The sequence below is a fragment of the Heptranchias perlo genome, unplaced genomic scaffold (genome assembly GCF_035084215.1).
Source record: "Heptranchias perlo isolate sHepPer1 unplaced genomic scaffold, sHepPer1.hap1 HAP1_SCAFFOLD_260, whole genome shotgun sequence".
Lineage (NCBI taxonomy): Eukaryota > Metazoa > Chordata > Chondrichthyes > Hexanchiformes > Hexanchidae > Heptranchias > Heptranchias perlo.
The window spans coordinates 68,379-212,557 of NW_027139272.1; the positions used below are offsets into that span (position 1 = coordinate 68,379).

General features: G+C 49.3%; 3 protein-coding genes across 3 annotated transcripts; 2 read left to right on the forward strand and 1 right to left on the reverse strand.

Moving 5' to 3' along the window:
• Positions 1 to 1,943: 1,943 nt before the first annotated feature.
• LOC137310538 (zinc-binding protein A33-like) lies at positions 1,944 to 14,805 on the forward strand. The gene is given in 7 exon segments (XM_067978305.1): positions 1,944 to 2,440; positions 4,535 to 4,630; positions 4,711 to 4,944; positions 11,126 to 11,148; positions 11,241 to 11,476; positions 13,566 to 14,050; positions 14,052 to 14,805. Coding segments are annotated over 7 exon segments (1,602 nt in total). The 5' UTR covers positions 1,944 to 1,984; the 3' UTR covers positions 14,124 to 14,805.
• A 38,588-nt stretch (positions 14,806 to 53,393) lies between these two features.
• On the reverse strand, positions 53,394 to 64,716 carry LOC137310535 (major histocompatibility complex class I-related gene protein-like; the record flags this gene model as incomplete). Its single annotated transcript, XM_067978302.1, has 4 exons — positions 64,700 to 64,716; positions 61,310 to 61,570; positions 56,103 to 56,378; positions 53,394 to 53,581 (listed from the first exon to the last, which is right to left on the reverse strand). Coding segments are annotated over exons 2-4 (675 nt in total), but the record flags the coding sequence as incomplete, so codon positions are not given.
• An 11,436-nt stretch (positions 64,717 to 76,152) lies between these two features.
• On the forward strand, positions 76,153 to 104,408 carry LOC137310529 (zinc finger protein ZFP2-like). The gene is made up of 2 exons (XM_067978298.1): positions 76,153 to 76,386; positions 102,727 to 104,408. Exon 2 carries the CDS (start codon positions 103,166 to 103,168, stop codon positions 104,288 to 104,290), a length of 1,125 nt encoding a protein of 374 aa, XP_067834399.1. The 5' UTR covers positions 76,153 to 76,386; positions 102,727 to 103,165; the 3' UTR covers positions 104,291 to 104,408.
• The last annotated feature ends 39,771 nt before the right edge of the window (positions 104,409 to 144,179 follow it).

Genomic DNA, 144,179 nt, shown 5'->3' on the forward strand with positions numbered 1-144,179 from the left:
TACAGGGCTATGGGGAGAGAGTGGGACAGTGGGATTAGTTTGGGATTGATGCAGGGCTATGCGGAGAGAGTGGGGCAGTGGGATTAGTGGGATTGATACAGGGCTATGGAGAGAGGGCGGGGCAGTGGGATTAGTTTGTCAAAGGAGATTCCTTGCCTCAAATCCCTGGGGAATCTGACAGAACAATACTGGGGTGGGGAGGTTTTACCCTGAAATTCCACAGGTCTCTCTTCGCTTCTTAACCACGTCCAATATCAGCTGCAGCACCTTTCATTCCATGAGACCCATTTCCAATTTCCTTTTCCTCTTCAAATTCCTTGAACGTGCTGTCTCCTCCTGAATCCGTGCCCATCTTTCCCACAACTCCAAGTTTGAACCTCTCCAATCAGGTTTCCACCCCTACTACAGATCCAAAACATCCCTAAACGTCCACAAGTGACATCCTCTGTAACTGTGACTGTAGACATTGTCCCTCCTTGACCTCTCTGTGGCCTTTGACATGGTTGACCACACCTCCTTCTCCAATACCTCTCCTCCATTGTCCATCTCAGCAGGACTGCCCTCACCTGGTTCCACTCCTCCGCGTACAGTCATAGCCAGAAAATCTCCTGCAATGGTTCCTCTTCTCACCCTCGCCGTTACCTCTGGAGTCCCCCAAGGATCTGTCCTTGGCTGCCTCGTCGTCCTCATCTAGATGCTGCCTCTCTTGACGACGTTATCTGCAGCCATGGAGTCAGGTTCCACATGTATGCTGACGGCACCCAGCTCTACCTCACCACCACCTCCCTCGACCCCTCCGTCATCTTTCTGCTATCAGTCTGCTTGTCTAAAATCCAGTCCCGGATGAGCTGCAATTTCCTCCAGTTCAACACTGGGAACATTCCACCCTCTATTTGCCTGATCCCAAATCCTGGGAAGCAGATCACCATTATTCGGTCACACATTGCTCGCTGTTGTCTGCCCTTAGAGGGCCAGAAATCAGGAGGAGCATCTCACTTCTCCACCCTGGGGAGGGGAGGGGAGGGAGGCTGCCCATTTCGGCTGAAGATTTTAATATTAAAAATTGCTGGCGATTCACCTGTGGCCCTTTCCTAATGTCTCTGCCACTGATTGCCATTCAGAGACCAGTATGAGGCTCACAACTCCATCCTAGTCCAGGACAAAGCAGTCCACTTGATCGGCATCCACGACCTTAAACTTCCTCCACCACCATGGCTGCAGTGTGTCCCATCCACAGGATGCTCTGCAGCAACTCGCCAAGGCTTCTTCGACAGCACCTCCCAAACCCGTGACCTCTACCACCTAGAAGGACAAGGGCAGCAGGTACATGGGAACAACACCACCTGCACGTTCCCCTCCAAGTCACACACCATCCCGACTTGGAAATATATCGCCGTTCCTTCATCGTCGCTGGGTCAAAACCCTGGAACTCCCTTCCTAACAGCACTGTGGGAGAACCGTCACCACACGGACTGCAGCGGTTCAAGAAGACGGCTCACCACCCCCTTCTCAAGGGCAATTAGGGATGGGCAATAAATGCCGGCCTCGCCAGCGACGCCCACATCCCATGAATGAATTAAAAAAAAGAATATGGGGGTGATTTTAAAATGTTCGCCCGCTTCCTGCAGGTGTACTTTCTCCTGGCCTGCAGTACTGGTGGAACTGGTGGGATTTTTGGCAGGGGATGGGGTGGAGATGTGATCCTGCCAGTCTTTGTGATATCACCATGGAAGGGGTGCAGCACAAGAGACCTCGCAGGAACAGGGTCCCAGTCCAAATTCCAGCCCTCCCCCCTCAGACTCAGGAATTTTGGGGCCATTGTGTTTTGCACGTTTGACATTCAAAGAAATAAAGATTTGCCAGACAGTTTTGTTTGCTGACAGTGTCCCTTTCAGAGGACAGATTGTGAAGTGAGTTTCACAATAAACTGAGGGAAATGAAACTGAAAGTAAAGTGAGCGACAGAATAAGGAGCAGGAACTGAGATGGCCGCCAGCAAACAGATCGTAACCCTGAGTGAGGATTTAACCTGCTCCGTCTGCCTCTCTCTGTTTGTGGAGCCGGTGCGGCTGGACTGTGATCACAACTTCTGTAAATCCTGTATCGACAAGTGTTGGGACAAGCAGGGGGAGACCGTGTCCTGCCCGGAATGTCGGGTGGTTTTCCCCCGGAGAAACTACGGCAGGAACAGGGTGTTGGCCAATCTCTCCGAGAAAGCTCGGCAGCTGGACCTCAACCCAGACCCAGACCTGAACCTGAACCTGAACCCAGAGCTGATCCCGAACCCAGAGAAAGGTCGGTCTCACTGTGAGGAACATAATGAGAAACTGATGCTGTTCTGTGAGGAGGATGAGATCCTGATCTGTGCCAGTTGTGTAGATTCTCCCGCACATTCAGACCACAGGTTCCTGCCGGTCCAGAGGGCAGTTCAAAAGTACAAGGTGAGGGGTTTAAGTGAGCGACCCGTCTCCACGAAACGCAATAAGAGAAATATTGGTTAAGTGCCAGCATGAACTGATAGGGAGAGTGTCAGAAAGATTTGGCAGGGCCACGGGGGGAGAGAGTGTCTGTGTGAGAGGGTGGGGAGTTGGATGGGGTACAGTGTCTGTGTGAGAGGGTGGGGAGTTGGATGGGGTACAGTGTCTGTGTGAGAGGGTGGGGAGTTGGATGGGGTACAGTGTCTGTGTGAAAGGGTGGGGAGTTGGATGGGGTACAGTGTCTGTGTGAGAGGGTGGGGAGTTGGATGGGGTACAGTGTCTGTGTGAAAGGGTGGGGAGTTGGATGGGGTACAGTGTCTGTGTGTGAGAGGGTGGGGAGTTGGATGGGGTCCAGTGTCTGTGTGAGAGGGTGGGGAGTTGGATGGGGTACAGTCTCTGTGTGAGAGGGTGGGGAGTTGGATGGGGTACAGTGTCTGTGTGAGAGGGTGGGGAGTTGGATGGGGTACAGTGTCTGTGTGAAAGGGTGGGGAGTTGGATGGGGTCCAGTGTCTGTGTGAGAGGGTGGGGAGTTGGATGGGGTACAGTGTCTGTGTGAGAGGGTGGGGAGTTGGATGGGGTACAGTGTCTGTGTGAGAGGGTGGGGAGTTGGATGGGGTACAGTGTCTGTGTGAGAGGGTGGGGAGTTGGATGGGGTACAGTGTCTGTGTGAAAGGGTGGGGAGTTGGATGGGGTACAGTGTCTGTGTGAGAGGGTGGGGAGTTGGATGGGGTATATTGTCTCTGTTCTGGGTCTGGAGAGGGTAAAACTCCCTCGGTGAACTGAGACAGGGGGTTGGATGTTGGAGAATTACTGTTCAGGTAACTTTCGGTCTGGTTGGTCTGTTGAAAATACAAATGTCATTGTAGGAACTTGGTTTGTCCCAGTGTTGTTTGCGCTGATTTTTTAACATATAATATTTCTGCAATGTTAGATTCAGTTTATAAGGGACGAACTCCCAAGGTTGCACACACAATGATTTTGTTTACAATGAGCCAGTAGCCTTGAATTATTCTCAACCACAGTGACTTAAAATGTGAATGAACAATTGGAGGGTCAATGTGTACAATGTCAAGCATGACGAGCCATTGTGTGAAGATCAGTCTGTGCAATACCTGAGGATCCAGGTATCCTCCCATTCCATTGTCCCAGCAGGGGGCTTAGCTGAAACCGACACATAAACGCTCTGCTGTTGCCTCATCAGTGGGTCGGTGTTCCACGGCAGGGGTCATAACATTGATTGACAGTTCAGTGGGCGGAATTCTCCATCTCATAGACTTACGGCAGGTGACAAATAAGTCTCTCTCTCTCTCTCTCCCAGACAGGGGGACTGAGCTGTGTTCTCACATCAGCAGTGAGACGTTGTCCACAAATTCAAAGTCTGGACCAGCTCATTTGAAAAGCTTAGCGAGAGAAGGTTTGAAGAGTGTGTATCTTTATTGTATTTAATAACTGGGGAGTGAGGGAACTGATTGTTTTCAGTGTGAAAGCCATATAGACTTGCATGGAATTACATACAATGTACAGCAGAGAAACAGGCCATTCGGCCCAACAGGTCCATGCCGGCATTTATGCTCCACACAAGCCTCTTCCCACCCCTCTTCTAACTTTATCAGCACATCCTTGTGTCCCTTTCACCCTCATGTGATTATCTCGCTTCCCCTTAAACGTATCTGTACTATTCGCCTCAACTACTCCTTGTGGTAGTGAGTTCCACATTCTAACTACTCTCTGGGTAAAGAAGCTTGTTCTGAATTCCTTATTAGATTAATTACTGACTATCTTATATTTATGGCCCCTAGTTCTGGTCTCCCCCACAAGTGGAAACATTTTCTCTCCGTCTACCCTATCAAACCCTTTCATATATTTAATATAACATAAACCAGTTGTTGGTTTGAAGCTGTGCCTGGTTTGATTGGGTACTTTTCACTCTGCCTCTTGTAAAGAAAGGGGTACACACTAGTAACACATGTAATATTCCCTGAACGTCCGACCCCACTGTTTTGGAATACAATGGCTGACATTGAAATGGATTATGATGAGATCTGATTCCATTTTTAGGACCAGCTGAAATTGTCCTTGGATTCCATGGAGGATGAAAAGAAAAGTAAAAGTGAATTAAAACGGCGGCAGGAGGAGAAGATTTCAGAACTGAATGTAAGTCCTACTTACGTCACCTTTAAACACTGCGGCCCTTTAACAACCTGCAGCTTAAATGATCTCTCTCACCATCTTAGGAGCTCACAGGATCCCTGGAGCAAGACATCGCTGCACAATTTGCCAAAATTCATCAATATCTTGAAGACAAAGAGAAACATTTAATGGAAGAGCTGAGGAGGCAAAAGGAGGAAGATCTGCGACCAATGGAGAAGAACTTGAAAAGAATTGAGGAGGAACTGAGATCACTTGAGGAGAACATATTGAACCTTTGTGCAGACATCGAGCAGCAAGACAGTATCTCTTTTCTCAAGGTGATCCTTTATAAACCAATCCCCAACCTGTTGGTGTAAGTGGAAACAGCACATTATAATAGGGCTCAAACCACATCACAACATTGCACAACGTGCAGTATAACTGAGGACAAACAGGTATCAGTCCAGTTTGAGCTCTGACTGTGGAGGAGACTGTCTGAACCTGTCAGGTATAACAGTATCTTCCTGTATAACTGGAACCAGATGACAATGTCCAAAAAAGGACTGTTACAGAAGAAATGGGCTGCAGGAGGGGTAAAGAGACTTGTGGGGAACATTGAGGCAGCAATCGGAAATCATTCAAAGTAGATAGGTGGAGGGAGGAAAGCAGATTCAGCCGAGACAAGTCGTAGATCAGAAGGTCGTTGGCAGCGGGTCGAGACACAGAAGGGTATAAATTCGCCAAAGACGGTCGTGCAAAACAGGCGATAACGAATCGACAGCCTGTTTTACATTGCACCCAATTTTCATTTGCAGTCAATGGACTGACTCGTCCATACAGGTCAGAGAAAGTTGTGATCACACTGTGCAGTTACTCTGATCAGACCCCACTTTGAATGGAGGGATAGAATTCAAAAGCAGAGAGGTTATGTTAGACCTGGATCAAACCTTGGTTAGACCACAATTAGACTACTGTGAACAGTTGTGGTCTCCATAAACAAGATATAGAGGGACTGGAGAAGGTACAAAAAAGAATCACAAGGACGATAACAGAACTGAGAGGTTATAACTATCAGGAAACATTGAACAGGCTGGGGCTCATTTTTATTATTTGTTCATGGGATGTGGGCGTCGCTGGCGAGGCCAGCATTTATTGCCCATCCCTAATTGCCCTTGAGAAGGTGGTGGTGAGCCGCCTTCTTGAACCGCTGCAGTCCTTGTGGTGAAGGTTCTCCCACAGTGCTGTCAGGAAGGGAGTTCCAGGATTTTGACCCAGCGACGATGAAGGAACGGCGATATATTTCCAAGTCGGGATGGTGTGTGACTTGGAGGGGAATGTGCAGGTTGTGTTGTTCCCATGTGCCTGCTGCCCTTGTCCTTCGAGGTGGTAGAGGTCGCGGGTTTGGGAGGTGCTGTCGACGAAGCCTTGGCGAGTTGCTGCAGTGCATCCTGTGGATGGTACACACTGCAGACACTGTGCACCGGTAGTGAAGGGAGTGAATGTTTAGGGTGGTGGATGGGGTGCCAATCATGCTTTGTCCTGGATGGTGTCGAGCTTCTTGAGTGTTGTTGGAGCTGCACTCATCCAGGCAAGTGGAGAGTATTCCATCACACTCCTGACTTGTGGCTTGTAGATGGTGGAAAGGCTTTGGGGAGTCAGGAAGTGAGTCACTGGTCGCAGAATACCCAGCCTCTGACCTGCTCTTGTTGCCACAGTAATTATGTGGCTGGTCCAGTTAAGTTTCTGGTCAATGGTGACCCCCAGGATGTTGATGGTGGGGGATTCGGCGAAAAGAGAAGGCTGAGGGATGACCTGATCGAGATCTTAAAAATTATGAAATTGTTTAATAGGGGAGACATAGAGAATATGTATCCACTTGTGGGGGTGTCCAAAACTAGGGGCCATAAGTGTAATATAGTCACTATTTCAGGAGAAACTTATCTCCCCAGAGAGTGGTTAGAATGTGGAACTCGCGACCACATGGAGTGGTTGAGGTGAGTCGCACAGATACAATCAAGGGGAAGCTGGATAAACACATGAGGGAGAAAGGAGTAGAAGGATATGTTGATAGGGTTAGATGAAGAGGGGTGGGAGGAGGCTTGTGTGGAGCATAAACACTGGCATGGACCAGTTGGGCCGAATGGCCTGTTTCTGTGGTGTAGATTCTATGTAATTCGATATAATACTGTGCCTAGTTCTGGTCACCGAGAAGTAAGGCAGGGCAGAGGAGAGCAGTGAGGCCTGGTATCAAGGGTCTCAGTTATTGGGACAGACTGGAGAGACTTGAACACTTCACTCTGGAAAGGAGTGGTGTAATTTTGACACTGGACGACAGTGTAAAAGGACCGATATCAGCTCAGTCACCTATTAAACATCTCTCCAGATTTGAAGTCAATAGAAATAAAAATGGGGAGAGGTGTTTAACGAGAGACCGAGCCAATATCGTCCGTGCTACATTATCGCCCAAAGTCTAAATAATCCCCGAGGTGTCCGAGAGGTGATTCTATCGCGGTATAAGGGATAGTAAACAGTATGGAAATGGTAAATCAAAATCATACTTTAATTGTTGGAGTCGGCCAAGGGGACACAGGGTCAAACGTGTAAATGTAATTTCGGGACTGATATCAGGAAGTTCCTCTCACACAACAGTAATGAGCAAATGGGCAGCGTTAGGACAGGAACCAATTAGATGATGCAATGTAGGGGGGCACCTTTAGTCGTTCTAGATGGAGGAATTGATGGGCCAAATGGCTTCCCTCACCTGTAAATATCCGATGAACTCACCATCTGAATATCTCCCACAGGTTACTGAGGATTCTTCATTCAGGTTTTGAGAGTTTAGGCCCTATAGTTTGCTCCACTTTGCTTCTGTCCTGAGAACAGATTCATGTTGGGGTACAGTCCCATGGGTACTAGCCCTGGGAACAGAGACATGTTGGGGTACAGTCCCATGGGTACTAGCCCTGGGAACAGAGACATGTTGGGGTACAGTCCCATGGGTACTAGCCCTGGGAACAGAGACATGTTGGGGTACAGTCCCATGGGTACTAGCCCTGGGAACAGAGACATGTTGGGGTCCAGTCCCATGGGTACTAGCCCTGAGAACAGAGACATGTTGGGGTACAGTCCCATGGGTACTAGCCCTGGGAACAGAGACATGTTGGGGTACAGTCCCATGGGTACGAGCCCTGGGAACAGAGAAATGTTGGGGTACAGTCCCATGGGTACTAGCCCTGGGAACAGAGACATGTTGGGGTACAGTCCCATGGGTACTAGCCCTGAGAATAGAGACATGTTGGGGTACAGTCTCATGGGTACTAGCCCTGGGAACAGCGATAGGCTGGGGTATATTTCTGTGGCTGCTGCACATCTATTACACAAACAGTGAGCAACAGGAGGCTATTTGACTGTGTGGGCATCACAATGAACCTATTCCTGTTCTGGTCTGATGTCTCCACAGCTGCATGTTTCCCCAGAGCTGCCTGGAAGTGTCCAGGAGCTGGTACATAGGCTGTTGTCTCCCTATCGAAGGGATACTGAGGTTAGGTGTAACACCACTGTCCCCAGCTCAGGGCTGCACAGACCAGAGACAAGCTCTGAGTTACTGGGAAAATATAGACCATAAATAAAAGGAAAGGCTCAGTGAACCTTCAAAGTCTTCAGCAGCAGAGGAGACCCTGTCCAGTGTATTCCAGGGGGTAACGGACACGGTGTCACATCACTGGAGCCCGTCAGTGAAAACTCCCCAGATCACATCACATTTCACTAAAACAACTGATTATACATCGGGAAGGAAAGAAAATAGTGGTGTTGGTGGCAGTGTTGATGAAGGGGAATATTGCAGTGCTGGAGAGAGAGGATGTCCCTGTGGGGCCAAGGACAGACTCTATTTGGTTAGATAGAGTTAAGAAACAATAGAGGTGCCAGTGCACTACTGCGTGTATTCGATAGGCCACCAAATAGTAGGATGGGTCTAGAGGAGCAAATTTGCAGGGAAATTACAGAGAGGTTCAAGAACTGTAGAGTCGTGATAATAGGGGACTTCAACTATCCCAATATAGACTGGGATCGTAATAGTGTAAAGGGCAAAGAGGGGGAGGAATTTCTTGCTCAGTATGTTTCCGGCCCAACGAGGAAGGAGGCATTGCTGGATCTGGTTCTGGAGAATGAGGTGGGTCAAGTGGAGCAAGTGTCAGTGGGGGAACATTTAGGGAACAATGATCACAATATCATAAGGTTTAGATTAGTTATGGAAAAGGACAAGGAGCAAACTAGAGTAAAAATACTTAATTGGAGGAGGGCCAATTTCAGTGGGTTGAGAACGGATCTGGTCTGGGTAAATTGGAATCAAAGATTGTCAGGCAAAACTGTAATCGAACAATGGGTGGCCTTTAAAGAGGAGATGGTTCGGGTACAGTAGAGGTACATTCCCACGAGGGGGAAAGTTAGGGCAACTGAAGTCAGAGCTCCCTGGATGACGAAAGAGATAGAGAGTAAGATGAAGCAGAAAAAGGGTGTCTGACAGATGTCAGGTTGATAATACAAGTGAGAACCAGGCTGAATATAGAAAGTACAGAGGAGAAGTCAAAAGGAAATAAGAGGGGCAAAGAGAGAGTATGAGAATAGACTGATGGCCAATGTAAAAGGGAATCCAAAAATTTCCTATAGGCATATATTGGAAAATGGGTAGAAAAAGGAGTGGTGGGGCCAATTAGGGACACATGGAGGCAGAGGGCATGGCTGAGGTACTAAATGAATATTTGCATCTGTCTTTACCAAGGAAGAAGATGCTGCCAAAGTCACAGTAAAAGAGGAAGTAGTTGAGATACTGGATGGGCTATAAATTGATAGAGGACACATGAGAAAGTATTTAAAGGAGATGAGTTACCCGGTCCGGATGGGATGCATCCTGGGTTGCTGAGGGAAGTAAGGGTGGAAATTGCGGAGGTACTGGCCAAAATCTTCCAAACATCCGTCGAGACGGGGGTGGTGCCAGAGGACTGGAGAACTGCAAATGTTACACCCTTGTTCAAAAAAGGGTGTAAGGATAAACCCGACAACTACAGGCCAGTCAGTTTAACCTTGGTGGTGGGGAAGCTTTTAGAAACGATAATCTGGGACAAAATTAATAGTTACTTGGACAAGTGTGGATTAATAAAGGAAAGCCAGCACGGATTTCTTAAAGGCAAATCGTGTTTAACTAACTTGATTGAGTTTTTTAATGAGGTAACAGAGAAGGTTGATGTATATATGGACTTTCAAAAGGCGTTTGATAAAGTGCCACATAATAGGCTTGTCAGCAAAATTGAAGCCCATGGAATAAAAGGGGCAGTGACAGCATGGATAGGAAATTGTAAAGTGACGGGAAACAGAGAGTAGTGGTGAACGGTTATTTTTCGGACTGGATGAAGGTGTGCAGTGGTGTTCCCCAGGGGTCAGTACAAGGACCATTGCTTTTTTTGATATATACTTAGACTTGGGTGTACAGGGCACAATTTCAAAATTTGCAGATGACATAAAACTTGGAAGTGTAATAAACAGTGAGGAGGATAGTGATAGACTTCAAGAGAACATAGATAGGCTGGTGGAATGGGCGGACACATGTCAGATGAAATTTAACGCAGAGAAGTGTGAAGTGATACATTTTGGCAGGAAGAACGAGGAGAGGCAATATAAACTAAATGGTACAATTCTAAAGGGGGTGCAGGAACAGAGAGACCTGGGGTTATATGTGCCCAAATCTTTGAAGGTGGCAGGACAGGTTGAGAAAGCGGTTAAAAAAGCATGCAGGATCCTGGGCTTTATAAATAGAGGCAGAGAGTACAAAAGTAAGGAGGTCATGTTGAACCTTTAAAAAACACTGCTTCAGCCACAACTGGAGTATTGTGTCCAATTCTGGGAACCGCACTTTAGGAAGGATGTGAGGCCTTTGAGAGGGAACAGAAAAGATTGACTACAATGGTTCCAGGGGAGAGGGACTTCAGTTACCTGGATAGACTGGAGAAGTTGGGGTTGTTCTCCTGAGAGCAGAGAAGGTTGAGAGGAGATTTGATAGAAGTGTTCAAAATCATGAAGGATTTTGATAAAGTAAATAAGAGAAACTGTTCCCATTGGTCGAAGGGCCAAGAACCAGAGGACACAGATTCAGTGATTGGCAAAAGAACTAAAGGTGACATGAGGAAAAATGTTTTTACACAGCGAATAGTCATGATTTGGAATGCGCTGCCTGAAAGGTTGGTGGAGGCAGATTCAATCGTGGGCTTTCGAAAAGGAATTGGATAAATACTTGAAGGGGAAAAAAATTGCAGGGCTATGGGGAAAGAGTGGGGTGAATGGGACTAACTGGATTGTTCTTACAAAGAGCCGGCACGGGCTCGATGGGCCGAATGGCATCCTTCTGTGCTGTAACGATTCTATGATTAAAATGTACGATCCAAATAATACGGTATATTTATTAAAATGTACAATCCAAAGAGTACGGTATATTTATTAAAATGTTTCTGATTCTCTGTCCTGCAGGAACTGAAAAGATTGAGAGAAAGGTGAGTACCCAATCCAAACCCAGACTCGGTCTTACACTGTGATCACAGATTGTATCCAGCAGTGAGTGAGTGAATCAATCCCATTCAAACAGGGACCTGGACAAAGGGGAGGGAGGAGAAGGTGCAGAGAGAGGGGAAGATCAAGAGAGATCGTCAGAGGAAGGTGAAGATCAAGAGAGATCGTCAGAGGAAGGTGGAGATCAAGAGAGATCATCAGAGGAAGATGAAGATGAAGAGATACTGGTATCTGCAAGTCTGAAATACGCCGTGTTTCGAGGCCCTTTACTCTACGCAGTGTGGAAGGAAATGAAACAGATCATCTCTCCAGGTATGAAACGACTCCACAGGTTTGGGTGAACTTTCTGTAGAGTTTCCTGCTCTCTTCTCCCTCTCCTGAATGTACTGACTGTTGTTGTGTACCGATCACTGGGGCAGCAGTCTCTGGTACCTCACTCAAGGGGCCGTTCTTTTTGTGTGACCTCAGATTGAGCGATTCAAGTAGAGACAGAATCAGAACATTTTCTCATTTGAATCCAGACACTCGCACTTTCCAGTAGGGTTCACTGGACAGTGGTCAGACTGAGACCCCCCTGACCCAGGGTTCACTGGACAGTGATCAGACTGAGACCCCCCCTGACCCAGGGTTCACTGGACAGTGATCAGACTGAGACCCCCCCTGACCCAGGGTTCACTGGACAGTGATCAGACTGAGACCCCCCTGACCCAGGGTTCACTGGACAGTGAACAGACTGAGACCCCCCTGACCCAGGGTTCACTGGACAGTGAACAGACTGAGACCCCCCTGACCCAGGGTTCACTGGACAGTGATCAGACTGAGACCCCACTGACCCAGGGTTCACTGGACAGTGATCAGACTGAGACCCCCCTGACCCAGGGTTCACTGGACAGTGAACAGACTGAGACCCCTCTGACCCAGGGTTCACTGGACAGTGATCAGACTGAGACCCCCCTGACCCAGGGTTTACTGGACAGTGATCAGACTGAGACCCCCCTGACCCAGGGTTCACTGGACAGTGATCAGACTGAGACCCCCTGACCCAGGACTCACTGGACAGTGATCAGACTGAGACCCCTCTGACCCAGGGTTCACTGGACAGTGATCAGACTGAGACCCCTCTGACCCAGGGTTCACTGGACAGTGATCAGACTGAGACCCCTCTGACCCAGGGTCCACTGGACAGTGATCAGACTGAGACACCCCTGACCCAGGGTTCACTGGACAGTGATCAGACTGAGACCCCTCTGACCCAGGGTTCACTGGACAGTGATCAGACTGAGACCCCTCTGACCCAGGGTCCACTGGACAGTGATCAGACTGAGACCCCCCTGACCCAGGGTTCACTGGACAGTGATCAGACTGAGACCCCTCTGACCCAGGGTTCACTGGACAGTGATCAGACTGAGACCCCCCAGACCCAGGGTTCACTGGACAGTGACCAGACTGAGACCCCGTGACCCAGGTTTCACTGGACAGTGATCAGACTGAGACCCCTCTGACCCAGGGTTCACTGGACAGTGATCAGACTGAGAACCCTCTGACCCAGGGTTCACTGGACAGTGATCAGACTGAGACCCCTCTGACCCAGGGTTCACTGGACAGTGATCAGACTGAGACCCCCCTGACCCAGGGTTCACTGGACAGTGATCAGACTGAGACCCCGTGACCCAGGTTTCACTAGACAGTGGTCAGACTGAGACCCCCCTGACCCAGGGTTCACTGGACAGTGATCAGACTGAGACCCCCCCTGACCCAGGGTTCACTGGACAGTGATCAGACTGAGACCCCCCCTGACCCAGGGTTCACTGGACAGTGATCAGACTGAGACCCCCCTGACCCAGGGTTCACTGGACAGTGATCAGACTGAGAACCCTCTGACCCAGGGTTCACTGGACAGTGGTCAGACTGAGACCACCCTGACCCAGGGTTCACTGGACAGTGGTCAGACTGAGACCCCTCTGACCCAGGGTTCACTGGACAGTGATCAGACTGAGACCCCTCTGACCCAGGGTTCACTGGACAGTGATCAGACTGAGACCCCTGGCTGACTGTTTTCCTCTGCCTGGTCTGTAATATCTGTTCACTGAACACACTGGAGTCCAGGAATATATCGAACTCTACACTGTACCCAGTCTGTAATATCTGTTCACTGAACATACTGGAGTCCAGGAATATATCGAACTGTACACTGTACCCAGTCTGTAATATCTGTTCACTGAACACACTGGAGTCCAGGAATATATCGAACTGTACACTGTACCCAGTCTGCACTATTTACTGATACAGAAATTATAGACTGGGGGCCGAGCCCAGTTTTCCAGATATCAGATATTAACCTGTGTCCGTCCATCTTCCTCTGTCTAAAATATTTAACATGATGTCATTTTTATTTCCCCAGTCCCAGCCTCACTGACCCTGGACCCAAACACAGCTCATCGTTCGCTCATCCTGTCTGAGGACTGGACCAGTGTGAGACTCGGTGACAGAGAATTACAGCTTCCCGATAACCCGGAGAGATTCGATTCAGGTCCTTGTGTCCTGGGATCACAGGGATTCACATCAGGGAAACATTACTGGGAGGTGGAGGTCGGGGACAAGACTCAGTGGGCCGTGGGTGTGGCCAGAGAGTCAGTTAACAGGAAGGGAACGATATCACTGGGGCCTAAACGTGGATACTGGGCCGTGTTCCTGAGTAATGGGAATGAATATGAAGCTCTTGAAAGCCCATTTGTCCCACTGACCCTGAGTGTGAAACTCAGGACCATCGGAGTTTACCTGGACTATGAGGGAGGACAGGTGTCATTTTACAATGCTGATGATATGTCCAATCTCTACACTTTCACTCACACATTCACTGAGAAACTCTTTCCTTATTTCTATCCTGGATCGCACGATGAGGGTAAAAATACTGCTCCCCTCAAACTGCGTCATTTCAAACTGTAGCTTCCTAAACTGATGAGTCAGAGTACAGAGAGAATGGGGGCAATATTAAACCCCCACGATGGGCGGGAGAGGGCCGGGGTGGGGGGGTTAAAAATGTAAGATTGCAAAACGCGACCCGAACCCGCTGCATACACGCCGGCCGCCATTTTTACAGCGGCGGGTTGCGTGGTGAGCCTGTGTCCCGCTCTCGAGAGGTGAGACATCTCATTATTACCGGTACGACCCCCTCCCCCACTTCAAACCCCGATCCCTCCTCCCTCCCGATCCCTTCCCCCAATCCCTCCCTCCCGATCCCACCCCCTTTCAACCTGCGATCTCTCCGTCTCTCCCTCCCGATCCCTTCCCCCCAATCCCTCTCTCCCGCTCCCTTCCCCCCAATCCCTTCCCCCCCAATTCCTCCCTCCTGATCCCACCCCCTTTCAACCCGCGATCTCTCCGTCTCTCCCTCCCGATTGCCAGTCCAACTTTCCCTTCCTTCAACCCCTGATCTTTCCCGATTGCCGGGCTCTGTCCCCAGTTGTCCTCTGATGTGGTCTTCTACCGCAGGCTTTCCCACGGATAAGAGACTGGAATTCCAGAGAGGCTGTCAGACTCTCATTGTATATTGGGAGTAATGTATCACAATATGTGGAAGCTGTACTGTAATCACACAAAGACTTTCACAACAAATAAAGAGTTTTAAAAGGAACAGAAAAGGTGCAGAGTGAACCCATCACAGGAGCAGGGGCTGAACTGGTCGGTCAAGGTCCTGATGTACTGTATTTGGACACAGGCAGCCTGCCATCATTGATGTGTTTCCATTCCCAGTAAATTCCAGAGCTGAGCTCCCGGTCGATGGGCTGGGACCCATCGTGTGGGGTGAACGAGCGCAGGTCAAATCGGGCAGGGGGCCAATCCTTTACACACCCGGTCCCCACCGGATTCTGGCTGAGCGACATCTTTAACCAGGACTTCCATTCGATGCCACTTTGTCCTCCTGAGAAACGGGAGAGAGTCTCGAAAGTCCTGAATGTTTCTCAAGGGATGGGAATGTGCCACGTTCGGAGATTTCCCAGTGGCTGCTCGACCATGTAAACTGGGCATTGCCATCCTTCGAGGGATTAGTTCCTCAAAGGAGTTTTGCCCCCTGCAGTGCTTTTGATGCACTGTTATTTTCCCTTTACCTCTTCTGCACTTTTTTCTGTCATCAATATTCAGAAGTGGGGATTAATCGGGATGATTCCCTTTCGGTCTGTGGTGTTCTGCCCCGAGGGCAGCTCCGAACTCAAGTCTCACACAGGAGGCTCTTGAACTGCTCACCAGGCAAGAGAAGCTGAGAAGGTTTCCATTTGCCTTCCTCATGGTTCTTATCTGCGGAGAACCTTCTCCCAGGTGGGCAGCAACCAAGGCTACAGACCCCACAGGAAACAGACACATCTCTCAGGATAGAGTTACAGGGAACTGACTGACACATCTCTCAGGATAGAGTTACAGGGAACAGACACATCTCTCAGGATAGAGTTACAGGGAACTGACTGACACATCTCTCAGGATAGAGTTACAGGGAACTGACTGACACATCTCTCAGGATAGGGTGACAGGGAACTGACTGACACATCTCTCAGGATAGGGTTACAGGGAACTGACTGACACATCTCTCAGAATAGAGTTACAGGGAACAAACAGACACATCTCTCAGGATAGAGTTACAGGGAACTGACTGACACATCTCTCAGGATAGAGTTACAGGGAACTGACTGACACATCTCTCAGGATAGAGTTACAGGGAACTGACTGACACATCTCTCAGGATAGAGTTACAGGGAACTGACTGACACATCTCTCAGGATAGGGTGACAGGGAACTGACTGACACATCTCTCAGGATAGGGTTACAGGGAACTGACTGACACATCTCTCAGGATAGGGTTACAGGGAACTGACTGACACATCTCTCAGGATAGAGTTACAGGGAACTGACTGACACATCTCTCAGGATAGAGTTACAGGGAACTGACTGACACATCTCTCAGGATAGGGTTACAGGGAACTGACTGACACATCTCTCAGGATAGAGTTACAGGGAACTGACTGACACATCTCTCAGGATAGAGTTACAGGGAACTGACTGACACATCTCTCAGTCAATGGTGAAGATAATTGGACAGGATGTATATCTGCAGCTGATTCACTATTGCTCGATTGTTCACTACTGCCCCCAAGGCCAATTTCACCCCCCTCCCCCACCCCGGACTCAATGACCTGACCCCCAGTCAGAGACTCTCACTGGGAATTTCCTCAGGGCTGCTCCTGAACGTCTGCCGTAACTTCTGTACAATTTCCACTGATCTTACGCTCAAGTTACGTCAACCAATCGGGAGAATCCTCCAGGAAATCCGACCTCCGACCTGAAACGACTTCGAACTGGAGCAGAGACATTGGTCACACTGATAACATGACACAGTGTTACAGAGTCACCTACAGACTTCACAGGGTTAGTATGGACACATTTAGCAGGGCAGAAGTCCGTAGGAACTGTTTACATTAGAGGTTTCAATGGGAGGACGTGACAGGTAGAGTGATTTAATAATACACTGGCAGATATCCCGTGGTATTGTACACGGTGAGTCACGGCCAAACGTAATCTTCAGGTGAAGCAGGGTTAGAGGGTGGAGGATAATGAGATCTGGGTGAGCAGTTGTAATTCAGAGCCTCTTTAAAATCAGAGACTCGGTTGTTATTTTTATAAATGACTTTGATTTGATATTATTACTTGGAGTTAAAGAGGAAAACAAGGGGGACTTGGGAAGCAGAGAAGTCGAGTTATTTGGAGTTCGGAGTTTCTTTGTATTGCAGGCTGAGATACTATAGCACCCCCACTGGTGGGAGGGTGAAATTACAGCGTGACTGTTTACATAGGCAGGTTCCATATCATGGAAAACATTGACACAAAAGTGTGACAAAAATGTGACAACAGGAAGTAAGGCTTCCTTGACCCACCCTTGAACCTTCTGTCCTTGCAAATTACCGCCCCATCTCCAACCTCCCTTTCCTCTCCAAAGTCCTTGAACGTGTTGTCGTCTCCCAAATCCAAGCCCACATTTCCCGCAACTCCATGTTTGAATCCCTCCAATCAGGTTTCCGTCCCTGACACAGTACTGAAATGGCCCTTATCAGAGTCACAAATGACATCCTCTGTGACTGTGACCGTGGTAAACTATCCCTCCTCATCCTTCTTAAACTGCTGCATCCTTTGACATGGTTGACCACACCATCCTCCTCCAATGCCTCTCCTTCGTTGTCCAGTTGGATGGGATTGCCCTCATCTGGTTCCATTCTTATCTATTCAACCTGCAATGGTTTCCTTTCCCACTCCCGCATCATTACTTCTGGAGTCCCCCAAGGATCTATCCTGGGACCCCGCCCATCTCTCATCTACATGCTGCACCTCGGCGACATCATCCGAAAACACATCATCAGATTCCACATGTGCACTGAGGACACCCAGCTCGACCTCCCCATCACCTCTCAACTCCTCCACTGCCTCTGATTTGTCACGCTGCTTGTCTGACATCCAGTATTGGATGAGCAGAAATTTCCTCAAATTAAATATTGGGAAAACAGAAGTCATTGTCTTCGGTCTCCGCCACAAACTCCGTTCCCTAGACCCCCGACTCCATCCCTCTCCCTGGCCACTGTCTGAGGCTGAACCAGACCGTTCGCAACCTTGGCGTCCTATTTGACCCTGAGATGAGCTTCTCACCACATATCCGCTCCATCACCAAGACCGCCTACTTCCACCTCCGTAACATCGCCCGTCTCCGTCCCTGCCTCAGCCCATCTGCTGCTGAAACCCTCATTCATGCCTTTGTTACCTCCAGACTTGACTATTCCAATGCTCTCCTGGAGGACCTCCCACCTTCCACCCTCAATATACTTGAGCTCATCCAGAACTCTGCTGCCCGTTCACCCGTCATCCCACATAAGGAGATAACAGCACAGGTGACCAATACCTCAAAGAGGTCGGTTTTAAGGAGCTCCTTGAAGGAGGAGAGAGAGGTAGAGCGGTGGAGAGGTTTAGGGAGGGAATTCCAGAGCTTAGGGCCTAGGCAGTTGAAGGCATGGGCGCCAATGGTGGAGCGATTAAAATCGGGGATGCGCAAGAGGCCAGAATTGGAGGAGTGTAGAGTTCTCGGTGGGTTGTCGGGCTGGAGGAGGTGATAGGGAGGGGTGAGGCCATGGAGGGATTTGAACACAAGGTTGAAAATGTTAAAACCGAAACTAACCCCTCTTTTTGCTTCTCTCTCCTGATTCTCCTTCTATCTTTCTTCCCTTTCCTTTTGGATGGGAGGTGGTTGGTGGCGTCGTGCGGTGACTGAAAGAGCCAGCAACATCTGCCCATTGCATTTGAGGTGGGGCCGACAGGGAAAATATGGCCCTCAGCTGTTCCCTTCCCATCTCCACCCCAATCACTTGTGTTTCCCTCCCCCCCGCCATCACATCCTTCACCCTTTATCTTCCCACAATCCCCTCCCCTTCCAACCACCCCCACTCCCATAACTAACCCCACCTCTTCCCCTTTGAACTATCCACTCAACCTCTGCCTCCTGTGCCCCCTCCCTTCACTGACACTCACCTCACCCTGAACCCTCCACCCACTCCCCTCCGTCCTTATTTGCTCCCCCAAAACCAGTTGGAGAGAGAGCCCAGGCCCCCCCCCCCCACTCTTCCTGTTTCCCTCCTCCCCTTCCCTCCCTTCCTCGCTGTTTCCCTCAAACAGACTTTGTTTGCTTTTAAAATTCAATAAATCTAATTAGAATGAGGAAAGACTCACCTGTCTTCCTTTCTCTCTCACAGGTGTAAATAAATAGCATTTACCTTTTCTAACAACCAGCACAACAAAGGTAAGATAATATATAGGTTTTAAAATTCAATTGGTGTATTATTTTATTATGTGGTCGGGTCCAGGCTGGTGTTTATGCTCCACACGAGCCTCCTCCCTCCTCACTTCCTCTACCCTCTCAGGATATCCCTCGATTACTTTCTCCCTCAAAGCTTCTGAAATCATCCTGTAGATTTCTGTAAATAATTTGAACACTAAAGCTGCTAGAAGCTAAAGGAAAACATCCCATCACCACTGTTTATAGTGTCACAGCACAGGAGGAGGCTGCAAGAAAGACGCTTTCTAGACCAAATCATAGTCACGTATCCCATCCTGCAAAGCTTTAGGCGCTTGTCTGAAAAGCGAGGCTGTGGGCAGACCTTGCCTCTGTGAGAATACAAAGGGAGCCAACACTCCACAGGAAATGATATGCCTGACATCAGGCAAAGTGATTGGGAATATTGCAAAGTCAAGAAAACTGTGAACTGACGCATTGAAGACCAAATTGTCAGGAACAGATAACAAAACATTCCAAGGCACAATCAAAGACCCAGGACCTGGGCACAGATTAAATACACAGAAAGATAAGGGGATGGCCCACCCCCATAGGATAGAATGGACAACAGTTAACACCATGGGATGGATATCTGAAAGATGTCTGGAACAATGGGCACCCTGGGGTGGGGGGGAAGAGACGTTCGAGACAGATGACATCACGGGATAACGTCGTTAAGCTACCAGAAGCAACTATGCTTCAGAAAGATGTATAAACTGGGACACTGGCCCACTACAGTTAGAAGCAGCTTCTGGGGCAATGAAGGCCAACACACCCTACGATACCAGGCCTGATCAGCTTGAAACTTCCAAGGGACAGGTTGTACCATCCTTGTTTATTTGATATAACTGTATTAGAACATTGTTTTGGTGTCGAAGCTTGCATCTTCGGTCACACTCGGGCCCGAATCATGGTGGAAATTATTATTAAGAAGAATTAACAACCCTTTGGTAGCATTAATAATAACATATTTCCAACATTTCTGGCGTCCCTGGTTGGAACCGAATCAGTGGGTCCCTGTCTCGAACCAGATCACTGGGACCCTGTCTAGAACCGGATCGTTGGGTCCCTGTCTAGAACCAGATCACGGGGTACCTGTCTGGAACTGGATCGTTGGGTCCCTGTCTAGAACCGGATCATTGGGTCCTCTTCACAATGTGGAGGGAGGAAAACCTCGCATTGAAATCAGGACGGAGCCTCATTATAATCTAATTAAGTCTAACTAGGGGAAATCACTTTAATTACAGTATTGAAATTAAATCCAATTATAACAACAACTTGCATTGATATAATGCCTTTAACGTCACAAGGTGCTTCACACGAGCAATTATCAAACAAAATTGGACACAGAGACACATAAAGAGATATGAGGATAGGTGACCAAAAGCTTGGTCAGAGGTCGGTTTTAACGAGTGTCTTAAAGGAGGAGAGAAAGGTGGAGAGGCAAAGGGCTTTAGGAAGGGAATTCCAGAGCTTAGGGCCGAGGTAGCTGAAGGCACGGCCAGCAATGGTGGAGCAAAGGAAATCAGGGATGGACAAAAGGCCAAAATCAGAGGAGTGCAGAGATTTCAGAGGGTTGTAGGGCTGGAGGAGGTTACAGAGATAGGGAGGGGCGAGGCCATGGAGGGATTTGAAAACAAGGATGAGAATTTTAAAATCAAGGCGTTGGTGGACTGGAGCCAATGTAGGTCAGTGAGCACAGGGGGTGATGGGAGAACGGGACTTGGTGCGAGTCAGGCGTACCGAAAAATGAGGTGCCAACCTGGTGAAGCGACAACTCAGGACTACATGCGTGTTAAACAGCAGAAGCAACATGCTATAGACAGAGCTAAGCGATTCCACAACCAACGGATCAGATCAAAATTCTGCAGTCCTGCCACATCCAGTCATGAATGGTGGTGGACAATTAAACAACTAACGGGAGGAGGAGGCTCTGCAAACATCCCCATCCTCAATGATGGCGGAGTCCAGCACGTGAGTGCAAAAGGCAAGTCTGAAGAGTTTCAGCCAGAAGTGCTGAGTGGATGATCCATCTCGGCCTCCTCCTGATATCCCCACCATCACAGAAGCCAGTCTTCAGCCAATTCGATTCACTCCACGTGATATCAAGAAACGGCTGAGTGCACTGGATACAGCAAAGGCTATTGGCCCCGACAACATCCCGGCTGTAGTGCTGAACTCTTGTGCTCCAGAACTAGCCGTGCCTCGAGCCAAACTGTTCCAGTACAGCTACAACACTGGCATCTACCCGACAATGTGGAAAATTGCCCAGGTATGTCCTGTCCACAAAAAGCAGAACAAATCCAATCCGGCCAATTACCGCCCCATCAGTCTACTCTCAATCATCAGCAAAGTGATGGAAGGTGTCATCGACAGTGCTATCAAGCAGCACGTATTCATCAATAACCTGCTCACCGATGATCAGTTTGGGTTCCGCCAGGACCACTCAGCTCCAGACCTCATTACAGCCTTCGTCCAAACATGGACAAAAGAGCTGAATTCCAGAGGTGAGGTGAGAGTGACTGACCTTGACATCAAGGCAGCATTTGACCGAGTGTGGCACCAAGGAGCCCAAGTAAAATTGAAGTCAATGGGAATCAGGGGGAAAACTCTCCAGTGGCTGGTATCACACCTAGCACAAAGGAAGATGGTAGTGGTTGTTGGAGGACAATCATCTCAGCCCCAGGACATTGCTGCAGGAGTCCCTCAGGGTAGTGTCCTCGGCCCAACCATCTTCAGCTGCTTCATCAATGACCTTCCCTCCATCATAAGGTCAGAAATGGGGATGTTCGCTGATGATTGCACAGTGTTCAGTTCCATTCGCAACCCGTCAGATAATGAGTCCGAGCCCGCATGCGGCAAGAACTGGACAACATCCAGCCTTGAGCTCATAAGTGGCAACTAACATTTGTGCCAGACAAGTGCCAGGCAATGACCATCTCCAACAAGAGAGAATCTAACCACCTCCACTTGACATTCAACGGCATTACCATCGCCGAATCCCCCACCATCAACATCCTGGGGGTCACCATTGACCAGAAACTTAACTGGATCAGCCATATAAATACTGTGGCTGCAAGACCAGGTCAGAGGCTGGGTATTCTGCGGTGACTGACTCATCTCCTGACTCCCCAAAGCCTTTCCACCATCTACAAGGCACAAGTCAGGAGTGTGATGGAATACTCTCCACTTGCCTGGATGAGTGCAGCTCCAACAACACTCAAGAAGCTCAACACCATCCAGGACAAAGCAGCCCGCTTAATTTGCACCCCATCCACCACCCTAAACATTCACTCCCTTCACCACCAGCGCACTGTGGCTGCAGTGTGTACCATCCACAGGATGCACTGCAGCAACTCTCCAAGGCTTCTTCGACAGCACCTCCCAAACCCGCAACCTCTACCACCTGGAAGGACAAGAGCAGCAGGCGCATGGGAACAACACCACCTGCACGTTCCCCTCCAAGTCACACACCATCCCGACTTGGAAATATATCGCCGTTCCTTCATCGTCGCTGGGTCAAAATCCTGGAACTCCCTTCCTAACAGCACTGTGGGAGAACCGTCACCACACGGACTGCAGCGGTTCAAGAAGGCGGCTCATCACCACCTTCTCAAGAGCAATTAGGGATGGGCAATAAATGCCGGCCTCGCCAGCGACGCCCACATCCCATGAATGAATTTTTAAAAATAATCCTGCCCGCTTTACGATCCTGTCAATTTACGATCCTGCCCCAGACCAATTTCGAACCCTGAGTTTCTACAATAAAACAAACATGTCTGTTTGTATAATTAGCTTCATCTTCTCCCTCCCTTTGATAATGTGCTAACTGACATTGCAGTTCAGCTGTGGGCAGCCCTCCAGTTCTTTGCTGCAGGTGGCCAGTTTTTGTATGAGAGAATCAGTCGGCTATTCGACTGTAGAAGATATCACAGCTGATCCTCCTCCTGTAAACAGCTTCTCTACAGTCCAGGGCACTGAGCCCGATTGTTGCCTTGGGAGTGAAGAGCTGAGTGAGCAGAAAGCCGAGCCCACCAGGTCAGCATGGCGATGTCTTTATCCATGGCCTTCGGGGGAGGTGCGATTTTCGCTTTAATGCAAAAGGCAGATTATGTGCAGTAAACGTGTTTACTAATCGTTATGTGTTGTGTTTCTAATTGTACGCAGGAGTTAAAGGACTGAAGCGGAGGTGAGGGTGAATTTTAAACCTTGTCTTCCACATTCTCACACTGTTTATTTATTTTTACACCCCCCCACGGCTTAATATTTCAAACAAACCTGTTAATGAACCATTTCCTCAGGTTCCAGGAAAAGAGAGGAAATGACAGACTGTGTGGTGAGCAGTGATCTGGAGTTGGGAGTGTTCAGGGAACCCCTGCAATACACAGTCTAGAAAGAAATGCGACAAATGCTCTCTCCCGGTAAGCACCGATAGATATACCGCAATACACTCTCCAGGTAAACACCAATAGATATACCGCAATACACTCTCCCGGTAAACACCGATAGATATACCGCAATACACTCTCCCGGTAAACACCGATAGATATACCGCAATACACTCTCCCGGTAAACACCGATAGATATACCGCAATACATTCTCCCGGTAAACACCGATAGATATACCGCAATACACTCTCCCGGTAAACACCGATAGATATACCGCAATACACTCTCCCGGTAAACACCGATAGATATACCGCAATACACTCTCCCGGTAAACACCAATAGATATACACCGTTAGATTTACCCTAATCCCCTCTCTCGGTAAACACCGATAGATTTACCCCAATCCCCTCTCTCGGTAAACACCGATAGATTTACCCTAATCCCCTCTCTCCTGGTAAACACCGATAGATTTACCCTAATCCACTCTCTCGGTAAACACCAATAGATTCTAATCCCTTCTCTCGGGAAACACCGATAGGTTTACCCTAATCCCCTCTCTCGGTAAACACCGATAGATTCTAATCCCCTCTCTCGGTAAACACCGATAGATTTACCCCAATCCCCTCTCTCGGTAAACACCATTAGATTTACCCTAATCCCCTCTCTCGGTAAACACCGATAGATTTACCCTAATCCACTCTCTCAGTAAACACCGATAGATTTACCCTAATCCCCTCTCTCGGTAAACACCGATAGATTTACCCTAATCCCCTCTCTCGGTGAACACCGATGGATTTACCCTAATCCCCTCTCCTGGTAAACACCGATAGATTTACCCTAATCCCCTCTCTCGGTGAACACCGATAGATTTACCCTAATCCCCTTTCTCGGTAAACACCGATAGATTTACCCTAATCCCCTCTCTCGGTGAACACCGGTAGATTTACCCCAATCCCCTCTCTCGGTGAACACCGATAGATTTACCCCAATCCACTCTCTCGGTGAACACCGGTAGATTTACCCCAATCCCCTCTCTCAGTAAACACCGATTGATTTACCCTGATCCCCTCACTCCTGGTAAACACTGATAGATTTACCCTAATCCCCTCTCTCCTGGTAAACACCGATAGATTTACCCTAATCCCCTCTCTCCTGGTGAACACCGATAGATTTACCCTAATCCCCTCTCTCCTGTTAAACACCGATTGATTTACCCTAATCCCCTCTCTCGGTGAACACCGATAGATTTACCCGAATCCCCTCTCTCAGTAAACATCGATTGATTTACCCTAATCCCCTCTCTCGGTAAACACCAATAGATTTACCCTAATCCCCTCTCTCGGTGAACACCGATAGATTCACCCTAATCCCCTCTCGCGGTGAACACCGATAGATTTACCCTTATCCCCTCTCTCGGTGAACACCGATAGATTTAACCTAATCCCCTCTCTCGGTAAACACCGATAGATTTACCCCAATCCCCTCTCTGGGTGAACACCGATAGATTTACCCTAACCCCTCTCTCTGTAAACACCGATAGATTTACCCTAATCCCCTCTCTCGGTAAACACCGATAGATTTACCCCAATCCCCTCTCTCCTGGTGAACACCGATAGATTTACCCTAATCCCATCTCTCCTGGTAAACACCGATAGATTTACCCTAATCCCCTCTCTCGGTAAACACCGATAGATTTACCCTAATCCCCTCTCCTGGTAAACACTGATAGATTTACCCTAATCCCCTCTCTCGGGAAACACCGATAGATTTACCCTAATCCCCTCTCTCGGTGAACACCATTAGATTTACCCTAATCCCCTCTCTCGGTAAACACCGATAGATTTACCCCAATCCCCTCTATCGGTGAACACCGGTAGATTTACCCCAATCCCCTCTCTCGGTGAACACCGATAGATTTACCCTAATCCCCTCTCTCGGTGAACACCGATAGATTTACCCTAATCCCCTCTCTCAGTAAACACCGATTGATTTACCCTGATCCCCTCTCTCGGTAAACACTGATAGATTTACCCTAATCCCCTCTCTCCTGGTAAACACCGATAGATTTACCCTAATCCCCTCTCTCGGTAAACACTGATAGATTTACCCTAATCCCCTCTCTCCTGGTAAACACCGATAGATTTACCCTAATCCCCTCTCTCCTGGTGAACACCGATAGATTTACCCTAATCCCCTCTCTCCTGGTAAACACCGATAGATTTACCCTAATCCCCTCTCTCGGTGAACACCGATAGATTTACCCTAATCCCCTCTCTCAGTAAACACCGATTGATTTACCCGAATCCCCTCTCTCGGTGAACACCATTAGATTTTCCCTAATCCCCTCTCTCGGTAAACACCGATAGATTTACCCAAATCCACTCTCTCGGTAAACACCAATAGATTTACCCTAATCCCCTCTCTCGGTGAACACCGATAGATTTACCCTAATCCCCTCTCTCGGTGAACACCGATAGATTTACCCTTATCCCCTCTCTCGGTGAACACCGATAGATTTACCCTAATCCCCTCTCTCGGTGAACACCGATAGATTTACCCAAATCCCCTCTCTCGGTAAACAGCAATAGATTTACCCTAATCCCCTCTCTCGGTGAACACCGATAGATTCACCCTAATCCCCTCTCTCGGTGAACACCGATAGATTTACCCTTATCCCCTCTCTCGGTGAACACCGATAGATTTAACCTAATCCCCTCTCTCGGTAAACACCGATAGATTTACCCCAATCCCCTCTCTGGGTGAACACCGATAGATTTACCCTAATCCCCTCTCTCGGTAAACACCGATAGATTTACCCTAATCCCCTCTCTCGGTAAACACCGATAGATTTACCCCAATCCCCTCTCTCCTGGTGAACACCGATAGATTTATCCTAATCCCATCTCTCCTGGTAAACACCGATAGATTTACCCTAATCCCCTCTCTCGGTAAACACCGATAGATTTACCCTAATCCCCTCTCCTGGTAAACACTGATAGATTTACCCTAATCCCCTCTCTCGGTAAACACCGATAGATTTACCCTAATCCCCTCTCTCGGTGAACACCATTAGATTTACCCTAATCCCCTCTCTCGGTAAACACCGATAGATTTACCCCAATCCCCTCTCTCGGTGAACACCGGTAGATTTACCCCAATCCCCTCTCTCGGTGAACACCGATAGATTTACCCTAATCCCCTCGCTCGGTGAACACCGATAGATTTACCCTAATCCCCTCTCTCAGTAAACACCGATTGATTTACCCTGATCCCCTCTCTCGGTAAACACTGATAGATTTACCCTAATCCCCTCTCTCCTGGTAAACACCGATAGATTTACCCTAATCCCCTCTCTCGGTAAACACTGATAGATTTACCCTAATCCCCTCTCTCCTGGTAAACACCGATAGATTTACCCTAATCCCCTCTCTCCTGGTGAACACCGATAGATTTACCCTAATCCCCTCTCTCCTGGTAAACACCGATAGATTTACCCTAATCCCCTCTCTCGGTGAACACCGATAGATTTACCCTAATCCCCTCTCTCAGTAAACACCGATTGATTTACCCGAATCCCCTCTCTCGGTGAACACCATTAGATTTACCCTAATCCCCTCTCTCGGTAAACACCGATAGATTTACCCAAATCCCCTCTCTCGGTAAACACCAATAGATTTACCCTAATCCCCTCTCTCGGTAAACACCGATAGATTTACCCTAATCCCCTCTCTCGGTGAACACCGATAGATTTACCCTTATCCCCTCTCTCGGTGAACACCGATAGATTTACCCTAATCCCCTCTCTCGGTGAACACCGATAGATTTACCCTAATCCCCTCTCTGGGTGAACACCGATAGATTTACCCTAATCCCCTCTCTCGGTAAACACCGATAGATTTACCCCAATCCCCTCTCTCGGTAAACACCGATAGATTTACCCCAATCCCCTCTCTCCTGGTGAACACCGATAGATTTACCCTAATCCCCTCTCCTGGTAAACACTGATAGATTTACCCTAATCCCCTCTCTCGGTAAACACCGATAGATTTACCCTAATCCCCTCTCTCGGTGAACACCATTAGATTTACCCTAATCCCCTCTCTCGGTAAAAAACGATAGATTTACCCAAATCCCCTCTCTCGGTAAACACCAATAGATTTACCCTAATCCCCTCTCTCGGTGAACACCGATAGATTTACCCTAATCCCCTCTCTCCTGGTAAACACCGATAGATTTACCCTAATCCCCTCTCTCGGTGAACACCGATAGATTTACCCTAATCCCCTCTCTCGGTGAACACCGATAGATTTACCCTAATCCCCTCTCTCGGTGAACACCGATAGACTTACCCTAATCCCCTCTCTCGGTGAACACCGATAGATTTACCCTAATCCCCTCTCTCGGTAAACACCGATAGATTTACCCTAATCCCCTCTCTCGGTAAACACCGATAGATTTACCCTAATCCCCTCTCTCGGTGAACACAGATAGATTTACCCTAATCCCCTCTCTCGGTAAACACCGATAGACTAACCCAAATCCCCTCTCTCGGTAAACACCGATAGATTTACCCCAATCCCCTCTCTCGGTGAACACCGATAGATTTACCCTAATCCCCTCTCTCGGTAAACACTGATAGTTTTACCCTAATCCCCTCTCTCGGTAAACACTGATAGATTTACCCTAATCCCCTCTCTCGGTGAACACCGGTAGATTTACTCCAATCCCCTCTCTCGGTAAACACTGATAGATTTACCCCATTCCCCTCTCTCGGTAAACATTGATAGATTTACCCTAATCCCCTCTCTCGGTAAACACCGATAGATTGACCCAAATTCCCTCTCTCCTGGTAAACACCGATAGATTTACCCCAATCCCCTCTCTCGGTAAACACCGATAGATTTACCCCAAACCCCTCTCTCGGTAAACACCGATAGATTTACCCTAATCCCCTCTCTCCAGGTGAACACCGATAGATTTTCCCTAATCCCCTCTTTCGGTGAACACCAATAGATTTACCCTAATCCCCTCTCTCGGTAAACACCGATAGATTTACCCCAAACCCCTCTCTCGGTAAACACCGATAGATTTACCCTAATCCCCTCTGTCCTGGTGAACACCGATAGATTTACCCTAATCCCCTCTCTCGGTGAACACCGATAGATTTAACCGAATCCCCTCTCTCGGTAAACACCGATAGATTTACCCTAATCCCCTCTCTCCTGGTGAACACCGATAGATTTACCCCAATCCCCTCTCTCGGTAAACACCGATAGATTTACCCCAATCCCCTCTCTCTGTAAACACCGATAGATTTACCCTAATCCCCTCTATCCTGGTGAACACCGATAGATTTACCCTAATCCCCTCTCTCGGTGAACACCGATAGATTTACCGTAATCCCCTCTCTCGGTAAACACCGACAGATTTACCCTAATCCCCTCTCTCGGTGAACACCGATAGATTTACCCTAATCCCCTCTCTCCTGGTAAACACCGATAGATTTACCCTAATCCCCTCTCTCGGTAAACATCGATAGATTTACCCTAATCCCCTCTCCTGGTAAACACCGATAGATTTACCCTAATCCCCTCTCTCGGTAAACACCGATAGATTTACCCTAATCCCCTCTCTCGGTAAACACCGATAGATTTACCCCAATCCCCTCTCTCGGTAAACACCGATAGATTTACCCTAATCCCCTCTCTCGGTAAACACCGATGGATTTACCCCAATCCCCTCTCTCGGTGAACACCGATAGATTTACCCCAATCCCCTCTCTCGGTAAACACCAATAGATTTACCCTAATCCCCTCTCTCGGTGAACACCGATAGATTTACCCTAATCCCCTCTCTCAGTAAACACCGCTGGATTTACCCTAATCCCCTCTCTCGGTAAACACCGATAGATTTACCCTAATCCCCTCTCTCGGTGAACACTGATAGATTTACCCTAATCCCCTCTCTCGGTAAACACCGATAGATTTACCCTAAACCCTTCTCTCCTGGTAAACACCGATAGATTTACCCTAATCCCCTCTCTCGGTAAACACCGATAGATTTACCAGAATCCCCTCTCTCGGTAAACACCGATAGATTTACCCCAATCCCCTCTCTCGGTAAACACTGATAGATTTATCCTAATCTCCTCTCTCGGTAAACACTGATAGTTTTACCCTAATCCCCTCTCTCGGTAAACACTGATAGATTTACCCTAATCCCCTCTCTCGGTAAACACTGATAGTTTTACCCTAATCCCCTCTCTCGGTAAACACTGATAGATTTACCCTAATCCCCTCTCTCGGTGAACACCGGTAGATTTACCCCAATCCCCTCTCTCGGTAAACACTGATAGATTTACCCCATTCCCCTCTCTCGGTAAACATTGATAGATTTACCCTAATCCCCTCTCTCGGTAAACACCGATAGATTGACCAAAATCCCCTCTCTCCTGGTAAACACCGATAGATTTACCCCAATCCCCTCTCTCCTGGTAAACACCGATAGATTTACCCTAATCCCCTCTCTCGTTAAACACCGATAGATTTACCCGAATCCCCTCTCTCGGTAAACACCGATAGATTTACCCTAATCCCCTCTCTCGGTAAGCACCGGTAGATTTACCCCAATCCCCTCTCTCGGTAAACACCGATAGATTTACCCCAATCCCCTCTCTCGGTAAACATTGATAGATTTACCCTAATCCCCTCTCTCGGTAAACACCGATAGATTGACCCTAATCCCCTCTCTCGGTAAACACCGATAGATTTACCCTAATCCCCTCTCTCCTGTTAAACACCGATAGATTCACCCTAATCCCCTCTATCGGTAAACACCGATAGATTTACCCCAATCCCCTCTCTCGGTAAACACCGATAGATTTACCCTAATCCCCTCTCTCCTGGTAAACACCGATAGATTTACCCTAATCCCCTCTCTCCTGGTGAACACCGATAGATTTACCCTAATCCCCTCTCTCGGTGAACACCGATAGATTTACCGTAATCCCCTCTCTCGGTAAACACCGATAGATTTACCGTAATCCCCTCTCTCGGTAAACACCGACAGATTTACCCTAATCCCCTCTCTCGGTGAACACCGATAGATTTACCCTAATCCCCTCTCCTGGTAAACACCGATAGATTTACCCGAATCCCCTCTCTCGGTAAACATCGATAGATTTACCCTAATCCCCTCTCCTGGTAAACACCGATAGATTTACCCGAATCCCCTCTCTCGGTAAACACCGATAGATTTACCCTAATCCCCTCTCTCGGTAAACACTGATAGATTTACCCTAAACCCCTCTCTCAGTAAACATCGATAGATTTACCCTAATCCCCTCTCCTGGTAAACACCGATAGATTTACCCTAATCCCCTCTCTCGGTAAACATCGATAGATTTACCCTAATCCCCTCTCCTGGTAAACATCGATAGATTTACCCTAATCCCCTCTCTCGGTAAACACCGATAGATTTACCCTAATCCCCTCTCTCGGTGAACACCGATAGATTTACCCCAATCCCGTCTCTCGGTAAACACCGATAGATTTACCCTAATCCCCTCTCTCGGTGAACACCGACAGATTTACCCTAATCCCCTCTCTCAGTAAACACCGATAGATTTACCCTAATCCCCTCTCGCGGTAAACACCGATAGATTTACCCTAATCCCCTCTCTCGGTGAACACTGATAGATTTACCCTAATCCCCTCTCTCGGTAAACACCGATAGATTTACCCTAATCCCCTCTCTCGGTAAACACCGATAGATTTACCCTAATCCCCTCTCTCCTGGTAAACACCGATAGATTTACCCCAATCCCCTCTCTCGGTAAACACCGATAGATTTACCCTAATCCCCTCTCTCCTGGTAAACACCGATAGATTTACCCTAATCCACTCTCTCGGTAAACACCAATAGATTCTAATCCCTTCTCTCGGGAAACACCGATAGGTTTACCCTAATCCCCTCTCTCGGTAAACACCGATAGATTCTAATCCCCTCTCTCGGTAAACACCGATAGATTTACCCCAATCCCCTCTCTCGGTAAACACCGATAGATTTACCCTAATCCCCTCTCTCCTGGTAAACACCGATAGATTTACCCTAATCCCCTCTCTCGGTAAACACCGATAGATTTACCCTCATCCCCTCTCTCAGTAAACACCGATTGATTTACCCTAATCCCCTCTCTCCTGGTGAACACCGATGGATTTACCCCAATCCCCTCTCTCCTGGTGAACACCGATAGATTTACCCTAATCCCCTCTCCTGGTAAACACCGATAGATTTACCCTAATCCACTCTCTCGGTGAACACCATTAGATTTACCCTAATACCCTCTCTCGGTAAACACCAATAGATTTACCCTAATCCCCTCTCTCGCTGAACACCGATAGATTTACCCTAATCCCCTCTCTCAGTAAACACCGATAGATTTACCCTAATCCCCTCTCTCGGTAAACACCGATAGATTTACCCAAATCCCCTCTCTCGGTAAACACCAATAGATTTACCCTAATCCCCTCTCTCGGTGAACACCGATAGATTCACCCTAATCCCCTCTCTCGGTGAACACCGATAGATTTACCCTTATCCCCTCTCTCGGTGAATACCGATAGATTTAACCTAATCCCCTCTCTCGGTAAACACCGATAGATTTACCCCAATCCCCTCTCTGGGTGAACACCGATCGATTTACCCTAATCCCCTCTCTCGGTAAACACCGATAGATTTACCCTAATCCCCTCTCTCGGTAAACACCGATAGATTTACCCCAATCCCCTCTCTCCTGGTGAACACCGATAGATTTACCCTAATCCCATCTCTCCTGGTAAACACCGATAGATTTACCCTAATCCCCTCTCTCGGTAAACACCGATAGATTTACCCTAATCCCCTCTCCTGGTAAACACTGATAGATTTACCCTAATCCCCTCTCTCGGTAAACACCGATAGATTTACCCTAATCCCCTCTCTCGGTGAACACCGATAGATTTACCCTAATCCCCTCTCTCGGTGAACACCGATAGATTTACCCTAATCCCCTCTCTCGGTGAACACCGATAGATTTACCCTAATCCCCTCTCTCGGTGAACACCGATAGAGTTACCCTAATCCCCTCTCTCGGTGAACACCGATAGATTTACCCTAATCCCCTCTCTCGGTAAACACCGATAGATTTAACCTAATCCCCTCTATCGGTGAACACCGATAGATTTACCCTAATCCCCTCTCTCAGTGAACACCGATAGATTTACCCCAATCCCCTCTCTCGGTGAACACCGATAGATTTACCCTAATCCCCTCTCTCGGTAAACACTGATAGTTTTACCCTAATCCCCTCTCTCGGTAAACACTGATAGATTTACCCTAATCCCCTCTCTCGGTGAACACCGGTAGATTTACCCCAATCCCCTCTCTCGGTAAACACTGATAGATTTACCCCATTCCCCTCTCTCGGTAAACATTGATAGATTTACCCTAATCCCCTCTCTCGGTAAACACCGATAGATTGACCCAAATCCCCTCTCTCCTGGTAAACACCGATAGATTTACCCCAATCCCCTCTCTCCTGGTAAACACTGATAGATTTACCCCAATCCCCTCTCTCGGTAAACACCGATAGATTTAACCGAATCCCCTCTCTCGGTAAACACCGATAGATTTACCCTAATACCCTCTCTCGTGGTAAACACCGATAGATTTACCCCAATCCCCTCTCTCGGTAAACACCGATAGATTTACCCCAATCCCCTCTCTCGGTAAACACCGATAGATTTACCCTAATCCCCTCTCTCCTGGTGAACACCGATAGATTTACCCTAATCCCCTCTCTCGGTGAACACCGATAGATTTACCGTAATCCCCTCTCTCGGTAAACACCAACAGATTTACCCTAATCCCCTCTCTCGGTGAACACCGATAGATTTACCCTAATCCCCTCTCTCCTGGTAAACACCGATAGATTTACCCTAATCCCCTCTCTCGGTAAACACCGATAGATTTACCCTAATCCCCTCTCCTGGTAAACACCGATAGATTTACCCTAATCCCCTCTCTCGGTAAACATCGATAGATTTACCCTAATCCCCTCTCCTGGTAAACACCGATAGATTTACCCTAATCCCCTCTCTCGGTAAACACCGATAGATTTACCCTAATCCCCTCTCTCGGTAAACACCGATAGATTTACCCCAATCCCCTCTCTCGGTAAACACCGATAGATTTACCCTAATCACCTCTCTCGGTAAACACCGATAGATTTACCCCAATCCCTTCTCTCGGTGAACACCGATAGATTTACCCGAATCCCCTCTCTCGGTAAACACCGATAGATTCTAATCCCCTCTCTCGGTAAACACCGATAGATTTACCCTAATCCCCTCTCTCAGTAAACACCGATAGATTTACCCTAATCCCCTCTCTCGGTAAACACCGATAGATTTACCCTAACCCCCTCTCTCGGTGAACACTGATAGATTTACCCTAATCCCCTCTCTCCTGGTAAACACCGATAGATTTACCCCAATCCCCTCTCTCGGTAAACACCGATAGATTTACCCTAATCCCCTCTCTCCTGGTAAACACCGATAGATTTACCCTAATCCCCTCTCTCGGTAAACACCGATAGATTTACCCTAATCCCCTCTCTCGGTAAACACCGATAGATTCTAATCCCCTCTCTCGGTAAACACCGATAGATTTACCCCAATCCCCTCTCTCGGTAAACACCGATAGATTTACCCTAATCCCCTCTCTCCTGATAAACACCGATAGATTTACCCTAATCCCCTCTCTCGGTAAACACCGATAGATTTACCCTAATCCCCTCTCTCGGTAAACACCGATAGATTTACCCTAATCCCCTCTCTCGGTAAACACCGATAGATTCTAATCCCCTCTCTCGGTAAACACCGATAGATTTACCCCAATCCCCTCTCTCGGTAAACACCGATAGATTTACCCTAATCCCCTCTCTCCTGGTGAACACCGATAGATTTACCCTAATCCCCTCTCTCGGTAAACAGCGATAGATTTACCCTAATCCCCTCTCTCGGTGAACTCCGATAGATTTACCCTAATCCCCTCTCTCGGTGAACACCGATAGATTTACCCTAATCCCCTCTCTCAGTAAACACCGATTGATTTACCCTAATCCCCTCTCTCCTGGTGAACACCGATAGATTTACCCCAATCCCCTCTCTCCTGGTGAACACCGATAGATTTACCCTAATCCCCTCTCCTGGTAAACACCGATAGATTTACCCATTCCACTCTCTCGGTGAACACCATTAGATTTACCCTAATCCCCTCTCTCGGTAAACACCAATAGATTTACCCTAATCCCCTCTCTCGCTGAACACCGATAGATTTACCCTAATCCCCTCTCTCGGTGAACACCGATAGATTTACCCTAATCCCCTCTCCTGGTAAACACCGATAGATTTACCCCAATCCCCTCTCTCGGTAAACACCGATAGATTTACCCCAATCCCCTCTCTCGGTAAACACCGATAGATTTAACCGAATCCCCTCTCTCGGTAAACACCGATAGATTTACCCTAATCCCCTCTCTCCTGGTAAACACCGATAGATTTACCCCAATCCCCTCTCTCGGTAAACACCGATAGATTTACCCCAATCCCCTCTCTCGGTAAACACCGATAGATTTACCCTAATCCCCTCTCTCCTGGTGAACACCGATAGATTTACCCTAATCCCCTCTCTCGGTGAACACCGATAGATTTACCGTAATCCCCTCTCTCGGTAAACACCGACAGATTTACCCTAATCCCCTCTCTCGGTGAACACCGATAGATTTACCCTAATCCCCTCTCTCCTGGTAAACACCGATAGATTTACCCTAATCCCCTCTCTCGGTAAACACCGATAGATTTACCTTAATCCCCTCTCCTGGTAAACACCGATAGATTTACCCTAATCCCCTCTCTCGGTAAACATCGATAGATTTACCCTAATCCCCTCTCCTGGTAAACACCGATAGATTTACCCTAATCCCCTCTCTCGGTAAACACCGATAGATTTACCCTAATCCCCTCTCTCGGTAAACACCGATAGATTTACCCCAATCCCCTCTCTCGGTAAACACCGATAGATTTACCCTAATCACCTCTCTCGGTAAACACCGATAGATTTACCCCAATCCCTTCTCTCGGTGAACACCGATAGATTTACCCGAATCCCCTCTCTCGGTAAACACCGATAGATTCTAATCCCCTCTCTCGGTAAACACCGATAGATTTACCCCAAACCCCTCTCTCGGTAAACACCGATAGATTTACCCTAATCCCCTCTCTCGGTAAACACCGATAGATTTACCCTAACCCCTCTCTCGGTGAACACTGATAGATTTACCCGAATCCCCTCTCTCGGTAAACACCGATAGATTTACCCTAATCCCCTCTCTCGGTAAACACCGATAGATTTACCCTAATCCCCTCTCTCCTGGTAAACACCGATAGATTTACCCCAATCCCCTCTCTCGGTAAACACCGATAGATTTACCCTAATCCCCTCTCTCCTGGTAAACACCGATAGATTTACCCTAATCCCCTCTCTCGGTAAACACCGATAGATTTACCCTAATCCCCTCTCTCGGTGAACACCGATAGATTTACCCTAATCCCCTCTCTCGGTAAACACCGATAGATTCTAATCCCCTCTCTCGGTAAACACCGATAGATTTACCCTGATCCCCTCTCTCGGCAAACACCGATAGATTCTAATCCCCTCTCTCGGTAAACACCGATAGATTTACCCCAATCCCCTCTCTCGGTAAACACCGATAGATTTACCCTAATCCCCTCTCTCCTGATAAACACCGATAGATTTACCCTAATCCCCTCTCTCGGTAAACACCGATAGATTTACACTAATTCCCTCTCTCCTGGTGAACACCGATAGATTTACCCTAATCCCCTCTCTCGGTAAACAGCGATAGATTTACCCTAATCCCCTCTCTCGGTGAACTCCGATAGATTTACCCTAATCCCCTCTCTCGGTGAACACCGATAGATTTACCCTAATCCCCTCTCTCAGTAAACACCGATTGATTTACCCTAATCCCCTCTCTCCTGGTGAACACCGATAGATTTACCCCAATCCCCTCTCTCCTGGTGAACACCGATAGATTTACCCTAATCCCCTCTCCTGGTAAACACCGATAGATTTACCCATTCCACTCTCTCGGTGAACACCATTAGATTTACCCTAATCCCCTCTCTCGGTAAACACCAATAGATTTACCCTAATCCCCTCTCTCGCTGAACACCGATAGATTTACCCTCATCCCCTCTCTCGGTGAACACCGATAGATTTACCCTAATCCCCTCTCCTGGTAAACACCGATAGATTTACCCTAATCCACTCTCTCGGTAAACACCAATAGATTTACCCTAATCCCCTCTCCTGGTAAACACCGATAGATTTACCCTAATCCACTCTCTCGGTAAACACCATTAGATTTACCCTAATCCCCTCTCTCGGTAAACACCAATAGATTTACCCTAATCCCCTCTCTCGCTGAACACCGATAGATTTACCCTAATTCCCTCTCTCGGTGAACACCGATAGATTTACCCTAATCCTCTCTCTCCTGTTAAACACCGATAGATTTACCCTAATCCCCTCTCTCGCTGAACACCGATAGATTTACCCTAATCCCCTCTCTCGGTGAACACCGATAGATTTACCCTAATCCCCTCTCTCGGTGAACACCGATAGATTTACCCTAATCCCCTCTCTCGGTGAACACCGATAGATTTACACTAATCCCCTCTCTCCTGGTAAACACCGATAGATTTACCCTAATCCCCTCTCTCGGTGAACACCGATAGATTGACCCTAATCCCCTCTCTCGGTGAACACCGATAGATTTACCCTAATCCCCTCTCTCGGTGAACACCGATAGATTTACCCTAATCCCCTCTCTCGGTGAACAACGATAGATTTACCCTAATCCCCTCTCTCGGTGAACACCGATAGAGTTACCCTAATCCCCTCTCTCGGTGAACACCGATAGATTGACCCTAATCCCCTCTCTCGGTGAACACCGATAGATTTACCCTAATCCCCTCTCTCGGTGAACACCGATAGATTTACCCTAATCCCCTCTCTCGGTGAACACCGATAGATTTACCCTAATCCCCTCTCTCGGTGAACACCGATAGAGTTACCCTAATCCCCTCTCTCGGTGAACACCGATAGATTTACCCTAATCCCCTCTCTCGGTAAACACCGATAGATTTAACCTAATCCCCTCTCTCGGTGAACACCGATAGATTTACCCTAATCCCCTCTCTCAGTGAACACCGATAGATTTACCCCAATCCCCTCTCTCGGTGAACACCGATAGATTTACCCTAATCCCCTCTCTCGGTAAACACTGATAGTTTTACCCTAATCCCCTCTCTCGGTAAACACTGATAGATTTACCCTAATCCCCTCTCTCGGTGAACACCGGTAGATTTACCCCAATCCCCTCTCTCGGTAAACACTGATAGATTTACCCCATTCCCCTCTCTCGGTAAACATTGATAGATTTACCCTAATCCCCTCTCTCGGTAAACACCGATAGATTGACCCAAATCCCCTCTCTCCTGGTAAACACCGATAGATTTACCCCAATCCCCTCTCTCCTGGTAAACACCGATAGATTTACCCTAATCCCCTCTCTCGGTAAACACCGATAGATTTAACCGAATCCCCTCTCTCGGTAAACACCGATAGATTTACCCTAATCCCCTCTCTCCTGGTAAACACCGATAGATTTACCCAAATCCCCTCTCTCGGTAAACACCGATAGATTTACCCCAATCCCCTCTCTCGGTAAACACCGATAGATTTACCCTAATCCCCTCTCTCCTGGTGAACACCGATAGATTTACCCTAATCCCCTCTCTCGGTGAACACCGATAGATTTACCGTAATCCCCTCTCTCGGTAAACACCGACAGATTTACCCTAATCCCCTCTCTCGGTGAACACCGATAGATTTACCCTAATCCCCTCTCTCCTGGTAAACACCGATAGATTTACCCTAATCCCCTCTCTCGGTAAACACCGATAGATTTACCCTAATCCCCTCTCCTGGTAAACACCGATAGATTAACACTAATCCCCTCTCTCGGTAAACATCGATAGATTTACCCTAATCCCCTCTCCTGGTAAACACCGATAGATTTACCCTAATCCCCTCTCTCGGTAAACACCGATAGATTTACCCTAATCCCCTCTCTCGGTAAACACCGATAGATTTACCCCAATCCCCTCTCTCGGTAAACACCGATAGATTTACCCTAATCACCTCTCTCGGTAAACACCGATAGATTTACCCCAATCCCTTCTCTCGGTGAACACCGATAGATTTACCCCAATCCCCTCTCTCGGTAAACACCGATAGATTCTAATCCCCTCTCTCGGTAAACACCGATAGATTTACCCTAATCCCCTCTCTCAGTAAACACCGATAGATTTACCCTAATCCCCTCTCTCGGTAAACACCGATAGATTTACCCTAATCCCCTCTCTCGGTAAACACCGATAGATTTACCCTAATCCCCTCTCTCGGTAAACACCGATAGATTTACCCTAATCCCCTCTCTCCTGATAAACACCGATAGATTTACCCTAATCCCCTCTCTCGGTAAACACCGATAGATTTACCCTAATCCCCTCTCTCGGTAAACACCGATAGATTTACCCCAATCCCCTCTCTCGGTGAACACCGATAGATTTACCCTAATCCCCTCTCTCGGTAAACACCGATAGATTTACCCTAATCCCCTCTCTCAGTAAACACCGATAGATTTACCCTAATCCCCTCTCTCGGTCAACACCGATAGATTTACCCCAATCCCCTCTCTCGGTAAACACCGATAGATTTACCCTAATCCCCTCTCTCCTGATAAACACCGATAGATTTACCCTAATCCCCTCTCTCGGTAAACACCGATAGATTCTAATCCCCTCTCTCGGTAAACACCGATAGATTTACACTAATCCCCTCTCCTGGTGAACACCGATAGATTTACCCTAATCCCCTCTCTCGGTAAACAGCGATAGATTTACCCTAATCCCCTCTCTCGGTGAACTCCGATAGATTTACCCTAATCCCCTCTCTCGGTGAACACCGATAGATTTACCCTAATCCCCTCTCTCAGTAAACACCGATTGATTTACCCTAATCCCCTCTCTCCTGGTGAACACCGATAGATTTACCCCAATCCCCTCTCTCCTGGTGAACACCGATAGATTTACCCTAATCCCCTCTCCTGGTAAACACCGATAGATTTACCCATTCCACTCTCTCGGTGAACACCATTAGATTTACCCTAATCCCCTCTCTCGGTAAACACCAATAGATTTACCCTCATCCCCTCTCTCGCTGAACACCGATAGATTTACCCTAATCCCCTCTCTCGGTGAACACCGATAGATTTACCCTAATCCCCTCTCCTGGTAAACACCGATAGATTTACCCTAATCCACTCTCTCGGTAAACACCAATAGATTTACCCTAATCCCCTCTCTCGCTGAACACCGATAGATTTACCCTAATCCCCTCTCTCGGTGAACACCGATAGATTTACCCTAATCCTCTCTCTCCTGTTAAACACCGATAGATTTACCCTAATCCCCTCTCTCGCTGAACACCGATAGATTTACCCGAATCCCCTCTCTCGGTGAACACCGATAGATTTACCCTAATCCCCTCTCTCGGTGAACACCGATAGATTTACCCTAATCCCCTCTCTCGGTGAACACCGATAGATTTACACTAATCCCCTCTCTCCTGGTAAACACCGATAGATTTACCCTAATCCCCTCTCTCGGTGAACACCGATAGATTGACCCTAATCCCCTCTCTCGGTGAACACCGATAGATTTACCCTAATCCCCTCTCTCGGTGAACACCGATAGATTTACCCTAATCCCCTCTCTCGGTGAACACCGATAGATTTACCCCAATCCCCTCTCTCCGTGTACACCGATAGATTTACCCTAATCCCCTCTCTCGGTGAACACCGATAGATTTACCCTAATCCCCTCTCTCGGTGAACACCGATAGATTTACCATGTGAGGTTTGATGTTATCTCTGTTGTCTGTAGCTGTTCTGATGACACAGTGAGTTTATGAAATAGGTGGTTGAGCCCCAGAGGAAGATTGCAGGTTCCATCCTTGGTCTGTTTTAATCAGCTGGTCATCCCCATACCTATTACTGAGGAGTCAGGGCCGTCTGGGGCAGCTCCATTAGCAATGGGAAGGACTGCGAGCAGTCTCTGGATTTCTCCCTACGCCCTGCAATATGGTATTCACTTCATGAACCTCAGACAGTTGAAAGGCTGAGTGGACGTTGTTGGGATTCAAACCTGGGACCCTTAACCCCTTCGTCCAGCTCTCGACCAGCTGAGCTACCCAACGCTCTGAAGGAACGTAGACCTGTTGAGCTGAGATTATCGGGGCCCTGGGCCACTGGCAGAGCCTTGCACACAGCGTGTGGATCATCGGAGGTGTCCACAATTCTTGGTCCATTGCCATTAACGAATGGAAAATCACGGGCAGTGGGCCGACTATTTACTGATAAACTGCCCTCTGGGGGTGAGGTCCCATCGCTGGAGCAGGGACTCCGAAAATACCACCGCCCCCACCCCCCTTCAATGCCGCAACCAACTGGAGAGACATGCACAAGGATCAAACTTCGATAAACTCTGCACACGGAGACTCATTTGTATTTTTATTATAAAGCCGGACATGATCTCCTTTAAGGATGAAGTGAAATCATTCATTCAATGTGTATCTAATACGTGAGGTCATTACAGTGAACAGAAAAACAAGTCTCCCACTCTGACCCGACTGAGCCCCACTCCCCACTCTGACCCGACTGAGTCCCACTCCCCACTCTGACCCGACTGAGCCCCACTCCCCACTCAGACCCGACTGAGCCCCACTCCCCACTCTGACCCGACTGAGTCCCACTCTCCACTCTGACCCGACTGAGTCCCACTCCCCACTCTGACCCGACTGAGTCCCACTCCCCACTCTGACCCGACTGAGCCCCACTCTCCACTCTGACCCGACTGAGTCCCACTCCCCACTCTGACCCGACTGAGTCCCACTCCCCACTCTGACCCGACTGAGCCCCACTCCCCACTCTGACCCGACTGAGCCCCACTCCCCACTCTGACCCGACTGAGCCCCACTCCCCACTCTGACCCGACAGAGCCCCACTCCCCACTCTGACCCGACTGAGACCCACTCCCCACTCTGACCCGACTGAGACCCACTCCCCACTCTGACCCGACTGAGTCCCACTCCCCACTCTGACCCGACTGAATCCCACTCCCCACTCTGACCCGACTGAATCCCACTCCCCACTCTGACCCGACTGAGTCCCACTCCCCACTCTGACCCGACTGAGTCCCACTCCCCACTCAGACCCGACTGAATCCCACTCCCCACTCTGACCCGACTGAGCCCCACTCCCCACTCTGACCCGACTGAATCCCACTCCCCACTCTGACCCGACTGAGCCCCACTCCCCACTCTGACCCGACTGAATCCCACTCCCCACTCTGACCCGACTGAGGCCCACTCCCCACTCTGACCCGACTGAGCCCCACTCCCCACTCTGACCCGACTGAATCCCACTCCCCACTCTAACCCGACTGAGGCCCACTCCCCACTCTGACCCGACTGAGGCCCACTCCCCACTCTGACCCGACTGAGCCCCACTCCCCACTCTGACCCGACTGAATCCCACTCCCCACTCTAACCCGACTGAGGCCCACTCCCCACTCTGACCCGACTGAATCCCACTCCCCATTCAGACCCGACTGAATCCCACTCCCCACTCAGACCCGACTGAATCCCACTCCCCACTCTAACCCGACTGAGGCCCACTCCCCAATTAATTCCTATCCCCTATGGACCCACAAATAACAAGAATTGCTTGAGACGGCCCTAAACTCTCCTCACATGAAACCTTTATCGACCTTTCATCTGGGTTGTATTTGAACTCAGGTGAAAGACAGATTTTCTTATAAACCTCCCCAGTTTAGTAATAGAAGAATCTTTCTGTAACTTTACGCACAGAGGAAAATATTCCCCAATTGATGTGATTTTCTTTATGGATCCTCTATCTCCTGTGGCATTTCTAGCCTGGGCCAAGTTAGCTGACCTGAGCACCAATCATTCTCGGCTCTCCCTGGGCTGGGGGTGAGTCAGACTCTGAGCTACGGTTCCTGGTCCTGATCCCTCGCCCGTGTGGGAATCCGGTGGGGCCCAGGTCAGGCTGAGCTGTGATGCCTTCCACAGTCGAATAATAGCTTGCCAGCTGTCCCCGTGCAGGTTGATATCTGAAGGTCGGCCATGTGGGTAAGATTCTGAAGGTACTAGGGCTCCATTGGAATCAGATCAGAGCAAGGTATCAATACCCCTGTATCAAGAGAAGGGGAAATGTTGATAAAGGTGAACGATTCCCCTGCGGGATTGTGGAGGGGGCGAGTCAGAGGATATACTGTTTCGTAAAGAGGGGTGTTATCGGCAAGATATGAGGGGGGAACGTGTCCCCAGAAGGAATTGTGTACTGTATGCAAAGCCGATAACACCTTCTCGATATATCACCTTGGATTTCAGTATTTTCATGTTCCAGTTATAATTGTCGAATGTTTATAACGTTCTCCCTGTCTATTATTAAAAGTGCTGGCTCTGATCACTCTCGATCCCAGAACCGGGCAGTCCAGGCTTGTAGTACCTGAGGACCTGACCATGGTGGACGCCAATGATCTGAGCCAATAACCTAAACAACGTCTGCCAGGGGTATGAGCAGTGCACCTGCGTTCTGAGCAGCCAGGGATTCACCTCAGGGAATCACTACTGGGAGATGGAGGCGGCCAACAAGACCGACTGGGACTTGGGACTGGCCCAGGAGACGGCCAACAGGAAGGGGCAGATCACGCTGACCCTCGATGGGTAGTGGACCATCTGTCAGAGGTACGAGCACATCGAAGGGGCTCTGACCTCACCCTCCACTGTCCTCAAACTAACAACCAAGCCCAGGAAGATCAGGATCTATGAGGGAGGACAGGTGTCCTTTTACAATGCTGATGACATGTTCCATCTCTGCACTTTTTCACTCACATGTTCAAAGACAAACTGTTCCCTTTCTTTAATCCTTGGTTGAACAAAAGTAGGAGAAACACGGAACCTCTTTTAAACGGCGTCATTTGAAACTGTAATGAGTTAACGGGGCCGAATTCTCCTGGAGAGGTAACGGGGGGCTCACGACACACGTCGTTATTAATGCACAAATCGGCCAGCAAGGTCAGGGGATTAAGAGACACACCGTGAGATGCAAATCTCCGGAATTTGCTGGTCGATTTACGCCGTTCCGCCATTTGCTTCTCACGACCTCAACCTCCGTTATTTTTAAGAACTTGCTGGATTTGCACATTAATCGCCCGTTAAACTCGCCTCAAAGTCAGGGCTGGAACTTAACATCGTAAATACCCTCTTAACAATATGAGAATTGTTAATGCCAATCAATCTCTCCTGCCCAGAAAGGGGACGATTTAAACTGGTGAATCTCACCCGGCAGGTAGTAAATTCTTCTTCGAGATTTTTAAAATTTAAAATTTAACTTCTTTTTCCTTACTTTTCCTTTCTGTCTCTTTTTAATCCAATCTTTTCTTCCCTCTTTATTTCTCTTTCAGTACCTGATTTGACACTAATTCACTCTGTCGTTCCTCTGATTCTTTCTCAATCCTTAAATCTCAATGGTTAAGGAGATGGACTTTTGGTCTCGACGGTCACTGAGGTCCCAGATTCCCCATTGCCCTCTCCGTGCCCGTTATCAGCTCGCACTTCCAGAAAGTTGACTGTACACGAGGTGATATCCAGTATGGGGTTATCGTTAAGCCTTTTCACACTAGGCCTCTGTAACCATCTCCCATCACCATAAGCATCAGTAATAAGGTGCCCACTTAAACTGTATTAAGTAGGCCGACTATTTCGGGCAGTTCAAACAGCTGTTCGCACATCTGTAAAGGGCGATCACCTGTCATTATGTCCTTCCAGGCAGCCCCCTGCTGCCATCTGTCACCCCCCCATCCCGCCCCCCTCCATGGCCGCTACAACTCCTGCGATTACTTCTCACAAATATTGACCTGCTGTGGTGGTGGAGTGGGCCGGAGGTGAAACTGGCCAGGACCGCTGCGTGTTTCAGCCCGAACTCCAGAACCTCTTTAGCAGAACGCTCCCCGTGTCCCCACTCGGAGCAGTAGATACGCAGAGTAAACTCTCATCACGAGTAATGAATCTTACATTAATCGGCTACTTTAGAAACTTCACCAGGAAACCCACCCCGGCTGCAATGGCGAGAGTAGAGTAAAGGGTCACACTCACAGCATGGCAACGGCCAATCACAAACCAACAATTGATGCTGTCGCCAGTGTTTAAATCTAAACTTGAGTGAAGTGAGTTTACAAAATATATCTCGAAAATACCAACAGGTTTCAAGAGGCCTGACCCTGATCAGTGTGAGGATACAGCACAAACCCTCGCCATGCTTCCCACCACCTCCAGGGGCTCGGCCATCAGGTCACATCGTCCACCGCGAATAGCAGGTGAATCCCCCTCGCACGAACCCGTCTATTATAAGTGGTGGGGACTCGACCACCACCCAACGGTGTCAGCTATGGCTCAGTGGGTAGCACTCTCCTCTCTCAGTCACAAGGTCATGGGATCAAGTCCCACTTCAGAGACTTGAGCACAAAATCTAGCCTGACACACCGAGTGCAGTAGTGAGGGAGCTCTGCACTGTCGGAGGGACAGTACTGAGGGAGCACTGCACTGTCGGAGGGGCAGTACTGAGGGAGTGCTGCACTGTCAGAGGGGCAGTACTGAGGGAGTGCTGCACTGTCAGAGGGGCAGTACTGAGAGAGTGCTGCACTGTCGGAGGGGCAGTACTGAGGGAGTGCTGCACTGTCAGAGGGGCAGTACTGAGAGAGTGCTGCACAGTCGGAGGGGCAGTACTGAGAGAGTGCTGCACAGTCGGAGGGGCAGTGCTGAGGGAGCACTGCGCTGTCAGAGGGTCAGTACTGAGAGAGTGCTGCACAGTCGGAGGGGCAGTGCTGAGGGAGCACTGCGCTGTCGGAGGGTCAGTACTGAGAGAGCACTGCGCTGTCGCAGGGGCAGTACTGAGGGAGCACTGCGCTGTCGGAGGGGCAGTACTGAGGGAGCACTGCGCTGTCGGAGGGGCAGTACTGAGGGAGTGCTGCACAGTCGGAGGGGCAGTACTGAGGGAGCACTGCGCTGTCGGAGGGGCAGTACTGAGGGAGCACTGCGCTGTCGCAGGGGCAGTACTGAGAGAGCACTGCGCTGTCGCAGGGGCAGTACTGAGAGAGCACTGCGGTGTCGGAGGGTCAGTGCTGAGAGAGCACTGCGGTGTCGGAGGGTCAGTGCTGAGGGAGCACTGCGCTGTCGCAGGGGCAGTACTGAGAGAGCACTGCGGTGTCGGAGGGTCAGTGCTGAGAGAGCACTGCGGTGTCGGAGGGTCAGTGCTGAGAGAGTGCTGCACATTCGGAGGGGCAGTACTGAGAGAGCACTGCACTGTCAGAGGGGCAGTACTGAGGGAGTGCTGCGCTGTCGGAGGGGCAGTACTGAGGGAGCACTGCGCTGTCGCAGGGGCAGTACTGAGAGAGCACTGCGCTGTCGCAGGGGCAGTACTGAGAGAGTGCTGCACAGTCGGAGGGGCAGTACTGAGAGAGTGCTGCACAGTCGGAGGGGCAGGACTGAGAGAGTGCTGCACAGTCGGAGGGTCAGGACTGAGAGAGTGCTGCACAGTCGGAGGGGCAGTACTGAGAGAGCACTGCACTGTCAGAGGGGCAGTACTGAGGGAGTGCTGCACAGTCGGAGGGGCAGTACTGAGGGAGTGCTGCGCTGTCGGAGGGGCAGTACTGAGGGAGTGCTGCACAGTCGGAGGGGCAGTACTGAGGGAGCACTGCGCTGTCGCAGGGACAGTACTGAGGGAGCACTGCACTGTCGGAGGGACAGTACTGAGGGAGCGCTGCACTGTCGGAGGGGCAGCACTGAGGGAGTGCTGCACTGTCGGAGGGTCAGCACTGAGGGAGCGCTGTGCTGTGGGAGGGACAGTACTGAGGGAGCGCTGCACTGTCAGAGGGACAGGACTGAGGGAGCGCTGCACTGTCGGAGGGTCAGCACTGAGGGAGCGCTGCACTGTCGGAGGGTCAGTACTGAGGGAGCGCTGCACTGTCGGAGGGTCAGTACTGAGGGAGTGCTGTACTATCTGAGGGTCAGTACTGAGGGAGTGCTGTACTATCTGAGGGACAGTACTGAGGGAGTGCTGCACTGACGGGGTGCCATCTTTCGGATGAGATGTTGAACCAAGGCCCTGTCTAACGTCTCTGGCAGACGTAAAAGATCCCATAACACTATTTCGACCACCCACTGAGATATAGCTGACACCGTTGGGTGGTGGTAGAGTCCCCACCACTTATAATGGACGGGTTCGTGCGAGGGGGATTCACCTGCTATTCGCGGTGGACGATGTGACCTGATGGCCGAGCCCCTGGAGGTGGTGGGAAGCATGGCGAGGGTTTGTGCTGTATCCTGTTCTCCCTGGTGTCCTGGCCAATATTTATCCCTCAACCAACATCACTGAAAAACAGATGATCTGCTCATTATCACGTTGCTGTTTGTGGGATCTTGCTGAGTGTAAATCGGCTGCCATGTTTACTACATGACAACAGTGACTACACTTCAAAAGTACTTCATTGGCTGTAAAGGTTTGGGACGACCTATGGTCGTGAAAGGCGCTATGTAAATGCAAGTACTTTCTTTCAATCCAATTGTCCCCTCTCGGTGGGAGCGAACCTTTGGCTTAACTGTAGAATTCTTGCCCCTGAGTCAGAAAGGGCAGGGTTTGATCCCCAGTCCCAGCGAGTGGAGACTCACACTGAATTCTGGGTTGACATCTAGCGGAATAGTTGCCTCTGGTGTGTGGGTGTGGGTTGTGGGAACTTTTGCTGTACAGGACAAACCACAGCTGGTATAAACATGGGTATGGCCAGGTACACCATGGGCTAGATAGAGTAAATCTCCCTCTACACTGTCCCATCAAACACTCCCAGGGCAGGTACAGCATGGGTTAGATACAGAGTAAAGCTTCCTCTACACTGTCCCATCAAACACTCCCAGAGCAGGTACAGCACGGGTTAGATACAGAGTAAAGCTCCCTCTACACTGTCCCATCAAACACTCCCAGGGCAGGTACAGCATGGGTTAGATACAGAGTAAAGCTCCATCTAAACTGTCCCATCAAACACTCCCAGGGCAGGTACAGCACGGGTTAGATACAGAGTAAAGCTCCATCTAAACTGTCCCATCAAACACTCCCAGGGCAGGTACAGCATGGGTTAGATACAGAGTAAATCTCCCTCTACACTGTCCCATCAAACACTCCCAGAGCAGGTACAGCATGGGTTAGATACAGAGTAAAGCTCCATCTAAACTGTCCCATCAAACACTCCCAGGGCAGGTACAGCATGGGTTAGATACAGAGTAAAGCTTCCTCTACACTGTCCCATCAAACACTCCCAGGGCAGGTACAGCATGGGTTAGATACAGAGTAAAGCTCACTCTACACTGTCCCATCAAACACTCCCAGGGCAGGTACAGCATGGGTTAGATTGAGAGTAAATCTCCCTCTACACTGTCCCATCAAACACTCCCAGGGCAGATACAGCATGGGTTAGATGCAGAGTAAAGCTCCCTCTACACTGTCCCATCAAACACTCCCAGGGCAGGTACAGCACGGGTTAGATACAGAGTAAAGCTTCCTCTACACTGTCCCATCAAACACTCCCAGGGCAGGTACAGCATGGGTTAGATACAGGGTAAAGCTCCCTCTACACTGTCCCATCAAACATCTGAAGATGGAGCACGGGTGATATTATGGGTGGTCCTGGCACGTACACCAGTTAAGAGTTTGCAACTTCAGGAGAATATGGGAGGAGAATGGAAGAAAATATATCGTTCGTGGAATTAACTACTGAAAATGGATCTTGTTGGTCAGCAGGTGAGGAACCTGCTGTTCTCTGCTCGTCTCTGACATTGTCTGTCTCTGCTGGACTCTGTCGCTTTCTGCTGGTCTCTGCCAGTCCCTTCTGGTCTCTGATGTTCTCTGCTGGTCACTGCAGAACTCTGCTGGTCTTACTGATCTCTGCCGGTCACTGCAGGACTCTGCCGGTCTCTGCTCATCACGGCAGGACTCTGCCAGTTTCTACTGGTCTCTGATGGGTTTTGCTGGTCTCTGATGGGCTCTGCTGGTCTCTCCTGTTTTGCCTCTTGCTCCAGAAGCCAATTCCGACGATGATGCCAAGAAGAGTGAGTGAGACGGCTGCTGCTCCAGTCCCAATCCCGACATTCGTGCCTCCTTCTGTCGCCCTCTCTATTGAATTTTAAAATGATGTTGATCAATAATTATTTCCTAATGATTTCATTAGGTGCTTCATTAAGCTGCACACTGGTACAGTACATGTCTGATAGGGTAATGAACAATTAAAAATGGATTGAAACATGCCTAACTGGCTCCATTACAAATAATAAGCAGAATACAACTAGTTACCATTCATTAATCTCAGAAACAGGGCAGTTCCTGACTAGTTACAGAGTTTAAAGTGCAATTCCTGTACTCTGCAGATTAAATCAACACACGAACCACCTGATATCAGGGATAGAGGCTGCAGAATTACACACTGTAAAATAACAGTGCAATGCCAAGGAGGGGAAACTATTGGCCATTTCTTTTGACAGATGATGGTTGCAGATTGCAATGTTTGGCCACAGGGAGTGGTTGAGACAGAGACCATTGTATGTTTTAAGGGAAGGGTGGCTAAACATTCGAAGCTCAGGGAGATACAGAGCAGTGAGGTTAGTTTGGGATTGATACAGGACGATGGGGAGAGAGTGGGGCAGTGGGATTAGTTTGGGATTGATGCAGGGCTATGGGGAGAGAGTAGGGCAGTGGGATTAGTTTGGGATTGATACAGGGCTATGGGGAGATACAGAGCAGTGGGTTTAGTTTGGGATTGATACAGGGCTATGGGGAGAGAGTGGGACAGTGGGATTAGTTTGGGATTGATACAGGGCTATGGGGAGAGAGTGGGGCAGTGGGATTAGTTTGGGATTGATACAGGGCTATGGGGAGGGCGCGGGGCAGTGGGATTAGTTTGGGATTGATACAGGGCTATGGGGAGAGAGTGGGGCAGTGGGGTTAGTTTGGATTGAGACAGGGCTATGGGGAGGGCGCGGGGCAGTGGGATTAGTTTGGGATTGATACAGGGCTCTGGGGAGAGAGTGGGGCAGTGGGGTTAGTTTGGATTGTGACAGGGCGATGGGGAGAGAGTGGGACGGGGGATTAGTTTGGGATTGATACAGGGCTATGGAGGGAGAGTGGGGCAGTGGGATTAGTTTGGGATTGATACAGGGCTATGGGGAGAGAGTGGGGCAGTGGGATTAGTTTGGGATTGATACAGGGCTATGGGGAGAGAGTGGGGCAGTGGGGTTAGTTTGGATTGTGACAGGGCTATGGGGAAAGGGCAGTCTCTCCAATTGAAATCCTCCCACTCAGCAGAGGCCAGGGGTTAAATCTGGGACCCTCTGGTCTGTCCGTCTTTGTTCCAGATTGGGCAGGTCATTTACCAATTGTGCTATTGGGTAAATTGAAGGGGATTTTGCTCAGTGTAACACCGTGAAAGGTGGGCATGTGCTATTGAAAGAGAAAAGGAAGAGGTGTATTTATATAACACCTTTCATGAGCTCAGGATGTCTCAAAGCACTTTACAGCCAATTAAACTATTTTGAAGTGTCGTCACTGTTGTGATGTGGAAAACCCGGCAGCCAATTTGCGCACAGCAAGATCCCATGACCAGCAATGTGATAATGATCAGATCACTTTTTTTATATTCATGTTTATTGAGGGATAAATATTGGCCAGGACACCGGGGATAACTCTCCTGCTCATCCTCGAAATAATGTCATGGGATGTTTCACCTCCACCTGAGATGGCAGTTGGGGCCTTGACTTAACATCTCATCCGAAAGCTGGCACCTCCCACAGTGCAGCTCTCCCTCAGTACTGACCCTCCGACAGTGCAGCTCTCCCTCAGTACTGACCCTCCGACAGTGCAGCTCTCCCTCAGTACTGACCCTCCGACAGTATCGCACTCCCTCAGTACTGCCCCTCCGACAGTGCAGCTCTCCCTCAGTACTGCCCCTCCGACAGTGCAGCTCTCCCTCAGTACTGACCCTCCGACAGTGCAGCTCTCCCTCAGTACTGACCCTCCGACAGTGCAGCTCTCCCTCAGTACTGACCCTCCGACAGTGCAGCTCTCCCTCAGTACTGACCCTCCGACAGTGCAGCTCTCCCTCAGTACTGACCCTCCGACAGTGCCGCTCTCCCTCAGTACTGACCCTCCGACAGTGCCGCACTCCCTCAGTACTGACCCTCCGACAGTGCAGCTCTCCCTCAGTACTGACCCTCCGACAGTGCAGCTCTCCCTCAGTACTGACCCTCCGACAGTATCGCACTCCCTCAGTACTGCCCCTCCGACAGTGCAGCTCTCCCTCAGTACTGCCCCTCCGACAGTGCAGCTCTCCCTCAGTACTGACCCTCCGACAGTATCGCACTCCCTCAGTACTGCCCCTCCGACAGTGCAGCTCTCCCTCAGTACTGACCCTCCGACAGTACCGCACTCCCTCAGTACTGACCCTCAGACAGTGCAGCTCTCCCTCAGTACTGACCCTCCGACAGTACCGCACTCCCTCAGTACTGACCCTCCGACAGTGCCGCTCTCCCTCAGTACTGACCCTCCGACAGTGCCGCTCTCCCTCAGTACTGACCCTCCGACAGTGCCGCTCTCCCTCAGTACTGACCCTCCGACAGTGCCGCTCTCCCTCAGTACTGACCCTCCGACAGTGCAGCTCTCCCTCAGTACTGACCCTCCGACAGTGCCGCACTCCCTCAGTACTGACCCTCCGACAGTGCAGCACTCCCTCAGTACTGACCCTCCGACAGTGCCGCACTCCCTCAGTACTGACCCTCCGACAGTGCCGCTCTCCCTCAGTACTGACCCTCCGACAGTGCCGCACTCCCTCAGTACTGCCTCTTTGACAGTGCAGCTCTCCCTCAGTACTGCCTCTTTGACAGTGCAGCTCTCCCTCAGTACTGACCGTTCGACAGTGCAGCTCTCCCTCAGTACTGACCCTCCGACAGTGCCGCTCTCCCTCAGTACTGCCCCTTTGACAGTGCAGCGCTCCCCCGAAGGATGCAGAGACACGGGGAAGGACCCTGCGGCGCAGGGAATGACCTTGAGGCACAGGGAATGACCTCGAGTCACAGGGAATGATCTAGAGTCACAGGGGAGGATCCAGAGAAGTGGGGAAGGACGCAGAGACACAAGGAAGGACCTTGAGGCACGGCAATGACCCAGAGGCACAGGGAAGGATGCAGAGGCACAGGGAATGACCCTGAGACACAGGGAAGGACCCAGAGGCACGAGGAAGGACCCAGAGGCACGAGGAAGGACCCAGAGGCACAGGGAAGGATGCAGAGGTACGAGGAAGGACCCAGAGGCACAGGGAAGGATGCAGAGGAACGGGGAATGATCCAGAGGCACGGGGAAGGACCCTGAGACACGGGGAATGATGCAGAGGCACAGGGAATGACCGAGAGGCACGGGGAAGGACCCAGAGGCACGGGGAAGGATCCAGAGGCACAGGGAAGGATGCAGAGGCACGGGGAAGGACCCAGAGGCACGGGGAAGGACGCAGAGGCACGGGGAGGGACCCAGAGGCACGGGGAATGACCCAGAGGCACGGGGAATGACCCAGAGGCACGGGGAATGACCCAGAGGCACAGGGAATGATCCAGAGGCACATGGAATGACCCAGAGGCACAGGGAATGACCCAGAGGCACAGGGAATGACCCAGAGGCACAGGGAAGGATGCAGAGACAGGAGGAAGGATGCAGAGGAACGGGGAATGATCCAGAGGCACAGGGAATGACCCAGAGGCACAGGGAAGGACCCAGAGGCACAGGGAAGGACCCAGAGGCACAGGGAAGGACCCAGAGGCACAGGGAAGGACGCAGAGGCACAGGGAAGGACCCAGAGGCACGGGGAATGACCCAGAGGCACAGGGAAGGACGCAGAGGCACGGGGAATGACCCAGAGGCACAGGGAAGGACGCAGAGGCACGGGGAATGACCCAGAGGCACAGGGAAGGACCCAGAGGCACAGGGAAGGACCCAGAGGCACAGGGAAGGACCCAGAGGCACAGGGAAGGACGCAGAGGCACGGGGAATGACCCAGAGGCACAGGGAAGGACGCAGAGGCACAGGGAATGACCCAGAGGCACGGGGAATGACCCAGAGGCACAGGGAAGGACCCAGAGGCACGGGGAATGACCCAGAGGCACAGGGAATGACCCAGAGGCACAGGGAATGACCCAGAGGCACAGGGAATGACCCAGAGGCATGGGGAATGACCCAGAGGCACGGGGAATGACCCAGAGGCACAGGGAATGACCCAGAGGCACGGGGAATGACCCAGAGGCACAGGGAATGACCCAGAGGCACGGGGAATGACCCAGAGGCACAGGGAATGACCCAGAGGCACGGGGAATGACCCAGAGGCATGGGGAAGGACCCTGTGAGCCCCCAAGACACGGGGAAAAGCCCTGCGGCCCTCCCGAGAATCGGGGAAGGACCCAGAGTTCCAGGAAGTACCTTGAGGCCCCCCCGAGACACAGGGAAAGACCCTGAGCCCCCCCCCGATTTGCCACTCACCCCAGGGTACGTTGATCCCCCGCAGGAGGCTGGCGTGCTCGATATGACAGGAGTAGCTCTTCCTGTCGTCTCCACTCAGCTCGATCGTTTTCAGTGCCCGATAGGTCATATCCTGGTTGGGCAGCACGTCACTGGATTCAATGTCAGCGACCTCCTCGCCATTCCCCAACCAAGTCACCTCGATGGCCCAGGGGTAGAACCCCGACACAAGGCAGGAGACCCTTAGCACTCTGTCCCCGTCACTCCTCTTCCCAATAAACACCTCAGGGGCGACTGAGAGATTTAAACAAAGAGTACAATCGGTGACAAGTTCTCTTCTTTTGCCTTCATTTCTTCCCCGCCCACCACCATCAATTTTCTCGGCCTGAAGGCAGATGACTGATGCTGAGAGACAGCTGGAGTTCACCGGAGTTCAGCTGAGGGGTCACCTGATAGAGGTCGTTAAGATTATGAAAGGGTTTGATAGGATAGACGGAGGGAAGATGGGCGCTAAATAGGGCCGTGTAGCGCCCGTTGTTTCGGCGCTAGACGGCCTCTCTGACATCCAAGATCGCATCTCGGATGCGCACGCACATTTCCTGCGTGACGTGTGCCGGACGCCATCTTGGTGTAGGAGTTCGTGCAGGCGCAGATAACGAACACTGGAATCATGTAAAGTAGGGAGAAAATGGCTTCAATCAGTGTGCAACGCTGATTTAAAGTGATAGACACCATTTCGGGACTTAACGCTCAACTCAACGCACAGTCTTAACCCTGACCATCTGAACGTGTCTTACAGTTCCTGGAGGACCCCCCACCGGCACTATTTAAAGGGACCATGCAGGATTTACAGGTTAGTGGCTGGATTATTGCTTCTGGCTGCCAAGACATTCAAAACTGTTTTCGGAGGTCTCCTACATTTGAATACTGGGACACAGGGATATAGCCTAACATTTAGATCCATGACGTGCAGGAGTGAAGTTAGGAAATGCTTCTTCACACAAAGGGTGGGAGATGTTTGGAATGCTCTTCTACAGACAGCAGTTGATGCTCGCTCACTTGTGAATGTTAAATCTGAGATTGATAGATTTCTGTGAACCAAGGGTATTAAGGGATATGGGGCTAAGGTGGGTATATGGAGTTAGGTCACAGGTCCACCATGATCTCATTGAATGGTGGAACAGGCTCGAGGGGCTGAATGCCACTGTCACTTGCTGCCTCTTGATATGCACCACCTTCTCCTGTGTCTGGGTGATGTTCCTGTCATGGTTGAATAGCTGCCAGTGTGTGTGGCCTGTGAGTTGTGGGTGGGCGGCTTGAAACAGTGGTAATGTGTAAGGGTGAGAGGAAGCATCTGATGGGAAGAGTTGAGTACTGATGGAAAGAGTTTGTTGGTATGTGGGTGATGGGGGTGTAGTGTGTGGAGCAGTTGGTTGGAGACAACACCTGACAGTTGACCTCACTCACCTTGACCACTCATGTCAAAGCATTGAACTTCTTCCTGCAATACATCCATGTTCATGATGCTGTGAGCCTGGCATTGACTTCGTCCCCTGCTGCCTCCCACTGCCTTTTGGATATCTGTCTGGAGGGCCTCTTGCCCCCCTCCCCCCACCAACTGTGGATATAGGCTGTCCCTCCTTCTGTCCACCTCTTGCACCAAGGTCTCTAGTGCATCAGCAGAGAACCTTGGTGCATGCACTCTCACAGGGCTGGTACCAACTCAGATCGGCAGATTGGTGAGGTCTGTTGTGCAGATTGGAGGATGTGGGATTTAGTATTGCGCAACCTTTATTCAATGTTTTAACATAACTCATCAGTGTGTAAACATAGGGATGGGACCTGCATCGTGTTTTACATATGTGATGTCTGATCTCCGTTCAGACTCCGTGCAGACTGTTATTTTCAGCAAATAACAGGTACCAGCTCCCTTTAAGAGATTTCCAACAAACATCCTCCCTTTAAGAGATTGGACTCCCTCTGGTGGTGGAAAGTGTGAATTGCATTGATTCCAGGTGCAAGGCCTGGGATGGAACGCTGATCGCAGGTCGGTCCTCGGGTGGGTCGAAACTTGCATCCTGCCTGCGCCGGGACCATTGGACACGGGGTAAAGCACATCACGCTGCCCCCGCCCAAAAACGGCCACATCCAAATTTTTCCCCCGATGTTTCCACTTGTGGCAGAGGCCAGAACGCGGGGCCATAAATATAAGAGAGTCACTAATAAATCCAATGGGGAATTCAGGAGAAACTCAGAGAGTGGTTTGAATGTGGAGCTCGCTCTCACAAGGAGTAGTTGAGGCGAATAGCACAGATGCCTTTAAGGGGAAGCTGGATAAACACATGAGGGAGAAAGGAATAGAAGGATATGCTGATCGGGGGAGATGAAGTAGGGAGGGTGCAGCAATAACACTGGCATAGACCTGTTGGGCCGAATGGCCTGTTTCTGTGTTGTAAATTCCATGTAACGGGTCACGTTCCGGTAACGCACACAAGCACCCAGTGTTCACGAGTGAGCCTTCACAGTGAGGACCAGGAAGCTATTCAACCATGGGGGTATTACAATTTAGTTGAACCCCGTCCTCACCCGATGTCAACACGCACGGGCTTTCCAGCCGGGGAGACTGAGTAGGTCATCGGATTTAGGTCACCTGCCCGATTATCTCCCCCATCCCCACCCCACCCACCCCAAGGGGTACTGAGGCCAGGTGCAGCACCCCTCACTGCTACCCTGTCCGGGAACAGCTGGCTCAGGACAGACTGGGAATATAAACTTTGCCTGTACGGCACCTCCAGTTCCCGCTCGCTCGAGGTACCTTTCCTCTGTAGTGCTTCTCGCCCAGCCCGAAGGTATATCAGCAGCCACTTCACACAGTCCTTTTCCAACAGGGTCTTGAAGTATTTGTTCATGAAGGTGTTCGCATTCCACCGGTCTGCTAAAGTCTGGAACTCTGGATTCACCGCAATCCAACTCAATCTGTCCTTGTCAAAAACATACGCGTCCTCCCCGTCATATCCAAACTTTATAAACCCCTCTGTGGAATTGTCGCTGTTCAGTTCGCAGCCACACATTCCCTGGACAAAGAAAACACCTGGAGAAACAACTCAAGTCAATTGAAAATGTGAAAAGGGTTCGATCGGGTACATACAACAACAACAACTTGCATTTATATAGCGCCTTTCACGGAGTAAAACATCACAAGGCACTTGACAAACAAAATTTGACACCGAGCCACATGAGGAGATATCAGGACAGGTGACCAAAAGCTTGGACAAAGAGGTAGGTTTGAAGGAGCATCTTAAAGGAGGAGAGAGAGGTGGAGAGGTTTAGGGAGGGAATTCCAGAGGGACTATTTCCTCAGGTGGGGGAATCAAGATCTTAGATTTAGAGCCAGGCCATTTAGGAGTGAAATCAGGAAGCACTTTATCACACAAAGGGGAGTGGGAATCAGGAACTCTCTCCCCCAAAAGGCTGTGGGATGCTGGGGACCCATTGGAGCTTTCAAGACTGAGATTGTTAAATTTTTGTTCGGTTAGGGTATCGATGGATAGGAAGCAAAGGCTGGAAAATGGAGTTACGGTGCAGATTAGCCATGATATAAATGAATGGTGGAGCAGGCTCGAGGGGCTGAATGGCCTCTTCCTCTTTCGATGCTCCTGAGCAGCTGTGTTACGTTGAGGTTCCATTTATGCCCTGCTGTCTTGGACTTTAACCTTAGCAATAGGTTAGATTGTCACAGAGAGTCATCGATCTCTGGAATTTCAGTGGGATGAGAACAGATCTGGTCCCGGGTAAATTGGAATCAAAGATTGTCAGGCAAAACTGTAATTGAACAGCGGGCGGCCTTTAAAGAGGAGATGGTTCGGGTACAGTCGAGGTACATTCCCAAGAGGGAGAAAGGTCGGGCAACTAAAGCCAGAGCTCCCTGGATGACAAAAGAGATAGAGAGTAAGATGAAACAGAAAAAAGGAGCATATTACAGATGTCAGGTTGATAACACAAGTGAGAACCAGGCAGAATATAGAAAGTTCAGAGGGGAAGTGAAAAAGGAAATAAGAGGGGCAAAGAGAGAGTCTGAGAATAGACTGGCGGCCAACATAAAAGGGAATCCAAAAGTCTTCTGCAGGCATCTAAACAGTAAACAGGTAGTAAGAGGAGGGGTGGGGCCGATTAGGGACCATAAAGGAGATCTACTCATGGAGGCAGAAGAGATGGCCAAAGTACTAAATGAGTAATTTGCATCTATTTTTACCAAGGAAGAAGATGCTGCCAGAGTCTCAGTAAAGGAAGATATAGTTAAGATACTGGATGGGCTAAAAATTGATATAGAAGAGGTACTGGAGGGCACAATTCTAAAAGGGTACAGGAACAGAGAGATCTGGGGGTATATGTGCACAAATCATTCAAGGTAGCAGGGCAGGTTCAGAAAGCAGTTAAAAAAACATCCTGGATCCTGGGCTTTTTAAATAGAGGCATAGAGTACAAAAGTGTGGAAGTCATGATGAACCTTTATAAAACATTGGTTCGGCCACAACTGGAGTATGGTGCCCAGTTCTGGGCACCGCACTTTAGGAAGGATGTGAAGGCCTTAGAGAGGGTGCAGAATTGATTTACCAGAATGATTCCAGGGATGAGGGACTTTAGTTATGTGGATAGACTGGAGAAGCTGGGATTGTTCTCCTTGGAACAGAGACGGTTGCGAGGAGATTTGATAGAGGTGTTTAAAATCATGAAGAAACTATTCCCATTGATGGAAGAGTTAAAAACCAGAGGTCATAGATTAAAGGTGATTGGCAAAAGAACCAAAGGTGACTTGAGGAAAAACTTTTTTACACAGCGAGTGGTTAGGATCTGGAATGCACGGCCCGAGGGGATGGTGGAGGCAGATTCAATCGTGGACTTCAAAAGGGAACTGGATAAGTAATGAAAGGAAAAAATTTGCAGGGCTACAGGGATAGGGAAGGGGAGTGGGACTAGCTGGATTGCTCTTGCATAGAACCAGCACGGACTCGATGGGCCGAATGGCCTCCTTCCGTGCTGTCACCTTTCTGTGATTCGATGAACAAGTTGCCTGCATGCACAGTGTGTGTGGGTGGACTGCAAGTGTTGGAAAGGGGACTGGCGACCAATAGAAAGTATCTCGAGTTATAGGAGGTGTGTGGGGTTAATGGGGACCAGTGATATCAGACACTGTGGTCTCCTGCACCTTCCTCGATTCCCTGGGGGGGGGGTCGCAGAGGAATCTCCCAGAGTGTTTGCTTTCCTAACTTGGCCTCAGTTTCATCCTCTTTCTTTGGCCTCTCCCAGGAGATTGTGTGACTGTGGGAGGGAGAGGGTGCTGATGGTGTGTGTGTGTGTGTTGTTTCACCGTGCCAAGACAGGACAGGCTTGATGGACCCGCCTGTCCTGATTTCATCTGTTTGTTAGTAACCCTGGCAACGCAGCTTTAGAAGAGGAGAAACAAGTGGCAGCGATGATTTCATTCCAACGTTCAAGGTGCTCACATCAAATCCCTCAGTGCTGCCCCTCCCTCAGTGCTGCCCCTCCCTCAGTGCTGCCCCTCCCACAGTGCTGCCCCTCCCACAGTGCTGCCACTCCCTCAGTGCTGCCCCTCCCACAGTGCTGCCCCTCCCTCAGTGCTGCCCCTCCCACAGTGCTGCCCCTCCCTCAGTGCTGCCCTCCCTCAGTGCTGCCCCTCCCACAGTGCTGCCCCTCCCTCAGTGCTGCCCCTCCCACAGTGCTGCCCCTCCCACAGTGCTGCCCCTCCCTCAGTGCTGCCCCTCCCACAGTGCTGCCCCTCCCTCAGTGCTGCCCCTCCCACAGTGCTGCCCCTCCCTCAGTGCTGCCCCTCCCACAGTGCTGCCCCTCCCTCAGTGCTGCCCCTCCCACAGTGCTGCCCCTCCCACAGTGCTGCCCCTCCCTCAGTGCTGCCCCTCCCACAGTGCTGCCCCTCCCTCAGTGCTGCCCCTCCCTCAGTGCTGCCCCTCCCACAGTGCTGCCCCTCCCTCAGTGCTGCCCCTCCCTCAGTGCTGCCCCTCCCACAGTGCTGCCCCTCCCTCAGTGCTGCCCCTCCCTCAGTGCTGCCCCTCCCTCAGTGCTGCCCCTCCCACAGTGCTGCCCCTCCCTCAGTGCTGCCCCTCCCTCAGTGCTGCCCCTCCCTCAGTGCTGCCCCTCCCTCAGTGCTGCCCCTCCCTCAGTGCTGCCCCTCCCTCAGTGCTGCCCCTCCCACAGTGCTGCCCCTCCCTCAGTGCTGCCCCTCCCACAGTGCTGCCCCTCCCTCAGTGCTGCCCCTCCCACAGTGCTGCCCCTCCCTCAGTGCTGCCCCTCCCACAGTGCTGCCCCTCCCTCAGTGCTGCCCCTCCCACAGTGCTGCCCCTCCCACAGTGCTGCCCCTCCCTCAGTGCTGCCCCTCCCTCAGTGCTGCCCCTCCCTCAGTGCTGCCCCTCCCTCAGTGCTGCCCCTCCCACAGTGCTGCCCCTCCCTCAGTGCTGCCCCTCCCTCAGTGCTGCCCCTCCCACAGTGCTGCCCCTCCCTCAGTGCTGCCCCTCCCTCAGTGCTGCCCCACCCTCAGTGCTGCCCCTCCCTCAGTGCTGCCCCTCCCTCAGTGCTGCCCCTCTCTCAGTGCTGCACTGGGAGTGCCAGCCGAGATTTTGTGCTCCAGTCTCTGGAGTGGGTCTTGAACCCACAACCTTCTGAACTAGAGGTGAGAGTAAGAAGGTCGTGGTTTCAGGCCCCACTCCAGAGATTTGAGCGCATAATCTGGGCTGACACTCCAGTGCAGGACTGAGGGAGCGCTGCACTGTCGGAGTGGCAGTACTGAGGGAGTGCTGCATTGTCGGAGGGGCAGTACTGAGGGAGTGATGCACTGTCGGAGGGGCAGCACTGAGGGAGTGATGCATTGTCGGAGAGGCAGTACTGAGGGAGTGATGCATTGTCGGAGGGGCAGTACTGAGGGAGCGCTGCACTGTCGGAGGGGCAGTACTGAGGGAGTGCTGCACTGTCGGAGGGGCAGTACTGAGGGAGTGCTGCACTGTCGGAGGAGCAGTACTGAGGGAGTGATGCATTGTCGGAGAGGCAGTACTGAAGGAGTGCTGCACTGTCGGCAGGGCAGTAGTGAGGGAGCGCTGCACTGTCGGAGAGGCAGTACTGAGGGAGTGCTGCACTGTCGGAGAGGCAGTACTGAGGGAGTGCTGCATTGTCGGAGGGGCAGTACTGAGGGAGTGATGCATTGTCGGAGGGGCAGTACTGAGGGAGTGATGCATTGTCGGAGAGGCAGTACTGAGGGAGTGCTGCACTGTCGGAGAGGCAGTACTGAGGGAGTGCTGCATTGTCGGAGGGGCAGTACTGAGGGAGTGATGCATTGTCGGAGGGGCAGTACTGAGGGAGTGATGCATTGTCGGAGGGGCAGTACTGAGGGAGTGATGCATTGTCGGAGGGGCAGTACTGAGGGAGTGATGCACTGTCGGAGGGGCAGTACTGAGGGAGTGATGCACTGTCGGAGGGGCAGTACTGAGGGAGTGATGCACTGTCGGAGGGGCAGTACTGAGGGAGTGATGCATTGTCGGAGGGGCAGTACTGAGGGAGTGATGCATTGTCGGAGGGGCAGTACTGAGGGAGTGATGCATTGTCGGAGGGGCAGTACTGAGGGAGTGATGCACTCTCGGAGGGACAGTACTGAGGGAGTGATGCACTATCGGAGATGCCGTCCTTCAGATGAGACGTTAAATCGAGGCCCCGTCTTCCTGTTCAAATGAACATAAAAAGAACCAATTGCTCCCATTTCTCCCTCAATCCACACCAATAAAAACAGATGAACAAATCAATCATCTCATTGCCATTTGCTGTGCTGAAAATGTCTGCCATGTTACTCCCAGATAGTGCCAATGACCAGGTCATTCCAAGTCATTTAATGGGTGTAAAGTGGTTCGGGACATTTCTCCGAGACAGGATAAGGCTCTATATGGATACAAATCCTTTCCTCCTGTCAGTCGATAGCTGCACCGGCTCTGTGAGGATACTCACTCGAGGCACCGTGTTGCTGTCGGTAAAATATCTCGGCGTTTCCTCTGACCAGACCATGGAACCCCGCCATTGTGATGGCGATGGCGTCCCAGTGATGGTTGTCGAAGGAGTCGGCCATCCACTGCTGTCTGGGCACAGTCCGCTGCAGGGTGCTGTCGAAATACACTATCTCATAGTCATCGAGCATCGCGACCAAGCTGTACTCGGGCATCTCGGCCCCGCCACGGCTCAGTATGTAGTAAAATGCGAGGATGTGGAAATCTGCAGGATCACAGACAGAAACCAGTCTCAAAAATGACGTTAATCATAAGTAACTCAAAGTGGAAACGACTAATGCTCAGCCTGGTTAGACCATAAGACCATAAGAGATAGCAGCAGGAGAAGGCCATTCAGCCCCTCGAGCCTGCTCCGCCATTCAATGAGATCATGGCTGATCTGATTTTTACCTCAACTCCACTTTCCCGCCCTTTCCCCATATCGTTTGACTCCCTTGCTGATCAAAAATTTGTCTAACTCAGCCTTGAATGTGTTCAATGACTCCACAGCTTTTTGGGATAAAGAATTCCAAAGATTCACAACCCTCTGGGAGAAGAAATTCCTCCTCATTTCCGTCTTAAACGGGCGACCCCTTATTCTGAGACTATGCCCCCTAGTTTTAGATTCCCCCATGAGGGGTAACGTCCTCTCAGCATCTACCCTATCGAGTCCCCTCAGAATCTTGTATTTTTCATAAGATCTCCTCTCATTCTTCTAAACTCCAATGAGTATAGACCCAACCTGTTCAATCTTTCCTCATAAGACAACCCTTCCATGCCTGGAATCAACCTCGTGAACCTTCTCTGAACTGCCTCCAATGCAAGTATGTCCTTCCTTAAATAAAGTCACCAGAACTGTACGCAGTGCTCCAGGTGTGGTCTCACCAGCACCCTGTGCAGTTGGAGCATGACTTCCCTGCTTTTATACTCCATCCCCCGAGAAATAAAGGCCAATACTCCGTTTGCCTTCCGGATTACCTGCTGCACCTGTATGTTGACTTTTTGTGTTTCATGTAGGAGGACACCCAGATCCCTCTGTACCGCAGCATTTTGTAGTATTTCTCCATTCAAATAATATTTTGCTTTTTTATTTTTCCTCCCAAAGTGGATGACTTCACATTTTCCCATATTAGGCCACAGTGAGGACGTTGCGTCCGATTTTGGATACCATGTGTTGAAGAGGATGTCAAGCTCACGGAGAAGGTCGGGAAGAGATTTGCTCGGGCGATCCCAGGGAATCTGGTGGACAGCTACAAAAATGGAATGGCTAATGGAACGTTGGCCTTTATCTCGGGGGCTGGAATACAAAGGGGAGGAAGTTATGTTCCAGCTGTTCAGAGCTCTGGTCAGACCACATCTGGAGATACTGTGTTCAGTTCTGGGAACCGCACCTCAGGAAGGATAGATTGGCCTTGGAGATTTAGCAGAATGATACTGGGGCTTAGAGGGTTAAATTATGAGGACAGGTTGCATCGACGAGGCTTGTATTCCCTTGAGTGTGGAAGATTAAGGGGTGATCCAATTGAGGTGTTTGAGATGATTAAAGGATTTGATAGGGGAGATAGAGAGAAACTATTTCCTCTGGTGGGGGGAGTCCAGAACAAGGGGGCGTAACCTTAAAATTAGAGCTAGGCCGTTCAGGGGTGATGTCAGGAAACTCTTCCACACACAAAGGGGAGTGGAAATCTGGAACTCTCTCCCCCGAAAAGCTGTTGAGGCTGGGGGTCAATTGAAAATTTCACAACTGAGATTGATGGATTTTTGTCAGGTAAGGGTATTAAGGGTTACGGAATCAAGGCTGGTAGATGGAGTTAAGATATGCATCAAGCCATGATGTAATTGAATGGCAGAATAGGCTCGAGGGGCTGAATGGCCTCCTCCAACACCGAGGTTCCGATGAGAGGCTTCAGTTATGAGAACAGACTGGGATTCTTTTCACTGGTACAGAGATAAGAACATAAGAAACAGGAACAGGAGTAGGCCATCCGGCCCCTCGAGCCTGCTCCACCATTCAATCAGATCATGGCTGATCTCCTACCTCAACGCCATTTTCCTGCACTATCCCCATATCCCTTGATGCCTTTAATATCTGGAAATCTATCGATCTCTGTTTTGAATGTACTCAATGACTGAGCCTCCACAGCCCTCTGGGGTAGAGAATTCCAAAGATTCACCACCCTCTGAGTGAAGAAATTTCTCCTCATCTCAGTCCTAAATGACCTACCCCTTATTCTGAGACTGTGACCCCTGGTCCTAGACGCCCCAGCCAAGGGAAACATCCTCCCTGCGTCTGCCCTGTCGAGCCCTGTTAGAATTTTGTATGTTTCAATGAGATCACCTCTCATTCTTCCAAACTCTAGAGAATACAGGCCTAGTCTACTCAATCCCTCCTCATACGACAATCCCGCCATCCCAGGAATCAGTCTGGTGAACCTTTGTTGCACTCCCTCTATGACAAGTATATCCTTTCTTGGAGACCAAAACTGCACACAATACTCCAGGTGTGGTCTCACCAAGGCCCTATATAATTGCAGTAAGACATCTTTACTCCTGCACTCAAATCCTCTTGTAATAAAGGCCGACATACCATTTGCCTTCCTAATTGCTAATGGTCAAGGGGATCTGATGGAGGGGTCCAAACTATCAGGGGTTTGGTAAAATAAAGAGAATAAACACTTTCCGTTGGTCAGTAAGTCGGAAACTAGAGGGCATAAATTTAAGATCAAGAGCAAAGGGAGAGATTAGGGGGAATTTTGTTAATGGAGAGGGATGTTCGGAGACGGAGGCTGGGATTTCCTGCTTCAGTGCTCCAAGCGGACACCACTAGCCCACGTTGGAAAATTCCTCAGCCGTGATTCTCCCACCATTCATTTTACTGGCTAGAAGTTCAGAGCTTTGTGAAGTGGCAGCTTCCGTTAGGAGCTCCCAGGAGTTCTGGAGCAGGAAAGCATTGGTCAGACTGCCCGACCAGAGGGCAGAACAGGTCCCACAATAGCTGCTCAAAGGAAAGTGGATAAATATTTTTTTTAATTTTTCTTTTTAAAAGAGTCTGGGCAAAGGTCAGGAGAAAGTGGGTAGCGCTTTCAGAGAGCCAGCATAGCATGATGGGCCAAATGGCCTTCTTCTGTGCTGTACAATGTTATGTTCCTACGATTCCTACTGTTAACAAGATGGCTCCTGGGCTGGCTGCTCCCTCGGGAGCTCCTTTGCTGGACAATCCTATCCTTGGTCATCCATTGCCATCCTTTGCCCTTTCTCCCCCAATCTCCTCTCTTCCACTGTTTAAGTTCCCTGGCTCTAATAGTGGGTGCATTTTACCCCTACCCACAAGTTCAAGCTGCAAGTTTAAACTTACCTGGGCCCACTGCCCATTCCCCGACCGGGCCTGCTCTTTGTTTACATCAGTGAAAACTGGATCTTTGCTCAAATTTGGCTTCTGAATTCCTCGACTTCTCAACACTACGCTACTCCACTGGAAGACTCAGCTGCTTAAGAGTTAAGGTAACTTTGTCCAGCCCACAGCCCATCCCCCAGCTATTACCTGCTGAGTTTATGACTGTACTACTGGTTTTTCAGCTTTATTTTTCTACAGTCTGGTTCCTGGCCAGAAATTCACTCCCCTGGGCCGAAGTCCATTCCTCCGCTGCTTCTAGATCTTACAGTGACCTCCATCTTCACCATTGTTCTTCTGCTCTGCGATCGATTCTCCAAACCTCCTGGCTCTTCATCCCCACGGAAATCCCCCCCAGCAGTGCGTCCTCCGATAATCTACCCTTCAAATAGCTTCTGGACTCACTCACCCTCCACACCCTGTCACCGAACCTGGACATCAGTTGGTTGATGCTCCAAGCTGACTCCACCCTATCTACATCAACTTTATCCCACCACAGGACCTCTGACTTTAACTGTGGACTCCCTCCTATTGTCTCCTCTCTGTTCCCCGTTTAGTAACAGGTCACATGGTTCGCCCTATTTATACCCTGCCCGATTTTACGCTCCATTGAAGCTGAACCAAATCCATCCCATTCCCTCTGGACAGGTTAGGTTAAAATCGAGGCTTTAGCATGAGGAAGATATCATCCTGACGTCTGTCCCAAGTCGCCTTTTACTAGTTTGAACCTAAGTCGTACTCCCACAATTTAGTGTGAAGTATTGTAAAAAAAAAACGGATGAGGTCCTGCAAGCAGAATATTGGGAGATTGGAAATAAATTAAAAAGCAGGACCTCTAAAGTAGTAATCTCAGGATTACTCCCAGTGCCACATGCCAGCGAGAGCAGAAAATAGGAGAATAGACCAGATGAATGCGTGGCTTGAGAGATGGTGTCGGAGGGAGGGGTTTAAATTCCTGAGGCATTGAGACCGATTCTGGGAAAGGCGGGACCTGTACAAGATGAAAGGATTGCACCCAAGCAGAACCGGGACCAGTATCCTCGTGGGGACATTTGCGAGTTGTGTTGGGGAGGGTTTAAACTAGTATGGTGGGGGATGGGAACCAAAGGGCAGGTACAGATAGGACAAATTCAGACCAGGAAACGCAAAGTAGAAAAGCAGTTAGTGACGTAGTTAGCGACTCAGAAATGCAAAAAAGCAAAGGTTAAATAGTGTTCAGCGCAGGAATTTGACGGGGTTAAAGGGTATATACTTCAATTCAAGGAGTATTACAAACAAAGCAGATGAGCTAAGGGCACAGATAGACACGTGGCAGCATGATATCATTGCTATAATGGAAACCTGGCTTAAAGAGGGGGATAACTGGCAGCTCAATATCCCTGGATATAGAGTGTTCAAGCAGGATAGAGTGGGTGATATAAAAGGAGGGGGGTAGCATTATTGGTTAAATAATCAATTAGAGTTGTGAGAAGGGATGATGTGCTAAATGGATCATCAATCGAGGCCGTATGGGTTGAGCTAAGGAATAAAAAAGGGGCAGTCACACTACTAGGAGTGTACTCTAGACCCCCGAATAGCGAAAGGGAGATAGAAGAACAAATATGTAGGCAAATTTCTGAGTGCAAAAATAAGAGGGCAATAATAGTAGGGGACTTCAACCACCCTAACATCAACTGGGATTCAAACAGTGTGAGGGGCACAGAGGGCGCAAAATTCTTGATTGGTGTCCAGGAGAACTTTTTTAGCCAGTACGTGACAAGCCCAACAAGAGGGGATGCAATTCTAGATTTAGTCCTGGGAAATGAAGATGGGCAAGTGGGTGAAGTGACAGTGGGTGACCATAATGGGGATAGTGACCACAATTCAGTTAGTTTTAGCATTATTATGGAAAGGGACAGTGTTAAATCAGGAGTAAATGTTTTCAATTGGGGGAAGGCAAATTTTACAGAACTTAGAGGTGATTTGGCAGAAGTGGACTGGACACAACTCCTTGAGGAGAAATCAGTGGCAAGCCAGTGGGAGGCACTAAAAAGTGAAATTCTACGGGTACAATGCAGACACGTCCCCTCAAAGAAAAAGGGTGGCACTGCCAAATTTAGAGCCCCCTGGTTGTCTAGAAGTATACGGGGCAAGATAAAGCAGAAAAAGAAAGCTTATGACTGTCACAGAAAACTAAATACTGCAGAAAGCCTGGAGGAGTATAGAAAGTACAGGGATGACGTAAAAAAGGAAATAAGGAAAGCAAAGAGCAGGCATGAAGAAATATTAACGAGTAAGATTAAAGAAAACCCAAAGATGTTTTATCAGTACATTAAGAACAAGAGGATAGCTGAGGAAAAGGTGGGACCTATCAGGGATGATAAGGGTAACTTGTGTGTAGAAGCAGAGAATGTGGGTAGGGTTTTAAATGAATATTTTGTCTTCGTATTCATAAGGGAAAGGGATGATCTGGACGTAGTCGTTAAAGAGGAGAGGTGTGAAATATTGGATAAAATAAACATAACGAGAGAGGAAGTACTAGAGGGACTGGAATCCTTGAAATTTGATAAGTCACCAGAACCGGATGGATTGTTTCCTGGGCTATTGAAGGAAGCCAGTGAGGAAATAGCGGATGCTCTGAGGATCATTTTCCAATCCTCACCAGATACAGGGGAGGTACCGGAGGACTGGAAGACAGCAAACGTAGTACCGTTGTTTAAAAAGGGTACGAGGGAAAGGCCGAACAATTATAGGCCGGTCAGTCTTACCTCGGTGGTGGGCAAACTATTAGAATCAATACTGAGAGATAGGATAAACTGTCACTTGGAAAGGCATGGTTTAATCAGGGATAGTCAGCATGGATTTGTTCAGGGAAGGTCATGCCTTACAAATCTGATTAAACTCTTTGAGGAAGTGACAAGGAGGATTGATGAGGGGAGTGCAATGGATCCTGTCTACATGGATTTTAGTAAGGCATTTGACAAGGTCCCACATGGCAGACTGGTCAGAAAGGTAAAAGCCCATGGGATACAGGGAAATGTGGTGAATTGGATCCAAAATTGGCTCAGTAACAGGAAACAAATGGTAAAAGTCGATGGATGTCTTTGAGAATGGAAATCCGTTTCCAGTGGTGTGTCACAAGGCTCAGTGTTGGGTCCCTTGCTGTTTGTGGTATATATTAATGATTTGGACTTGAATGTAGGGGGCATGATTGGCAAATTTATAGACGACAAAAATTGGCCGTGCAGTTGATAGTGAAGAGGATAGCTGTGGACTCCAAGAAGATATCAATGGGTTGGTGGAGTGGGCGGAAAAGTGGCAAATGGAGTTCAACCTGGAGAAGCGTGAGGTAATGCACTTAGGGAGGGCAAACAGTAAAAGGGAATACGCAGTAAACGGGAATATATTGAGAGAGGTAGAGGAAGTGAGAGACCTTGGAGTGCATGTGCACAGGTCCCTGAAGGTGGCAGTACAGGTAGATAAGGTTGTGAAGAAGGCATACGGAATGCCCACCGTTATTAGCAGAGGCATAGAATAATAAATCAGGGATGTAATGATGGAACTGTATAAAATGCTGGTCAGGCCACATCTGGAGTATTGTGCGCAGTTCTGGTCACCACATTACAGGAAGGACGTAATTGCTCTGGAGAGAGTGCAGAGAAGATTTACAAGAATGTTGCCAGGGCTTGAAAATTGCAGCTCGGAGGAGAGATTGGATAGGCTGGGGTTGTTTTCCTTGGAGCAGAGGAGGCTGAGGGGAGACTTGATTGAGGTGTACAAAATTATGAGGGGCCCAGATAGAGTAGACAGGAAGTACCTGTTTCCCCTAGCGGAGAGTTCAAGAACTAGAGGACATAGATTTGAGCTGATTGGCGGAAGGATTAGAGGGGACATGAGGAAAAACTCTTTTACCCAGAGGGTGGTGGGTGTATGGAATTCGCTGCCTGAATTGGTGGTCGAGGCAGGGGCCCTCAACTCTTTTAAAAAGTACCTGGACCTGCATCTAAAGTGCTGTAAGCTGCAGGGCTACGGACCGGGTGCTGGAAGGTGGGATTAGAATGGGCACCTGGTTGTTCTTCGAGCCGGCACGGACACGATGGGCCGAATAGCCCCCTTCTGTGCTGTATCTTTTCTATGGTTCTATGCCGTTAAAACCGGAAGTGGTCAGTTTGAAGGCGGGTTTTAGATTTTTACAATTTTTACCTTCCCACCTGCACCCAAACCCACCCGTTCATGGGGTTAAAATCGACCCCTTAGAGTTCACCTTGGCCTTGACATGCTCAGAGACTACAATAAACAGGCAGTGTTTGACCAGAAATAAATGTCAGTCATGGACACGGATTAACCAGGAGAGAAGCTGCTGTAACAGTAACTTAATCTCTTGCGCTTTTCAACACCACTCGAGTCTGAAGCTACTTATTGGTGCTTGTGTGCAGCAGGTCTGATAACCAGATCCAGTTAGAATGGAGGGACTTGTTCTGGTCACTGGGTCCCAGGGAGTGGAGTCTGAGCCTGCATCTTACAGCAGGGGTTCACACTGAGGCCCAGCCCAGTATTAACACCGAACCATCGCATCTGTTTACACCCCCTGTATTTCAATGGTCTATTCCAGACTCCCACTTTCACCCCTCCCATTCTCTTCTCAATGCACCGACTCTCACTGGCAATGGGACCACAAAGAAAAGAGAGACTCACATTCCTATTGTGATTTCACCACCTCAGGACCTCCCAAAGAGTTTTACAGACAGTGAAGTATTAGTGAAGTGTAGTCACTGTTTTAATGTAGGAAACACGGCAGCCAATTTGCACACAGCAAGATCCCACCAATAGCAACGAGATAATAGCCAGATAATCTCCCACCCTCTCCCTGCCCACTCCCTCTCCCTCCACTCTCCCTCCTCATACCCCTCTCCCTCCCACAATCCCTCTCTGCCTCTCCCACCCTCTCCCTCTCCCTCCCCCTCCCCATCTGCCTTGTCCTCTTCCCTTTCCTCTCCCTCTCTTTGTCTGACTCCCCCTCTCCCTCCCCATCTCCCCACCTTTACCCTCTCTCTTCACTCACACACCCTCCCGCACCTCTCCCTCTCGCTCCCCTTCTCTGTCCCTTCCCCATCACCCTCCCTCTCTCCCTCTAGCTCCCCCAGCCTCTCCCTCCCCTCCACTCTCCCTCCCCTCCCCCTCAGCCTCTGCCTCCCACTCTCCCTCCGACTCCCCCTCCCCTTCTCCCTCTCCATCTCCCTCCCACTAACCCTCTCCCTCCCTTTCCCCCTCCCCCTCAGTTTGAGCATGACGTCCACTGACTGGATTTGGTGACATTGTTCAATGTTCTGTTATCCTCATGGATTGCTGTTCTGAGGAGCCTCATGTTAAGCGCGACTCGAAGACGGTGCATTGAAAATTAACATAAAAATCTGTCTGTGAATTTGCTTCGATGCCAATTTATTCTAATTCACCCAGATCAACATCACTGTGAGTATTTTTGCCTCGAGCACCAGTTGATTATTGAAGAGTCAGCAGCTCATTCTCCCCACAATCGGACACACAGAGTTCACTTTGGCCTTGACCCGCTCAGAGACTATAATAAACGGGCAGTGTTTGCTCAGAAATAAAAGTCAGTCGTGGGCCTGAGCAACACATCGGACATCGGACAGTCCAAAGTCCATTGTGTTGCTGTGAGGTGAAGGTGGGAACGGGGGGCCAGGCTTCGAATCTGCTTCGATTTCAGTGTCACCCTGCTGAAGCAGCACAAGAAGGTTCGGAAAGAACAAAAGATCTTTTTATACATCACCTTTCACAACCTCAGGATGTCCCAAAGCGCTTCACAGAAAGTGAAGTAATGTGAAAGTGTCATCACTGTTGTAATGTGGGAAACGCCATTCATTATGAGAAGTACTTTCATACTGGGGGCTGAAAGGGTTAAATTATGAGGACAGGTTGCACAGACTCGGCTTGTATTCCCTTGAGTGCAGAAGATTAACGGGTGCTGTAATTAAGATCATTGAAGGATTTGATATTGTAGATAGAGAGAAACTATTTCCTCCGGTGGGAGAGTCCAGAACAAGGGGGCGTCACCTTAAAATTAGAGCCAGGCCGTTCAGGGGTGATGTCAGGAAGCGTTTCTTCACACAAAGGGGAGTGGAAATCTGGAACTCTCTCCCCCAAAATGCTGTTGAGGCTGGGGGTCAATTGAAAATTTCACAACTGAGATTTATCGATTTTTGTTAGGTCAGGGTATTATGGGATATGGCACCAAGGCGGGTGGGTGGAGTTAAGATACAGATTGGCCATGATCTAATTGAATGGCGGAACAGGATCGAGGGGCTGAATGGCCTCCCCCTGTTCCTATGTTCCAATGAGGTGCTTTGACTGTGTACAGCAACTTACAATAAAACAGTGTACTGGGAGACACCTCAGAGCACAGAGCAGGAGGAAGGAGACCAAAGAGAGGATTTAAGAGGAGCCAGAATCACGGACAGAAGGGGAGTCAGGAACTGTGTGGAGACAGGAAGGAACAAGACAGGAATCCTGAGGGAGACTGCTGGAGAACCAGAGAGGTTTAGGGAGGGAATTCCAGAGCTTAGCGTCTAGGCAGCTGAAGGCACGGCCGCCAATGGTGGAGCGATTAAAATCGGGGCTGCGTTAGAGGCCAGAATTGGAGGAACGCAGAGATCTCGGAGGGCTGGAGGAGGTTACAGGGATAGGGAGGGCGAGGCCATGGGGGGATTTAAAACAAGGATGAGAATTTTAAAATCGAGGCGTTCCCGGACCGGGGGCCAGTGTAGGTCAGCGAACGCAGGGGGTGATGGGAGAACGGGACTTGGTGCGAGTTAGAATACGGATTTCAAGCGCTGAATCGAAAGCAAATTCTCGACACTCCTTCCCTCACCAACTCCCTTCTCTCCTCCTCCTCCTCTCTTGAATCCATTAACCTCTTGCTGGATAGGGTTCCACAGACAGGGGTCACTCTCCAGTATATCGCCCCAGTGACCATTAAACACCTGTGAGCCTTGACACTAAGCATCAATAGGCTTTTCAACACAGCCTGGCCAGATCCTGGCCCGTCCGATGTCCAGACACGCACAGTTCCAACACTGTTTGATTAAGAGTGGGGATAACAGTCCCCTCCCTAACCCAGGGGCCCTGAGGCCACATGTAGCGGCCCTACTACCATCACCCCAGTTGGGGTCAGTTTAAAGTGGCTTTTAACCACCCAGCACAGAGAGTGTCTAAAACAGTGACTGGTGACCCTCTGTGCACAGTCTCTTTGAGTTACAGTCCAGTCTACCTCCAATCCTGAGATACCAGCCGAGTCACCCCACTGGCCACAGGTACTGGAGCATCATTCGATTGCTCAAGCCCACTTACTCTTGCTCAGGCGACTATAAAATATGACCCAGAAACTACCGAATAGCATCCAGAAAATGTGGTGTTCCCTTCCCTCCCTGTCACCCGTTCCCCCCACACCCCGTGCTAGCTGACCTACATTGGCTCCCGATCCGGGAACACCTCGATTTTAAAATTCCTCCATGTGTTCAAATCCCTCCCTGGCCTCGCCCTTCCCTATCCCTGTGACCTCCTCCAACCCTACAACCCTCCGAGATCTCTGCACTCCTCCAATTCTGGCCTCTTGCGCATCCCCAATTTTAATCTCTCCACCATTGGCGGCCGTGCCTTCAGCTGCCTCGGCCCTCAGCTCAGGAATTCCCTCCCTGAACCTCTCCGCCTCTCCACCTCTCTCTCCTCCTTTAAGATGCTCTTTCAAACCTACCTCTTTGACCAAGCTGTCCGAACATCTCCTTACGTGGCTCAGTGTCAAGTCTTGTTTGATAATCGCTCCTGTGAAGTGCCTTGGGACGTTAAAGGCGCTATATAAATGCAGGTAGTTGTTGTTGTTGTTGTTACAGCGACGATGAAAGAACAGCGATATATTTCCAAGTCGGGATGGTGTGTGACTTGGAGGGGAACGTGCAGGTGGTGTTGTTCCCATGTGCCTGCTGCTCTTGTCCTTCTAGGTGGTAGAGGTCGCGGGTTTGGGAGGTGCTGTCGAAGAAGCCTTGGCGAGTTGCTGCAGTGCATCCTGTGGATGGTACACACTGCAGCCACGGTGCGCCGGTGGTGAAGGGAGTGAATGTTTAGGGTGGTGGATGGGGTGCCAATCAAGCGGGCTGCTTTGTCCTGGATGGTGTTGAGCTTCTTAAGTGTTGTTGGAGCTGCACTCATCCAGGCAAGTGGAGAGTATTCCATCACACTCCTGACTTGTGCCTTGTCGATGGTGGAAAGGCTTTGGGGAGTCAGGAGGTGAGTCACTCACCGCAGAATACCCAGCCTCTGACCTGCTCTTGTAGACACAGTATTTATATGGCTGGTCCAGTTAAGTTTCTGGTCAATGGTGACCCCCAGGATGTTGATGGTGGGGGATTCGGTGATGGTAATGCCGTTGAATGTCAAGGGGAGGTGGTTAGACTCTCTCTTGTTGGAGACGGTCATTGCCTGGCACTTGTCTGGTGCGAATGTTACTTGCCACTTATCAGCCCAAGCCTGGATGTTGTCCAGGTCGAGCTGCACGCGGGCACGGACTGCTTCATTATTTGAGGGGACTGAGACTACAAAAACATCACCTGGTGTTTACGATGGTCTCCCACAATATTTCAAGGCCTCCTTATCTCTAGCCTTCCAGGCAGTTCGAATAACACTTTTCCAACGTGGCCAACCTGCCCAGCATGCCGCCTTGAACACTCAGTTCAAAAGTTCCGATGTTGAATTAATACTTTTAACCAAACTCAGCTCCTTTAGCAGGTAATTAATCCTTAAAACTGGTATTTAAAAGTCCAAAATCCTTCACTGTAAAGTGCTTTTGGTCACTTCCACGGGGATCTAGTCCTGATACGGACCCTACAGGAGTACTTAGTGTTGGGGGGCACTGGGGAGCGGAACTGAGGGAGTTCTGATGGATGGTGCCATGTTTACAGTCCCATCTCTTCCAATGATGTCCGCATGGAGTGGGGGTGGAGGGGACGGGGGGGTGGAAAGGACACAAGAGGTGACCCCTCACACTCTCGGTGAAATTTCCCAACTTTGGGGAAAAAAGGGATGGAGACCTGGAGCAGCCGGGTCCAGTTCCAGAATCCAGCCCCGATTACATTGCCTCTGCCACCACCCCACTCCCCAAAGGAATTTTGGGCTCAGATTTTGTGAGGAAAGCAGGGACTTGAGAGAGGGAGAGGTTGGGGAGGGTGTCCGCCTGGAGAGAGATGGGGGCAGCGGGGCAGCCAAGGATCGTACAGCATAGGAGAGAAAACAGAAGCGGGAGCAGTCGGGAAAAATCAAATGAGGAGCAGTGTGAGAGACGGAGAGACCAGTAAAGAATGGGGCCCTGGGGTAGAGGTAGGGAGCAGCAGCAGAACGGAGGCCTGAAGAGGGAGGGAGTGGCAAGCAGATCATGGGCCTAGGAAGGAACTTTTAAATTCAAGTGCCAAGCCAGAAGTCTTGCATTACAGTCTCGTGCAGAACCTCAGCGTCCGGGCACCGGGCTTTTTTTAATGGATGAAAGAGACCATTTTTATTTTCCCAACAGTATTCTCCATCTAATTATGTAGGAAACTAATTCTGAATCAGGGACGGGGACTTACCATAATTAACAGTAATGAAGAAAATAATGGCACTAAAGAGTGACAAATCCCCAGGACCAGATGGTTTCCATCCCAGGGTTTTAAAGGAAGTCGGTGAGAACATTCCAGAAGCCCTAACGAGAATCTTCCAAAGTTCTCTCGATTCAGGAACCGTTCCTTTAGATTGGAAAATTGCACACGTCACTCCGCTATTTCAGAAAGGTGAGAGAGAGAAACCAGGGAATTATAGACCAGTTAGCCTAACATCTGTTGTTGGGAAATTACTCGAGTCTATAATTAAGGATGGAGTGACTGAACACCTCGAGAATTTTCAGCTGATCAGAGAGCCAGCATGGATTTGTAAAGGGTCATGCCTTGAAGAGGTGACTAAAGTAATGGATGGGGGAATGTCTATGGATGTTGTTTATATGGACTTCCAGAAGGCAATTGATAAAGTCCCTCATAAGAGACTGTCAGCTAAAGCTGAAGCTCATGGAATTGAGGGCAAATTATTGACCTGGTTAGGAAGTTGGCTGAGCAGCAGGAGACAGGGAGTAGGGATAATGGGCAGGTACTCAAATAGGCAGGATGTGACTAGTGGTGTCCCACAGGGATCTGTGTCGGGGCCTCAACTATTCACTGTATTTATGATGACAGAAAGAAAGACAGCATTGTAAGCAGTGTAGATGGAAGCATAAAATTACAGAGATATTAATAGATTATGTGAATGGGCAAAACTGTGGCAAATGGATTTCAGTGTAGGCAAATGTGAGGTCATCCACTTTGGACCTAAAAAGGAGAGATCAGAGTACTTTCTAAATGGTGAAAAGCTGGAAACAGTGAAGGTCCAAAGAGACTTAAGGGCCCCTGTACATAGATCATTAAAATGTTATGGACAGGTACAGAAAATAATCAAAAAGGCTAATGGGATGCTGGCCTTTATATCTAGAGGACTAGAATACAAGAGGGTAGAAGTTATACAGCTGTACAAAGCCCTGGTTAGACCACACCTGGAGTACTGTTCTGGGCACCGCACCTTAGGAAGGGAGAGCAGCGTAGATTTACTAGAATGATACCTGGGCTCCAAGGGTTAAATTACGAGGAGTGATTACACAAACTAGAGTTGTATTCTGTGGAATTTAGAAGATTAAGGGGTGATTTGATCGAAGTTTTCAAGATATTAAGGGGAACTGATCGGGTAGATTGAGAGAAACTATTTCCGCTGGTTAGGGAGTCCAGGACGAGGGGACACAGTCTAAAAATTAGAGCCAGGACTTTCAGGAGTGACGCAAAGGGCGGTAGAAGTTTGGAACTCTCTTCCGCAATCGGCAGTTAATGCTCGCTCCATTGGTTTTAAATCTGAGTTTGATAGATTTGTGGTAACCAAAGATATAAAGGGATGTGGGGATAAGGCTGGTGTCTGGAGTCAGCTCACAGATCAGCCAGGATCTCAATGAATGGCAGAACAGGCTTGAGAGGCGAAATGGCCGATTCCTGTTCCTGTGTCCTGTGTCCCTCGGCGATCAGCGCCCCTGGACTGGGGGGGAAGCAGGTTGTGTGGGGAGAGGGGGCACATTAGGAAATTACACATTCCAGTCCATGATTTTATGATCGTTAATTGAAATAGATGGAAAGTCACGGGCTGTTGGGGGACAATTCTCTGACACTCAGAAGGGGAAAGACTCCTTGCTGAGCTGTGAGTTTCAATCACCCACTGATTCCTCTCCAATCAGCCCTGTGGGTCGCACATTTACTTTGTGGGAACTTGTTGATTTTCCTGAAACTAAAAGTATTTTACAGTTTTCTCTGTAAAAAGAATCTCTGCGTGGAATGGAATTCGAGCTGCTGAAGAACAACCTGGGCCAAGTGACAATTCCTCATGGAAGCCCATCAGTCTCAAATGTAACGGGGAATCGATGGGGGAACTGGACACTTCCCGGATAATAATGTCTCTTGATCGGGAACTGGATTCTCTTTTCTCTCCATCCAATTCCACTTGGATATTCACGGAAGATCGAGGCATGAAAGCGATCCAGCTTCACAGCGCATCCCGGCTGATCAATGGTGGGATTCCCCCCTGTCTGTCTGGTGTTTTGGTCAGTCTGGGAGCGGTCACTGATGGTGAGATTCCCCCCTGTCTGTCTGGTGTTTTGGTCAGTCTGGGAGCGGTGACTGATGGTGAGATTCCCCCTCTGTCTGTCTGGTGTTTTGGTCAGTCTGGGAGCGGTCACTGATGGTGAGATTCCCCCCTGTCTGTCTGGTGTTTTGGTCAGTCTGGGAGCGGTCACTGATGGTGAGATTCCCCCCTGTCTGTCTGGTGTTTTGGTCAGTCTGGGAGCGGTGATTGATGGTGGGATTCCCCCCTGTCTGTCTGGTGTTTTGGTCAGTCTGGGAGCGGTGATCGATGGTGGGATTCCCCTCTGTCTGTCTGGTGTTTTGGTCAGTCTGGGAGCGGTGACTGATGGTGAGATTCCCCCCTGTCTGTCTGGTGTTTTGGTCAGTCTGGGAGCGGTGACTGATGGTGAGATTCCCCTCTGTCTGTCTGGTGTTTTGGTCAGTCTGGGAGCGGTGATTGATGGTGAGATTCCCCCCTGTCTGTCTGGTGTTTTGGTCAGTCTGGGAGCGGTGATTGATGGTGAGATTCCCCCCTGTCTGTCTGGTGTTTTGGTCAGTCTGGGAGCGGTGATTGATGGTGAGATTCCCCCCTGTCTGTCTGGTGTTTTGGTCAGTCTGGGAGCGGTGATTGATGGTGAGATTCCCCTCTGTCTGTCTGGTGTTTTGGTCAGTCTGGGACAGGTGATTGATGGTGAGATTCCCCCCTGTCTGTCTGGTGTTTTGGTCAGTCTGGGAGCGGTCTCTGATGGTGAGATTCCCCCCTGTCTGTCTGGTGTTTTGGTCAGTCTGGGAGCGGTGATTGATGGTGAGATTCCCCCCTGTCTGTCTGGTGTTTTGGTCAGTCTGGGAGCGGTGATTGATGGTGAGATTCCCCCCTGTCTGTCTGGTGTTTTGGTCAGTCTGGGACAGGTGATTGATGGTGAGATTCCCCCCTGTCTGTCTGGTGTTTTGGTCAGTCTGGGAGCGGTCTCTGATGGTGAGATTCCCCCCTGTCTGTCTGGTGTTTTGGTCAGTCTGGGACAGGTGATTGATGGTGAGATTACCCCCTGTCTGTCTGGTGTTTTGGTCAGTCTGGGAGCGGTGATTGATGGTGAGATACCCCCCTGTCTGTCTGGTGTTTTGGTCAGTCTGGGAGCGGTGATTGATGGTGAGATTCCCCCCTGTCTGTCTGGTGTTTTGGTCAGTCTGGGAGCGGTGACTGATGGTGAGATTCCCCTCTGTCTGTCTGGTGTTTTGGTCAGTCTGGGAGCGGTGATCAATGGTGGGATTCCCCCCTGTCTGTCTGGTGTTTTGGTCAGTCTGGGAGCGGTGATTAATGGAGAGATTCCCCTCTGTCTGTCTGGTGTTTTGGTCAGTCTGGGAGCGGTGATTCATGGTGAGATTCCCCTCTGTCTGTCTGGTGTTTTGGTCAGTCTGGGAGCGGTGATCAATGGTGGGATTCCCCCCTGTCTGTCTGGTGTTTTGGTCAGTCTGGGAGCGGTGATTAATGGAGAGATTCCCCTCTGTCTGTCTGGTGTTTTGGTCAGTCTGGGAGCGGTGATTCATGGTGAGATTCCCCTCTGTCTGTCTGGTGTTTTGGTCAGTCTGGGAGCGGTGATTGATTGTGAGATTCCCCTCTGTCTGTCTGGTGTTTTGGTCAGTCTGGGAGCGGAGATTGATGGTGAGATTCCCCCCTGTCTGTCTGGTGTTTTGGTCAGTCTGGGAGCGGTGACTGATGGTGGGATTCCCCCCTGTCTGTCTGGTGTTTTGCTCAGTCTGGGAGCGGTGATTAATGGTGAGATTCCCCCCTGTCTGTCTGGTGTTTTGGTCAGTCTGGGAGCGGTGATTGATGGTGGGATTCTCCCCTGTCTGTCTGATGTTTTGGTCAGTCTGGGAGCGGTGATTCATGGTGAGATTCCCCTCTGTCTGTCTGGTGTTTTGGTCAGTCTGGGAGCGGTGATTGATGGTGGGATTCTCCCCTGTCTGTCTGGTGTTTTGGTCAGTCTGGGAGCGGTGATTGATGGTGAGATTCCCCCCTGTCTGTCTGGTGTTTTGGTCAGTCTGGGAGCGGTGATTGATGGTGGGATTCTCCCCTGTCTGTCTGGTGTTTTGGTCAGTCTGGGAGCGGTGATTCATGGTGAGATTCCCCTCTGTCTGTCTGGTGTTTTGGTCAGTCTGGGAGCGGTGATTGATGGTGAGATTCCCCCCTGTCTGTCTGGTGTTTTGGTCAGTCTGGGAGCGGTGATTGATGGTGGGATTCTCCCCTGTCTGTCTGGTGTTTTGGTCAGTCTGGGAGCGGTGACTGATGGTGGGATTCCCCTCTGTCTGTCTGGTGTTTTGGTCAGTCTGGGAGCGGTCACTGATGGTTAGATTCCCCTCTGTCTGTCTGGTGTTTTGGTCAGTCTGGGAGCGGTCACTGATGGTGAGATTCCCCCCTGTCTGTCTGGTGTTTTGGTCAGTCTGGGAGCGGTGACTGATGGTGGGATTCCCCTCTGTCTGTCTGGTGTTTTGTTCAGTCTGGGAGCGGTGACTGATGGTGAGATTCCCCTCTGTCTGTCTGGTGTTTTGGTCAGTCTGGGAGCGGTGACTGATGGTGAGATTCCCCCTCTGTCTGTCTGGTGTTTTGGTCAGTCTGGGAGCGGTGACTAATGGTGAGATTCCCCTCTGTCTGTCTGGTGTTTTGGTCAGTCTGGGAGCGGTGACTGATGGTGAGATTCCCCTCTGTCTGTCTGGTGTTTTGGTCAGTCTGGGAGCGGTGACTGATGGTGAGATTCCCCTCTGTCTGTCTGGTGTTTTGGTCAGTCTGGGAGCGGTCACTGATGGTGAGATTCCCCTCTGTCTGTCTGGTGTTTTGGTCAGTCTGGGAGCGGTCACTGATGGTGAGATTCCCCCTCTGTCTGTCTGGTGTTTTGGTCAGTCTGGGAGCGGTCACTGATGGTGAGATTCCCCCCCGTGTCTGTCTGGTGTTTTGGTCAGTCTGGGAGTGGTGATTGATGGTGAGATTCCCCTCTGTCTGTCTGGTGTTTTGGTCAGTCTGGGAGCGGTGATTGATGGTGAGATTCCCCCCTGTCTGTCTGGTGTTTTGGTCAGTCTGGGAGCGGTGATTGATGGTGGGATTCCCCCCTGTCTGTCTGGTGTTTTGGTCAGTCTGGGAGCGGTGACTGATGGTGAGATTCCCCTCTGTCTGTCTGGTGTTTTGGTCAGTCTGGGAGCGGTCACTGATGGTGAGATTCCCCTCTGTCTGTCTGGTGTTTTGGTCAGTCTGGGAGCGGTCACTGATGGTGAGATTCCCCCTCTGTCTGTCTGGTGTTTTGGTCAGTCTGGGAGCGGTCACTGATGGTGAGATTCCCCCTTGTCTGTCTGGTGTTTTGGTCAGTCTGGGAGCGGTGATTGATGGTGAGATTCCCCTCTGTCTGTCTGGTGTTTTGGTCAGTCTGGGAGCGGTGATTGATGGTGAGATTCCCCTCTGTCTGTCTGGTGTTTTGGTCAGTCTGGGAGTGGTGATTGATGGTGAGATTCCGCCCTGTCTGTCTGGTGTTTTGGTCAGTCTGGGAGCGGTGATTGATGGTGGGATTCCCCCCTGTCTGTCTGGTGTTTTGGTCAGTCTGGGAGCGGTGATTGATGGTGAGATTCCCCCATGTCTGTCTGGTGTTTTGGTCAGTCTGGGAGCGGTGATTGATGGTGAGATTCCCCCCTGTCTGTCTGGTGTTTTGGTCAGTCTGGGAGCGGTGATTGATGGTGAGATTCCCCCATGTCTGTCTGGTGTTTTGGTCAGTCTGGGAGCGGTGACTGATGGTGAGATTCCCCTCTGTCTGTCTGGTGTTTTGGTCAGTCTGGGAGCGGTGATCAATGGTGGGATTCCCCCCTGTCTGTCTGGTGTTTTGGTCAGTCTGGGAGCGGTGATTAATGGAGAGATTCCCCTCTGTCTGTCTGGTGTTTTGGTCAGTCTGGGAGCGGTGATTCATGGTGAGATTCCCCTCTGTCTGTCTGGTGTTTTGGTCAGTCTGGGAGCGGTGATCAATGGTGGGATTCCCCCCTGTCTGTCTGGTGTTTTGGTCAGTCTGGGAGCGGTGATTAATGGAGAGATTCCCCTCTGTCTGTCTGGTGTTTTGGTCAGTCTGGGATCGGTGATTCATGGTGAGATTCCCCTCTGTCTGTCTGGTGTTTTGGTCAGTCTGGGAGCGGTGATTGATTGTGAGATTCCCCTCTGTCTGTCTGGTGTTTTGGTCAGTCTGGGAGCGGAGATTGATGGTGAGATTCCCCCCTGTCTGTCTGGTGTTTTGGTCAGTCTGGGAGCGGTGACTGATGGTGGGATTCCCCCCTGTCTGTCTGGTGTTTTGCTCAGTCTGGGAGCGGTGATTAATGGTGAGATTCCCCCCTGTCTGTCTGGTGTTTTGGTCAGTCTGGGAGCGGTGATTGATGGTGGGATTCTCCCCTGTCTGTCTGATGTTTTGGTCAGTCTGGGAGCGGTGATTCATGGTGAGATTCCCCTCTGTCTGTCTGGTGTTTTGGTCAGTCTGGGAGCGGTGATTGATGGTGGGATTCTCCCCTGTCTGTCTGGTGTTTTGGTCAGTCTGGGAGCGGTGATTGATGGTGAGATTCCCCCCTGTCTGTCTGGTGTTTTGGTCAGTCTGGGAGCGGTGATTGATGGTGGGATTCTCCCCTGTCTGTCTGGTGTTTTGGTCAGTCTGGGAGCGGTGATTCATGGTGAGATTCCCCTCTGTCTGTCTGGTGTTTTGGTCAGTCTGGGAGCGGTGATTGATGGTGAGATTCCCCCCTGTCTGTCTGGTGTTTTGGTCAGTCTGGGAGCGGTGATTGATGGTGGGATTCTCCCCTGTCTGTCTGGTGTTTTGGTCAGTCTGGGAGCGGTGACTGATGGTGGGATTCCCCTCTGTCTGTCTGGTGTTTTGGTCAGTCTGGGAGCGGTCACTGATGGTTAGATTCCCCTCTGTCTGTCTGGTGTTTTGGTCAGTCTGGGAGCGGTCACTGATGGTGAGATTCCCCCCTGTCTGTCTGGTGTTTTGGTCAGTCTGGGAGCGGTGACTGATGGTGGGATTCCCCTCTGTCTGTCTGGTGTTTTGTTCAGTCTGGGAGCGGTCACTGATGGTGAGATTCCCCTCTGTCTGTCTGGTGTTTTGGTCAGTCTGGGAGCGGTGACTGATGGTGAGATTCCCCCTCTGTCTGTCTGGTGTTTTGGTCAGTCTGGGAGCGGTGACTGATGGTGAGATTCCCCTCTGTCTGTCTGGTGTTTTGGTCAGTCTGGGAGCGGTGACTGATGGTGAGATTCCCCTCTGTCTGTCTGGTGTTTTGGTCAGTCTGGGAGCGGTGACTGATGGTGAGATTCCCCTCTGTCTGTCTGGTGTTTTGGTCAGTCTGGGAGCGGTCACTGATGGTGAGATTCCCCTCTGTCTGTCTGGTGTTTTGGTCAGTCTGGGAGCGGTCACTGATGGTGAGATTCCCCCTCTGTCTGTCTGGTGTTTTGGTCAGTCTGGGAGCGGTCACTGATGGTGAGATTCCCCCCCGTGTCTGTCTGGTGTTTTGGTCAGTCTGGGAGTGGTGATTGATGGTGAGATTCCCCTCTGTCTGTCTGGTGTTTTGGTCAGTCTGGGAGCGGTGATTGATGGTGAGATTCCCCCCTGTCTGTCTGGTGTTTTGGTCAGTCTGGGAGCGGTGATTGATGGTGGGATTCCCCCCTGTCTGTCTGGTGTTTTGGTCAGTCTGGGAGCGGTGACTGATGGTGAGATTCCCCTCTGTCTGTCTGGTGTTTTGGTCAGTCTGGGAGCGGTCACTGATGGTGAGATTCCCCTCTGTCTGTCTGGTGTTTTGGTCAGTCTGGGAGCGGTCACTGATGGTGAGATTCCCCCTCTGTCTGTCTGGTGTTTTGGTCAGTCTGGGAGCGGTCACTGATGGTGAGATTCCTCCTTGTCTGTCTGGTGTTTTGGTCAGTCTGGGAGCGGTGATTGATGGTGAGATTCCCCTCTGTCTGTCTGGTGTTTTGGTCAGTCTGGGAGCGGTGATTGATGGTGAGATTCCCCTCTGTCTGTCTGGTGTTTTGGTCAGTCTGGGAGTGGTGATTGATGGTGAGATTCCGCCCTGTCTGTCTGGTGTTTTGGTCAGTCTGGGAGCGGTGATTGATGGTGGGATTCCCCCCTGTCTGTCTGGTGTTTTGGTCAGTCTGGGAGCGGTGATTGATGGTGAGATTCCCCCATGTCTGTCTGGTGTTTTGGTCAGTCTGGGAGCGGTGATTGATGGTGAGATTCCCCCCTGTCTGTCTGGTGTTTTGGTCAGTCTGGGAGCGGTGATTGATGGTGAGATTCCCCCATGTCTGTCTGGTGTTTTGGTCAGTCTGGGAGCGGTGACTGATGGTGAGATTCCCCTCTGTCTGTCTGGTGTTTCGGTCAGTCTGGGAGCGGTGATTGATGGTGAGATTCCCCCCTGTCTGTCTGGTGTTTTGGTCAGTCTGGGAGCGGTGATTGATGGTGAGATTCCCCCATGTCTGTCTGGTGTTTTGGTCAGTCTGGGAGCGGTGATTGATGGTGGGATTCCCCTCTGTCTGTCTGGTGTTTTGGTCAGTCTGGGAGCGGTGATTGATGGTGAGATTCCCCCCTGTCTGTCTGGTGTTTTGGTCAGTCTGGGAGCGGTGATTGATGGTGAGATTCCCCTCTGTCTGTCTGGTGTTTTGGTCAGTCTGGGAGTGGTGACTGATGGTGAGATTCCCCCTCTGTCTGTCTGGTGTTTTGGTCAGTCTGGGAGCGGTCACTGATGGTGAGATTCCCCCCCGTGTCTGTCTGGTGTTTTGGTCAGTCTGGGAGTGGTGATTGATGGTGAGATTCCCCTCTGTCTGTCTGGTGTTTTGGTCAGTCTGGGAGCGGTGATTGATGGTGAGATTCCCCCCTGTCTGTCTGGTGTTTTGGTCAGTCTGGGAGCGGTGATTGATGGTGGGATTCCCCCCTGTCTGTCTGGTGTTTTGGTCAGTCTGGGAGCGGTGACTGATGGTGAGATTCCCCTCTGTCTGTCTGGTGTTTTGGTCAGTCTGGGAGCGGTCACTGATGGTGAGATTCCCCTCTGTCTGTCTGGTGTTTTGGTCAGTCTGGGAGCGGTCACTGATGGTGAGATTCCCCCTCTGTCTGTCTGGTGTTTTGGTCAGTCTGGGAGCGGTCACTGATGGTGAGATTCCCCCTTGTCTGTCTGGTGTTTTGGTCAGTCTGGGAGCGGTGATTGATGGTGAGATTCCCCTCTGTCTGTCTGGTGTTTTGGTCAGTCTGGGAGCGGTGATTGATGGTGAGATTCCCCTCTGTCTGTCTGGTGTTTTGGTCAGTCTGGGAGTGGTGATTGATGGTGAGATTCCGCCCTGTCTGTCTGGTGTTTTGGTCAGTCTGGGAGCGGTGATTGATGGTGGGATTCCCCCCTGTCTGTCTGGTGTTTTGGTCAGTCTGGGAGCGGTGATTGATGGTGAGATTCCCCCATGTCTGTCTCGTGTTTTGGTCAGTCTGGGAGCGGTGATTGATGGTGAGATTCCCCCCTGTCTGTCTGGTGTTTTGGTCAGTCTGGGAGCAGTGATTGATGGTGAGATTCCCCCATGTCTGTCTGGTGTTTTGGTCAGTCTGGGAGCGGTGACTGATGGTGAGATTCCCCTCTGTCTGTCTGGTGTTTTGGTCAGTCTGGGAGCGGTGATTGATGGTGAGATTCCCCCCTGTCTGTCTGGTGTTTTGGTCAGTCTGGGAGCGGTGATTGATGGTGAGATTCCCCCATGTCTGTCTGGTGTTTTGGTCAGTCTGGGAGCGGTGATTGATGGTGGGATTCCCCTCTGTCTGTCTGGTGTTTTGGTCAGTCTGGGAGCGGTGATTGATGGTGAGATTCCCCCCTGTCTGTCTGGTGTTTTGGTCAGTCTGGGAGCGGTGATTGATGGTGAGATTCCCCCATGTCTGTCTGGTGTTTTGGTCAGTCTGGGAGCGGTGATTGATGGTGAGATTCCCCCCTGTCTGTCTGGTGTTTTGGTCAGTCTGGGAGCGGTGATTGATGGTGAGATTCCCCCATGTCTGTCTGGTGTTTTGGTCAGTCTGGGAGCGGTGACTGATGGTGAGATTCCCCTCTGTCTGTCTGGTGTTTTGGTCAGTCTGGGAGCGGTGATTGATGGTGAGATTCCCCCCTGTCTGTCTGGTGTTTTGGTCAGTCTGGGAGCGGTGATTGATGGTGAGATTCCCCCATGTCTGTCTGGTGTTTTGGTCAGTCTGGGAGCGGTGATTGATGGTGGGATTCCCCTCTGTCTGTCTGGTGTTTTGGTCAGTCTGGGAGCGGTGATTGATGGTGAGATTCCCCCATGTCTGTCTGGTGTTTTGGTCAGTCTGGGAGCGGTGATTGATGGTGAGATTCCCCTCTGTCTGTCTGGTGTTTTGGTCAGTCTGGGAGCGGTCACTGATGGTGAGATTCCCCTCTGTCTGTCTGGTGTTTTGGTCAGTCTGGGAGCGGTGATTGAAGGTGAGATTCCCCCTCTGTCTGTCTGGTGTTTTGGTCAGTCTGGGAGCGGTCACTGATGGTGAGATTCCCCCTCTGTCTGTCTGGTGTTTTGGTCAGTCTGGGAGCGGTGACTGATGGTGAGATTCCCCCCTGTCTGTCTGGTGTTTTGGTCAGTCTGGGAGCGGTGATTGATGGTGAGATTCCCCCCTGTCTGTCTGGTGTTTTGGTCAGTCTGGGAGCGGTGACTGATGGTGAGATTCCCCCTCTGTCTGTCTGGTGTTTTGGTCAGTCTGGGAGCGGTCACTGATGGTGAGATTCATCCCCGTGTCTGTCTGGTGTTTTGGTCAGTCTGGGAGTGGTGATTGATGGTGAGATTCCCCTCTGTCTGTCTGGTGTTTTGGTCAGTCTGGGAGCGGTGATTGATGGTGAGATTCCCCCCTGTCTGTCTGGTGTTTTGGTCAGTCTGGGAGCGGTGATTGATGGTGGGATTCCCCCCTGTCTGTCTGGTGTTTTGGTCAGTCTGGGAGCGGTGACTGATGGTGAGATTCCCCTCTGTCTGTCTGGTGTTTTGGTCAGTCTGGGAGCGGTCACTGATGGTGAGATTCCCCTCTGTCTGTCTGGTGTTTTGGTCAGTCTGGGAGCGGTCACTGATGGTGAGATTCCCCCTCTGTCTGTCTGGTGTTTTGGTCAGTCTGGGAGCGGTCACTGATGGTGAGATTCCCCCTTGTCTGTCTGGTGTTTTGGTCAGTCTGGGAGCGGTGATTGATGGTGAGATTCCCCTCTGTCTGTCTGGTGTTTTGGTCAGTCTGGGAGCGGTGATTGATGGTGAGATTCCCCTCTGTCTGTCTGGTGTTTTGGTCAGTCTGGGAGTGGTGATTGATGGTGAGATTCCGCCCTGTCTGTCTGGTGTTTTGGTCAGTCTGGGAGCGGTGACTGATGGTGAGATTCCCCTCTGTCTGTCTGGTGTTTTGGTCAGTCTGGGAGCGGTGATCAATGGTGGGATTCCCCCCTGTCTGTCTGGTGTTTTGGTCAGTCTGGGAGCGGTGATTAATGGAGAGATTCCCCTCTGTCTGTCTGGTGTTTTGGTCAGTCTGGGAGCGGTGATTGATGGTGAGATTCCCCTCTGTCTGTCTGGTGTTTTGGTCAGTCTGGGAGCGGTGATCAATGGTGGGATTCCCCCCTGTCTGTCTGGTGTTTTGGTCAGTCTGGGAGCGGTGATTAATGGAGAGATTCCCCTCTGTCTGTCTGGTGTTTTGGTCAGTCTGGGATCGGTGATTCATGGTGAGATTCCCCTCTGTCTGTCTGGTGTTTTGGTCAGTCTGGGAGCGGTGATTGATTGTGAGATTCCCCTCTGTCTGTCTGGTGTTTTGGTCAGTCTGGGAGCGGAGATTGATGGTGAGATTCCCCCCTGTCTGTCTGGTGTTTTGGTCAGTCTGGGAGCGGTGACTGATGGTGGGATTCCCCCCTGTCTGTCTGGTGTTTTGCTCAGTCTGGGAGCGGTGATTAATGGTGAGATTCCCCCCTGTCTGTCTGGTGTTTTGGTCAGTCTGGGAGCGGTGATTGATGGTGGGATTCTCCCCTGTCTGTCTGATGTTTTGGTCAGTCTGGGAGCGGTGATTCATGGTGAGATTCCCCTCTGTCTGTCTGGTGTTTTGGTCAGTCTGGGAGCGGTGATTGATGGTGGGATTCTCCCCTGTCTGTCTGGTGTTTTGGTCAGTCTGGGAGCGGTGATTGATGGTGAGATTCCCCCCTGTCTGTCTGGTGTTTTGGTCAGTCTGGGAGCGGTGATTGATGGTGGGATTCTCCCCTGTCTGTCTGGTGTTTTGGTCAGTCTGGGAGCGGTGATTCATGGTGAGATTCCCCTCTGTCTGTCTGGTGTTTTGGTCAGTCTGGGAGCGGTGATTGATGGTGAGATTCCCCCCTGTCTGTCTGGTGTTTTGGTCAGTCTGGGAGCGGTGATTGATGGTGGGATTCTCCCCTGTCTGTCTGGTGTTTTGGTCAGTCTGGGAGCGGTGACTGATGGTGGGATTCCCCTCTGTCTGTCTGGTGTTTTGGTCAGTCTGGGAGCGGTCACTGATGGTTAGATTCCCCTCTGTCTGTCTGGTGTTTTGGTCAGTCTGGGAGCGGTCACTGATGGTGAGATTCCCCCCTGTCTGTCTGGTGTTTTGGTCAGTCTGGGAGCGGTGACTGATGGTGGGATTCCCCTCTGTCTGTCTGGTGTTTTGTTCAGTCTGGGAGCGGTCACTGATGGTGAGATTCCCCTCTGTCTGTCTGGTGTTTTGGTCAGTCTGGGAGCGGTGACTGATGGTGAGATTCCCCCTCTGTCTGTCTGGTGTTTTGGTCAGTCTGGGAGCGGTGACTGATGGTGAGATTCCCCTCTGTCTGTCTGGTGTTTTGGTCAGTCTGGGAGCGGTGACTGATGGTGAGATTCCCCTCTGTCTGTCTGGTGTTTTGGTCAGTCTGGGAGCGGTGACTGATGGTGAGATTCCCCTCTGTCCGTCTGGTGTTTTGGTCAGTCTGGGAGCGGTCACTGATGGTGAGATTCCCCTCTGTCTGTCTGGTGTTTTGGTCAGTCTGGGAGCGGTCACTGATGGTGAGATTCCCCCTCTGTCTGTCTGGTGTTTTGGTCAGTCTGGGAGCGGTCACTGATGGTGAGATTCCCCCCCGTGTCTGTCTGGTGTTTTGGTCAGTCTGGGAGTGGTGATTGATGGTGAGATTCCCCTCTGTCTGTCTGGTGTTTTGGTCAGTCTGGGAGCGGTGATTGATGGTGAGATTCCCCCCTGTCTGTCTGGTGTTTTGGTCAGTCTGGGAGCGGTGATTGATGGTGGGATTCCCCCCTGTCTGTCTGGTGTTTTGGTCAGTCTGGGAGCGGTGACTGATGGTGAGATTCCCCTCTGTCTGTCTGGTGTTTTGGTCAGTCTGGGAGCGGTCACTGATGGTGAGATTCCCCTCTGTCTGTCTGGTGTTTTGGTCAGTCTGGGAGCGGTCACTGATGGTGAGATTCCCCCTCTGTCTGTCTGGTGTTTTGGTCAGTCTGGGAGCGGTCACTGATGGTGAGATTCCCCCTTGTCTGTCTGGTGTTTTGGTCAGTCTGGGAGCGGTGATTGATGGTGAGATTCCCCTCTGTCTGTCTGGTGTTTTGGTCAGTCTGGGAGCGGTGATTGATGGTGAGATTCCCCTCTGTCTGTCTGGTGTTTTGGTCAGTCTGGGAGTGGTGATTGATGGTGAGATTCCGCCCTGTCTGTCTGGTGTTTTGGTCAGTCTGGGAGCGGTGATTGATGGTGGGATTCCCCCCTGTCTGTCTGGTGTTTTGGTCAGTCTGGGAGCGGTGATTGATGGTGAGATTCCCCCATGTCTGTCTGGTGTTTTGGTCAGTCTGGGAGCGGTGATTGATGGTGAGATTCCCCCCTGTCTGTCTGGTGTTTTGGTCAGTCTGGGAGCGGTGATTGATGGTGAGATTCCCCCATGTCTGTCTGGTGTTTTGGTCAGTCTGGGAGCGGTGACTGATGGTGAGATTCCCCTCTGTCTGTCTGGTGTTTCGGTCAGTCTGGGAGCGGTGATTGATGGTGAGATTCCCCCCTGTCTGTCTGGTGTTTTGGTCAGTCTGGGAGCGGTGATTGATGGTGAGATTCCCCCATGTCTGTCTGGTGTTTTGGTCAGTCTGGGAGCGGTGATTGATGGTGGGATTCCCCTCTGTCTGTCTGGTGTTTTGGTCAGTCTGGGAGCGGTGATTGATGGTGAGATTCCCCCCTGTCTGTCTGGTGTTTTGGTCAGTCTGGGAGCGGTGATTGATGGTGAGATTCCCCTCTGTCTGTCTGGTGTTTTGGTCAGTCTGGGAGCGGTCACTGATGGTGAGATTCCCCCTCTGTCTGTCTGGTGTTTTGGTCAGTCTGGGAGCGGTCACTGATGGTGAGATTCCCCCCCGTGTCTGTCTGGTGTTTTGGTCAGTCTGGGAGTGGTGATTGATGGTGAGATTCCCCTCTGTCTGTCTGGTGTTTTGGTCAGTCTGGGAGCGGTGATTGATGGTGAGATTCCCCCCTGTCTGTCTGGTGTTTTGGTCAGTCTGGGAGCGGTGATTGATGGTGGGATTCCCCCCTGTCTGTCTGGTGTTTTGGTCAGTCTGGGAGCGGTGACTGATGGTGAGATTCCCCTCTGTCTGTCTGGTGTTTTGGTCAGTCTGGGAGCGGTCACTGATGGTGAGATTCCCCTCTGTCTGTCTGGTGTTTTGGTCAGTCTGGGAGCGGTCACTGATGGTGAGATTCCCCCTCTGTCTGTCTGGTGTTTTGGTCAGTCTGGGAGCGGTCACTGATGGTGAGATTCCCCCTTGTCTGTCTGGTGTTTTGGTCAGTCTGGGAGCGGTGATTGATGGTGAGATTCCCCTCTGTCTGTCTGGTGTTTTGGTCAGTCTGGGAGCGGTGATTGATGGTGAGATTCCCCTCTGTCTGTCTGGTGTTTTGGTCAGTCTGGGAGTGGTGATTGATGGTGAGATTCCGCCCTGTCTGTCTGGTGTTTTGGTCAGTCTGGGAGCGGTGATTGATGGTGGGATTCCCCCCTGTCTGTCTGGTGTTTTGGTCAGTCTGGGAGCGGTGATTGATGGTGAGATTCCCCCATGTCTGTCTCGTGTTTTGGTCAGTCTGGGAGCGGTGATTGATGGTGAGATTCCCCCCTGTCTGTCTGGTGTTTTGGTCAGTCTGGGAGCAGTGATTGATGGTGAGATTCCCCCATGTCTGTCTGGTGTTTTGGTCAGTCTGGGAGCGGTGACTGATGGTGAGATTCCCCTCTGTCTGTCTGGTGTTTTGGTCAGTCTGGGAGCGGTGATTGATGGTGAGATTCCCCCCTGTCTGTCTGGTGTTTTGGTCAGTCTGGGAGCGGTGATTGATGGTGAGATTCCCCCATGTCTGTCTGGTGTTTTGGTCAGTCTGGGAGCGGTGATTGATGGTGGGATTCCCCTCTGTCTGTCTGGTGTTTTGGTCAGTCTGGGAGCGGTGATTGATGGTGCGATTCCCCCCTGTCTGTCTGGTGTTTTGGTCAGTCTGGGAGCGGTGATTGATGGTGAGATTCCCCCATGTCTGTCTGGTGTTTTGGTCAGTCTGGGAGCGGTGATTGATGGTGAGATTCCCCCCTGTCTGTCTGGTGTTTTGGTCAGTCTGGGAGCGGTGATTGATGGTGAGATTCCCCCATGTCTCTCTGGTGTTTTGGTCAGTCTGGGAGCGGTGACTGATGGTGAGATTCCCCTCTGTCTGTCTGGTGTTTTGGTCAGTCTGGGAGCGGTGATTGATGGTGAGATTCCCCCCTGTCTGTCTGGTGTTTTGGTCAGTCTGGGAGCGGTGATTGATGGTGAGATTCCCCCATGTCTGTCTGGTGTTTTGTTCAGTCTGGGAGCGGTGATTGATGGTGGGATTCCCCTCTGTCTGTCTGGTGTTTTGGTCAGTCTGGGAGCGGTGATTGATGGTGAGATTCCCCCATGTCTGTCTGGTGTTTTGGTCAGTCTGGGAGCGGTGATTGATGGTGAGATTCCCCTCTGTCTGTCTGGTGTTTTGGTCAGTCTGGGAGCGGTCACTGATGGTGAGATTCCCCTCTGTCTGTCTGGTGTTTTGGTCAGTCTGGGAGCGGTCACTGATGGTGAGATTCCCCCTCTGTCTGTCTGGTGTTTTGGTCAGTCTGGGAGCGGTCACTGATGGTGAGATTCCCCCTTGTCTGTCTGGTGTTTTGGTCAGTCTGGGAGCGGTGATTGATGGTGAGATTCCCCTCTGTCTGTCTGGTGTTTTGGTCAGTCTGGGAGCGGTGATTGATGGTGAGATTCCCCTCTGTCTGTCTGGTGTTTTGGTCAGTCTGGGAGTGGTGATTGATGGTGAGATTCCGCCCTGTCTGTCTGGTGTTTTGGTCAGTCTGGGAGCGGTGATTGATGGTGGGATTCCCCCCTGTCTGTCTGGTGTTTTGGTCAGTCTGGGAGCGGTGATTGATGGTGAGATTCCCCCATGTCTGTCTCGTGTTTTGGTCAGTCTGGGAGCGGTGATTGATGGTGAGATTCCCCCCTGTCTGTCTGGTGTTTTGGTCAGTCTGGGAGCAGTGATTGATGGTGAGATTCCCCCATGTCTGTCTGGTGTTTTGGTCAGTCTGGGAGCGGTGACTGATGGTGAGATTCCCCTCTGTCTGTCTGGTGTTTTGGTCAGTCTGGGAGCGGTGATTGATGGTGAGATTCCCCCCTGTCTGTCTGGTGTTTTGGTCAGTCTGGGAGCGGTGATTGATGGTGAGATTCCCCCATGTCTGTCTGGTGTTTTGGTCAGTCTGGGAGCGGTGATTGATGGTGGGATTCCCCTCTGTCTGTCTGGTGTTTTGGTCAGTCTGGGAGCGGTGATTGATGGTGCGATTCCCCCCTGTCTGTCTGGTGTTTTGGTCAGTCTGGGAGCGGTGATTGATGGTGAGATTCCCCCATGTCTGTCTGGTGTTTTGGTCAGTCTGGGAGCGGTGATTGATGGTGAGATTCCCCCCTGTCTGTCTGGTGTTTTGGTCAGTCTGGGAGCGGTGATTGATGGTGAGATTCCCCCATGTCTCTCTGGTGTTTTGGTCAGTCTGGGAGCGGTGACTGATGGTGAGATTCCCCTCTGTCTGTCTGGTGTTTTGGTCAGTCTGGGAGCGGTGATTGATGGTGAGATTCCCCCCTGTCTGTCTGGTGTTTTGGTCAGTCTGGGAGCGGTGATTGATGGTGAGATTCCCCCATGTCTGTCTGGTGTTTTGTTCAGTCTGGGAGCGGTGATTGATGGTGGGATTCCCCTCTGTCTGTCTGGTGTTTTGGTCAGTCTGGGAGCGGTGATTGATGGTGAGATTCCCCCATGTCTGTCTGGTGTTTTGGTCAGTCTGGGAGCGGTGATTGATGGTGAGATTCCCCTCTGTCTGTCTGGTGTTTTGGTCAGTCTGGGAGCGGTCACTGATGGTGAGATTCCCCTCTGTCTGTCTGGTGTTTTGGTCAGTCTGGGAGCGGTGATTGAAGGTGAGATTCCCCCTCTGTCTGTCTGGTGTTTTGGTCAGTCTGGGAGCGGTCACTGATGGTGAGATTCCCCCTCTGTCTGTCTGGTGTTTTGGTCAGTCTGGGAGCGGTGACTGATGGTGAGATTCCCTCCTGTCTGTCTGGTGTTTTGGTCAGTCTGGGAGCGGTGATTGATGGTGAGATTCCCCCCTGTCTGTCTGGTGTTTTGGTCAGTCTGGGAGCGGTGACTGGTGGTGAGATTCCCCCCTGTCTGTCTGGTGTTTTGGTCAGTCTGGGAGCGGTGATTGATGGTGAGATTCCCCCCTGTCTGTCTGGTGTTTTGGTCAGTCTGGGAGCGGTCACTGATGGTGGGATTCCCCCCCTGTCTGTCTGGTGTTTTGGTCAGTCTGGGAGCGGTGATTGATGGTGAGATTCCCCCCTGTCTGTCTGGTGTTTTGGTCAGTCTGGGAGCGGTGATTGATGGTGAGATTCCCCCCTGTCTGTCTGGTGTTTTGGTCAGTCTGGGAGCGGTCACTGATGGTGAGATTCCCCTCTGTCTGTCTGGTGTTTTGGTCAGTCTGGGAGCGGTGATTGATGGTGAGATTCCCCTCTGTCTGTCTGGTGTTTTGGTCAGTCTGGGAGCGGTGACTGATGGTGAGATTCCCCTCTGTCTGTCTGGTGTTTTGGTCAGTCTGGGAGCGGTGATTGATGGTGAGATTCCCCCCTGTCTGTCTGGTGTTTTGGTCAGTCTGGGAGCGGTGATTGATGGTGGGATTCCCCCCTGTCTGTCTGGTGTTTTGGTCAGTCTGGGAGCGGTGACTGATGGTGAGATTCCCCCCTGTCTGTCTGGTGTTTTGGTCAGTCTGGGAGCGGTGACTGATGGTGAGATTCCCCTCTGTCTGTCTGGTGTTTTGGTCAGTCTGGGAGCGGTGATTGATGGTGAGATTCCCCCCTGTCTGTCTGGTGTTTTGGTCAGTCTGGGAGCGGTGACTGATGGTGAGATTCCCCTCTGTCTGTCTGGTGTTTTGGTCAGTCTGGGAGCGGTGATTGATGGTGAGATTCCCCCCTGTCTGTCTGGTGTTTTGGTCAGTCTGGGAGCGGTGACTGATGGTGAGATTCCCCTCTGTCTGTCTGGTGTTTTGGTCAGTCTGGGAGCGGTGATTGATGGTGAGATTCCCCCCTGTCTGTCTGGTGTTTTGGTCAGTCTGGGAGCGGTCACTGATGGTGGGATTCCCCCCCTGTCTGTCTGGTGTTTTGGTCAGTCTGGGAGCGGTGATTGATGGTGAGATTCCCCCCTGTCTGTCTGGTGTTTTGGTCAGTCTGGGAGCGGTGATTGATGGTGAGATTCCCCCCTGTCTGTCTGGTGTTTTGGTCAGTCTGGGAGCGGTCACTGATGGTGAGATTCCCCTCTGTCTGTCTGGTGTTTTGGTCAGTCTGGGAGCGGTGATTGATGGTGAGATTCCCCCCTGTCTGTCTGGTGTTTTGGTCAGTCTGGGAGCGGTCACTGACGGTGAGATTCCCCTCTGTCTGTCTGGTGTTTTGGTCAGTCTGGGAGCGGTCACTGACGGTGAGATTCCCCCCTGTCTGTCTGGTGTTTTGGTCAGTCTGGGAGCGGTGATTGATGGTGGGATTCCCCTCTGTCTGTCTGGTGTTTTGGTCAGTCTGGGAGCGGTGATTGATGGTGAGATTCCCCCCTGTCTGTCTGGTGTTTTGGTCAGTCTGGGAGCAGCAATGGCGGTGGTCATTACCCACAAGGCCGCGCGGCTCGGAAAGCGGTCCGCCCGCGGCCCCGGTGCACTCTGGTGAGACGAGGACAGGTGAGGGGGAGAGAGAGGAGGACAGGTGAGGGGGAGAGAGAGGAGGACAGGTGAGGGGGAGAGAGAGGAGGACAGGTGAGGGAGAGAGAGGAGGAAAGGTGAGGGGGACAGGTGAGGGGGAGAGAGAGGAGGACAGGTGAGGGGGAGAGAGAGAGGACAGGTGAGGGGGAGAGAGAGGAGGACAGGTGAGAGAGAGAGAGAGGAGGACAGGTGAGAGAGAGAGAGAGGAGGACAGGTGAGGGGGAGAGAGAGGAGGACAGGTGAGGGGGAGAGAGGAGGACAGGTGAGGGGGAGAGAGAGGAGGACAGGTGAGAGAGAGAGAGAGGAGGACAGGTGAGGGGGAGAGAGAGAGGAGGACAGGTGAGGGGGAGAGAGAGGAGGACAGGTGAGGGGGAGAGAGAGGAGGACAGGTGAGGGAGAGAGAGGAGGACAGGTGAGGGGGAGAGAGAGGAGGACAGGTGAGGGGGAGAGAGAGAGGAGGACAGGTGAGGGGGAGAGAGAGGAGGACAGGTGAGGGGGAGAGAGGAGGAAAGGTGAGGGGGACAGGTGAGGGGGAGAGAGAGGAGGACAGGTGAGGGGGAGAGAGAGGAGGACAGGTGAGGTGGAGAGAGAGGAGGACAGGTGAGGGGGTGAGAGAGGAGGACAGGTGAGGGGGAGAGAGAGGAGGACAGGTGAGGGGGAGAGAGAGGAGGACAGGTGAGGGGGAGAGAGGAGGACAGGTGAGGGGGAGAGAGAGGAGGACAGGTGAGGAGAGAGAGAGTAGGACAGGTGAGGGGGAGAGAGAGGAGGACAGGTGAGGAGAGAGAGAGGAGGACAGGTGAGGGGGAGAGAGGAGGACAGGTGAGGTGGTGAGAGAGGAGGACAGGTGAGGAGAGAGAGAGGAGGACAGGTGAGGGGGAGAGAGTGGAGGACAGGTGAGGAGAGAGAGAGGAGGACAGGTGAGGGGGAGAGAGAGGAGGACAGGTGAGGGGGAGAGAGAGGAGGACAGGTGAGGGGGAGAGAGAGGAGGAGGTCAGGTGAGGGGGAGAGAGAGGAGGACAGGTGAGGAGAGAGAGAGGAGGACAGGTGAGGGGGAGAGAGAGGAGGACAGGTGAGGAGAGAGAGAGGAGGACAGGTGAGGGGGAGAGAGAGGAGGACAGGTGAGGAGAGAGAGAGGAGGACAGGTGAGGGGGAGAGAGAGGAGGACAGGTGAGGAGAGAGAGAGGAGGACAGGTGAGGGGGAGAAAGAGGAGGACAGGTGAGGGGGAGAGAGAGGAGGACAGGTGAGGTGGAGAGAGAGGAGGACAGGTGAGGAGAGAGAGAGGGGGACAGGTGAGGGGAGAGAGAGGAGGACAGGTGAGGGGGAAAGAGAGGAGGACATTTGAGGAGAGAGAGAGGAGGATAGGTGAGGGGGAGAGAGTGGAGGACAGGTGAGGGGGAGAGAGGAGGACAGGTGAGGGGGTGAGAGAGGAGGACAGGTGAGGGGGAGAGAGAGGAGGACAGTTGAGGGGGAGAGAGGAGGACAGGTGAGGGGGAGAGAGAGGAGGACAGGTGAGGGAGAGAGAGGAGGACAGGTGAGGAGGAGAGAGAGGAGGACAGGTGAGGGGGAGAGAGAGGAGGACAGGTGAGGGGGAGAGAGAGGAGGACAGGTGAGGGGGAGAGAGAGGAGGACAGGTGAGGGGGAGAGAGAGGAGGACAGGTGAGGAGAGAGAGAGGAGGACAGGTGAGGAGAGAGAGAGGAGGACAGTTGAGGGGGAGAGAGAGGAGGACAGGTGAAGAGAGAGAGAGGAGGACAGGTGAGGGGGAGAGAGAGGAGGACAGGTGAGGGGGAGAGAGAGGAGGACAGGTGAGGGGGAGAGAGAGGAGGACAGGTGAGGGGGAGAGAGAGGAGGACAGGTGAAGAGAGAGAGAGGAGGACAGGTGAGGAGAGAGAGAGGAGGACAGGTGAGGGGGAGAGAGAGGAGGACAGGTGAGGGGGAGAGAGAGGAGGACAGGTGAGGGGGAGAGAGAGGAGGACAGGTGAGGAGAGAGAGAGGAGGACAGGTGAGGGGGAGAGAGAGGAGGACAGGTGAGGGAGAGAGAGAGGAGGACAGGTGAGGGGGAGAGAGGGAAGGCCAGGTGAGGGGGAGAGAGAGGAGGACAGGTGAGGGTGAGACAGAGCGGAGGACAGGTGAGGGTGAGAGAGGAGGACAGGTGAGGGGGAGAGAGAGAGGAGGACAGGTGAGGGGGAGAGAGAGGAGGACAGCTGAGGGGGAGAGAGAGGAGGAGGACAGGTGAGGGGGAGAGAGAGGAGGTCAGGTGAGGGAGGGAGAGGAGGAAAGGTGAGGGGGAGAGAGAGGAGGACAGGTGAGCGGGAGAGAGACGGTTGGCCAGAGGGAGAGGGTCTGAGACTGACTGACTGAGTGAGTGAGTGAGTGAGTGTGTGCGAGTGAGTGTGCGACTGTGTGTGTGAGTCAGTGTGAGATCGTGACAGTGGATGTGATTGTGAGATTGAGCGAGTGTGAGATTGTGTGTGTGAGAGACTGACGGTGAGTGTGTGAGCAGGGGGAGGGAGAGAGTGGGAGGGAGGGAGGGAGAGAGAGCGGGAGGGAGGGAGGGAGAGTGGGAGGGAGGGAGGGAGAGAGAGCGGGAGGGAGGGAGGGAGGGAGAGAGAGCGGGAGGGAGGGAGGGAGAGCGGGAGGGAGGGAGGAAGAGTGGGGAGTGAGTGTTTATGTGAGAGTGGGAGGGAGGGAGGGAGAGGGGGAGTGAGTGTGTATGTGAGAGTGGGTGGGAGGGAGGGAGAGGGGGGAGTGAGTGTGTATGTGAGAGTGGGAGGGAGGGAGGGAGAGGGGGGAGTGAGTGTGTATGTGAGAGTGGGAGGGAGGGAGGGAGAGGGGGGAGTGAGTGTGTATGTGAGAGTGAGAGGGAGGGAGGGAGAGGGGGGAGTGAGTGTGTATGTGAGAGTGGGAGGGAGGGAGGGAGAGGGGGGAGTGAGTGTGTGTGTGAGAGTGGGAGGGAGGGAGAGAGAGGGGGGAGTGAGTGTGTATGTGAGAGTGGGAGGGAGGGAGGGAGAGGGGGGAGTGAGTGTGTATGTGAGAGTGGGAGGGAGGGAGGGAGAGGGGGGAGTGAGTGTGTATGTGAGAGTGAGAGGGAGGGAGGGAGAGGGGGGAGTGAGTGTGTATGTGAGAGTGGGAGGGAGGGAGGGAGAGGGGGGAGTGAGTGTGTGTGTGAGAGTGGGAGGGAGGGAGGGAGAGGGGGGAGTGAGTGTGTATGTGAGAGTGGGAGGGAGGGAGGGAGAGGGGGGAGTGAGTGTGTATGTGAGAGTGGGAGGGAGGGAGGGAGGGAGAGGGGGGAGTGAGTGTGTGTGTGAGAGTGGGAGGGAGGGAGGGAGAGGGGGGAGTGAGTGAGTGTGTATGTGAGAGTGGGAGGGAGGGAGGGAGAGGGGGGAGTGAGTGTGTATGTGAGAGTGGGAGGGAGGGAGGGAGAGGGGGGAGTGAGTGTGTATGTGAGAGTGGGAGGGAGGGAGGGAGAGGGGGGAGTGAGTGTGTATGTGAGAGTGGGAGGGAGGGAGGGAGAGGGGGGAGTGAGTGTGTATGTGAGAGTGGGAGGGAGGGAGGGAGAGGGGGGAGTGAGTGTGTGTGTGAGAGTGGGAGGGAGGGAGGGAGAGGGGGGAGTGAGTGTGTATGAGAGAGTGGGAGGGAGGGAGGGAGAGGGGGGAGTGAGTGTGTGTGTGAGAGTGGGAGGGAGGGAGGGAGAGGGGGGAGTGAGTGTGTATGTGAGAGTGAGAGGGAGGGAGGGAGAGGGGGGAGTGAGTGTGTATGTGAGAGTGGGAGGGAGGGAGGGAGAGGGGGGAGTGAGTGTGTGTGTGAGAGTGGGAGGGAGGGAGGGAGAGGGGGGAGTGAGTGTGTATGTGAGAGTGGGAGGGAGGGAGGGAGAGGGGGGAGCGAGTGTGTGTGTGTGAGAGTGGGAGGGAGGGAGGGAGAGGGGGGAGTGAGTGTGTATGAGAGAGTGGGAGGGAGGGAGGGAGAGGGGGGAGTGAGTGTGTATGAGAGAGTGGGAGGGAGGGAGGGAGAGGGGGGAGTGAGTGTGTATGTGAGAGTGGGAGGGAGGGAGGGAGAGGGGGGAGTGAGTGTGTATGTGAGAGTGGGAGGGAGGGAGGGAGAGGGGGAGTGAGGTGTGTATGTGAGGTGGGAGGGAGGGAGGGAGAGGGGGGAGTGAGTGTGTGTGTGAGAGTGGGAGGGGATGGGAGGGAGAGGGGGGGAGTGGTGTGTATGTGAGAGTGGGAGGGAGGGAGGGTGAGGGGGGAGTGAGTGTGTATGTGAGAGTGGGAGGGAGGGAGGGAGAGGGGGGTGAGTGTGTGTGTGAGAGTGGGAGGGAGGGAGGGAGAGGGGGGGTGTGAGTGGTGTGTGAGTGTGGGAGGTGGGAGGGGAGGGGGGAGTGATGTTGTGTGTGGGTGGGTGGGAGGGGGGAGTGGGGGTGAGTGTGTGTGAGGTGGGAGTGGGTGGAGGGGGAGGGGTGGGTGGTGTGTGTGTGGGTGGTGGGGGGAGGGAGGGGGGGTGTGGTGTGTGTGTGGGTGGGAGGGAGGGGGGGGTGAGGGGTGAGAGTGGGTGGAGGTGAGGTGAGGGGGGAGAGGGGGGTGTGTGTGTGTGTGTGTGGGTGGGAGGGAGGGAGGGAGGGGGGGAGTGAGTGTGGTGTGAGTGTGGGAGGGAGGGGAGGGGAGGGAGTGGGGTGGTGTGTGGAGTGGGGGGAGGGAGGGAGAGGGGGGAGTGAGTGTGTATGTGAGAGTGGGAGGGAGGGAGGGAGAGGGGGGAGTGAGTGTGTATGTGAGAGTGGGAGGGAGGGAGGGAGAGGGGGGAGTGAGTGTGTATGTGAGAGTGGGAGGGAGGGAGGGAGAGGGGGGAGTGAGTGTTTATGTGAGAGTGGGAGGGAGGGAGGGAGAGGGGGGAGTGAGTGTGTGTGAGAGTGGGAGGGAGGGAGGGAGAGGGGGGAGTGAGTGTTTATGTGAGAGTGGGAGGGAGGGAGGGAGAGGTGGGAGTGAGTGTGTATGAGAGAGTGGGAGGGAGGGAGGGAGAGGGGGGAGTGAGTGTGTGTGTGAGAGTGGGAGGGAGGGAGGGAGAGTGGGGAGTGAGTGTGTGTGTGAGAGTGGGAGGGAGGGAGGGAGAGGGGGGAGTGAGTGTTTATGTGAGAGTGGGAGGGAGGGAGGGAGAGGGGGGAGTGAGTGTGTGTGAGAGTGGGAGGGAGGGAGGGAGAGGGGGGAGTGAGTGTGTATGAGAGTGGGAGGGAGGGAGGGAGAGGGGGGAGTGAGTGTGTATGTGAGAGTGGGAGGGAGGGAGGGAGAGGGGGGAGTGAGTGTGTATGAGAGAGTTGGAGGGAGGGAGGGAGAGGGGGGAGTGAGTGTGTGTGAGAGTGGGAGGGAGGGAGGGAGAGGGGGGAGTGAGTGTGTGTGTGAGAGTGGGAGGGAGGGAGGGAGAGGGGGGAGTGAGTGTGTATGAGAGAGTGGGAGGGAGGGAGGGAGAGGGGGGAGTGAGTGTGTATGTGAGAGTGGGAGGGAGGGAGGGAGAGGGGGGAGTGAGTGTGTATGTGAGAGTGGGAGGGAGGGAGGGAGAGGGGGGAGTGAGTGTGTGTGAGAGTGGGAGGGAGGGAGGGAGGGAGAGGGGGGAGTGAGTGTGTATGTGAGAGTGGGAGGGAGGGAGGGAGAGGGGGGAGTGAGTGTTTATGTGAGAGTGGGAGGGAGGGAGGGAGAGGGGGGAGTGAGTGTGTATGTGAGAGTGGGAGGGAGGCAGGGAGAGGGGGGAGTGAGTGTGTGTGTGAGAGTGGGAGGGAGGGAGGGAGAGGGGGGAGTGAGTGTGTATGTGAGAGTGGGAGGGAGGGAGGGAGAGGGGGGAGTGAGTGTGTGTGCGAGAGTGGGAGGGAGGGAGGGAGAGGGGGGAGTGAGTGTGTATGTGAGAGAGGGAGGGAGGGAGGGAGAGGGGGGAGTGAGTGTGTGTGAGAGTGGGAGGGAGGGAGGGAGGGAGAGGGGGGAGTGAGTGTGTATGAGAGAGTGGGAGGGAGGGAGGGAGAGGGGGGAGTGAGTGTGTATGAGAGAGTGGGAGGGAGGGAGGGAGGGAGAGGGGGGAGTGAGTGTGTATGTGAGAGTGGGAGGGAGGGAGGGAGAGGGGGGAGTGAGTGTGTCTGTGAGAGTGGGAGGGAGGGAGGGAGAGGGGGGAGTGAGTGTGTATGTGAGAGTGGGAGGGAGGGAGGGAGAGGGGGGAGTGAGTGTGTCTGTGAGAGTGGGAGGGAGGGAGGGAGAGGGGGGAGTGAGTGTGTATGTGAGAGTGGGAGGGAGGGAGGGAGGGAGAGGGGGGAGTGAGTGTATGTGAGAGTGGGAGGGAGGGAGGGAGGGAGAGGGGGGAGTGAGTGTGTATGTGAGAGTGGGAGGGAGGGAGGGAGAGGGGGGAGTGAGTGTGTCTGTGAGAGTGGGAGGGAGGGAGGGAGAGGGGGGAGTGAGTGTGTATGTGAGAGTGGGAGGGAGGGAGGGAGAGGGGGGAGTGAGTGTGTGTGTGAGAGTGGGAGGGAGGGAGGGAGAGGGGGGAGTGAGTGTGTATGTGAGAGTGGGAGGGAGGGAGGGAGAGGGGGGAGTGAGTGTGTATGTGAGAGTGGGAGGGAGGGAAGGAGAGGGGGGAGTGAGTGTGTCTGTGAGAGTGGGAGGGAGGGAGGGAGAGGGGGGAGTGAGTGTGTGTGTGAGAGTGGGAGGGAGGGAGGGAGAGGGGGGAGGGAGTGTGTGTGTGAGAGTGGGAGGGAGGGAGGGAGAGGGGGGAGTGAGTGTGTGTGAGAGAGTGGGAGGGAGGGGGGAGGGGAGGGGGGAGTGGGGGGAGGAGGGGGGTGTGGTGTGTGTGTGAGGTGGGAGGGAGGGAGGGAGAGGGGGGAGTGAGTGTGTGTGTGAGAGAGTGGGAGGGAGGGAGGGAGAGGGGGGAGTGAGTGTGTGTGTGGGAGTGGGAGGGTGGGAGGGGAGGGGGGGGGTGAGTGTGTGTGTGAGAGTGGTGGGGGGGGTGGGTGAGGGGGGAGTGAGTGTGTGTGTGGAGAGTGGAGGGAGGGAGGGAGGGGGGGGAGTGTGTGTGTGTGTGGGAGTGGTGGGAGGGAGGGGGGGTGGTGGGGGTGAGTGTGTGGTGGGAGGGTGGGAGGAGGGGGGGAGTGGGGTGTGTGTGTGGGAGGGAGGGAGGGAGAGGGGGGAGTGAGTGTGTATGTGAGAGTGGGAGGGAGGGAGGGAGAGGGGGGAGTGAGTGTGTGTGTGAGAGTGGGAGGGAGGGAGGGAGAGGGGGGAGTGAGTGTGTATGTGAGAGTGGGAGGGAGGGAGGGAGAGGGGGGAGTGAGTGTGTATGTGAGAGTGGGAGGGAGGGAGGGAGAGGGGGGAGTGAGTGTGCATGTGAGAGTGAGAGAGTGAAGGAAGGCAGGGGGAGGGAGTGGGTGAGATCACAGCCAAGATAAAGTTGCATTAAAAGCTACAAAGAGACTGATCCTGGTCTGAATGGGATGAGCTCGGAGGAGAGATGAGAGAAACTTAAATTTTAGACTTTTGAAAAAAGGGCGCAAACTTAATATCAATCAGAAAAGAATAAAGGGACTTTTTTCATGCAGCGAGTTATTGAGAAATCCCCTTTTCAAAACCAGTGGTGGACACAGAGTCCAGAATCGCTTTGATGAAGCCGTCTCTCTGTGGGGAGCGCACTCACACCTGAGTCCGAGGTTATCAGTTCAACTCCCACTCCAGACACTTGACCAGATAATCCTGGCTCACACTCCAGTGCAGGACTGAGGGAGCGCTGCACTGTCTGAGGGGCAGTACTGAGGGAGCGCTGCACTGTCGGAGGGGCAGGACTGAGGGAGTGCTGTACTGTGGGAGGGGCAGTACTGAGGGAGCGCTGCACTGTGGGAGGGGCAGTACTGAGGGAGCGCTGTACTTTCTGAGGGACAGTGCTGAGGGAGCACTGCACTGTCGGAGGGGCAGTACTGAGGGAGTGCTGCACTGTCGGAGGGGCAGTACTGAGGGAGCGCTACACTGTCGGAGGGGCAGTCCTGAGGGAGTGCTGCACTGTCGGAGGGGCAGTACTGAGGGAGTGCTGCACTGTCGGAGGGGCAGTACTGAGGGAGCGCTACACTGTCGGAGGGGCAGTCCTGAGGGAGTGCTGCACTGTCGGAGGGGCAGTACTGAGGGAGTGCTGCATTGTCGGAGGGGCAGTACTGAGGGAGCGCTGTACTTTCTGAGGGACAGTGCTGAGGGAGCACTGCACTGTCGGAGGGGCAGTACTGAGGGAGTGCTGCACTGTCGGAGGGGCAGTACTGAGGGAGCGCTACACTGTCGGAGGGGCAGTCCTGAGGGAGTGCTGCACTGTCGGAGGGGCAGTACTGAGGGAGTGCTGCATTGTCGGAGGGGCAGTCCTGAGGGAGTGCTACACTGTCAGAGGTGCTGTGTTTCAGATGAGGCATTAATCCGAGACCCCGTCTGCGCTCTCAGTTGAACGTAAAAGATTCCACGGCACTATTTCGAAGAAGAGCAGGGGAGTTCTCCCCGGGCACCGTACACGGGGGTGTGACTTACCCATCAATATCCCATAGTGTACAGTTGCCTTGGCAGCAGATAAAGATATAGAATCATAGATTGATACAGAGCAGAAGGAGGCCGTTCGTCCCATCGTGCCTGTACTGGCTCTTTGAAAGAGCTATCCAATTAGTCCCACTCCCCTGCAAATTTCCCCCCTTCATGTATTTATCCAATTCCCTTTTGAAAAGCAATCTGCTTCCACCACCCTTTCAGGCAGTGCATTGCAGATCAGAACAACTCGCTGCATGAAAATATATTTCCTCATGTCGCCTCTGGTTCTTTTGCCAGTTATCTTAAACCTGCGACCCTTCTGCCAGTGGAAACGGTTTCTCCTTATTTGCTCGATCAAAACCCTGCATAATTTTGAACACCTCCACCAAATCTCCCCTTCACCTTCTCTGCCCTGAGGAGAACAACCCCAACCTCTGGACAGCCCCGCATCCCTGGTACCATTCTCGTCAAACCTCCTCTGCGCCCTCTCCAAGGCCTTGACATCCTTCCTAAAGTGTTCATTTGTTTCATTTGTTTCTCAGTTTTGGAGGAGACTCGAGGAGTCGAAGGACCCAGCTGAGCCCCCTTGGTGAGGGGTGGGATGGAAAAGCCACCCGTTCTCCGAGACAGTCCGTGCAAGGTGTCGGTATTGGTTGGATTTGGAGAGGGGCAGCTGTTGACAACGAAGAGACGTTCTCCTGCCTTGTCCAACTAGCCCGGACCCAGTGTGGGGGGTGGAGCATTGGCATTGCCTGGCAATTGAGTTGTCCTGTTGAACTCGTCCTCCTCTGATCTTCAGCAAGGGAAATGCATCCGGAGGAGGGGCTCTTTCGTGCCTAGGATTTGGGCAGCGTGCTTTGCCTGAGATCCACTGCCCTCGCTGCCTCGTCCTTTGTGCGGAGTCTCCTGTTGCTCATTTTCCACCCTCGCCTCCCCCCAAAGTGCGGAGTCTTGTTCCTCGTCGCAAGGGCAGGAGGGAGAATGGATCCGCAAACCGCTGTTTCCCCGCCCTCCGACCTGCCAGGGGGCGAGCGCGCCCCCCGGGGGGACAAGAGGGTGCAGTGTCCCGACTGCGGGAAGATGTTCAGCCGCCCCTCCAACCTCAAGATCCACCGCTACATCCACCTGGGGCAGAAGCAGTTCCAGTGCCCGACCTGCGGCAAGGCCTTTGCCCAGCCCTCCGGCCTGCGCCAGCACCAGCGGGTACACTCCGGTGACAAGCCCTTCACCTGCCCCGTGTGCCACAAGACCTTCGCCTGGCTCTACGCCATGCGCCAGCACCAGCGTCTCCACACTGGCGAGAAGCCCTTCGCCTGCCCGGTGTGCCACAAGGCCTTTGCCCGCTCCTCCGACCAGCTGGTCCACCAGCGCATCCACATGAGGGAGAAGCCCTACCGCTGCTTGGCCTGCCCCATGAGCTTCGTCCGCTCCTCCTCGCTACTGATGCACCAGCGGGTCCACACCGGCATGAAGATCTACAAGTGCCCCATTTGCGCCAAGATGTACAGCCACCTGTCACCCTTCTCCACGCACAGGTGCTGCCACTCCGGGGAAAGCTCCGACAGATCTCCGGCCCAGGCGAAGACCCCTGGTCCCAACGGGGACCCTTCACCTTCCTCCTCTTCCTCCCCCCGCCCACCGAAGCAGCACCTGTGCTCGGTGTGCGGGAAGAGCTTCTCCCGGCCGTACAGCCTCACCGTCCACCGGCGCGTCCACACCGGCGAGCGGCCCTACAAGTGCACGCTGTGCGACCAGGCCTTCGCCCGCGCCTACAGCTTCCTGAACCACCAGCGCCTGCACAGCGGGGACAAGGCCTACAAGTGCTCGATGTGCGGGAAGGCCTTCCTCCGCTCGACGGCCCTCCTGGTCCACGAGCGCATCCACTCAGAGTGGCCTCGGCGGGCCTTCAGCCGGCGGTCGCAGCTGTTCCGGCGCCGTGCGGCGAGGTCCGGTTCGACCCCTCCCCCACCCGCCTCCGGTCACTCGGTTACCCCTCCGACCTCTCGCGGGATCGGCGCGCCCTCTGAGGGGAGGAGCTCTCCAAATGCTGGGCGTGTGAGAAGGACTTCACCTCGTCTCCTGAAACGTCACCAGACGCAGGAGTAGAAATCCAACTTGGGCGGCAGCGCATCAGCCACCCGTTATACGCCCGGCCCGATATTGGGTTCCATTGGCTATACCGCCCGTTATACACCCGGCCCGATATTGGGTTCCGTTGGCTATGCCACCCGTTATACACCCGGCCCGATATTGGGTTCCATTGGCTATACTGCCCGTTATACGCCCGGCCCGATATTGGGTTCCGTTGGCTATACCGCCCGTTATACGCCCGGCCCGATATTGGGTTCCATTGGCTATGCCGCCTGTTATACGCCCGGCCCGATATTGGGTTCCATTGGCTATACTGCCCGTCATACACCTGGCCCGATATTGGGTTCCGTTGGCTATACCGCCCATTATACGCCCGGCCCGATATTGGGTGCCATTGGCTATACTGCCCGTCATACACCTGGCCCGATATTGGGTTCCGTTGGCCATACCCCCCGTTTCACGCTTCCGCTCGAGATGGATTTCTGCCCCACATTATATAAACCATAGTTTCTCAGCTTCAACTCTCCCAACTCGTTGACTGCTGCCAAGAGGTACAACCTTCACAGGAGACATTGCAGCCAGGAAGCTTCTGACACAAGCAACAAGAGAACATGTTCGAAAGAAGGACAGAAAAAGAACTTGCATTTATTTAAAGCACCTTTCATGACCTCAGGATGTTCCAAAGCGCCTCACAGAAAATGAAATACTTTTTAACGTGTCGTCACTGCTGTCGGCAAATGCAGCAGCCAATTTGTGCACAGGTGCGGGGTTCAGGGTGAGGGGAAGGTGAGGGGTGAGGGGTTCAGGGTGAGGGGAAGGTGAGGGGTGAAGGGAAGGTGAGGGGTGAGGGGAAGGTGAGGGGTGAAGGGAAGGTGAGGGGTGAAGGGAAGGTGAGGGGTGAAGGGAAGGTGAGGGGTGAGGGGAAGGTGAGGGGTGAGGGGAAGGTGAGGGGTGAAGGGAAGGTGAGGGGTTCAGGGTGAGGGGTTCAGAGTGAGGGGCTCGGGGTGAGGGGTTCAGGGTGAGGGGCTCAGGGTGTGGGGCTCAGGGTGAGGGGCTCAGGGTGAGGGGAGGGTGAGGGGCTCGGGGTGAGGGGTTCAGGGTGAGGGGCTCAGGGTGTGGGGTTCAGGGTGAGGGGTTCTGGGTGAGGGGAGGGTGAGGGGCTCGGGGTGAGGGGAATGGGGTAAGAATCCCGGAGAGTGGAAGGTCTCATTCAGACTGTGTTTGGCCTCGAGCTCACTAACTGTGACCTTGCTTCAAGCTGTTTAATTATGGGATGCTCAATACTGCCTACAAACAGTTTCAAAGTCCGGTGGATTAGAGCAGGTTACTTGAATTAACCATTGCTTACCAGCATAATAAATATGTATCAAATATCTGTAAAATGAGTGTTTTGGATGATTTAACCCCTCGCACACCTCCCCCTCTCAGGCTAATGTGCAATATTGTTGTCCAGAGCTCTGGTTAGTCCCCATCTGGAGTACTATCTTGTGTTGTGGACACTGCAGCTCAGGAAGGATATATTGGCCTTGGAGGGGGTGCAGTGCAGATTCCCCAGAATGATACAGTGGAACCTGCTTAGTTGCAATCGTTTGGGACAACCTCGCAAATTGCGATGAAACGGAAATTTTTATCAAGCGGGAAGCAACAAAAATGAAGGCTGGTCTGGTGCACAACAATTTTTATTTGTCTGGATTTCTTCCAACATCTTGCTGAAGGCTGAAGGCAGGAGAGCATCTTAAAAAGTGATGGAAAATGCTCCCGTCTCGGGAGTTTTTTTAATGTTGCGAAGTCAGTTCTAGTTTGGCGGGGATTGGAAATCATCAAACCTTCGCCCTCTCCCTCCCTGCACGTAGAATTCAACAAACCTTTCGCGACCTATTGCCTCGATGTATCGAGGCAGAACGCACAGTTGCTCTCTAACTTTGGGAATTACCAGCTCAGGCCCATCTTCGTTCACACCCTCTCCGGCCTCTGTTTCCAAGTCATTCAGAAAAGAAACCATTTCTGCGTCTCTCCGTACTTTCCCCGCCGAGTTCTGTGGCCAGCTCGAAAGCAAAATACTGCGGTTGGGGGAAATCAGACATAAAAACAGATAATGCTCGAGCGACTGGAGAAACTGGGGTTGTTCTCCTTTGAGCAAAGGTGGTTATGGAGAGATTTGATCGAGGTGTTCAAAATCATGAATTGTTTTGACAGAGTAAATAAGCAGAAACTGTTTGCAGTGGTAGAGGGGTCAGTAACCAGAGGACACAGTTTTAAGGTTAATGGCAAAAGAATCAGAGGGGAGATGAGGAAACATTTTTTTACGCAGCGAATTGTTCTGATCTGGAATGCACTGCCTGAAAGGGCGGTGGAAGCAGATTCAATAGTAACTTTCAAATGGGAATTGGATAAATACTTGAAGGGGAAAGATTTACAGGGCTATAGGGAAAACACAGGGGAGTGGGACTAATTGGATCGCTCTTTCAAAGAGCTAGCACAGGCACGATGGGCTGAATGACTTCCTTCTGTGCTGAACTATACTATGATACGACTATGAAATACTCAGCAGGTCAGGCAGCATCTGTGGAGAAAGAAACAGAGTTAACGTTTCAGGTCGATGACCTTTCATCAGAACTGAGTTGTGCAACTGGTTCTGTGACTCAGACTGTGGACAGAGACTGTCGAGAGGAGAGGTGAACAGCTTTTAAACAAGTGCAATCAGGCAAAAGGGAAAGAACAAAAGGGAAGGTCTGTGGTAGGGCGGGGAGCAGGAGTGGTTAAATGGCAAAAGGAGGTGATAATTGGACAAATGTGGGCAGAGGAGGTGGAAATGGTGACAGCAGAATAACAGAGGGGGAAGGGAGCAGTGAAAATCGGTCAAAGTGGAGAGGGTTGACATGGCCCCGGGAATGTGGCGGACAAAAGACAGGGAGACCCCAGGGGTGCGGACCACCCCACCGGCCATGTACTGACAGGGGATCCCCACCCCAAGTACCAGCTACAGGGCCCTGGGGATAGAGCAGGGCCAAGGGATTGGTTTAGGATTGATACAGGGCTATGGGGAGAGAGTGGGACAGTGAGATTAGTTTTGGATTGATACAGGGTTATGGGGGGAGAGTGGGGCAGTGGGATTAGTTTGGGATTGATACAGGGCTATGGGGGGAGAGTGGGGCAGTGGGATTAGTTTGGGATTGATACAGGGCTATGGAGGGAGAGTGGGGCAGTGGGATTAGTTTGGGATTGATACAGGACTATGGAGGGAGAGTGGGGCAGTGGGATTAGTTTGGGATTGATACAGGGCTATGGAGGGAGAGTGGGGCAGTGGGATTAGTTTGGGATTGATACAGGGCTATGGGGAGAGAGTGGGACAGTGGGATTAGTTTCGGATTGATACAGGGCTATGGGGGGAGAGTGGGACAGTGAGATTAGTTTTGGATTGATACAGGGTTATGGGGGGAGAGTGGGGCAGTGGGATTAGTTTGGGATTGATACAGGGCTATGGGGGGAGAGTGGGGCAGTGGGATTAGTTTGGGATTGATACAGGGCTATGGAGGGAGAGTGGGGCAGTGGGATTAGTTTGGGATTGATACAGGACTATGGAGGGAGAGTGGGGCAGTGGGATTAGTTTCGGATTGATACAGGGCTATGGGGGGAGAGTGGGGCAGTGGGATTAGTTTGGGATTGATACAGGGCTATGGAGGGAGAGTGGGACAGTGGGATTAGTTTCGGATTGATACAGGGCTATGGGGGGAGAGTGGGGCAGTGGGATTAGTTTGGGATTGATACAGGGCTATGGAGGGAGAGTGGGGCAGTGGGATTAGTTTGGGATTGATACAGGGCTATGGGGAGAGAGTGGGACAGTGGGATTAGTTTCGGATTGATACAGGGCTATGGGGGGAGAGTGGGACAGTGGGATTAGTTTGGGATTGATACAGGGCTATGGAGGGAGAGTGGGACAGTGGGATTAGTTTCGGATTGATACAGGGCTATGGGGGGAGAGTGGGGCAGTGGGATTAGTTTTGGATTGATACAGGGCTATGGGGAGAGAGTGGGGCAGTGGGATTAGTTTTGGATTGATACAGGGCTATGGGGAGAGAGTGGGGCAGTGGGATTAGTTTCGGATTGATACAGGGCTATGGGGAGAGAGTGGGGCAGTGAGATTAGTTTTGGATTGATACAGGACTATGGGGAGAGCGCAGGGCATTGTAGTTATTTTGGGATTGAAACAGGGTATGGAGAGGGCGGGACAGTGGGATCAGTTTGTGATTGACAGAGGGCTGTGGGGAGAGAGTCAGGGAGAGTGCGGGAAGGATTAGTTTGCTCTGTTTCCATCTCAACTTTTGTGTTTCGATATCCCAGGTTGCCGATTTACCTGTCAGCTTGTCTCAGTGTTTCTAATTATGATTGACTCAGGAAGCAGATATATTTGAATTAATTCCTTTTCTGAATTGATGTATTGTTTCTACATTTGATCATACCGTGTTATTCTTACATGACCCAAGAACCCTCTGCACCTTTTCTCCCACCTGGAATGCCAATTGTTAAATTTGTTGACTATTTTTTCCCACATTAATTGACCAAACCTGCCTTGACAGACTCTCTGCACAGTCTGAATCACACAACCAGTTGGACAACTTGTCTCAGCTTCTATTTTTATTCTCAATGTGACTCAGGAAGCGAGGAGGACAAAGACTCGAACTTCTTTTATTTCTGAATGTAAACATAATGACTCAACTTAACACATTATATCCAGCCGCCTTCTCACTTTCCTCCGAGAGAACCTGGGTCACATCATCTGAAAGGTCTGTTGCCTCTTCTACCCTGACCGTCCTGGTCTGCTGCTCCTCTTGTCCGAGACAGAAATGTCAACTCTCTTCCAACTATTATAACCCACTTGTTTACGACTAATTTTCTTCCTGACCTTGGTTTTAACCATCCTCAATGTCTTTTTATCTTGTTCTCTTTTCTCAGGTACTGTCCCCCTCCCCTTCAAATCTGCCGTCATCACCCCCTCCTCAAAAAACCCACCCTTGACCCCTCTGTCCTTGCAAACTACCGCCCCATCTCCAACCTCCCTTTCCTCTCCAAAGTCCTTGAACGTGTTGTCGTCTCCCAAATCCGTGCCCATCTTTCCCGCAACTCCATGTTTGAATCCCTCCAATCAGGTTTCCACTCCTGTCACAGCACTGAAACGGCCCTAATCAAAGTCACAAATGACATCCTCTGTGACTGTGACCGTGGTAAACTATCCCTCCTCATCCTTCTCCACCTGTCTGCAGCCTCTGACACGGTTGACCACACCGTCCTCCTCCAATGCCTCTCCTCCGTCATCCAGCTGGGTGGGACTGCCCTCGCCTGGTTCCATTCTTGTCTATCCAGTCGTAGCCAGAGAATCACCTGCAGTGGGTTCACTTCCTGCTCCTGCATCGTTATCTCTGGAGTTCCCCAAGGATCTATCCTTGGTCCCCTCCTATCTACACGCTGCCCCTCGACAACATCATCCAATAAACGTGAGGTTCCACAAGTACACTGACGACACTCAGCTCTACCTCACCACCACCTCTCTCGACCCCTCCACTGTTTCCGATTTGGCACACTGCTTGTCCAACATCCAGTATTGGATGAGCAGAAATTTCCTTCAATTAAACATTGGGAAGACTGAAGCCATTGTCTTCGGTCCCCACCACAAACTCCGTTCCCGAGACCCCCGACTCCATCCCTCTCACTGGCCACTGTCTGAGGCTGAACCAGACCGTTCACAACCTTGGCGTCCTATTTGACCCTGAGAGGAGCTTCTGACCCCATATCTACTTCATCATCAAGGCCACCTAATTCCACCTTCGTAACACCGCCCGTCCCCGCCCCTACCTCAGCCCATCTGCTGCTGAAACCCTCATCTATGTTTATTACCTCGAGACTTGACCATTCCAATGCTCTCTTGGCCAGCCTCCCATCTTCCACCCTCTACAAACTTGAGCTCATCCAAAACTCTGCTGCCCGTATCCTAACTCACACCAAATCCCGTTCACCCAACTCCCCTGTGCTCACTGATCTACATTGGTTCCCGGTCTGGCAAAGTCTCGATTTTAAAATTCTCATCTTTGTTTTCAAATCCTTCCATGGCCTCGCCCCTCCCTCTCTCTGTAACCTCCTCCAGCCCTACAGCCATCCAAGAACTCTGCGCTCTCCCAATTCTTGCCTCTTGTGCATCCCCGATTTTAATCGCTCCACCATTGGCAGCCATGCCTTCAGCGACCTCGGCCCTAAGCTCTGGAATTCCTTCCACGACCTCTCCGCCTCTCTACCTCTCTCTCCTCCTTTAAGATGCTCCTTAAAACCTACCTCTTTGACCAAGCTTTTGGTCACCTGTCCTAATATCTCATGTGGCTCGGTGTCAAATTTTGTTTGATAATCGCTGCTGTGAAACGCCATGGGACGTTTTAAGAATAATAGGAGCAGGAGTAGGCCATACGGCCCCTCGAGCCTGCTCCACCATTCAATAAGATCATGGCTGATCTTCAACCTCAAATCCACTTTCCCGCTCGATCCCCATATCCCTTGATTCCCCTAGAGTTCAAAAATCTATCGATCTCAGCCTTGAATATACTCAATGACTCAGCATCCACAGCCCTCTGGGGTAGAGAATTCCAAAGATTCACAACCCTCTGAGTGAAGAAATTCCTCCTCATCTCAGTCTTAAATGGCCGACCTCTTATCCTGAGACTGTGCCCCCGAGTTCTAGACTCTCCAGCCAGGGGAAACAACCTCTCAGCATCTACTCTGTCGAGCCCCCTCAGAATCTTTTATGTTTCAATGAGATCACCTCTCACTCTTCTAAACTCCAGAGAGTATATGCCCATTCTACTCAATCTCTCCTCATAGGACAACCCTCTCATCCCAGGAATCAATCTAATGAACTTTCACTGCACTGCCTCCAAGACAAGTACATCCTTCCTAAGATAAAGAGACAAAAACTGTACACAATACTCAGATGAGGTCTCACCAAAGCCCTGTACAACTGTAGCAAGACTTCCTTATTCTTGTACTCCAATCCCCTTGCAATAAAGGCCAACATGCCATTTGCCTTCCTAATTGCTTGCTGTACCTGCATGTTAACTTTATGTGTCACTTGTACGAGGACACCCAAATCTCTCTGAACACCAACATTTAATAGTTTCTCACCATTTAAAAAATATTCTGTTTTTCTATTCTTCCTACCAAAGTGAATAACCTCATATTTCCCCACATTATACTCCATCTTCTTGCCCACTCACTTAACTCTCCATATCCCTTTGCACACTCTTTGTGTCCTCCTCACTGCTTACTTTCCCACCTAGCTTTTTGTCATCAGCAAACTTCAATATGCTACACTCGGTCCCTTCATCTAAGTCATTAATATAGATTGTAAATAGCTGAGGCCCAAGCACTGATCCTTGCAGCACCCCACTAGTTACAGCCTGCCAACCTGAGAATGACCCGTTTATCCCTACTCTCTGTTTTCTGTCCATTAACCAATCCTCTATCCATGCTAATATTTTACCCCCAACCCATGAGCCCATATCTTGTGTAACAACCTTTTATGTGGCACCTTATCAAATGCCTTTTGAAAATCCAAATATACTACATCTACTGGTTCCCCTTTGTCTACCCTGCTAGTTACATCCTCAAAAATCTCCAATACATTTGTCAAACACTATTTCCCTTTCATAAAATCATGTTGACTCTGCCTAATCATATTATGATTTTCTAAGTGCCCTGTTACCGCTTCCTTAATAATGGATTCCAGCATTTTTCCGACGACTGATGTCAGGCTAACTGGTCTGTGGTTCCCTGTTTTCTCTCTCCCTCCTTTCTTGAATAGCGGGGTAACATCTGCTACATTCCAGTCCACTGGGACCATTCTAGAATCTAGGGAATTTTGGAAGATCATAACCAATGCAACCACTATCTCCACAGCCACCTCTTTAGAACACTTGGATGTAGGCCATCAGGTCCAGGGGATTTATTGGCTTTTAGTCCCATTAGCTTCTCCAGTAGTTTTTCTCTACTGATATTAATTACTTTAAGTTCCTCACTCTCATTAGCCCCTTGATTCCCCACTATTTCTGACACGCTTCCACTGTGAAGACAGATACAAAATATTTGTTTAACGTCTCTGCCATTTCCTTATTCCCCGTTATAATTTCTCCTGTCTCAGCCTCGAAGGGACCAACGTTTACTTTTGCTGCTCTCTTCCTTTTTACAAACTTGTAGAAGATCCTACAATCTGTTTTTATATTTCTTGATAGTTTACTTTCATATTCTATTTTCTCCCTTCTTATCAATTTTTTGGTCATCCTTTGCTGGTTTCTAAAACTCTCCCAATCCTCAGGCTTAGTACTCTTCTTGGCAACATTTTACTACATTAAAGGCACTATATAAATGCAAGTTGTTGTTGTTTTAACCATCCTCAATGCCTTTTTATCTTGTTTTTTTTCAAACGTTCATGGGATGCGGACATCGCTGGCGAGGCCGGCATTTATTGCCCATCCCTAATTGCCCTTGAGAAGGTGGTGGTGAGCTGCCTTTTTGAACCGCTGCAGTCCGTGTGGTGAAGGTTCTCCCACAGTGCTGTTAGGAAGGGAGTTCCAGAATTTTGACCCAGCGACGATGAAGGAACGGCGATATATTTACAAGTCGGGATGGTTTGTGACTTGGAGGGGAACGTGCAGGTGGTGTTGTTCCCATGTGCCTGCTGCTCTTGTCCTTCTAGGTGGTAGAGGTCACGGGTTTGGGAGGTGCTGTTGAAGAAGCCTTGGCGAGTTGCTGCAGTGCATCCTGTGGATGGTACACACTGCAGCCACGGTGCGCCGGTGGTGAAGGTAGTGAATGTTTAGGGTGGTGGATGGGGTGCCAATCAAGCGGGCTACTTTGTCCTGGATGGTGTCGAGCTTCTTGAGTGTTGTTGGAGCTGCACTCATCCAGGTAAGTGGAGAGTATTCCATCACACTCCTGACTTGTGTCTTGTAGATGGTGGAAAGGCTTTGGGGAGTCAGGAGGTGAGTCACTCGCTGCAGAATACCCAGCCTCTGACCTGCTCTTGCAGACACAGTATTTATATGGCTGGTCCAGTTAAGTTTCTGGTCAATGGTGACCCCCAGGATGTTAATGGTGGGGGATTCGGCGATGGTAATGCCGTTGAATGTCAAGGGGAGGTGGTTAGACTCTCTCTTGTTGGAGATGGTCATTGCCTGGCACTTGTCTGGCGCGAATGTTACTTGCCACTTATCAGCCCAAGCCTGGATGTTGTCCAGGTCTTGCTGCATACGGGCTCAGACTGCGTCATCATTTGAGGGGTTGCGAATGGAACTGAACACTGTGTAATCATCAGCAAACATCCCCATTTCTGACCTTATGATGGAGGGAAGGTCATTGATGAAGCAGCTGAAGATGGTTGGGCCGAGGACACTGACCTGAGGGACTCCTGCAGCAATGCCTTGGGGCTGAGATGATTGGCCTCCAACAACCACTACCATCTTCCTTTGTGCTAGGTATGACTCCAGCCACTGGAGAGTTTACTCGCTGATTGGCTCCTTGGTGCCACACACGGTCAAATGCTGCCTTGATGTCAAGGGCAGTCACTCTCATCTCACCTCTGGAATCCAGCTCTTTTGTCCATGTTTGGACCAAGGCTGTAATGAGGTCTGAAGCTGAGTGGTCCTGGCGGAACCCAAACTGAGCATCGGTGAGCAGGTTATTGGTGAGTAAGTGCCGCTTGATAGCACTGTCGACGACTTACATCACTTTGCTGATGATTGAGAGTAGACTGATGGGGCGGTAATTGGCTGGATTGGATTTGTCCTGCTGTTTGTGGACAGGACATACCTGGGCAATTTTCCACATTGTCGGGTAGATGCCAGTGTTGTAGCAGTACTGGAACAATTTGGCTGGAGGCGCAGCTAGTTCTGGAGCACAAGTCTTCAGCACTACAGCTGGGATGTTGTCGGGGCCCACAGCCTTTGCTGCATCCAGTGCACTCAGCCGTTTCTTGATATCACGTGGAGCGAATCGAATTGGCTGAAGACTGGCTTCTATGATGGTGGGGGTATTGGGAGGAGGCCGAGATGGATCATCCACTCGACACTTCTGGCTGAAGATGGTTGCAAACGCTTCAGCCTTGTCTTTTGCACTCACGTGCTGGACTCTGCCATCATTGAGGGTGGGGATGTTTACAGAGTCTCCTCCTCCCGTTAGTTGTAAATTGTCCACCACCATTCACGACTGGATGTGGCAGGACTGCAGAGCTTTGATCTGATCCGTTGGTTGTGGAATCGCTTAGCTCTGTCTATAGCATGTTGCTTCCACTGTTTACCATGCATGTAGTCCTGAGTTGTAGCTTCACCAGGTTGGCACCTCGTTTTTAGGTACACCTGGTGCTGCTCCTGGCTTGCTCTTCTACACTCCTCATTGAACCAGGGTTGATCCCCTGGCTTGTTGGTAATGATAGAGTGAGGAATATGCCGGGCCATGAGGTTACAGATTGTGCTGGAATACAATTCTGCTGCTGCTGATGGCCCGCAGCGCCTCATGGATGCCCAGTTTTGAGTTGCCAGATCTGTTCTGAATCTGCCCCATTTAGCACGGTGATAGTGCCACACAACACGTTGGATGGTGTCCTCAGTGTGAAAACGGGACTTCATCTCCACAAGGACTGTGCGGTGGTCACTCCGACTAATACTGTCATGGACATATGCATTTGCGACAGGTAGATTGGTGAGGACGAGGTCAAGTAAGTTTTTCCATCGTGTTGGTTCGCTCACCACGTGCCGCAGGCCCAGTCTGGCAGCAATGTCCTTTAGGACTCGGCCACAACACTCTCTATATAAACACACACCACTCTATATATAAACCCACACCACTCTATATATAAACCCACACCACTCTATATATAAACCCACACCACTCCATATATAAACCCACACCACTCTATATATAAACCCACACCACTCTATATATAAACCCACACCACTCTATATATAAACCCACACAACTCTATAAATAAACCCACACCACTCCATATATAAACCCACACCACTCTATATATCAACCCACACCACTCCATATATAAACCCACACCACTCTATATATAAACCCACACAACTCTATAAATAAACCCACACCACTCCATATATAAACCCACACCACTCTATATATAAACCCACACCACTCCATATATAAACCCACACCACTCGATATATAAACCCACACAACTCTATAAATAAACCCACACCACTCAAGATATAAACCCACACCACTCTATATATAAACCCACACCACTCCATATATAAACCCACACCACTCTATGTATAAACACACACCACTCTATATATAAACCCAAACCACTCGATATATAAACCCACACCACTCTATATATAAACCCACACCACTCTCTATATAAGCCCACACCACTCTATAAATAAACCCACACCACTCTATATATAAACCCACACCACTCTATATATAAACCCACACCACTCTATATATAAACCCACACCACTCTATACATAAACACACACCACTCTATATATAAACCCACACCACTCGATATATAAACCCACACCACTCTATATATAAACCCACACCACTCTATATATAAACCCACACCACTCGATGCATAAACCCACACCACTCTATATATAAACACACACCACTCTATATATAAACCCACACCACTCTATATATAAACACACACCACTCGAAACATAAACACACACCACTCTATATATAAACCCACACCACTCTATATATAAACACATAACACTCTATACATAAACACACACCACTCTATATATAAACCCACACCACTCGATATATAAACCCACACCACTCTATATATAAACCCACACAACTCGATATATAAACCCACATCACTCTATATATAAACCCACACCACTCTATATATAAACACACACCACTCTATACATAAACACACACCACTCTATATATAAACCCACACCACTCTATATATAAACACACACCACTCTATATATAAACCCACACCACTCTATATATAAACACACACCACTCTATATATAAACCCACACCACTCTATACATAAACACACACCACTCTATATATAAACCCACACCACTCTATATATAAACACACACCACTCTATATATAAACACACACCACTCTATACATAAACACACACCACTCTATATATAAACCCACACCACTCTATATATAAACACACATCACTCTATATATAAACCCACACCATTCTATATATAAACACACACCACTCTATATATAAACCCACACCACTCTATATATAAACCCACACCACTCTATATATAAACACACACCACTCGATATATAAACCCACACCACTCTATATATAAACCCACACCACTCTATATATAAACCCACACCACTCTATATATAAACACACACCACTCTATATATAAACCCACACCACTCTATATATAAACCCACACCACTCTATATATAAACCCACACCACTCTATATATAAACCCACACCACTCTATGTATAAACACACACCACTCTATATATAAACCCACACCATTCTACATATAAACACACGCCACTCTATATATAAACACACACCACTCGATATAAAACCCACACCATTCTATATATAAACACACACCACTCTATATATAAACCCACACCACTCTATATATAAACCCACACCACTCTATATATAAACACACACCACTCTATATATAAACCCACACCACTCTATATATAAACCCACACCATTCTACATATAAACACACACCACTCTATATATAAACACACACCACTCTATATAAAACCCACACCATTCTATATATAAACACACACCACTCTATATATAAACACACACCACTCTATATATAAACCCACACCACTCTATATATAAACACACACCACTCGAAATATAAACCCACACCACTCTATATATAAACCCACACCACTATATACATAAACCCACACCACTATATATGTAAACACACACCACTCTATATATAAACCCACACCACTCGATATATAAACCCACACCACTATATACATAAACCCACACCACTCTCTCTATAAACCCACACCACTATATACATAAACCCACACCACTATATGTATAAACACACACCACTCTATATATAAACCCACACCACTCTATATATAAACCCACACCACTGTATACATAAACCCACACCACTCTGTATATAAACATACACCACTCTATATATAAACCCACACCACTCTATATATAAACCCACACCACTCTATATATAAACCCACACCACTCTATATATAAACCCACACCACTCTATATATAAACCCACACCACTCTATATATAAACACACACCACTCTATATATAAACCCACACCACTCTATATATAAACCCACACCACTCTATATATAAACCCACACCACTCTATACAAAAACACACATCGCTCTGCACATGAACACATACCACTCGATACATAAACATGCACCACTCTGTAGATAAACCCACACCACTCTGTAGATGAACCCACACCGCTCTATAGATGAACCCAATGGCAGGGCGTTGGGGAGAGTTATAGAACAAAGAGATCTAGGAGTACAGGTTCATAGCTCCTTGAAAGTGGAGTCACAGGTGGATAGGGTGGTGAAGAAGGCATTCAGCATGCTTGGTTTCATTGGTCAGAACATTGAATACAGGAGTTGGGATGTCTTGTTAAAGTTGTACAAGACATTAGTACGGCCACACTTGGAATACTGTGTACAGTTCTGGTCACCCTATTATAGAAAGGATATTATTAAACTGGAAAGAGTGCAGAAAAGATTTACTAGGATGCTACCGGGACTTGATGGTTTGACTTATAGGGAGAGGTTAGATAGACTGGGACTGTTTTCCCTGGAGAGTAGGAGGTTTAGGGGTGATCTTATAGAAGTCTATAAAATAATGAGGGGCATAGATAAGGTAGATAATCAAAATCTTTTCCCAAAGGTAGGGGAGTCTATAACGAGGGGACATAGATTTAAGGTGAGAGGGGAGAGATACAAAAGGGTCCAGAGGGGCAATTTTTTCACTCAAAGGATGGTGAGTGTCTGGAACGAGCTGCCAGAGGCAGTAGTAGAGGCGGGTACAATTTTGTCCTTTAAAAAGCATTTGTACAGTTACATGGGTAAGATGGGTATAGAGGGATATGGGCCAAGTGCAGGCAATTGGGACGAGCTTAGTGGTATAAACTGGGCGACATAGACATGTTGGGGTGAAGGGTTAGGGTTAGGGTTAGGGTTAGGGTTAATGCAGCGTTTCCATGTTGTAAACTTCTATGATTCTATATAAATCCACACCACTCCGTGCATAAACCCACACTAATCTATATATAAACCCACACCACTCTATATATAAACCCACACCACTCTATATATAAACCCACACCACTCTATGTATAAACCCACACCACTCTATATATAAACACACACCACTCTATATATAAACCCACACCACTATATACATAAACCCACACCACTCTATATATAAACACACACCACTCTATATATAAACCCACACCACTCTATATATAAACCCACACCACTCTATATATAAACCCACACCACTCTATATATAAACCCACACCACTCCATATATAAACCCACACCACTCTATACATAAACCCACACCACTCTGTGTATAAACCCACACCACTCTATGTATAAACCCACACCACTCTATTTATAAACCCACACCACTCTATACATAAACCCACACCACTCTGTGTATAAACCCACACCACTCTATATATAAACCCACACCACTCTATATATAAACACGCACCACTCTATATATAAACCCACACCACTCTATATATAAACCCACACCACTCTATATATAAACACGCACCACTCTATATATAAACCCACACCACTCTGTGTATAAACACACACCACTCTATAGATAAACCCTCACCACTCTATATATAAACAAACACCACTCTATATATAAACCCACACCACTCTATATATAAACCCTCACCACTCTATATATAAAGCCACACCACTCTATATATAAACCCACACCACTCGATATATAAACACGTACCACTCTATATATAAACCCACACCACTCTGTGTATAAACCCACACCACTCTATATATAAACCCACACCACTCTATACATAAACCCACACCACTCTATACATAAACCCACACCACTCTATATATAAACACACACCACTCTATATATAAACACACACCACTCTATATATAAACCCACACCACTCCATATATAAACCCACACCACTCTATATATAAACCCACACCACTCTATATATAAACCCACACCACTCTATATATAAACCCACACCACTCTGTATATAAACACACACCACTCTATATATAAACCCACACCACTCCATATATAAACCCACACCACTCTAGATATAAACCCACACCACTCTATACATAAACCCACACCACTCTATATATAAACCCACACCACTCTATATATAAACCCACACCACTCTATATATAAACCCACACCACTCTATACATAAACCCACACCACTCTATATATAAACACACACCACTCTATATATAAACCCTCACCACTCTATATATAAACCCACACCACTCTATATATAAACCCACACCACTCTATATATAAACCCACACCACTCTATATATAAACCCACACCACTCTATATATAAACCCACACCACTCTATATATAAACCCACACCACTCTATATATAAACACACACCACTCTATATATAAACCCTCACCACTCTATATATAAACCCACACCACTCTATATATAAACCCACACCACTCTATATATAAACCCTCACCACTCTATATATAAACCCACACCACTCTATATATAAATCCACACCACTCTATATATAAACCCACACCACTCTATGTATAAACCCACACCACTCTATATATAAACCCACACCACTCTATGTATAAACCCACACCACTCTATATATAAACCCACACCACTATATATATAAACTCACACTACTGAGGAAACCCACTCTACGGTGCACCAAAACCACTGTATGTATAAACCCACACCACTATATATATATATATATATATATATATACACACACCACAGTAGTATATACACACACACCACTATTTATATGAACCCACACCAATGTATAAATAAACCCACACCACTCTACATAAATCCATACAACTGTATATATATAAATGCACACTACTCTATATAAACCCACACAACTGTATCTATAAATCCACACTACTATCTATAAAAACACACACATTGTGTATGTAAACCCACCCCACGACATATAAAAACCCATACCACTGTATCTATAAACTGACATTGCTATATATAAATCCACATCACTGTATATAAACTCACAGCACTATGTGAAATCACACCAAAACATATATATATAAATATATATGTATATATAAACTCACTTCACTTCATATAAACCCGAACACTACACACAAACCCACAAAACTATATAGGTAAACCCACAACCATGTATATAAACCCATAACAATTAATATCAACCCACACCACTATATATAACACACACCACTATATCTAAATTCACACTATATATAAATCCACACTATATATATAAACCCACAACAATTAATATCAACCCACACCACTATATCTAAATTCACACTATATATAAATCCACACTACTATATATAAACCCACATCACTGTATATAAACCCACACCACTATATATAAACCCATAACAATTAATATAAACCCACACCACTGTATATAAATCCACACTATATATAAATCTACACTACTATATATAAACCAAAACTACTGTATATAAACCCACACCACTGTATATAAACTCACACCACTTTGCATAAACCCGAAAATATATACAAATGCACACCACTCTAGTGTATATTTAAATATAATGTATATAAACCCATACCACTGAATATAAGCCCACACCACTATATTTAAACACAAACTACTACATATAAACCCACACTACTATATATAAATCCACACCACGATATATAATCACAGACCAATGTATATATAAACCTGCAACACTTAATATAAATCCACAGCGATATATATAAATCCACACTGCTTTATATAAACCCACATTATTACATATAAATCCAAACCACTGTACATAAACCCACACCACTACATATATGAACCTACACTACTATATAGAAACCCACACCACAGTATATATAAACCCACACTATTGCATATAAACCCACATCACTGTATATATAAACCCATACCATATATAAACCCATGCCACTGTATATAAACCCACACTACTGTATATAATCTCACACCACTGTACATATAAACCCACAGTACCTAGTATAAACCCACACTACTGTATATAAACCCCCACTATATATAAACCCGCACTACTGGTTATATAAAACCACATTACTATATATATAATCCCACACCACTGTATATATCAACCCAAACCACTGATATATAAACCCACACCACTGTAGATATAAACCGTCTTAGCTGTATATTAACCCACACTATGGTATATAAAGACATATTACTGTATATATAAACCCACACCACTGTATATAAACCCACACCACTGTATATAAAACCACACCACTGTATATAAACCCACACCGCGATATATAAAACCACACCACCATATATAAACCCACACGACTGTGTATAAACCCACAACACTACATATATAAACCCACACGACCATACATAAACCCAAACTATATATGACTATAAATGCTACGATATATATCAACCCACATCACTGTATATATAATACCACACCACTGTATATAAACCCACACTACCATATAAAAACCGACACTACTGTATATAAACCCACACTATATATAAACCCACACTACTGTTTATATAAAACCACATTACTATATATATAATCCCACACCACTGTATATATCAACCCAAACCACTAATATATAAACCCACACCACTGTATATATAAACCCACACCACTCTATATATAAACCCACACCACTCTATATATAAACCCACACCACTCTATATATAAACCCACACCACTGTATATACAAACACACACCACTCTATATAAAAACCCACACCACTCTGTGTATAAACCCACACCACTCCATATATAAACCCACACCACTCTATATATAAACCCACACCACTCAATATATAAACCCACACCACTCAATATATAAACCCACACCACTCTATATATAAACCCACACCACTCTATACATAAACCCACACCACTCTATATATAAACCCACACCACTCAATATATAAACCCACACCACTCAATATATAAACCCACACCACTCTATATATAAACCCACACCACTCTATATATAAACCCACACCACTCTATTTATAAACCCACACCACTCTATATATAAACCCACACCACTATATATAAACCGACACCACTCGATACATAAACCCACACCACTCTATATATAAACCCACACCACTCTATATATAAACCCACACCACTCTATATATAAACCCACACCACTCTATATATAAACCCACACCACTCTATATATAAACCCACACCACTCTATACATAAACCCACACCACTCTATATATAAACCCACACCACTCAATATATAAACCCACACCACTCAATATATAAACCCACACCACTCTATATATAAACCCACACCACTCTATATATAAACCCACACCACTCTATATATAAACCCACACCACTATATATAAACCGACACCACTCTATACATAAACCCACACCACTCTATATATAAACCCACACCACTCTATATATAAACCCACACCACTCTATATATAAACCCACACCACTCTATATATAAACCCATACCATTCTATAGATAAACCCACACGACTCTAGAGATAAACACACATCACTCTATATATAAACACACACCACTCTATATATAAACCCACACCACTCTATATATAAACCCACACCACTCTATATATAAACCCACACCACTCTATATAAAAACCCACACCACTGGGATTATAAACCCACATCACTGTATATATAAACTCCAACTACTATGCGGAAACCCACTCTACGATGCACCAACACCACTGTATGTATAAACCCACGCCACTGTATATAGACACACACACACCACTGTATATAAACCCGCACCATTGTATATATAAACCCACACCACTCTACATAAATCCATGCAACTGGAGATATATATAAAATGCACACTACTCTATATAAACCCACACCACTGTATACAGACACACACACACCACTATTTATATAATCCCACACCACTGTATATAAACCCGCACCACTGTATATATAAACCCACACCACTCTACATAAATCCATGCAACTGGAGATATATATAAAATGCACACTACTCTATATAAACCCACACCACTGTATCAATAAATCCACACCACTATCTATAAAACCACACCATTGTGTATGTAAACCCACCCCACTACATATAAAAACCCATACCACTATATCTATAAACTGACATTGCTATATTTAAATCCACATCACTATATATAAACTCACAGCGCTATGTGAAATCACAGCAAAATATATACTTTTTTTTATTCGTTCATGGGATGTGGGCGTCGCAGGCGAGGCCAGCATTTATTGCCCATCCCTAATTGCCCTTGAGAAGGCGGTGGTGAGCCGCCTTCTTGAACCACTGCAGTCCGTGTGGTGAAGGTTCTCCCACAGTGCTGTTAGGAAGGGAGTTCCAGGATTTTGACCCAGCAACGATGAAGGAACAGCGATATATTTCCAAGTTGGGATGGTGTGTGACTTGGAGGGGGACATGCAGGTGGTGTTGTTCCCATGTGCCTGCTGCTCTTGTCCTTTTAGGTGGTGGAGGTCGCGGGTTTGGGAGGTGCTGTCGAAGAAGCCTTGGTGAGTTGCTGCAGTGCATCCTGTGGATGGTACACACTGCAGCCACGGTGCGCCGGTGGTGAAGGGAGTGAATGTTTAGGGTGGTGGATGGGGTGCCAATCAAGCAGGCTACTTTGTCCTGGATGGTGTCGAGCTTCTTGAGTGTTGTTGGAGCTGCACTCATCCAGGCAAGTGGAGAGTATTCCATCACACTCCTGACTTGTGTCTTGTAGATGGTGGAAAGGCTTTGGGGAGTCAGGAGGTGAGTCACTCGCTGCAGAATACCCAGCCTCTGACCTGCTCTTGCAGCCACAGTATTTATATGGCTGGTCCAGTTAAGTTTCTGGTCAATGGTGACCCCCAGGATGTTGATGGTGGGGGATTCGGCAATGGTAATGCCGTTGAATGTCAAGGGGAGGTGGTTAGACTCTCTCTTGTTGGAGATGGTCATTGCCTGGCACTTGTCTGGCGCGAATGTTACTTGCCATTTTTGAGCCCAGGTTGTCCAGGTCTTGCTGCATGCGGGCTCGGACTGCTTTATTATTTAAGGGGTTGCGAATGGAACTGAACACTGTGCAATCATCAGCAAACATCCCCATTTCTGACCTTATGATGGAGGGAAGGTTATTGATGAAGCAGCTGAAGATGGTTGGGCCTTGGACACTGCCCTGAGGAACTCCTGCAGGAATGACCTGGGGCTGAGATGATTGGCCTCCAACAACCACTACCATAAGAACATAAGAACATAAGAAATAGGTGCAGGAGTAGGCCAATCGGCCCCACGAGCCTGCTCCGCCATTCAATAAGATCATGGCTGATCTGATCCTAACCTCAAATCTAAATTCATGTCCAATTTCCTGCCCGCTCCCCGTAACCCCTAATTCCCTTTACTTCTAGGAAACTGTCTATTTCTGTTTTAAATTTATTTAATGATGTAGCTTCCACAGCTTCCTGGGGCAGCAAATTCCACAGACCTACTACCCTCTGAGTGAAGAAGTTTCTCCTCATCTCAGTTTTGAAAGAGCAGCCCCTTATTCTAAGATTATGCCCCCTAGTTCTAGTTTCACCCATCCTTGGGAACATCCTTACCGCATCCACCCGATCAAGCCCCTTCACAATCTTATATGTTTCAATAAGATCGCCTCTCATTCTTCTGAACTCCAATGAGTAGAGTCCCAATCTACTCAACCTCTCCTCATATGTCCACCCCCTCATCCCCGGGATTAACCGAGTGAACCTTCTTTGTACTGCCTCGAGAGCAAGTATGTCTTTTCTTAAGTATGGACACCAAAACTGTATGCAGTATTCCAGGTGCGGTCTCACCAATACCCTATATAACTGCAGCAATACCTCCCTGTTTTTATATTCTATCCCCCTAGCAATAAAAGCCAACATTCCGTTGGCCTTCTTGATCACCTGCTGCACCTGCAAACTAACCTTTTGATTTTCTTGCACTAGGACCCCCAGATCCCTTTGTACTGCAGTACTTTCCAGTTTCTCGCCATTAAGATAATAACTTGCTCTCCGATTTTTCCTGCCAAAGTGCATAACCTCACATTTTCCAATATTGTATTGCATCTGCCAAATCTCCGCCCACTCACCCAGCCTGTCTATATCCCCTTGTAGGTTTTTAATGTCCTCCTCACTCTCTACTTTCCCTCCCATCTTTGTATCATCTGCAAACTTTGATATGTTACACTCGGTCCCCTCCTCCAAATCGTTAATATAGATTGTAAAGAGTTGGGGACCCAGCACCGACCCCTGCGGAACACCACTGGCTACAGGTTGCCAGTCCGAGAATGTACCATTTATCCCAACTCTCTGCTTCCTGTTAGATAACCAATCCTCCACCCATGCCAGAATATTACCCCCAATCCAGTGATTCTTTATCTTGAGCAATAATCTTTTATGTGGCACCTTGTCGAATGCCTTCTGGAAGTCCAAATACACTACGTCCACTGGTTCCCCTTTATCCACCCTGTACGTTATATCCTCAAAGAACTCAAGCAAATTTGTCAGACATGACTTCCCCTTTGTAAAGCCATGCTGACTTTGTCCTATTAAATTATGTTTATCCAAATGTTCTGCTACTGTCTCCTTAATAATAGACTCCAAAATTTTACCCACCACAGATGTTAGGCTAACTGGTCTATCATTTCCAGCCTTCTGCCTACTACCCTTTTTAAATAAGGGTGTTACATTGGCAGTTTTCCAATCTGCCGGGACCTTTGCCGAGTCCAGAGAATTTTGGAAAATTATTACCAAAGCATCCACAATCCCTACTGCCACTTCCCTCAAGACCCTAGGATGTAACCCATCAGGTCCAGGGGATTTATCCGCCTTGAGTCCCATTAATTTACTGAGTACCAATTCCTTAGTGATTTTAATCGTATTTAGCTCCTCCCCCCCTCGAGCCCCCTGTTTGTCCAGTGTTGGGATATTCTTAGTGTCCTCTACTGTAAAGACTGAAACAAAATATTTGTTCAGCATTTTTGCCATCTCCATGTTTCCCACCATTAATTTCCCGGTCTCATCCTCCAAAGGACCTACGTTTGCCTTAGCCACCCTTTTTCTTTTTATATAACTGTAGAAACTCTTGCTATCTGTTTTTATATTTTTTGCTAATTTATTTTCATAATCTATCTTCCCTTTCTTAATTAATCCTTTTGTTACTTTTTGCTGTCTTTTGAAGACTTCCCAATCTTCTATCCTCCCACTAAGTTTGGCTACCTTATATGTCCTTGTTTTTAGTCGGATACTATCCTTAATTTCTTTACTTAGCCACGGATGGCTGTCATTTCTTTTAAACCCTTTTTTCCTCAGTGGAATATATTTGTTTTGAAAGTTGTAAAATAACTCCTTAAATGAACACCACTGCTCATGTACCGTCTTACCCTTTAATCTATTTTCCCAGTCCACTTTAATCAATTCCGCTCTCATACCATCATAGTCTCCTTTATTCAAGCTCAGTAAGCTTGTTTGAGAACCAACCTTCTCACCCTCTAATTGGATATGGAATGTAACCATGTTATGGTCACTCATTCCAAGGGGATCCTTAACTAGGACATTATTAATTAATCCTGGCTCATTACACAGGACCAGGTCCAAGGTTGCTTGCCCCCTTGTTGGTTCAGTTACATACTGCTCAAGAAATCCATCCCTAATACACTCAATAAACTCTTCCTCAAGGCTACCCTGCCCAATTTGATTTGTCCAGTTAATATGATAGTTAAAATCCCCCATAATTATAGCTGTTCCCTTATTACATGCCCCGACTATTTCCTGATTAATACTTCTTCCAGCAGAGTTGCAACTATTAGGAGGCCTATATACTACGCCCACGAGTGTTTTTTGCCCCTTATTATTCCTTATCTCTACCCAAACTGTTTCATTATCCTGATCCTTTGTCCCAATATCTTTTTTCTGTATTACAGTGATTCCTTCCCTTATTAACATAGCCACCCCACCTCCCCTTCCTTCCTGCCTGTCCTTCCTGATTGTGAAATACCCTGGCATATTTAATTCCCAGTCGTTGTCACCCTGCAGCCATGTTTCTGTAATGGCCACAAGATCATACCCATACGTCGTTATTTGTGCCGTTAACTCGTCCATTTTGTTACGAATGCTACGTGCATTCAGATAAAGAACTTTCAAATATGTTTTGTGACACTTAGTTCCTGCTTTTTCCTTTTTTAACACTTTACCTTTTACTCCATACCTTCTATCCCTTCCTGATATGCTTTCCTCTGTCTCCCTGCTCAGGTTCCCAACCTCCTGCCACAGCTTTGATGCTGGGTTAATCGCCTTACGCCTTCTAGTTTTTATTTTATCTGTCGTGCCTAAAGTACACTTTCTTTCCGCTGCTCTATGCTTTTCCCTTTCACTTGTTCTTGAACAACTGTTTGTACTATTTGTATTGTAGATTTCCCCTGGGTCTTCCCCTCTCTTGCTGCTCTCAACTTTATTCCCTTCTGACTCCCCGCTCAGGTTCCCATCCCCCTGCCACTCTAGTTTAAACCTTCCCCAACAGCACTAGCAAACACCCCCGCGAGGACATTGGTCCCGGTCCTGCTCGGGTGTAACCCGTCACGCTTGTACAGGTCCCACCTTCCCCAGAACCGGTCCCAATGTCCCAGGAATCTAAATCCCTCCCTCCTACACCATCCCTGCAGCCACGCATTCATCCTGTCTATTCTCCTGTTCCTATACTCACTAGCACGTGGCACCGGTAGTAATCCTGAGATCACTACCTTTGAAGTCCTGCTTTTTAATTTATCTCCTAACTCCTTAAATTCACCTTGCAGGACCTCATCCCTTTTTTTACCTATGTCGTTGGTACCAATATGGACCACGACTACTGGCTGTTCACCCTCCCCCTCCAGAATGCCCTGCGGCCGCTCCGTAACATCCTTGACCCTAGGTATGACTCCAGCCACTGGAGAGTATATATAAATACATATATATGAAAATAGATGTATATATAAACTCACTTCACTTCATATAAACCCGCACACTATATACAAACCCACAAAACTATATAGGTAAACCCACAACCATGTATATAAACCCATAAGAATTAATATAAACCCACACCACTATATATAACACACACCACTATATATAAATCCACACTATATATAAATCCACACTACTATATATAAACCAAAACTGCTGTATATAAACCCACACCACTGTATATAAACCCATGCTACCATATAAACCCACCACTATATATAAATACATACTTTATATAAACTCACACCCCAGTGTATATAAACCCACACCACTATATATAAACCCACATAACTGTACATAAACTCACACTCCTGTATATATAAACCCACACCACTATATATAAACTCAGATCACTTTGCATAAACCCGAAAATATATACAAATGCACCCCACTCTAGTGTATATTTATATATTATGTATATAAACCCACACCACTGAATATAAGCCCACACCATTATATTTAAACACAAACTACTACATATAAACCCACACTACTAAAAAAAATCCACACCACGATATATAATCACAGAACAATGTATATATAAACCCGCAACACTTAATATAAATCCACAGCGATATATATAAATCCACACTGCTTTATATAAACCCACTCTATTACATATAAATCCAAACTGCTGTATATATATATATAAACCCACACCACTGTATATAAACCCACACCACTGTATATAAACCCACACCACTGTACATAAACCCACACCACTGTATATAAACCCACACCACTGTACATAAACCCACACCACGACATATATGAACTCACATTACTATATGGAAACCCAAACCACAATATATATAAACCCACATCACTGTATATAAACCCACACCACCATATATAAACCCACATCACTGTATATAAACCCACACCACTGTATATAAACCCACAACACTACATATATAAACCCACACTACTATATATAAACCCACATCACTGTATGTATAAACCGACACTACTGTATATAAACCCACACTATTTATAAACCCACACTACTGTTTATATAAAACCACATTACTATATATATAATCCCACACCAGTGTATATATCAACCCAAACCACTGATATATAAACCCTCACCACTGTATATATATAAACCCACACCACTCTGGATATAAACACACACCACTCTTTTTCAACCCACACCACTGTATATATAAACCCACACCACTATATATAAACCCACACTATATATATGTATAAACCCACACCACTATATATAAACCCACACTATATATATGTATAAACCCACACCACTATATATAAACCCACACTATATATATGTATAAACTCACACCCTATATATAAACCCACACTATATATATGTATAAACCCACACCACTATATATAAACACACACTATATATATATCTATAAACTCACACCCTATATATAAACCCACACTATATATATGTATAAACCCACACCACTATATATAAACCCACACTATATATATGTATAAACTCACATCACTATATATAAACCCACACTATATATATGTATAAACCCACACCACTATATATAAACCCACACTATATATATATGTATAAACCCACACCACTATATATAAACCCACACTATATATATGTATAAACTCACACCACTATATATAAACCCACACTATATATATGTATAAACTCACACCACTATATATAAACCCACACTATATATATGTATAAACCCATACCACTATATATAAACCCACACTATATATATGTATAAACTCACACCACTATATATATGTATAAACTCACACCACTATATATAAACCCACACCACTGTATATATAAACCCAGAGCACTGTATATATAAACCCACACTGTATATATAAACCCACACCATATATAAACCCACACTATATATATAAACCCACACTGTATATATAAACCCACACTATATATATAAACCCACACTACTGTATATATAAACCCAGAGCACTGTATATATAAACCCACACTGTATATATAAACCCACACTGTATATATAAACCCACACTGTATATATAAATCCACACTGTATATATATAAATCCACACTGTATATATAAACCCACACTGTATATATAAATCCACACTGTATATATAAACCCACACTATATATATAAATCCACACTGTATATATAAACCCACACTGTATATATATAAATCCACACTGTATATATATAAACCCACACTATATATATAAATCCACACTGTATATATAAACCCACACTGTATATATATAAATCCACACTGTATATATATAAACCCACACTGTATATATATAAACCCACACTATATATATAAATCCACACTGTATATATAAACCCACACTGTATATATATAAATCCACACTGTATATATAAACCCACACTGTATATATATAAACCCACACTGTATATATATAAACCCACACTCTATATATAAATCCACACTGTATATATAAACCCACACTGTATATATAAACCCACACTATATATATAAACCCACACTATATATATAAATACACACTGTATATATAAATCCACACTGTATATATAAATCCACACTATATATATAAACCCACACTGTATATATAAACCCACACTATATATATAAATCCACACTATATATATAAATCCACACTGTATATATAAACCCACACTATATATATAAATCCACACTGTATATATAAACCCACACTATATATATAAACCCACACTGTATATATATATAAACCCACACTATATATATTAACCCACACTGTATATATAAATCCACACTGTATATATATAAACCCACACTATATATATAAACCCACACTGTATATATATAAACCCACACTGTATATATAAATCCACACTGTATATATATAAACCCACACTGTATATATAAACCCACACTGTATATATATAAATCCATACTATATATATAAACCCACACTGTATATATAAATCCACACTGTATATATATAAACCCACACTGTATATATAAACCCACACTGTATATATATAAACCCACACTATATATATAAACCCACACTGTATATATAAATCCACACTGTATATATATAAATCCACACTGTATATATATAAATCCACACTGTATATATAAACCCACACTATATATATAAATCCACACTGTATATATAAACCCACACTGTATATATATAAACCCACACTGTATATATATAAACCCACACTGTATATATAAACCCACACTATATATATAAACCCACACTGTATATATAAATCCACACTGTATATATACACCCACACTGTATATATATAAACCCACACTATATATATAAATCCACACTGTATATATATAAACCCACACTGTATATATAAACCCACACTATATATATAAATCCACACTGTATATATATAAACCCACACTGTATATATAAATCCACACTGTATATATAAACCCACACTGTATATATATAAACCCACACTGTATATATATAAACCCACACTGTATATATATAAACCCACACTGTATATATAAATCCACACTGTATATATAAACCCACACTATATATATATAAACCCACACTATATATATAAATCCACACTGTATATAAATAAACCCACACTGTATATATATAAACCCACACTATATATATAAACCCACACTGTATATATAAACCCACACTGTATATATATAAACCCACACTGTATATATAAACCCACACTATATATATAAACCCACACTGTATATATAAATCCACACTGTATATATAAACCCACACTATATATAAACCCACACTGTATATATAAACCCACACTGTATATATAAACCCACACTGTATATATATAAACCCACACTGTATATATATAAACCCACACTGTATATATATAAACCCACACTGTATATATAAATCCACACTGTATATATAAACCCACACTATATATAAACCCACACTGTATATATAAACCCACACTATATATAAACCCACACTATATATAAACCCACACTGTTTTTATACCTGTTGTGTATGTATCTAAGAAGTTGCGCGTTATGCTAACTAAAAGTAGGGTTTTTAAATTTAAACAATATGGAAAAGGGCCAAATGCTCCTGCGCATTAAAATATATGTACCAGGTGCACAGCATCATGAACATGGATACAGGGCAGGAAGAAGTTCAATGCTTTGACATGAGTGGTCAAGGTGAGTGAGGTCAACTGTCAAGTGGTGTCTCCAACCAACTGGTCCACACACTACACCCCCATCACCCACATACCAACAAACTCTTTCCATCAGTACTCAACTCTTCCCATCAGATGCTTCCTCTCACCCTTACACATTACCACTGTTTCAAGCCGTCCACCCACAACTCACAGGCCAGCACTATGGATGAGGACGTCATTAAAGTTATCCAGTTGTCCTGTGATCCACAATAGGGCCACGTACCTAGTGTGCGGGCTCGCTCTGGTCAGAGATCGGTGGAGAGCTGAGACACTTGTGTTCCATGGGATTGAATTACGACCCAGATTGCAGTCCATATGAAACAAGAAAAGAGGATAAGTGAGTGTGTCCCCCTGGCCCCCATCAGTTTTGGGTATACCGGCAGGGATCAATATGCCCACTGAGGATAGTCCCCTTTTTAAAAGAGATTTTTCGGAGTAATTTACCCTCCGCAATCCAGACAAAGATGGAGATGCACTGCGGGGGTGATTTTAACGGCGGGAAATTAGCAGGTTCGGGTGTAACACCGATTTTACACCCAGATCGAAAGAAAGACTTGCATTTATATAGCACCTTTCACCGCAGGACGTCCCAAAGTGCTTTACAGCCAATGAAGTACTTTTTGAAGCGTAGCCTCTGTTGTAATGTAGGAAATGTGGCAGCCAATTTGCACACAGCAAGATCCCACAAACAGCAATGAGACGATGACCAGATCATCTGTTTTAGTGATGTTGATTGAGGGATAAATATCGGCCAGGACACCGGGGAGAACTCCCCTGTTCTTCGAATAGTGCCCTGGGAACTTTTACATCCCCCCGAGAGGGCAGACGGGGCCTCGGTTTAACGACTCATCCAAAGGGCAGCAGCTTCGACAGTGCAGCACTCCCTCAGTACTGTCCCTCCGACAGTGCAGCACTCCTTCAGTACTGACCCTCCGACAGTGCAGCGCTCCCTCAGTACTGTCCCTTCGACAGTGCAGCACTCCTTCAGTATTGTCCCTCCGACAGTGCAGCACTCCCTCAGTACTGACCCTCCGACAGTGCAGCACTCCCTCAGTACTGACCCTCCGACAGTGCAGCACTCCTTCAGTACTGACCCTCTGACAGCGCAGCGTTCCCTCAGTACTGACCCTCCGACAGTGCAGCACTCCCTCAGTACTGTCCCTCCGACAGTGCAGCACTCCTTCAGTACTGACCCTCCGACAGTGCAGCGCTCCCTCAGTACTGTCCCTCTGACAGTGCAGCATCCCTCACAACTGATCCTCTGACAGTGCAGCACTCCCTCACTACTGACCCTCCAACAGCACAGCACTCCCTCACTACTGACCCTCCGACAGGAGCACCCTCAGTACTGACCCTCCGACAGTGCAGCACTCCCTCAGTACTGACCCTCCGACAGTGCAGCACTCCCTCACTACTGACCCTCCAACAGCACAGCACTCCCTCACTACTGACCCTCCGACAGGAGCACCCTCAGTACTGACCCTCCGACAGTGCAGCGCTCCCTCAGTACTGACCCTCCGACAGTGCAGCACTCCTTCAGTACTGACCCTCCGATAGTGCAGCGCTCCCTCAGTACTGCCCCTCCGACAGTGCAGCACTCCTTCAGTGCTGTCCCTCCGACAGTGCAGCACTCCTTCAGTACTGACCCTCTGACAGCGCAGTGTTCCCTCAGTACTGACCCTCCGACAGTGCAGCATTCCTTCAGTACTGACCCTCCGACAGTGTAGCACTCCCTCAGGACTGACCCTCTGACAATGCGGCGCTCCCTCAGTCCTGACCCTCCGACAGCTCTGCGCTCCCTCAGTACTGACCCTCTGACAGCGCAGCGCTCCCTCAGTACTGACCCTCCGACAGCGCAGCGCTCCCTCAGTACTGACCCTCCGACAGCGCAGCGCTCCCTCAGTACTGACCCACGACAGCGCAGTGCTCCCTCAGTACTGACACTCCGACAGTGCAGCGCTCCCTCAGTACTGACCCTCCGACAGTGCAACACTCCCTCAGTACTGACACTCCGACAGTGCAGCGCTCTTAGTACTGACCCTCCGACAGTGCAGCGGTCCCTCAGTACTGACCCTCCGACAGTGCAGCACTCCCTCAGTACTGACACTCCGACAGTGCAGCGCTCCTTCAGTACTGACCCTCCGACAGTGCAGCGCTCCCTCAGTACTGACCCTCCGACAGTGCAGCACTCCCTCAGGACTGACCCTCCGACAGTACAGCGCTCCCTCAGTACTGACCCTCCGACGGTACAGCACTCCCTCAGTACCGACCCTCCGACAGTGCAGCGCTCCCTCACTACTGATCCTCCGACAGTGCAGCACTCCCTCAGTACTGACCCTCCGACAGTGCAGCGCTCCCTCACTACTGACCCTCCGACAGTGCAGCACTCCCTCAGTACTGACCCTCCGACAGTGCAGCGCTCCCTCAGTACTGACCCTCCGACAGTGCAGCACTCCCTCAGTACTGACCCTCCGACAGTGCAGCGCTCCCTCACTACTGACCCTCCGACAGTGCAGCACTCCCTCAGTACTGACCCTCCGACAGTGCAACACTCCCTCAGTACTGCACTGGAGTGTCAGCCTTAATTTCATGCTGAAGTCTCGAGTGGGACTTGAACCCATGACTTTCTGACACCAAGGCCACTGAGCCACAGCTGATTCATCTAAATGACTTCAATGGAGAGTAATATCGGGCGGGTTAGGTTAAAATTGCCTGTAGTGAAGATACGACAGCTAAAGTATTACCCCAGTCTGTTATTTGAGCATTTCATGTGATTGGTGATGCAGGAAAATGAAAGGTTCAGACCAGACTGCCACAGATAGCCACAAGGTCCTTTTCACACCCTGAACCCAAACCTCAGTACAGAATCAGTCAAATCTAAGGTCTCGCCAAACCAAAAATAAACCCACCTCCACCCTTGTGGTCTGTGAACAACCAGAGGATGGAAGGACCAGCCAGGACAGGGAGGCAGAACGAAGGCAGAAGCATTCCCAGGGGTACATAAGAAACATAAGAAATAGGAGCAGGAGTAGGCCAATCGGCCCCTCGAGCCTGCTCCGCCATTCAATAAGATCATGGCTGATCTGATCCTAACCTCAAATCTAAATTCATGTCCAATTTCCTGCCCGCTCCCCGTAACCCCTAATTCCCTTTACTTCTCGGAAATTGTCTATTTCTGTTTTAAATTTATTTAATGATGTAGCTTCCACAGCTTCCTGGGGCAGCAAATTCCACAGACCTACTACCTTCTGAGTGAAGAAGTTTCTCCTCATCTCAGTTTTGAAAGAGCAGCCCCTTATTCTAAGATTATGCCCCCTAGTTCTAGTTTCACCCATCCTTGGGAACATCCTTACCGCATCCACCCGATCAAGCCCCTTCACAATCTTATATGTTTCAATAAGATCGCCTCTCATTCTTCAGAGCTCCAATGACTGGAATCCCAATCTACTCAACCTCTCCTCGTATGTCCACCCCCTCATCCCCGGGATTAGCCGAGTGAACCTTCTTTGTACTGCCTCGAGAGCAAGTATGTCTTTTCTTAAGTATGGACACCAAAACTGTATGCAGTATTCCAGGTGCGGTCTCACCAATACCTTATATAACTGCAGCAATACCTCCCTGTTTTTATATTCTATCCCCCTAGCAATAAAAGCCAACATTCCGTTGGCCTTCTTGATCACCTGCTGCACCTGCATACTAACTTTTTGATTTTCTTCCACGAGGACCCCGAAGGGTAGAGGAGAAAGGAGTGGTAACAATGATTTTGGACGGTCCAGAGAGTAATCCTGGGAATTATATTGACCCTTCCCCCCACAGTAGAATTGTTGCAGTCGGCTAGAGAAACGGAGTGGCAAGAATTCTCTGGACCCCCGAGAAATTGGAGAGGGCGAAGTTGGGGCCGTGGTGAGAGTTACTGCAACTTTGGACACCAACCCATGGTGACACATCTGCATGTCCTATGACCTCTAGTAATAGACCGCCATGAGTGCCCCTAATTATCTGTCTTGGGACAACTGATGTTTAATTTGTTAGACACGGGGACAGGTGTTGCCCACGGTATCGATCGACCTGTTGAACATACAAAGGGTGGTGTTAGCAGATCTTAACGGGAAATGCTCACACTGCCGCCAGGACAGTATGGTGTCAGCAACACTGGGCCTGCACGCATTTGCTTTTAGATTCATGTGTTGGGCCCTTCTCTGGAATGTATTATTATTATTGGGAAGGACGTACATTCCCCTTCAGGGCTGGTAATAGATGTGTGACCGGAAAAGCCCAGGGACAAGCCAGTCCTTTCAGATGTAATAGCAATCCAATCGATCCTTTGACTCAACACAAAACTGATGCTCACAACTCAATCCCGATGTCCCAACAGATTGAGGATTCCATTCCTCCCGATCACCCACAAAGTGGTTAATTAGTTACATCATTTTACTGACATGTTTGCAATATCTAAGACTGGTTGTGATCCATCAATGCGGGCCCTTGTGGTGAATGAATGTCCATTCCCCAATACTGTACCAATGTAAAATGTTCTCTATTTCAACAAGGGGTCGTTCGCCAATGTTACTCCACTTGTGACAGCCGCATTTGGCCGGTCCAGATACCCGATGATACAAAGCGTCTCACTGTTGATGACTGGTGCTAGAACCAACAAACTTTAGCTGCAGCCTCTCCTGTTCAAAATATGCCTCAAGTTCAGTCTAGTGTGCCCCCCATGTCTGTTATTTTTCACCCCTCGACATTACAAATGGATTTTGGACCCTTTCGGTAAATGCCCATTTCCAGGTCCTCCACGTTTTGTTCTGCCCTTTTGTGGGCCGATGTTCAGTCTCTCAAAGGAACAACTGCTGTGTCCTTCCCAAGCCGTTAGTGAACAGGCCTCTTCCCGAGAGCACGATAGCTCACTCCACCCCACGACCGAGAGACTTCACACCGTGTTTCTGGATGTCATTGGATTTTCTTGCCAGTTAATTCACGGAATTGAAACCCACCCCCCAATATGATCCCCTGAAGAAGGGTCGTGCTTGGGGTATGAACAGAATCCTGTCTGAACACCTGTATCACCCTAAAGCAGGCCCTAACCCTGGCCCCTTCTTCAGCCGCACCAAATTTAACATTACCCTTCCATCTTGAAGTGTCTTGCTCCTCCACTGCATTGTCTGCGGCTCTTTCTCAAGAGATTCATGGTCTTTGCTGCCCGGTTGCATACCCGAGCCGTGTGTTGACATCAGTTGAGAAGAACTTCTCCCTGTGTGAGTTGCAAGTGTCAGCCTCCACATGGGCTGTCCCAATAATTCACTCCTCTCACTGGTTATAGAAAGACTTGCATTTTATCCAGCACCTTTCACAACCTCAGCACTTTACAACCAATGAAGTGCTTTTGAAGTGTAGTCACTGTTGTAATGTAGGTAATGTAGCAGCCCATTTGCGACCAGCAAACTCCCACAAACAGCAATGTGATAATGACCAGATAATCTGTTTTAGTGATGTTGGTTGAGGGATAAATGTTGGCCAGGACCCCACAGGCATGGGGAAAGAAATATATTTTGACCTTTGCTGATACTTTTACAAAATGGCTGGAAGCAATCACAGCGATGGATAATTCGGCCTTTGCCACAGCAAGGGCACTAGTAGGCCAGGTCCTCATTGGATGGGGCTTACCACAGGAGGTGGGTTCCAATGGGGAGTTAATAAAGAGATGTCTATGATTACTAGGTATTAAACAGTAACTCTACATCCCAAGTCCTCGGGAATAGTGGGGAGATTGAATCACACTCTAAAAACAGTACGACACAAATTTGTGTCCCTAAATGGAAGGGACTGGGACCAGAAATTGCCTTTAGGTCTCATGAGTGTAAGATCCACAGGGTGATTTGGGTGTCCTTGTACACGAATCACAGAAAGTTAACATGCAGGCATAGCAAGCAATTCGGAAGGCAAATAATATGTTAGCCTTTATTGCAAAGGGGTTGGACAATAAGGGTAAGGAGGTCTTGCTGCAATTATATCAGGCTCTGGTGAGAACACACCGAGAGTACTGTGTACAGTTTTGCGAGGATGTACTTGACTTCGAGGGGGTTCAACGAAGGTTCACTGGATTGATTCCTGGGGTGAGAGGTTGTCCTAGATTGAGTAGGATGGGCCGATACTCTCTGGAGGTTAGAAGAACGATCTCATTGATATGTATAAAATTCTTAGAGAGCTTGACAGGGTAGATGCTGAGAGGCTGTTTCCCCAGCTGGCAAGTCTAGAACAAGGGGTCAAAGTCTCAAGATAAGGGGTCGGCCATTTCGGACTGAGATGAGGAAAAATTTCTTCACTGATGGTTGTGAATCTTTGGAATTCTCTACCCCAGAGGGCTGTGGACGCTTAGTCGTTGAGTATATTCAAAACTGAGATCGATAGATTTTTGGACACTGAGGGAATGAAGTGATGTGGGGATAGGGCGGGAAAGTGGAGTTGAGGTCGAAGATCCGCCACGATCTTATTGAATGGCGGAGCAGGCTCGAGGAGCCACATGGCCTACTCCTGCTCCTATTTCTTATGTTCTTCCACCAGATTCAGTCCCGATGCACTGAGACTCCCAGAACAGCTCATTAATGAGGGGTTGTTGGACTCTCTGGAGGAGTATTTATCGAACTGAGTGTGCAATTAATTTGGAAATAAGGAATGGGTGACCTGTCGATTGGGCAGGGATACAGATACAACAAAGAGATATCAAGAAATTACATATATGGAACATTTCAAGTGGAGAGGGCCATTTGTAGTGAAAGTACAGACCAAGGATAGGAAACAATGCCCAGAGGATAAATGGGTACATGTTGACGAGACAAAATCTTATAAAGGAACATGATACTAAACCTCTACATTTTCCTCTGTACCTACAGGAACAACTGGACAGTGGAGGTCCCATCCTACTATGTGCAGCAGGAATTGTGCTAAAGGAATCTAACCAAGCACAATCTAGAAATATCACCCATGCCCTTGTAGTAATAAAACCTGGCCCTCCAACAGGAGTCCTGCCTCATGAATATCATGGTATTATGATTCAGAATGTACAATATGTAGTGACCTACACTGGCTCCCGGTCCAACAACGTCTCGATTTTAAAATTCTCATCCTTGATCCAAATCCCTCCACGGCCTTGACCCCACCCTCCCCCATCTCTGTAACCTCCTCCAATCCGACATCCCTCCGAGATTCCTGCCCTCCTCCAATTCTGGCTTCTTGCACATCCCCGATTTTAATCGCTCCACCATTAGCGGTCGGGCCTTCAGCTGCCTAGGCCCTAAGCTCTGGAATTCTCGTATCTCGCAAGGCTAAGGGATAGAAAGGGAAGAAATATTGCAGTAGGTGAATGGGGGGTGGTGGTGAGAAAGGGGAAGGAGATACGGGAAGACATATCCGAGGGGGATAGAGGTTACTTTAGAGTATGAGATTGAGGAACAGACTTTAGTATTTGGATAGAGAAATGGCTAACTTACCACGCCAAGAATTTAACTTCCACAAGATAGATCACCATTAGTAATGGTCGGCAGGGTGTTGGGAGGTGAGACTGTTCTATGTCATTATAAATGCATGATTATTATGAATCATTGTGCTGTGCTAACTAAAATTAAGTTTCTGAAAAAAACTGAACTACACGGAAAGGGTTAAACACCCATGTCAATTGAAAAATGAACAAGCTTGCACAGGAAGGATGGGGGTTATTTTAACCTCCATGAACAGGTGGGTTGGGGGCGGGTGGGAGTTGAAAATAGTTGTTTTTTGGGTCGCAACCGCAACCCGGCTTTATTTCCCGGTTTAATGTCGGCGTGTAAAATACAGGCTTCCCACTGGGAATGCAAAATCCGAAAATTTTGCAGTTGCGACCCAAAAAACCCAATTATTTTCAACTCCCACCTGCTCCCAACCCACCCGTTCTTGGGGGTTAAAATCACCCCCGATATGTCTATAATGGCTCCAATGAGAAAAAATAGTGAACGACTGAAAAATAATAAGCACAAGGACCTTAAGGATGGTTAAAGAGATAAAAAGACTTTGGGCCATAATTTGCTGTAGCAGGGCATCTGCCATTAGTTAGGTTTTATTTAACATGTAGGTTTTTAATTTTTTTGCGTGGCAAGTTAATGAAAGTGCGAGCTGGTAATGGCACAGCGAGGGAAACAGGGCATCTGGGACTTGAGTGAAGGGGTCGAGTAACTGGGCAGCTCCTTAATCAGATTGAAGGATTGTGAAATAAACAATGCAAGGACTGAGAAGGAAGTGTAAATTAGAGTGGGTGAATTCAACGTCAAATCGGGTCCGGAAAAAGAAATAGAGGGAAATAGAGACTGGATTGAGAGAGAAAAAGAGAGACAGAAGGGAAAAGTAATTTTTTTTTTAATTACATTTTTTAAATCTCCAACAATTGAAACCTGAAGGAATGAGACTCCACACTTACAATAGTTAATTTCCAGAGCCAGAGAGGTTGATTGGTAGTAATTAACATTTACCACATCGTTAAAAGGGCAGTTAGACTGGAATGAACACGACTTAACTTTCTGCGGCAAGTTTAGTTCCTATCTACCGTGCAGCCATTCGATGCATTTCAATGGTCAAGCAGATGGTGATATGCCGTATTTGCGAAGCTAACAGCGGAGCAGCACAGCTCGGACAGCAACTTTCGGATATCCGCATCTGCCCCTCGCCTGAAGTGTTTTTTTATTCGTTCATTTGATGTGGGCATCGCTGGCGAGGCCAGTATTTATTGCCTATCCCTAATTGCCCTTGAGAAGGTGGTGGTGAGCCGCCTTCTTGAACCAATGCAGTCCGTGTGGTGAAGGTTCTCCCGCAGTGCTGTTAGGAAGGGAGTTCCAGGATTTTGACCCAGCGACGATGAAGGAACGGCGATATATTTCCAAGTCGGGATGGTGTGTTACTTGGAGGGGAATGTGCAGGTGGCGTTGTTCCCATGTACCTGCTGCTCTCGTCCTGGGTTTGGGAGGTGCTGTCGAAGAAGCCTTGGCGAGTTGCTGCAGTGCATCCTGTGGATGGTACATACTGCAGCCACTGTGCGCCGGTGGTGAAGGGAGTGAATGTTTAGGGTGGTGGATGGGGTGCCAATCAAACGGGCAGCTTTGTCCTGGATGGTGTTGAGCTTCTTGAGTGTTGTTGGAGCTGCACTCATCCAGGCAAGTGGAGAGTATTCCATCACACTCCTGACTTGTGCCTTGTTGATGGTGGAAAGGCTTTGGGGAGTCAGGAGGTGAGTCACTCGCCGCAGAATACCCAGCCTCTGACCTGCTCTTGCAGCCACAGTATTTATATGGCTGGTTGCTGGACCATTTGAGCATAATTAATGGCGAGCTCCATTAGCCTCACCATTATTTTGACAGCAAAATCTGGGCCATTCGGACTGGTTAAAAGCAGCCCATGGACTTTGAAAATAGCGACACTTCCAGGACAAGCCCTCCAGTGAACGATGGGTACAAGTTCATCCAGAAGGGAGACTGGATCGGTTGTGGGTAATGGGAAACCAAAATAATTGACAAAAGAACTCGAGTTCTAAGAAAGAAAGAGAAGCTGAATTATTAACGTCAGATAAAATTTGATATAGCTGATGAGTTTAAGTTTAGTTTAGTCTCAGTGAGTTGGCCATGGAAGATTAATAAAGGATTATGGACATCCTCATAACTTTAAGGATGTCAGAACATATTGATAATTTCCTGGCAATAGTCAGATTGGGCAGTGAACCTCTGAAAAAGTTAATTGAGAAATGCAGAGACGGAATCCAGGTCCCTGTTATAAAGCAGTAAATAAACAAACATCCACATGGATTGACAGCTGGTCTTGCAAATTGGACAAATAAATATAACAATGGTCAACACGGATTAAACACTTGGCTCTATAATACCTGGGTGGAATTAATATAACAATTGGCAGAATGGTCGATTACACTGAACAATATTTAACCCTTCGGGGTGCTTAGAGTAAAAGTTTAAAGGAACGAATGGAAAAAACAACGGGACAAGATGTCCCATGGGCAAGAAATAAGTGAACTCTAGAGAAATAACAAGGTCTGGGAGATTTATTAGATCCAAGAAAGGTGACGGAAAACTCAGAATTCATTTTTTTATTGAACAATAGAAAGGAGGACGTCAGTGAAAGAAACAAAAACACAAGCAATTGTATTACAAGAAGCAAATAATCAGTGTGAGACTGTGTGTGGTGGAGAGCAACAGAGGTTACAAAATGATATCTAGGAGTGAAAAAAAGGACAAATGATCTGACACGGGAAAAGGTAGAATTGGAGTAACAGTTAGTAAAAACAAATTTGAATAATGATAAGTTGGAAGGAGAAAATAAAAACTGGTTAAATTGCACTTAGGAACAGGAGGAGGCCATTCAGCCCCTCGAGCCTGTTCCGCCATTCAATTGAATCATGGCTGATCTGTTTCTCAACTCCATCTACCCGCCTTGGTTCCGTAACCCTTAATACCCTCGCTGAACAAAAATCGATCAATCTCAGTTTTGACATTTTCAATTGACCCCCAGACTCAGCAGTTTTTTGGGGGAGAGAGTTCCAGATTTCAATTAACCTGTGTGTGAAGAAGTGATTTCTGACATCACCCCTGAACGGCCTAGCTCTAATTTTAAGGTTATGTCCCCCCCGATACTGGTCTCTCCCACCAGAGGAAATAGTTTCTCTCTACCTATCAAATCCTTCAATCATCTTAAACACCTTAAGTAGATCATCCCTCAATCTTCTATACTCAAAGTCAGATCCAAGAAAATACTACCTTTCATTTTACTGAGATGCACGAGCAAAAATTGAAAGTATTTACATCAACAGAATTGCGCTACACAGGCTTACAGAAACATGATGGGTAGCGACAGTGATAATGTAGCTAATCAACTAATGGTTCCTGTATATTTTATCAGGTTTGCATTTCTTGATGCAATTTAGGTGTTTTTTTTATAAAACTTCAATTTTGAGAACTTATACAGTTATACAATGTGCTGTGGTCACTTAAGATAGCAACGATACCAGTAAATAAGTAATATACTCAGTTAAACATCTCTGTGAAACTAGTAATTGGGTAATAAAAAAAAACTTGTGTGTCTCAACTGTTTAAAAATTGTGCGTTTAGTTAAAATTAAAGAGGATTAACCTAGATCCAATTAAGCTGAAGTTTACTTGGCAGAATTCATATGCACTTGATTGGGCAAATCGTACCTGTGACATTTTAATTACATCATGATCTTTGTGGAAATTTATTTTATGTTAAGCTGATTGCAGCAGTTTTCACAAATCCACAGTGTGCATTAAACCACCGTAAAAACATTGGAAAAGTCGGGGGCAGCATGGTTCTCCTGTTCCTTCCAGTCATTGAGAATCT

Bases quoted from the DNA above. Each gene is read 5' to 3' on its own strand.
- LOC137310529 (XM_067978298.1), top strand. From the start codon at position 103,166: ATGGATCCGCAAACCGCTGTTTCCCCGCCCTCCGACCTGCCAGGGGGC.